Source organism: Culex quinquefasciatus, chromosome 2 (assembly GCF_015732765.1).
Source record: "Culex quinquefasciatus strain JHB chromosome 2, VPISU_Cqui_1.0_pri_paternal, whole genome shotgun sequence".
Taxonomy (NCBI): Eukaryota; Metazoa; Arthropoda; class Insecta; order Diptera; family Culicidae; genus Culex; species Culex quinquefasciatus.
In genome coordinates this window covers 168,326,686-168,470,864 of record NC_051862.1, presented here as the reverse complement: position 1 = coordinate 168,470,864, position 144,179 = coordinate 168,326,686, and the positions used below count along the sequence as shown (strand labels likewise).

At 37.2% G+C, this 144,179-nt stretch overlaps 5 protein-coding genes across 6 annotated transcripts; 3 read left to right on the top strand and 2 right to left on the bottom strand.

Annotated features, from left to right (window-relative positions):
- The first annotated feature begins 385 nt into the window (after positions 1-385).
- On the top strand, positions 386-5,746 carry LOC6036359 (eukaryotic translation initiation factor 4E-binding protein 3-like). The gene is given in 3 exon segments (XM_001846366.2): positions 386-892; positions 4,748-4,804; positions 4,807-5,746. Coding segments are annotated over 3 exon segments (348 nt in total). The 5' UTR covers positions 386-756; the 3' UTR covers positions 4,962-5,746.
- A 1,917-nt stretch (positions 5,747-7,663) lies between these two features.
- On the top strand, positions 7,664-30,366 carry LOC6036361 (NADH dehydrogenase [ubiquinone] 1 beta subcomplex subunit 10). The gene is made up of 5 exons (XM_001846368.2): positions 7,664-7,782; positions 7,836-7,933; positions 8,262-8,397; positions 29,921-30,060; positions 30,119-30,366. The coding sequence occupies exons 2-5, from the start codon at positions 7,846-7,848 to the stop codon at positions 30,241-30,243; spliced, it is 489 nt and encodes a 162-aa protein (XP_001846420.1). The 5' UTR covers positions 7,664-7,782; positions 7,836-7,845; the 3' UTR covers positions 30,244-30,366.
- An 8,825-nt stretch (positions 30,367-39,191) lies between these two features.
- LOC6036362 (ATP-dependent DNA helicase PIF1) lies at positions 39,192-41,679 on the bottom strand. The gene is made up of 3 exons (XM_001846369.2): positions 41,318-41,679; positions 40,515-41,260; positions 39,192-40,460 (listed from the first exon to the last, which is right to left on the bottom strand). Exons 1-3 carry the CDS (start codon positions 41,499-41,501, stop codon positions 39,396-39,398), a joined length of 1,995 nt encoding a protein of 664 aa, XP_001846421.2. The 5' UTR covers positions 41,502-41,679; the 3' UTR covers positions 39,192-39,395.
- An 11,320-nt stretch (positions 41,680-52,999) lies between these two features.
- LOC6036364 (apoptosis inhibitor 5 homolog) lies at positions 53,000-64,305 on the bottom strand. Its single transcript, XM_038252985.1, is given in 8 exon segments — positions 53,000-54,365; positions 62,485-62,681; positions 62,745-62,948; positions 63,010-63,213; positions 63,274-63,447; positions 63,505-63,657; positions 63,808-63,969; positions 64,085-64,305. Coding segments are annotated over 8 exon segments (1,683 nt in total). The 5' UTR covers positions 64,169-64,305; the 3' UTR covers positions 53,000-53,860.
- Positions 64,306-70,098: 5,793 nt separating this feature from the next.
- Positions 70,099-133,124, top strand: LOC6036365 (homeotic protein caudal). 2 transcript variants are annotated; one of them, XM_001846371.2, is made up of 4 exons: positions 70,099-70,288; positions 120,243-120,946; positions 123,097-123,156; positions 131,886-133,124. In XM_001846371.2, exons 2-4 carry the CDS (start codon positions 120,385-120,387, stop codon positions 132,398-132,400), a joined length of 1,137 nt encoding a protein of 378 aa, XP_001846423.1. In that variant the 5' UTR covers positions 70,099-70,288; positions 120,243-120,384; the 3' UTR covers positions 132,401-133,124. The 2 variants fall into 2 exon arrangements, with proteins under 2 accessions (XP_001846423.1, XP_038111129.1); XM_038255201.1 differs by lacking the exon at positions 123,097-123,156.
- The last annotated feature ends 11,055 nt before the right edge of the window (positions 133,125-144,179 follow it).

The window sequence follows — 144,179 nt, the reverse complement described above, 5'->3', positions numbered from 1 at the left end:
CGGAACCATGAACCAATTGCTGAACCACGTGAAACGTTTTGGCAAATTGGTCTAAATTGATGCTGCGAAGTGTTAGCACTAACACCAACAATGCCTAGTCGTGCCATAATTAATTGATGCTAGAAATCGGAGGTGTGACTTGCCGGCTAGGCCGGCTACACCGTCGGAGCCGGTTCCTCAAGGACACGCCTCCCGTCCAACCGGTGCAAATCGGCACTTTCCCTCCAGCCTGCCACGGTTAGATAACGATTTGACGTATCGCCATAATGGCGTCGCCGCTATAAAACAGCAGCGGCGCCTACTGAGTTCAGCCCTGCCTCTGCTAGACCTGTGTGCGACTCCTCCAACACAGGCTCAGCTCTCGCGGCTTGGGTCGTATGTTTTTGTGGCGCTGTTTGTTGTTGTTTTCGTGCGGCTTTAAATTGCGGCTCGAACCACGTCGGAACTTTAGTCAGTGCCAGCATTTCAGACCGTTACGACAGCTTAGCGAGCGTGTTCTTCCGAACTCCCAGCCCCGAGCAGCCTCGTGTTCCGGAAGAAAGTTTCTACACTGCCGATAAGGGAAAAGCTAATCAAGAGTGAAACGCGCCTGGTTCTGGTTCCACCATTTAGTGAAAGTGTGTATTCTTTAGTCGTGAGCAATCGCCGCAACAGTATAATTAGTACAAAAATCTTCCGTTTTTGCGAAGAAGTACCTGACAGAAGAACGTTACTAAGTTACCAAAGTGGAAAAAAAAACTAAGTAAATATCACAAAATGTCAGCATCACCGATTGCACGCCAAGCCGCGATGACCATTCCGTCCCGGAAGGTCCTCATCCATGACGCCTCCGACCTGCCAGATCTGTACTCGTCCACCCCCGGAGGAACCCTCTACTCGACCACTCCAGGAGGTAATTTAATCGCACAAATACAGAGCAGAGCTCGCAAAAAAAAACTCATAAAAACTCAAGGGCGTGAAGAAGAAGAGGAAGATGGCATCCAAATTTGTCCTTCCGGCGAGGTGCTGAAAGTTACGACGCAGTAGGCCGCGAACGCATGTGCCGCATGGCGCCAAGCCCTTTTTATGGCATGACGGTGCGTGCTATAAAATTTAATTCTATGCATAAAACAGCAAGCGGCGTGACCAATTTCCGCATTTTCGTGCCAATTATGAAGTCGGGACCACGTGCTAGAGCACCGAAACTCAAATTTCAACTTGCGGAAAGTTATTTTTGGCAAGCTGTAAAGGCAACAGAACAGAAGCAGAAGAAATTTGCCGGGCTAGAACAGCGGACAAAGACCCGCGGCGAATCACTCTGGGCGATAAGTGGCGAAGCAATCAGTAGATCGAAGCGGTTGACTGAGCACAATTCGCGGAGTGTCGCGTCCATATAGAGTCTAGCTTTTATGGAAGTTGCGAACTCGTCCCGCGAACCGGTTTATTAGCATTTTTTTTCTTCTTTCTCGGGGGCGCTCACAGGAAAGTGGACGGTTTTGAATATTATATTGACTCTCTTTGTTGATCGCTCGGAAAGAAAAGATGACGGGCCTGTTGTGAAACTGGATTGATCCGACTGATCATCGGGTTCGAACGGGATCGTCCTTTGGGTTTATGGTTTTGATGGCGTGCTATAAAAATGCCAACGTGAATGTTTTGCTTTGTTTGCTTGTTTTGTGTTACTAAACAGCTGAAAAAACGTCAGAAAAATGTAAATACTAGAACTGAGTCGCAGAGTAAACTTGCATTATATCAGCACCTGGTAGTTTGATATCTACATGGCATCATTTATATAAAATTCAATCCCATTTGTTTACTTTATTGAATGCTGAATTTTCGTTCGAAATACTAATACAAAGCCCTAGTTTTAGTCAAATTACACGTTCCCTAATATTAATAGCTTCATTTTCACAAGCAAACAAAACTTATAGGGAAAGTAGTTTGACAATGATTTCTGTTCAATAATTTTTGGCATTTCAGAATTTGACATCTAGATAAGAGAAGCGTATATGATACATACCATGCACCTCTAAATGCTTTTTTTTATTATTTCCGATTTTAAATGACAGTTTGTCAGTTTTGAAATCGATTTTGTTTACATTAAACTCGGTTTATTTACACTGTGATACCAGATAAGTTTACATCGTTCACACCCTAATATCGGTGACAAGGCTGCAGCAAATGAAGTGATTGACCATGAGTAGTTTGTTGTTATCAACAGGCTCTGATAAGACTTATGTAACTTGGAAGGCGTTGTTCTACACGACGTTGATATGCTTGTTTACTTTTAAGATATCAACAGGGCACCACTGTTTTTGTTTACTACTTAAATTGCTGTCACTGAAAAAGTAGAGCTTAATAAACATTGTTTATGAGATTAAGTAAGTTTAAGGTCTTATCAAACTAGAGCCAAAATACAGTCCAGACTTGATTATCCGAAGCCTCGATTATCCGAAGTTTCGATTATCCGAAGTTCGATTATCCGAAAGTTTGTATGAGACTTCGGATAATCAAATCACGATTAAAAAAATCGTTTTCTTATTTTTTAATTTGATTGTTTTTAACATAAATTTTGAGTTCTACGACCCCATTTAAGTCAAATTTAAAAAATAAAATGCATTTTTTTCAAAACTGCACCACCGCCATTTTGGCCGCCATCTTGGATTTAAAAATTCTAAATCATTTTAGCGTAGTTTAGGGGTCATACCTAAGCTCGACAAACAAAAATAAGACAACGAAAAAAAAATATTTTTTTGTAATTCGATTATCCGAAGTTTCGATTATCCGAAGTGAAATTCGAGTCTGGACTGTCTAGAACACTGACAGCTGTCAAAACGTGGATTTAAAAGGAATTGTCAGAAGCTATTTTAAATAAAGATATATTATTCAATTTTCTAGAGGAATATGTAAATTTGACATATTTTTCGCAAAATAAGAATAAATTGTTAGAATTGGATATTCAATATGGCCAATATGGAGACAGTAGCATTGAAAATGTTACCTTGTGATTAGATTAGAGGTCTTTCAAAATTCATCGGAAAATCGAAACTATTCAAAATCACATCCTGTCCAAACACCGATAGCGTCAACAACATGTCCAACTATGCCAAGTCAAACTATTACCATATTCATTGCAGAACAAACAGCTCAAGGTACAAATACACCGACTTCGAGCTCGAATAAGACATCCGTTTTTATTTATTCTGCATTTTTATTCACACACTCCCAGTCAATGGCCGACCGACCTGCGAGTGAAAAGCCGGTGCAAATTTTAATGGCAAATTATTTATTTGAACTAGCCAAGGACAAACGCACTTATCTTATCTTGGCAAATTTGGCGACCGAAACCTTTGACAACGCACATTTCATTGGGTGAGTTTGATCCCACAAAAAGAAAAAGAAAAAATGGCGTGTTCGAGTTCGAGGTTATGTCAGCATGTGGTGCGGTTTAGAGGACACCACACGCTTGAGTTACGCAACAAAAGGTATTCTTCAGACTGGTGGACGACTTTTGCTGACCACCAACCCGTGTTCGAAAAATATAGGTGAAACGTCGCTTCAACGACAATACACGTTGATTTTAAAAATAGTCCTTTCCCTGACGAGAAAACAACGAACAAAGTAAAGCAATACACTTGTCGGACTTCAAAGTGGACAGGACCATAGATTTGTGGACGAAAAACGTTGTTTTGGTTTACAATTTATGGAACATGAGCGCCGCCATGCGGCCGTTTTGAGAAACGTAAGCTGTCAAATCGCTACCTTAGAATTACATAGAATTTAATTATTCCTAACATCTGTTCCTCAATGACTTGTACTGCTTCAGTGAAAGTGTTCGCCGGTTCAGGCGGGTCAAATTTCGTTTCAAAGAACGGCAACCCTTGCGCGTTGTGGCCAAAAATAAAACCAAAACGAGATCAACAAAAAAAAAGAGTTTGTTTTCATTTTGCGGCTGCGCCATCCATACGGCACATCCGGTGCAGTTTAATTCACGTAAATAAATTACGTATCCGTACAATGTGTTGACGATGATGTAAAGTGTTATAAAATTAAACCGACCAGACTTGGTCTGCCAGCATCGGGACGTCAATCAGACTGGCTGTCGTCGCGGCCATCTGGCAGTAGAAAGGAGTACCATTTCAGATCAACAATCAGAAAATTGTCAATTTACAAATATTTATTTTGAGAATATCTGCTTGTCTAGGAACATGACATTTTCGTGCAAATTTGAAATAATTTTGAATCCCACTCGATGATTTTGAAACAACGTGATAAAGTCTGCACTCGTCCCATTCTTATCGGTCATTTTGTTGCCAAAAAAGAAATTATTCTGCCTTTGCTGATTGTGATTGCTTCTTTGCAATTTTTGTAACAAATTGATGCTGACGCAAGGTCAAAAATCTACGTCATTTTATGTGAATTATGTAAATAAGACGCGTCATACTTTCACTGCACGTGTTTAGTTCAATGATCTGCCGCCAGAGTAATTGTGGCGCTTGTAGCGAAGCTTATGTTTTTTGAAGTTATGTTTCTAATCTCGATTATTTAAATTTAACTCAAAATTACAAAAAATCTTTCTGCTTATTTATTACAAATAAAAAAAACTAATAAAATACGGAACTGCAAAACTCTAATCCAACGTTGACCTCCTTAGAGTCCAATTTCAAAATTGATAACTCTTATCACACTCGCCTTATCGTGCCATATTTCAAACGATGGAACAAAACCGCCTAATCTAATCCGAACTTTTTTCTCTATTAATCCCCAGGCACCCGCATCGTCTACGAACGGGCCTTCCTGATGAATCTGAAGAACTCGCCGCTCGCGCGCCGCCGACCAACCTGAACAATCTACCTCACAACATCCTGCGGAACAGCCCGACCGCAAACCGCCAGCAGCAGCATGTTCCGCAGGCTAAGAAGCAACCGAACGCGCAGCCCAAGTTCGACGAGCACCAGGAACAGTTCGACATGGACCTGTAGAAGGGGCGGGCCCTTCTTTATTTTTATTTTTTCGTTGAATTAATTTCGTGTTTTAAATGCTAAGGTTATCGTTCGCGAAAGATATAAACTTTATAAGTTTATCCTACTGTATCGTTTGTAAGTTATGTAAATTTAAAAAAGAAGCTGCTTTGCAACAACCACACACAACAACAACTGCAAATCTGACCACCCCCTTGGGAAGCAAAAAGGGAACATCCAGTGCGAAGACTGCGTTAATCAAATTTGAGTTCATTTTCCAATAAGTCACCAACATTTTACTGTAAAATTATGTCAACCTTCCTTCAACCAGAACATCAGAAAAGTCGAAAATCTTGTTTTCTTGTGATAACAATGGGATGCCCCGAACGGCGTCTACCTTTAATATTAGCTTTTTTTTCATTTTTTTGTTCAAGAGCAAATCAATGATGTGTTCTGTGAGGACACCTAACCGATTAAGTATCAAGAAAAAAATACAACTCTACCTAGATTGTAGGCGTGAAAAGAAGAGCAATGTTTGGTGTAGTGACACTTTTTCTCGTAAAGATTAAATTTTCTTTTCTAAAAAAAAGTTTGTAACCCCATAGGGAATATTTTCGCCTGTATTGAACTACACCGTTTTTGGACACCACCCTAACTAGCAGCGTTGGATAGAGATGATAAACGGAGCGGTAAGCCCTCCAGTGTTTGTAATGTAATTCAGTCAGTTTGTAAAAGCACGATGCAATGATATTTTAATGTTAATGCTACTTCCAATAATAAAAAAAAAATCAAAACCAAAGTTAAAATTCGAGATCGTTTAATTCCGAACAGTCCATTTACTAGATTGATGTTTACTCAGAGACAAAACAAGACTTAGTGGTTTATTGACTTTATTTTAAAAAAAATCCCAACTAAACGAATCATCTTTTCGGTAAACTGAAAACAGTAGGCTTGGCCATTGAAAACGAACATGTAATCAACTGCTGTACTGCCCATGTTCACATAAATGTTCCATATGCAAAAACAGCAAGCTGAGAAAAACGCATTTGAAGTTTGTCTCATACATAAGGCTATGTGTTAAGTTTTCGCGAAAAAACTGGATTTCCTCCTGATTTCTAGAACAAAGTACTGGATGTTATAGGCTCTTTTGAAAGAGCACACGATTTTGAACCAAACTGCTTCAAAAACTCGAAATCGATGAAAATGCATATGGGACATTTATGCGATCAGGGGCAGTGTAAGGCTAACGAAAACGTCACCTTCCAAAATTGGCTCGGCAACGTTTTAAAAATAAGGGGCCGTATCGGCCCACCGTCACGAGATGTCGAAAATTTGATTCGTGATCAGAGATTAAAATTACCCTCTAGGACAAACTTTTAAGCAGATACAAGAGGCGTCGGGTCAACTGCTAAATGAGTTTGAGGTAAATGACCAAATTCCTATTCGAAACTAGGTCCGAAGGTTTGAAACTGTGTGACAATCCAAACCTCTTTCTACACCTAAGCTACCATCCACCCCGGAATTCGAACTAACGACCATTGGATTGCGAGTCAAACTGCCGCCCAGCGACTTTACCGTGACAGGACCCTGTAGAGTCGCAACCGGAACTCCTTGAGACACGACGTTCCGGACGCCGCACCATCGCTGCCGATCATTAACCTCCCAACCACCCACTGACCTCTTGTCCGCTTCCGTCGTGTCCTGTTCCGGACTCCGCAGACCGGTTCCAGCTCAATTCAATCTCACTCGCACTTTCACGCCAAACGTTCACTCTCAACTGTCCACAGCATTACGTAAACACGCGCCACTTTTCTTTCGCTGTCAAAACCAAGTACACTCAAACCCCGATGGTTTGACACCAACTGATGTCACTTTTTAGTTTGACACCCCTTTTACACGGAGTTCACACACTACCATACGTTTCTTTTGATAGTGTGCTTGAGCGCAGTGTAAAAAGTGACAGTTCGTCACTTTTTAATTTGACTTTGACCAACCAACGGGGTACAAACTAAAAACATTGCTTAATCCACCTTCAGGTGATTGGTGCCATCCTCACATTCATATAGTGAATATCTTCATCCAGAATTGCATCATTCCCCCTTAACATGTTTAACAAATTAAGCTAAAATACTCATTTCTTTCGATAATCCTATCAGATTCAGATCTTCAATCCTTTTGGCTCATCGGTAAGGTCTATTGATAACTTATCCAACGATAGTGCGCATGATAGATCCGGACAACGTTTTCATCAAAATATCTGAGATCCGGCCTCTAAAAAGTGTATAAACAACATTAAAGTCCATATAACTTTTGATATGTGTCGTGATCGGGGACTTTCTTTTATAATAAAAACACAGATATTGACAGATATGAATATTGATCAGATCAAATCTAATCTCGTCTAAAAAAAAGTCACCGGGGCCGACTGGGATCGAACCCAGGCCAGCTGGAGTGAGAGGCAGCCACGCTTACCACTACACCACCATCCCCGACGGTCCATCCTGGCATCGAAAAATAAAACACACGTACTTAATCGCGTTATCTTCCGAAAATCCCGAGAAAATTTTGCTCCTCGTCCTCACTTTTTCCTCACTGCCCACAATCCCCTATAATAGATTTGTTAAGCTCTCTCTACACTTCCACAGAATGCAATTGGAAACGAACCTCATCCGCCTGACAGTCTAGCAGTAATTTTTTGATAGGGCTTAACATTGATTTTGGCTGAGGTTACGCTCTGTTCAAAAGTTGTAGCAGAGTTTTACTGTCACCAACTGACAGTTGTTGTTGTTGGTGTGTTTTCTCGATACGGTGCTGTTTCAAAGGAACAAAATTTCATAAAATTGTAAGTATTACGACATTTTTCCTATCTTTTTAAATAATTAAAGTTTGTTTTAGCCCTTCCACGATGCCGGAAGCACCAGCTCGCAACCCTCTGGAGAGTTTCATGAACTCCATTGCCTCTGTCGTCGATGGCCCTGTGACTTGGTTTAGGGGTAAGTTTTTTGATTCTTTGAGTTTGGAAAAAATGGGTTTATTTCAATGTAAAAGCTGTTAAATTTCTAGGGAATTGTTTGTACATCTTCTACTAAGAAAACTGCTTCTATTAGTTGGTAGACCTGTGTAAATTTAGCCTCAGAAAGATGATTTATTTTATTACATAATTCCTCCTAACCTGCCGGATTCGACACCGCCTGCTTGTTCATAATTTCAAACCAAAACAAACGAGAGAGAGTGGGGCAAAATGAACCTTTCTTATCTGAATAAAACATTAAATTATTTTAAACACTCAGCTTTTATTACATTTCTTTTGTGTTTTTACAGAATCGGTCGTCGAGCCGAACCGCAAGACCTACCCGTGGTACCACCAGAAGTTCCGCCGTGTTCCGACCATCGACCAGTGCTACACCGACGATGCGGTGTGCTTCTTCGAGGCCAACAACCAGTTCAAGCGGGACAAGTAAGTGCGGGACACATTGTATCTTTTGGCTACATTTTAAATTGCACAACACATGAGACAAAGCAGCGCCACGATGGTGAAAATCGTATCGCGGATGCACGCCTTCTGTCTCCAGCGCAATTCTCCGTACATTCTGGTGCTGCGGTCGGGATTTGCTTTGTTTATCTCCGTCTCTTTTTACGAGCTGATGGCCACAATTTGTTTATTTTGCCGGTTGCTTTTCCTGTTGAAGAAATTAACATGTTTATAAAAATGCAGATTTGCTGTGTGTACAGAAAAAAAATTCAACACGAAATTGAAGGTGAAATTGTAGAAGGAGAGATTGCAGATCAACACGTTGTAAATACCGGCCGGAAAGTATTGAACCAGGGAGAAATTGTTAATTGTTTACAGCAATACAAGGAATTTTATTATTTGTGTCTGTTTGTATTGATTATTTTACGAGAGTTTTTCAAGGATGTGGTCATGGACGGTTATTAATGTCTTTTCAAAAACTTTTTCTAAAATTAAGCTGTCGTTGAAACATTTATGGAGTAGTTTTATTTATTCGTTATTTATATGATTGAAATTGTATACAAGTAAATATGCACAAGAAGCTATTTTGCATAATTTATTTGTTCAAGTCTATGCAATTTTTAGAAGTGATCATTTTCCGGGCATTTTGAAACCGTTTTACCTTTCGTAAAGTTTGACAACCCGTCGTTCTACGCATAATTGTCCCACGTCATTTTTGGCCAATTTTGACTTTATGCCATTTTTTATGTTTTGTTTGATGTGTACTTTAAGAAAAACACATAAAATCTTGTACTTTGTTCGGAAACTCGTAAAAAACAGCACCAAGTCTGTTTGTCCCATCGTTAAAATTCAAATAAGGGTGAAAAAACTGCTAACTGGGGCGATTTGGGACTCGTATGGCGAATAGGAACCCACGGGACAATTATGCGTAGAAACACAGAAATCGGTCAAAAAATTTCAATCGCGTTTTTCTCAGTTGCACTTTTTTGAACACAGGACAATTATGCGTAGAACGGCAGTTAACTGCTCTGAAAGCACAGTCGTTCATATACCTTAACCATTTTTGCAAAAACCGAACCAAATTTTTTCTCTTAACTTTTTTTAATAAACCGATTTCTTTTCAAAATAAAACTATATCTTCTATAAAAAGTAAAGAACTGATTTGGAACTGCTCATATTTGAAAAAAAATATGTGGAAACATACAGAAATAATTAAAAAAAAATGCTTTAAAAAATAAAAGAATCCATAAACTAGGGGAAATATACCCTTTCCAATCAAACACCTATCTTCGTCATTTGAAGAGTTTGATGCTCGATTAAAGCTCCAAAAATACTATTTAGGCTACAAAACTAACCAGCAACAGCACCGCCTCGAGTAAGCACGCAAATGTATGCTTCTTACTGGCCAAAAAGATCAAATATAATGCACTTTTGACCATAATTTCTATTTTGCGAAACCATTTCTCATCATTTTGGTGGCATACACAGTGACACACGCGAGAAACCCACAAACGCTTAATAAATATCGCCAAAATCAACTTATCACTTTCGCTTACTTTTTCACGGCGCTTTCGATACAAAACTGCCCCCAACTTTCGGCAACATGTTCGTTTGCACATTGGTTGATCACTCACTTGAAATATAATCCCAAAACATGTAAATAATTAGCAAGCGCCATAAAAAAAAAAAACAAACGCGCCATGTCTTTTGACGACCCATTCCAATCGAAGGCTGAAGAAAATCAAGTGAGCCAGAGATGCCAGGAAATTTTCTCTATAAATGCTACTTTTCGTGAGTGTTTGCTTAAAATTTCATCAATTTTGGCAGCACTGAGCAGAGAAGTGGAATAAAAAAGAACTAAGCTGAAAATAGGAAAATGGGCGTAGCCCAATGCACTCGTTTGATTAGAATTCATTTTGGAAATATTTTTTTTAAATGCATGTAAAATGAATAGCATAACTTTTATTAAAAGGAAAAATAAACAGAAACGTTCACAAAAAGTTGCTCTACTCGTTGGTGTACTTGGTTTTAGTGAATTTCAAGGATCAATCCAGATTATCCAGCATCATTCAAACACGACCGCTTATTAGGCTTAAAATGGGCATATTGCCCCTATGCTGAAAATTTAAATAACTGCTCATGTTTGAAAGAATGCAAAAACAAACAGAAACTCACAAAAATGATACAACTTACATGAAAAGGAATGCAAAACATACAAAAATTATTCAAAATTATGTGCTGAAAATTTAAAGAGTTGCTCATGTTTGAATGAATGCAAAAACTAACAGAAATAAAACAAATAATTTGCTTTAAAAAAGGAATGCAAAAACCTGAGTTCAGAATAGTGGTCCGCAAAGCGGCCTCAGTTTAGAACTGTCAAAGCGGAACCAATTTACTGTTTGAAAAATGATGCCAAGAAATGGCAAGTATTGTAATCGATCTATAATTTATTTTGTCAGGAATAAAAAAGTCGAGAGCGTCGTTCTTTTGAGGTATTCAAAGTCAACAAATTTTGAGAAAAGGGTTGAAATCGAGATTGGCATAACTCGTCGCCAAAAATTTCAATAAGCGCTATGTCTCACGCAAAACCTATGTTTACGATGAATTATCAGTAACTAATGACACCTGCCGAATAACATTGAATAATCTTACTCCTGTATTATCACTGCGCTTCAAAGATACATAATCTCGTAAATTCCATTCGGTTGCTTTTGTGATTCAAAAAATTCCTCCCACTTCTGACGCAATTTGTCATTACGTTGAAAACAAAAAGGACTCTTTTGGCCGCCCATCGTTTAGTCTACGAACAAAAAAAGTTCGAAGAACATCACATCCAATTTTTTCAAAACGAATCACTTCAGCAGCCTTCTACTTTGTTTATGTTTACAGCTGTAGTGCCTTTGTATTAGTGAGGAGCAGTGGGGATCATTCGGAAATCACGTTACGCATTCTGTCTTTTCAGCACCCTAATGCAAAAACTAACAAAAAATATTTAAAATTACATTCTAAAATCTAAAGAACTGCTCATGCTTGAAAGAATGCACTCAAAGGTGTTGTAACCTTAAACTTTTGTACCTACTTCTCGTCAATATGAGAATAAAATGATAAAAGGCTACAATTCATTATATACATATCACAATATAGATTCCACAAATACTTTAAGTATTTCTCATTTTGTATTCTGCACAACCCCTATGAATTCCTTGATGGCAGCGGAAGATGAAAATAAACTTTAGAAAGTATCGGTAGTTCCGATGTATTTCCTTTAATGAAATGTGTGTTCATTTTATATAGCTTTGTACGACATTTTGTTAATACGGCGAAACGTCCTATTCGGCGAAATGACCTCCGGCGAAACGACATTCAGCGAAATGTCCCGCACCCTTAGTAATATGATCTGGAATGGTTTAAAATAGTAAAAGTACCAAGTACACTCAAACCCCGATGGTTTGACACCAACTGTTGTCAAACGAACGGGGTCACTTTTTAGTTTGATACCCCTTTTACAAGGAGTTCACACACACTACCAAACGTTTGTTTTGAAAGTGTGCGTGAGTGCCTTGTAAAAAGTGACAGCTCGTCACTTTTTAGTTTGACTTTGACCAACCACCGGGGGTTGAGTGTACTTTGTTCAGTTGATAAATCGATGCTTGTGTGCTCTCTTATACTAACTGACATTTTGGTGGTTACGAGAAAATCGATTTTTTAACTTTGAATAACTGTATCTGGAAAACTATTCGACAAACAATTGTCCTAATAATTTTAAAGTATGCTCCTGACATAACTTAAAGATATGGTAAAATATGAAAACTTTTGAAATGCAAAAAAAATTTGGCAGAGAAATTACGAAAAAAAATCATGCTTGCAATTAGGTCTCGTGGCGCAGGGGTAGCGGCTTCGGCTGCCGATCCCGATGATGCTATGAGACGCGGGTTCGATTCCCGCCTTATCCACTGAGCTTCTATCGGATGGTGAAGTAAAACGTCGGTCCCGGTTTCTCCTGTCTCGTCAGAGGCGCTGGAGCAGAAATCCCACGTTAGAGGAAGGCCATGCCCCGGGGGGCGTAGTGCCAATAGTTTCGTTTAGTTTCGTTTCGTTTCATTAGCACAAGTGTGTCTTGAACAGTGATTTGTATGAGTTAGCACAAACGTGCACAGGGCGAATTTTGCAGTTGAGCTAAAATGCTTCTTCGATGGCAGAGTCGTGTATACTTCCAACGTGGCACTTGGTACAAAAGTGCGCAGAGTCATTTTATTGTAAAAATAGTAGTTATTTGTTGTTTCAATGTTTTTTGCGTATTAACTTCAAATTGTTGTTAGTTAAGGAACATTTTTCTCAACAATACTTTTTTAATAGACTTGTTTATCATTAAATTTATTGTGAAAATTGTAGTTTTTGAGAGAACTACCGTTAAAACTTGAATTTTATGAAGAAAAACTCAGTGAAGTGTGAGGTTTCATAAATATAAGTATGATAATCCATGAAATAGCTTCAATAAGACCAACTATGACGAAAACCGAATAGTTCTACGCTTACAAACAGAAGAAAATGATTTTGTAAAAACTTTGAGCCAGTTTATTTTATTTCCATCATGTCATACGACCTTTTCAGAAATGCAAGATATCCAGGACACAAACCATATAACTGTTATTGTAGATTGCAGTTAGAACAAGTGTGTCTCTTGCAATGAATTCTTAGTTTGTATCGAATAGAACAAAAGTGCTCCAAAAAAATCAATACTTAGTATTTGAACATTGACGACCCCTACAGTTGTGCTAAGTGTGCACAACTACGTAAATGATGTTGTTACGTGTTTTTTGGATTGGACGATCCCTGCAGTTGTGCTAAATGTGCACAACTTCTTGAAGGGTGTTTGAGTTGGATATTTGGGTTAGGCTAAGTGTGAGATTGGTTAATGGATGTTGTTGTTACGTAGTTTTTTTGGATTGGACCATCCCTGCCGTTGTGCTAAATGTGCACAACAAGAGTTCTCAAATAAGCCGGTTAGGCTAGGTTCACCTATTGGTTCGGCTTAAACCTCCCTTTGTGGTTCAATCCTTGTTCAGTGAACCATGATCCATTCGTTACACCGCAACATTCGTTACACCGCAACATTTGTTAAACCGTAACATTCGTTACACCGTAACATTCGTTACACCGTAACATTCATTTCACCGTAACATTCGTTACACCGTAACATTCGTTACACCGTAACATTCGTTACACCGTAACATTCTTTACACCGTGACATTCGTTACACCGTAACATTCGTTACACTGTAGTATGGTTACACCGTAACATTCTTTACACCGCATCATTCGTTACACCGTAACATTCGTTACACCGTAACATTCATTTCACCGTAACATTCGTTACACCGTAACATTCGTTACACCGTAACATTCTTTACACCGTAACATTCGTTACACCGTAACATTAGTTACACCGTAACATTCATTTCACCGGAACATTCATTACACCGTAACATTCATTTCACCGTAACATTCGTTACACCGTAACATTCGTTACACCGTAACATTCGTTACACCGTAACATTCGTTACACCGTAACATTCGTTACACCGTAGTATGGTTACACCGTAACATTCTTTACACCGCATCATTCGTTACACCGTAACATTCGTTACACCGTAACATTCGATACACCGGAACATTCGTTACACCGTAACATTCGTTACACCGTAACATTCGTTACACCGTAACATTCGTTACACCGTAACATTCTTTACACCGTAACATTCGTTACACCGTAACATTCATTTCACCGTAACATTCGTTACACCGCATCATCCGTTACACCGTAACATTCGTTACACCGTAACATTCGTTACACCGTAACATTCGTTACACCGTAACATTCGTTACACCGTAACATTCGTTACACCGTAACATTCGTTACACCGTAACATTCGTTACACCGTAACATTCGTTACACCGTAACATTCGTTACACCGTAACATTCGTTACACCGTAACATTCGTTACACCGTAACATTCGTTACACCGTAACATTCGTTATACCGTAACATTCGTTACACCGTAACACTCGTTACACCGTAACATTCGTTACACCGTAACATTCGTTACACCGTAACATTCGTTGCATTGTTGCATTCTTGACACCGTGATATTCGTTACACCGTAAAACATCGCAATTAAAACATTTTTTAAGTCGTTGTGCACACTTAGCACAACTGCAGAGGTCGTCCAATCCAAAAAACTACGTAACAACATCATCCACTAACCAATCTCACACTCAGCCTAACCCACTTAGCACAACTTCAGGGGTCGTCCATTAAAAAAACTAGGTAACAATAACAACCACTAATTAATCTCACACTTATCCTAACCGAAATATCAAATTTAAAACATTTGTAAGTCGTTGTGCACAGTTAGCACAATTGCAGGGGTCATCCAATCCAAAAAAAAAACTACGTAACAACATCACCCACTAACTGATCTTACACTTAGCCTATCCGAAATATCCAATTTAAAACATTTTTTGAATCGTTGTGCACACTTAGCACAACTGCAGGGGTCGTCCAATAAAAAAAAACTACGTAACAACATCATCCATTCTCCAATATCACACTTAGCCTAACCCCAATATCCAATTTGAAACATTTTTAAGTCGTTGTGCACACTCAGAACAACTGCAAGGATCGTCCAATCCAAAAACTACGTAACAATAACATTCACCTACCAATGTCACACTTAGCTTAACTTAGGGGTCATCCAATTAAAATAAAACTCTGCCACTAAATAATTATTTGACACACTTACAACTTCTTCACGTATCCAAATGTGCACACTTGTGCTAATTGCCTTCCAAAATAGTGCTCCATAATATTGCTCAAACTAGTAAGGACACCTGGCAATTTACCATAATATTATAGCATAATCGTATTTTTATGGATTTGCGTGTTTTCAAAAGGTCAAGCCATGATGAAAAATAAGAGAGCTCATCCATGATGCGTTCGAAAATGGCAGTTAGTACAAATGGTTACAGGGCGATATCTCCGCGTAGGAAACGAATTTTTCAGATCTCTTAGAAGCGTTTTGTAGGGAATTTAATTAGCTAAAAGATGTCATCATTAACTCATTTTGTCCCAAAAGTCAGTTAGTACATCAGAGCACAGAGGCATCGAAATATTACGTCACGCTGGTAATCAAGCAACTTTTGCTTACTTAAACAAAGTTACTTATTTAGCATCATTAGGTATCTAAGTAACTTTGAATTTGGGTAAGTTAAGTTGTAAAACAAGAGCATGGCCGTCGTCCCCCAGTGCAACTTTGGATCGATGATCAATTCTTAATCCTTCCTCAGCAAATGTTTTCAATCAAGCAAGCTTACAAATAATTAAAATCACTCTTATTTTGGGGAATGCAATGTAGGGGAAAACACAAACACACACACACACATGATTTTACAAAACACATTTATTCACTTCGATCTCGCAAATCACTCCTTGTCGATAAAATTCACTTTGCAAGGCTTCACCGAATTTTGCGCACCACAATTCTGCACTATTTTTAACGGCTTATAGTTATGCACTATTTACTAGCGCGGCGCGTCCGATTTGCCCCACCAATAAAACAAAACTGCACTTTACTACCCTTCTGCGCGCGCGGTGGTACAGCCTCAATCTTGTTGGCGGTGGTGATGCAGCCGATCAAAACACTCGCCCGAGGAGAATTGATCGATCGTTCGCGGCTTGATCCCGCGCCAAGTGCCGCCTATCCCTTGATGCGTCATCACTCATTGCCCTGCCCTTAACTAAAATGCTTAACCTTAATCGTCTCCGACAAATTGTTTAATTAATTAACATTAATGAGGAGCAAATACTGATCAGTTCGTGACTGCTTCTAAAAGCAAATTAAGACAAAGCCTTCTTTTTGAAAAATATCGTTAGCGACACTTGTTCACGATGTTGTTGAGAATGGTGAAGATTTTGATGACGATCAGGTAGAACAGATTACCGGACCCGAGCCGGAAGACGCTCCGCTGGACCGGCAGACACTTGCTGCGGACTTTGGTGCCGTCGGAGGTGTTCTTGCTGTACTTGGTGTACTGCTTTGGGTTGGGTGGATTGGCCATTATTTCCTCTTGGCTAGCTCATGCAGTTTCTGAAAATAAATTGATCCTTTAGATGAAAATTCTTAAAATTCCAGTAAATCTAACCTTTTGAAAAGTCAACTTTCAAATTTTCTTTGAAGAAGAAGCAAGAAAATCCCCACCGGTTGCCCCGAATCGGCTGTCCAAATCGAACTGACCACAGATCGGTGGTGGTGGTGGCGATCTTGTCCAACCTCGGAATACATATCGGCCAATCGGCGAAACGAGTTTTTACTCTCAAATCGCGATACATATTTACGTATCGTCCCTTTTAAATGGCGGCTTTTTCCCGCCGCTGCTTGTAGGGATAGTGGGACAAATTGAAATTTTGGGCAAAAAAATATTTATTTAAAATCCCATTTTCCGGAAACGATCATCGATCAAAAGAATCAACGTTTGTCAATTCCGAATAAGGTACAAAAAAAAAACAGACATATGCATTGCAAACAAAATGGCATCTTTGACTTAAATTTGTTTCAAATATACGTGCGATATTTGAAACTAATTTAAGTCAAAGTTGCCATTTTGTTTGGCTTTTAATATGTAACTTTAAAGCAAATTGGGGTTTTTATCTGAACGAAACACATTTCATTATTATTTAATCTGGATAAGAAAATATTCGAGTTTGATTTTCGTAAATTGATTCCTTTTGGGACCACCCTAGCACGATTTAGGTCACCCTGATGGCAAAGCAAAAAAAATACGGAAACCCCCAAAAAAATGTTGAGCCTGATTGGAGAACTTTTTTTCAGTTTGTGCTATTTTCAAATGGAATTGCTCTATCACTATAATTTTTTGATGATTTAATGAATTTAAGAAAATATTTTTAATTTTTAAACTTTTACGTCTATCAATGATCTTTAGCTCCTAATTTTTTTTTTATAGAATAAAAAGTCTACATTTGATTAGAAGTGCATAAACAAGCGTTTTACCGATTTTACAATGTATACAATCACTTTTACAATGTTTTGAATGAAAAATTCAATTTTAGTCAATAATTTATTCCTTATTTGTGATTTTTTTTTTGCGCAAGCTTTGCAATTTTGAAATAAAATATGCAAAGGCTTTAGTTTATGTGTGTTTCTAATTTTAATTGGCTGAGCGTTGTTTAACTGGGCTGCTTTTTAACTGGGCGCTCGATAACTGGGCCGTTGCCCAGTTAAAAAGCAGACAAACGTCAAAAAACCAAAACAAACCAAAATAACCAAGGGGTTAATGGATGCAAAAATCATATTCAATAAATAAAAAAACTTTTTTCAAAATTTTGTTTAATTTCAAGTTACAATTAAAGAAATATGAAAAGTAAGCATTGTAAATAAATTTGATTTACTTTTATTTTTAAATTTCATCGGGAAAATATTATGCATCGGTGGTCCCCTCGTTATTTTTCGTTCAGCCCAGTTAGCGAGCAGCATTCGGTGACTGGGCTACGTTCTCAGCCCAGTTACCGAACAAGTACTGTAATACCATTATTATTTAAATTGTAAAAAATATACTTGAATGCATAGTCTGGGGAATCACAACAAATTACTGTATGCACATTTTTACATAAAATAAAATATGGGAAATGTTGGTGAAAGAAACAGCAAAAATTTGGCCAAAATTTACCCCAGAAAAAAAAGACTTAGCTGGAGATCAAAAGACAAAAATAAACATAAAAAATTTAATTTGAAAGATTTTGTTATTGATTTAAAAAAAACTCTGGAATACAGTAAAAGCAGGCAAATGTCAAAAAACAATAACAAAGCATAATGATCGAGGGGTCAGTGGATGCAAAAAATAAATTGTCATTAAATGTCATGTCCAAAGGAAAATTGGAGGATTTGCTCTAGAAGTATTTTCGAGTTTCTTTTATTTTTATTTTTTGTAAAGAAAATATAATGCATTGATGTTTCCCTCGTCATTTTTCTACCAGCCCAGTTAGCGAGCAGAGCCTCCTGATTTCAGATAAACTTCAGGTATTATTTGAAGGTTGCGCCTTCCTCAAACTTTTATCTGAAATTTATCTGAGATCAGGAGACTTTCAACTTTTTTTTTCGATACACGTCTACTATGTTTTCAAAACCATTTTTAAATATTTGAATTATACATTTAAATTTGAGTTTTTATAATCATGGACTGAATTTGTGCTGCTGTAAAATTTGTAAAATTAAAAAAAAGACTAAGCTGGAGATCAAAAGACAAAAATAAACAAAAAGCATTGAATTTGAGCAGTTTTCTCAGATTTCGGTCATTCGATTTTTTTTTTTGTATTTTTTAATCCAACTGAAACTTTTTTGGTGCCTTCGGTATGCCCAAAGGAGCCATTTTGCATCAATAGTTTGTCCATATATTTTTCTATACAAATTTGGCAGCTGTCCATACAAAAACGATGGATGAAAATTCAAAAATCTGTATCTTTTGAAGGAATTTTTTGATCGATTTGGTGTCTTCGGCAAAGTTGTAGGTATGGATATGGACTACATTGAAAAAAAAAATTCACGGTTAACAATTTTTTGATGATTTTTTATTTAACTTTTTGCCACTATAACTTGATTTGCAAAAAAAACCCTATTTTTCAGAAATTTCCAGGTTGTGGAAAAAATCTTTGACCGAGTTATAAATTTGTTAATCAATTCAGATTTTTTCAAAAAATCTTAATATTGGTCGCAAAATTTTTTCAACTTCATTTTTCGAGGTAAAATCAAATTTGCATTCAAAAAGTACTTTAGTGAAATTTTGATAAAGTGCGCCGTTTTCAAGTTAAATCCATTTTTAGGTGACCTTGTTGAAAATAGTCGCAGTTTTTCGTTTTTTAAAATTAGTGCACATGTTTGCCCACTTTTGAAAAAAATATTTTTGAAAAGATGAGAAAATTCTCTATATTTTGCTTTTTTGAACTTTGTTGATACGACCCTTAGTTGCTGAAATATTGCCATGCAAAGGTTTAAAAACAGGAAAATTGATGTTTTCTAAGTCTCACCCAAACAACACACCATTTTCTAACGTCGAGATCTCAGCAACTAATTGTCCGATTTACAATGTTAAAATATGAAACTTTTGTGAATTTTTCCGATCTTTTTGAAAAAAAATATTTCAAAATTTTTAACCAAGACTAACATTTTAAAAGAGCGTAATATTGAATATTTAGCCCTTTTGAAATGTTAGTCTTGATTTTAAAAATTTGAAAATATTGTTTTCGTAAAGATCAGAAAATTTCACGAATGTTTCATATTTTAACCAGGGCTGCGGAGTCGGGTCGTATTTCAAACGACTCCGGCTCCGACTCCGACTCCAGCTTTCTCAGATTAGCCGACTCCGACTCCGACTCCGGCTTTCAACAAATGGTTGGCTCCGACTCCGACTCCGACTCCGGCCTACCAACTCTAGCCGACTCCGACTCCAGCTTTCAACAAATTGTTGGCTCCGACTCCGACTCCGACTCCACGTATTTTTAAATGTTTCAAAAGTTAGTTAACTATTATTAGTTAATTATTTTTAAAACATTGATAAATAGGATTATTTAAATAATCTCTAAGCGTCATGTTTTCTCAAGCAAAATAAGTAAAGTAAAGTAAACGGAAAAAAGTTTCCAGGTTACATGTTTCATACGTTATGGAAACAGAAATCAAAAAATATCTTCAGTTTTAGAGGCATTTTGAGAAGAACAGTTTTGTAAGTAAATTTGGATTTATTTGCTTAACCTCAAATTTGAAAATATTTTTTTCAAAGCTAATAAATTTAAATTTTAAATTGTTATTCTTGAATGAATAATTAAAAGAAACCTGGCCTTAACGATCTATTGTACATTACAATTCAATTTACTCACTTTCAGGCTGACATTTATAAGAAGCAAAGTGACAGGCATCTCGTTTTTTAAATGACTGTTTTAAACGAAACTTTTTTTTTAAGGCGTACCTGGACATCACGCCATGGCTGAAGGAGATTAGTATTGCAAATCAATGTATCTAAACAATTTCTTCGTGGAAAGAACGCTTAAGATGTCCTTTTCAAATATCGGTGACATGAAAAATATTTTACCCTGGAAATTTTTGATTTATTTTAATTTTAAAAGTTTATATACTTTAAAAAGGAGGCGCACGATACTTCGTGAATCTTCACCTAAAACGAAGCTTTATGAATGATCTTGCGCCTCCATCAATATATATGAAAACTTAAAATATTATAAAAAACAAATATCCACAAGTAAAATATTTTCTAGGTCACAAGTATTCCATTTTTTTAAAGTACATTGATTTGCAATGATAATCACCTTCCGTTATATTGGCGTGGGATATACAGTATGAGGAAATTCGTACCAGTTGATCATTTGTTGAGATTTGTTCAACGATAATATGCAACGATATCAAAATAGTTTGCCTAAAATCAACATCAATATCAACAATCAATGATTATTTCAAAATTAGTTGCAACTTCTTTTGATATTTTTTGTTAGTTTAAATTATTTTAAATGCAACACTTTGATTTTCTTGTACTCAGTTATATACAAAATGCGCATGTTGAGTTCCAAGTAAGAGATTGTTATTATCGTTGATTATTTGTAACAAAAGTTAAACTGTCAGTGACTCTTTTTCGATTTCCAAAAACAATGATTGCAATTTTTAATCTTTTGATGTACCTCGTAATTTTTTTCATAAAAAAATGATTTAACTTAAAACCTCCAAGACATTCGCTATCGGGGTAAAAGATGACTGTGCGTGTACTTTTTTTCAGAAAGAACTGGATGAACTTTGGTCAAATTTGAATTGAAAAGGCACATAAATATAGGCAAAAGGAAGCAGTCAGAATCAATTAGATATGTCTGACTACATAACCAATATTTTTTTATAATTTTTTAAATTATGATACTACATACTTGGGTAAGAGGTTATCATTTAGTGATTATAGTGTAATAACACAATCAGAGCTTTCCAATCACAATAAAAAGCTTCGAAAACATAATGGCATCTGATAGATCAATTAAAAATATAAGATGTTTTGGATAACTGAACAATAAAAAAAAACATATTTTTTGTTGAATTTAAGATAACTTCGACTCCGACTCCGACTCCGACTCCGGGTTATCAGAAATCTTCGGCTCCGACTCCGACTCCGACTCCAGCTCTTAAAATTTAGCCGACTCCGGCTCCGACTCCGACTCCGGCTGCTCGAGTTTTGACGACTCCGACTCCGACTCCGACTCCAGGTCCTCAAAAAGACCCGACTCCACCGACTCCGGCTCCGACTCCGACTCCGACTCCACAGCCCTGATTTTAACATTGTAAATCGGACCATTAGTTGCTTAGATATCGACGTTAGAAAATGGTGGGTCGTTTGGGTGATACTTGGAAAACATCAATTTACATGTTTTTAACCCTTTGCATGGCAATATCTCAGCAAAAATAACGGACTACTGTTGTTAAACAAAGAGCATCTAAACAGAAGCAACATTCTCAAAACAAATTATAATATTTTAAATTTCGTGAATGCAGCATAATTTTTCAAAAGTTCATATGAATAAAGGACACCCATGAAGAATCATTGTCAAGAAATTTACTCTACACAGTAAAAAATAATGTTAATTTGGAAACTTGAATTTTGACAGGTTGAATATTACCTCTTTTATGATGTAATTTTATCTCAATTGAGACTGAAAAAGTGGCATTACGCCAGAAAAGTGGTAAAATTACACATTTTTAGAGGTAAAATTACACCTTTTTTCTGACATGAAAGATGTCCCCCTTCCCAGATGTAATATTATTATTGATTTTTTTTCTGTGTAGAAATGATTTTTTATTCGAATTTTTAATTTTGTCAATTACTGCATAAGATTTGACCAATTTTAATCTAAATCTCAACCACATTCCGATAATCGTCCAGAGCGGTTCGAATCGAAACCGGCGCTCGCAGTTTATTTCTGGCCAAAATAATGCAAACATATTTAGTCTATTCGGGGATCGAGATCTATTTACCTAAAAGTGTCAGTTTTTAAACAAAATTTTAATTTTGATTCATTGTATAGTATCAACTAAACAAATTTCTCTGATGGAATTTTTTACTTACCAGTTGTATTAAATATTTCATCAAAATCAACAGCTGGAGAAATCTATTGAATTTTTTTCTACCAAATTTCTTCCAAAATATTGCTGGTGGTTGTGTATTTTTACTGCACCACCACCCACTTGAATGCGCGTAGAAAGGTTTTATGCTCTTCTCTCCCGAGCAGCAGCCAGCGCTATCGAAACCGAGTGGGTGGATCGCCACATAAACACACAATCAGTCGGAACGAACGCAAAACGATTATTTTATTTGCTGCTGACATCCCGCGTGTATAGGATATGTGTTGGCTCCAATTTGGCTGGCAGGGGGCATCTGGCAAACGAAGCCGACGACGACGACGACGACATCGAAAGGTGTGCAAATTTGGCTACAATTTATTTACTGCTTTTTCAGAACAGACAAAATTGCAGCAAATTATGGTTGAAGGTTTTTGTTGTGTGTGGTGTACCGAAATGCCAATTGGTGACCATTTTCTGGCCACAGATCAACTTTAGCTCGATTCGATAGAAGCATGCTGACAACGAATTGACTAATTTAATTAATTATCAGTGGTATTTGGATTGCAGCCGATCGTCATGTTTACGAGATTCGGTGGCGATTTTGGTAGCAAAAAAATAAATTAAGTCACCAATTCAGTACGCTTTAACAAGATAGTGACATGCTCATAATTTTTTGGGCCATTCTGTTAATATTTCTTTTTTTCTGAATATAGCTCCAGTAAAAAAAAATATCGTTTAGCTGCTGTCACAACTTTTAAAAATATCTTATAATTTCCTATGGTTTTGCGTCTTTTCTGGGCTGTGGTAAAAAAAGAAGTTCTCTATGATTCGCAACTTTTTTCGCCTTTTTCGCGCGGAATCGAAAAATGAATTTTTCAGCAACACAATTTTCAGATCCCTTAGAGGGTCCCAAACAACCTCCCAAAATTTGGAAACGATTAGTTAAGCCCACGATTGGCGCAAAGCGAATAAAATTTGTATGGAAATTACTATGAGAAAACTAGCATTTTCACATTTTGAAATTTACAAAATTCATGTTTTATTATTTCATGAAACCAACACCGTAAAAGTAGGTTGTCTTGAACAACTCTCCCGAAGACAGTATGGTGCCAAATTGCTTCTTACAAAAGTTACAGAGCGTTCTAGAGAGACATTTCGAAATACACGGTAAAAATCATACTTTTTGCCAACACGGCCAAATCAAGCGGAATCTTTCGAAAACTATAATATATTTGAGGGTTTGGGGTGCAACTTAACTATAAATAATTTCTTCAGAACATTTCTTTGCACCGATTTTAAGTAAGGTTCATCAAAATATAAAAAAACAATCATGTGAGCAACTCTCTACAAAATCGGCCGATTTCGACCATTTTTATTTTTTGTATTTTTTATTTGACTTAAACTTTGTGGGGGCCTTCCCTATGACCAAATAAGCTATTTTGCGTCATTGGTTCACCCATACAAGTCTCCATACAATTTTGGCTGCTGTTCATACAAAATGGTATGTAAATATTCAAACAGCTGTAACTTTTGACTGAATTTTCTGATCAATTTGATGTCTTCGGCAAAGTTGTTAGGTTGTTGTTGAGGACTTTTGAGTTGTTGAGTTGTTAGGTATTGTTGAGGACTTTTGAGAAAAAAATTGGTACACGGAAAAAAAATTTGCAGATTTTTTTTATCAACTTTTTTTTCACTAAAACTTAATTTCCCAAAATACGTTTTTTTTATTTTAGAGGCCAAACATTGAATTTTACGCCCATTTAAAATGCTAGTCTTGATTATTTTTTTTCGAAAAGATCGGAAAATTTCACGAATTTTTCATATATTAAAATTGGAAATCGGACCATTATTTGCTGAGATATCGACGTTAGCAAATGGTGGGTTGTTTTGGTGAGATTAAGAAAACTTCAATTTTCATGTTTCTTTTTCTTAAAGCGGCTCTATCTCAGCAACGCGAGGTCCAATCTTCAATGAACTTTTCAAAAAAAAATATTTCTAGAAACGGTCACTATTTTTAAAAATTGAAAAACTGCAAATTTTTCGCTAAAATCAAACTTTTGGTGGTTATATCTTGAAAACGGAGCCCTTTATCAAAAAATCTGTAAAGTACTTTTATCTGTAGTACTTTTCGATTGCAAATTCAATTTTGCATTAAAAAATAATGTCAAACTTGTTTTTACTTGAAACTTCGATTTTTCCAAAAATCACTATTTTATCAAAAATTCATAACTCGGCGGCAGATTTTTTGACCATGTTTCTCTATGGCTCAAAAGTTGCGGATTTTGTCCCCTAAAAAAATCTCGAAAATAAAAAAAATACGTATTTGAGTTGATTAAAAAATCTGTAATTTTTTTTCCTTGTACCTATTTTTTTCTCAAAAGTCCTCAACAATACCTGCAAATTTGCCGAAGACACCAAATTGATCAGAAAATTCACTCAAAAGTTACAGCTGTTTGAATATTTACATACCATTTTTGTATGGACAGCTGCCAAAATTGTATGAAGACTTGTATGGATGAACCAATCACACAAAATAGTTTATTTGGTCATAGGGAAGGCCCCCACAAAGTTTGAGCCAAATAAAAAAATACAAATAAAATCCATTTCCGGTTTTGGTAGAGAATTGCTCATGTCTGTTTTGTATTCTATGGTTTCTTGGGCAATGTTGGCAGAATATTTGAGTTCCATACAAATTTCATTCGCTTTGCGCCAAACGTGGGCTTAACCAATCGCTTATAAATTTTGGACGGTTGTTTGGGACCCGAAAAATGTGTTGCTGATTGGATTTTTATCATTTTTAATTTTCCCAAATAACTTGATTCCACCCTAATCCACCCTAATAAAACAAATCAACAAATTTCGAAAATAAAAATTGCGTGTTTCGGGAATTTAACTTTTAATAATAAAAAGTTGAATAAATTGTCTGGAGACTTGTATGGAAAAACTCATGATGCAGAATTGCTTCTTTTGACAAAGGGAATACAAGGACAAAGTTTCATCCAGATCAAGAAATACAAAGAAAAAGTCGATTTGCAAAATCCTAGAAAACCACTCAAAACTAAAAAAAATATGTTAATCGATTAAAAATCTTGTATAGTAAAAATGCTTCAATAAACGTTTTGAAATGTATGAATTGCTTTACAATCCATTTCAGAAGACTTTTGAATAAAAATGTAAATTTGAATCAAAAAATTAAAAATTTGCAATTACAATTTACTATTTTTTGCCTCCCTGAATGTTCCAAACTTTAAAAATATATAAGAATAGGTAAGGTTAGTGATACAGTTAAACCTCGTATAAGAGCGCCTCGCATATGCAACTTTGCATATACGAGTCATTCCACCTGATTCGGTTTTGTCGCAAGAGTTGCATATGCGAGGTACAGGGCTTATGGGATTTTGGCTATATGGGAGACATGGGCTATATTTTTATAAAAAATCAAATCAAATCAAATATCCAGATAGCCTCAGGGAGGTTCAGGGACTAGTCTACCGATAAGTGGTGATGTTCTGGGTCTTCTGTAGAGTCCCGGGAGCTACGTCCGATGGGTCTACCGACGTAACACGACAGAGGTCTGTGGTTTTTGACCTCAGAACATATTCGGATAGCCTCAGGAGGTTCAGGGACTAGTCTACCGATATGTGGAAATGTTCTGGGTCTTCTGTGAGTCCCGAGCTATGCCTGAAGGGTCTACCGCCGTAACAAGGCAGAGGTCGATGGTTTTGGCCTTAGATTATATCCAGATAGACTCAGGGAGGTTCAGGGACTAGTCTACCGATATTTGGAGATGTTCTGGGTCTTCTATAGAGTCCCGGGAGTTACGACCGACGGGTCTACCGCCGTAACAAAGCAGAGGTCGATGGATTTTGACCTTAGATAATATCCAGATAGCCTCAGAGAGGTTCAGGGACTAGTCTACCGATAAGTGGTGATGTTCTGGGTCTTCTGTAGAGTCCCGGGAGCTACGTCCGATGGGTCTACCGACGTAACACGACAGAGGTCTGTGGTTTTTGACCTCAGAACATATTCGGATAGCCTCAGGGAGGTTCAGGGACTAGTCTACCGATATGTGGAAATGTTCTGGGTCTTCTGTGGAGTCCCGAGAGCTACGCCTGAAGGGTCTACCGCCGTAACAAGGCAGAGGTCGATGGTTTTTGGCCTTAGATTATATCCAGATAGACTCAGGGAGGTTCAGGGACTAGTCTACCGATATTTGGAGATGTTCTGGGTCTTCTATAGAGTCCCGGGAGTTACGACCGACGGGTCTACCGCCGTAACAAAGCAGAGGTCGATGGATTTTGACCTTAGATAATATCCAGATAGCCTCAGGGAGGTTCAGGGACTAGTCTACCGATAAGTGGTGATGTTCTGGGTCTTCTGTAGAGTCCCGGGAGCTACGTCCGATGGGTCTACCGACGTAACACGGCAGAGGTCTGTGGTTTTTGACCTCAGATCATATTCGGATAGCCTCAGGGAGGTTCAGGGACTAGTCTACCGATATGTGGTGATGTTTTGGGTCTCCTGTAGAGTCCCGGGAGTTACGGCCGATGGGTCTACCACCGTAACAAGATAGAGGTCGGAGGTTTTCGACCTCAGATCATATTCAGATAGCCTCAGGGTGGTTCAGGGACTAGTCTACCGATGTGTGGTAATATTCTGGGTCTTCTGTAGAGTCCCGAGAGTAACGGTCAATGGGTCTACAGCCGTAACTAGTCTACCGATATGTGGTGATGTTCTGGGTGTTTTGTAAGATTTCGGGAGCTACGGCCATTGGGTCTACCACCGTAACAAGATAGAGGTCGGAGGATTTTGACCTCAGATCATATCCGGATAGCCTCAGGGAGGTTCTGGGGCTAGTCTACCGATGTGATAGGTCATTTGTAAGATCCTGGGAGTTACGGCCGATGAGTCTACCGCCGTAACAAGATATAGGTCTGTGGTTTTTGAACTCAGATCATATCCGAATAGCCTCTCAGGGCCGTTACTTCCGGGACTCTACAGAAGACCCAAAAGATCATAACACATCGGTAGACTAGTCCCTAAATCGTCCTGAGGCTATCCGGATATGATCTAAGATCAAAATCCAGTGACCTCTGCCTTATTTCGGTGGTAGACCCATTGACCGTAACTCCTGGGACTCTACAGAAGACCCAGAACATCACCACACATCGGTAGACTAGTCCCTTAATCTCCCTGAGGCTATCTGAATATGATCTTAGGTCAAAATCCAGTGACCTCTGCCTTATTTCGGTGGTAGACCCATTGACCGTAATTCCCGGGACTCTACAGAAGACCCAGAACATCATATGATCTGTGGTCAAAAACCACAGTCAAATCGCCTACCTCATACTTGTACGGCGTTGAACACATAGGCCTTAACTTGACGAAGTTTCGGATGACCTAGAACATCGTTAACCATGTAAATTTGGTGTAGCTGTATAGCTGACTTCATAACGATTCCAAAACACTATAAATTTGTATAGTTTAGTTGATTTTTTATAAAAATATAGCCCATGTCTCCCATATAGCCAAAATCCCATAAGCCCTGTACCTCGCATATGCGTGCTTCGCATAAGAAACCCCCATATAAGGTGCATATGCGAGGTTTAACTGTACATTCATAAGGGCAGAACTTATTCAACCATAAACAGGGTTTTATTTATTAAATCAATCCAAATCCAATAAGTTAGAGAAAATCTTAATACATTCCTGAACCAGTATAAATTTGGTGATTTGGATTGTTTGAACCCCTCTGAAGTTTAATACTCTTATGTTGAAAAAATAATTTTACTCGTTAATTCTTTAAAAAAAGAAAAACTCTTTCACCTTTCAATTTGTTTGAATTAGTAACCATTTGCAAAAAAGTAGATTTTTTTCCATGGAAAAAAGCGTTTTTTTGTGCTCTTTATAAATGTATTTTTTTTTTCGTTTAGACTCTTTTTGTGTACAAATAATCATGTTTTGATCTTGAATTTTTCAAAAAAAAAATATTACGCCGTCTATGGGAGTGTTCTTTTATTACGTAAATCTAAAAAAATCTAACCTTAGCGCAGCCATCCTTCTTCTTTACACGGCCAGGCTAGAGCGTCCAATTTCCCGGGATTACAAAATTCCCGTGAAACGGGAAATTTTCAATTTTGAAAATTATTCTGATGCTACTTCAATATGTGCAGCAAAATTGTATAAAACAGCACCTTTAATGGTAAATTTGAGTGAGAGGAGCAATTAATGGCTTAACTGCTTGTAAAAAATCATACAACTTTAAGAAAGAATATAACATAATTTGTGTTGCCCAACAAATAAGCAAGATCTATCCCCAGTTATGAATGCTTCGGAAATAAATATTATCTGAAATAAACCTTGATATGAAATTTACAGACGAGCAGAAAAGTTCAATATGAAATTTAGATTGAAATGAATAAAATAAAAATAAGCTCTCTCTTATATTTTTTTGGTGGATATTTCCAAAACATTGGTGCCAAAAAGTAAGGAAAATGTATACTTCCCCTTGAATTTCGAGATCTCCCGGGAAGTTCTCAAATTTCCCGGGAAACGGGAAATATTTTTTTTACGGGAAGTCCCGGAAATTTCCATGATTTTTTCCCGGGACGGAAAATTGGACGCTCTATGCCAGGCCAACTGCGTAAAGTTTACCGCAAAGATGATTCGTTGAATTGAATTGAATTTGTATATAAATGATCAAACAACAACATACAGTTCTAAATCTACAGGTAAGGAAGAAACATGGCGATCTCCAGGGTAGCGTTCTTTTATTTTAACACAAAATGTGATTTTTTGACCCATAAACGATCCGATTAATATTTAATTGATCAGTAATCGTTTGTGAACCAAAACCACAAAAATATCCTACATATTGACTTAGAGAAGGGACGAAAACAACCCAAGCTCGTCACTCACGCCCCCGGACCGTGCTCGTTGCTCCAGCAGCGCCAGATTGATTGATTCGAAATTGACTGACTGTTTATTTGAGCGCGCGAGCATGTGAACTGCGGCGTGCCCATGACTTGACGCTGGTTCCATAAAACGTTTCTTTTTTTTCTGTTTTGTCCAACTTTGCCGGGATGTTTAATTTACTCTGTCGAGGTAACAAATTTACACACTACTCTCGTCTGCCTTATTTCCCTCCCCTGTTGGGTTACTTCTGTCTGCACTAGAGATAAGCTTATTTATTTTTGAACTTGATCCGATTCGCCAACCAATTGTAACGTTATTCACTTGAATGGAGTCATCCAAACAAACGATTATTGTCCTAATTGAGTTTCCCGATGGATATCGCTCATGTTAATGCATTTTGAAATTTATTTTACCTTTCAGGATGGTCGACAACGAAATCTTGAACATTCTGCGCCAACGCTTTGAGGACTGCGTCCTGTACGAGCAGCCTGACCACGAGCGCAAGTGCCGTCCCCTGCTGGACCAGTACGAGAAGGCCGCGGAAAACTGGTTCATCAAGTGTGAGTTTGACAAATCATATAAAATTCTAGTTTAAAAAACTCGATATTTTTTCTCTAGATGGTGACCTGGGTGGTTACGCCAACGCCAAGACTGCGTACATGAAGCAGAAGCACCGCATGGTCTGGGAGAGACGCCACGGACCGGTCGGTTCCGGAATGAAGCAGGCCGAGGAGGAGCATTAGTTGGGGGGAAAATTGAAGAAGCGAAAAAGTGTGTCGTCCTGCACTGCGCTGCGCTGGCTGGTAGTTGAAACAATTTGGTTATTTCTTATGAAATTGTGTAAATATAAGAACAACTGAAATTGGTGGGTTCGTTTTAACTTTAATGTCACAATCCTGAAAATCGCCTAAATACATTGTTTTTCAAATTTCAAATTCACAATTCGACGGAAACATCGCTTTATAAGGTAGCTTTCCACTAAAAATAGCAAAAGTTAATTCAGTAAAATTTACTAAATAATTATTTTAAATAAGACGACTAGGTCAGAGGTTGTGGAGAAGTTTGTGTACCTTGGATCGTTGGTGACTACAGACCACTATGGGCCATCTCCATACAAACAGGCGGCCAAATTATTTTTTTGCTTTTTAAATGTTTTTTCATACAAATTTGGGTAATTGTATGGTATTGAAATGATATACGTCGATTTTTATGACTTTTCATGTTTTTCAATAGTTGATTGTTTATAATAAATAGTCTTTTCATACATTTGCAAGTGCAACAGAATTGCATATATATTGTATTGCAAGTTTATATTATTAAATTATGGATAAGCTAATACATCCCCACTTTAGGACACAACCCTTCCCTCCTCTTTCTCACCCCCCCCTCTCCTCCTTCCCTCCAACAAAATTTTGTTAAGCGTAATAAATTCATTTAAGTCTAATATTTATTATTTACTGCTGTGTGTTTCTTTTTGTGAGTCCATGCCATATAACATGAGACCCCCCCCCCCAACCTTACGGGCATAAATTGCGAAAATTTGAATTGTTAAATATAATAACAGAAAAAATAATTTTATTCAAAATATTAATTATGAAGTAAAACGATAAAATACAAACCATATTCTTAAAATTTATTTGATTATAGAGTTTGTGACAGCTTCAGGATATGTTAAAGGTACTTTTTATGATATTTTGTGCTAACCAACATAGAACTTAAAAGTGGATCAGTTTCATGGATTGATCGCAGAAATTCATCATGCTAAGTCAACATTTTGATGAATACTTTTTTCGGTATCAAACTGAGATTCTCCAGTTTCGCTTGAGAAACTTCGGTACGAATACCTTATTTTGACTAAAGTACTCAATTTTAAATGTAGGCAACAGAAAATTCTAATAAAGTCATTTCGAACTTCTTGAAACCAGGTATTGATTTTGAAGCGACGATGCCCACGAAGTAGGTAGCAAAGCAAGTGAAATAAACAGGCGCATATGTAGATTGCAGCAAATTTTGATAAAACGTAAATGTTCAAAATGGCATATCTCCGAAAACGCAAAAAATCGCAGGCTGGAAATTTCAGCAATGTTAGATTATAATCCAATCTTTCAAGTGATCTTAGTTTCATGTTTAGCATCGGTTAGCAAAAAAAGTACTCGATTAACAAACACAAAAAAATATGATTTGTCAAAAAATGCTCCAGTTATTCGATGAAAACTTCAGTTTTGGTTTGGAAACAACATTTTATCTATTAATAGTTTCAAAGCTTATCCCATTACCTTTCCAACGATGTATATTTGTCCTAATAAAACATTTAAAATGGCTGAGCTATGTTAAAATTTAACAATCAGCCTTTTACGAAAAACGCTAGTTTTTACTCCATTTTGACTTTCAGCTTGCGTATCTCCGTAATGAACAAACTTAGAGCTTTGAAAATTTGGATTTTTCTTAGTTAGAATGTTTACTTTCGAGAAAAAAATACCAAAAAATATTTGGAGAAGGTCACTTTTTTGAAACTTGGCCACCCAATGTACCATAGTGCAGACATGACTGCAGCAGGGAAATTGGAAGGCGCGTTATCACCGGTAGTCGTGCCTACTTTATAGACCAAAGTATGGCCGGCGAGGTGATTTTTTGTGGGCTGCGGACCAGTTTTTAATGATCGTCTAAAATGGCCTTTTGGACCACCTGTAACGTGCTAATTTTAAAATTTAAGGTTTAGTGAACATTTTTTGTTAGGTGTTTTAAAACCTATCCAGTTGTTTTGCAATCATAAGTTTCGAAAACTTCTAAGTAATTACGAAATAGTAGTTTATGCAACAAGTTGCAAAAGAGGATTTTTTCAGCACGAGTCGTACATTTATCCAACGAGGTTCACCGAGTTGGATAAATACGAAGAGTGGTGAAAAAATCAAGTTTTGCAACGAGTTCCATACAACATTTTTTGCAATTCCAAAAAACACACTGAGTGAAATTTTATGTCAAATTTTCATGTATTTTGTCAATAAATCGTTTAAATAAAAAAAAATGTTGAAAAGTGTTACTTTTCGAAACAAGTGCTGAAAAGTAGAACTTTTCAGCATTTATTTTGAAAAGTGTTTGAAAAGTAGGCAATTTCGTCGTTCAAGAATGACAGGACTGTTTTTGCGGAATTGCAAAAATTATATTTTTGTCAGAATTTTTTTTTTTGCGGTGCTGAACACTGAAATTTCATAAAAGTTCAAAATATTTTAAAACAATCCCAAATAAGCTAAATAATCAATGCAGAAAAAGACTTCTATTTCCATTGAAATTTTATAGTTTTATGAAAAAAAAAAAACAAAAATTGTCGCTGATTTTTCGAACCAATTTTTAAGTGAGTGGGCGGGGGGGGGGGGACATAAACATAAAAAAATATTTGCAACGGCCTTAATATGGAACCAATGATTTAACCATACTTTGAGCTTGAATATACCGAACAGATATATTGTTTATTTTTCTATTTTTTTTAACTAATTGATTATTTTTTTTCTATAATATTTAAAGGACGAAAATGTGAGTATTGCGGTGCCTGTGGGGACGCGCAGTCCTGTTTTTCGTATTATTTTCCGTCTTTTTTGTGTCGCTGTTCGAGTGCATGGGGTGATTGGTCATTATAATTAAATAATAGCATCATTAGTGTGGGACCATCCATAAACCACGTGGACACTTTTTTGGGATTCTGTTACCCCCCCCCCCCCCTCGTGGACAATTGTCCATACAAAAATAAACTTTTTTGTATGGATCGTGGACAATCGCCATACCCCCCGCCCCCCCTAAAGTGTCCACGTGGTTTATGGATGGTCCCTGTGGTGCTTTTCGGGACGCGCAGTTCTGTTTTTTACCTTCTTCTTTTTTTCATTGTTTTTTTTCACTGGCGTGCGTTTGCCGATGAGTTTTTTTGTGTTGTTCTCGTTTTTTAGTTTTCTATAAAAACGTACCTATTTGTTTGAGACTTGCAAGTCGTATTGCTGGATTAAGTCCTCTCTATATCATCGATGATCGAAAGCCCTCCCTACATCACCGTCGATCGGAAGGCACGCTGAGGGAGAATTTCTGGAGAATCGTGGTTTAATTAATACTATATTTAAATCCCTAGATGGCTATCTTTCAGCAGCCGGCTGCCAAAGATTTTTAAAATTTCAACCGATTAACAAATTGCTTGTGGTCGCATCACCTACCACAGTGAATCCTGACCTCATACCCATCTTACTAACCCCTCAAAACTCATGTGATACTTTGTCGGCGACGCAGCCGATTTAGCGGTCCCATCACTCAAGTATCGGACTAACATTCCCATCCACTTCCCCGTGTCTTACCACTGGTCATGGCCGGCGTCGATATTGATCAGCACGATAGGGACCTTTGAAAATTGCGAAGGGGTGATGATTGGTTCCTACTTTTCATCTGTGGTCCACGGAGCAATGTTTGGGGGTCCTGGTCAATAACGAAGTAGCAGCTACGGGTAGACACCAATGCTATGCTATGCTAATATTTAAAGGACGAAAATGTCGAAAAAATAGCTACAATTTAAAAAAAAAACTTAAATTTACAGATTTATTGAAAAATAACGCTTTTATTTTTTTTTTAATACACTTTTTTTACATTTGGTCCGCAAGCATCTGTAAGCTTCAAATTTGGCCCGCCAATCAAAAAACTTTGAGCACCCCTGATATAGACTGTTACAGGGTGGCCGCTCAAGTTTGAAAAGTAACGTATGCGCTCAAAATAGGTATAAAGACAGGAATTTGAGGGTGTGTTTTTTTTACTTTTGAATAATTTTGTAATAAATATGTTGTACAATTTAGGCCGTTACAAATATGTTTCAAGGTTTACAATTATCTTTAGCTTGATTGAAACAGTTACATTTTTTTTCGTCGAAACTTAACAAATAAGTATCGAAGGTCGCGATGGCTGTTGCGACGTATTGCAAATTAACCAGAGAAAGGTACTATTTGAAAAAAGTTTTTGTTGTCATCATTAAATTCCGTACAAATCAGTGTTACACGAAATAATCCGTACAAAAAATCCGGCGGGATAAAAATCAGCAAAGAGGGTAAAAAATCCGCTCGATAAGAGGGATAAAATCCGTACAGTTGGCAGCCCTTTAGAAAAAAAAATATAAAGGCTGATTTTCATAAATCCGAAAAAAAGACTATCAAATTAAATGTTTAAATAGGAAGATAGTTCGTAAGAGCAATGTCGTACGGCCCCTTTCAAATTTTGCTCCAGAAATAACAGGTAATGGGACCATCCATAAACCACGTGGACACTTTTTTGGGAATGGGTGCTAAAAAGTTGAACTTTTCAGCCCTTGTTTCGAAAAGTAATACTTTTCAACATTTTTTTGATTTAAACGATTTATTGGTAAAATACATGAAAATTTGACATAAAATTTCACTCAGTGTGTGTTTTTTGGAATTGCAAAAAATGTTGTATGGAACTCGTTGCAAAACTTGATTTTTTCAGCACTCTTCGTATTTATCCAACTCGGTGAACCTCGTTGGATAAATATACGACTCGTGCTGAAAAAATCATCTTTTTGCAACTTGTTGCATAAACTACTATTTTGGATGGATCGTGGACAATCGCCATACTCAATTCTTCTTTAGTAACTTATTTTGAATTTATGGTTCTTTTTAATATTTCAATCTATTTGAGAATAAAAGGTTTTCTAAGATATTAAAAATACTACTAAACAGTGGGTGTTTTTGACACAGATTTTCATTATATTTTTTTTATGAATCAAAAGTTTGTTTTTTATTTATTTTTGTTTATCAAACATTCCCTTTTGGTTTTACTCTAACTTAAAACAACAACAAAGTTAATGAAAAACTAATATAAAAATTGGGCCTGATTTTAACGATTATGGTCAGCATAAACGTATAATTCTGTTTCTTTTGAATATTTGAAAAAAAAGATTAAACTAATTGTTAAACTAAATTCATAAAAATATTGTTTTACCCACATTCACATGTATGGGTAAATTACTCTACATAAAGCTTGATTTTCAGTTATCGGAAAACTTAAACAGTGAAAAAATCTATTTGTTGTACGTGCTGAATAAAAAAAATATTTGTTTTCGTTTTGAAAACATAAAAAATATTCGATTTTCAAAATAAATTTTTTTGCATTCAATATTTTTTCATGTTTTCAGAACGATTAAAAAAATATTTATTTTTTTTCGTTTAGAACGAACAACGAATTTTTTTCACTATTTAAGTTGTTAGTATAAGTTATTCCAAATTTGTCGAAAGAATTTGTGCTTTCAATCATTTCACATAAAATAAGGCCGTTGCAAATATTTTTTAAAGTTTTTCCCCTTCAAAATTGGTCCAAAAATTCATATTTTTTTAAAACCTTCAAATTTTAATTAAAATAAAAGTCAAATCAACATGTTTGAGCTAGATTAAAAATATTTTGATTTTTTATGAAATTCCAATGAACAGCACCGCAAAAACATAAACATACTTAGGTATTTTGAAAACTAATGATTGCAAAACAACTGAACAGGTGTATTTTCATTCAAATGTTAAAATTGTGGCTCGTAAATTCCCACTCCCCCCCCCCTCCCCCCCCCCTTTGGTCTTTGGTCAGAGTCGAGGGACATAAACTTCAAAAAATATTTGCAACGGCCTAAGTGGTAAAACATAAAATCTCATCCAAGGCAGTTAAATACTGACAACTAGAAAAATCAACATTAATAAAAAAAAATGACAAAATTTAAAAGGCAACTTGGTACAAAATTTTTTTTTATGTATTTCTAGACATTTTGTGAATTCTTTGAAAAAATAATAGCAGCAATTATGTTTTGAAATGAAGAATAAAATTTAAAATTCAGTTATTTTTAACTTTTTGTCATTTCCAGTTTAAAAGGTCCAATAAACCAAATTTTCATATTATATATATTAAAAAATAGCCAAATAGCGAAAACTAAAAAAAATGTTTTTGGACCATTGCAAAAGAAAAACTCCAGGAATATTTGAAAATTTTCAAATTGAACCATTAATTTTTCAAAGTCGAAATTATGAATGCTTCTATTTGAAAAGTATTTTTTCATTAAATAAATTTGTTAAGTTTATGTTTTCAAATAAAATGTCAATAGCTTGATTCTTTTTTCAATCATTTTTTATATTTTGTTTGAAGGTCGATGTTTACTTCTCAACTAAAAGTTTTTGATTTGCAATAATTTTTAAGGTAGAAAATCATTTTATTAAAGTTTCAGGAAAAGTCGGGAATTCTAAAACGGAATTTGATTGGCCACCCTGCTGTTAGCAAAGTTAAAAATCTGCTTTCCTGTGATAATTTTGGATCGAGCCATTTATGCATTTTATTCGCGTTTATTTTCCAATAATTTAATTCAATTTATGTTGAAGTTGCGAATAATTTCTGAACTCTTTTCTATTAGTTCCTCAGGGCATCTCCACCGCAGAGATCTAATTGCGTGTCAAACCTATCGGTTGGATCCCCATTTTTAGCTTTGCTCCGTAGCTAATACACGTTTTCGCACCGCTGGGAGCTAATTTGGCTACCGAATCAAGCCCACCGCGGGGATCTAATTTATTTATTTTCAAATTCTAGCCGTTTTGTTAATCTAAATCAATAAAACTACATTCTAGCATGATAGAACATGCTTCTAATTGCATTATATGTCCAAATTGGTTGCGTACATCAATAAAATATCATTTTCATATTTTTTAAAAGAGTTCATCCGATTTGCTCCCGACATGTTTGCACCCCAACTTTCGCACCGCGAGTAGCAAAGCTAAAGCTAAATTAGCCTTCGAGTTCATTCAGCGAAGAAAAAGTTCATCGGGGATCCGTCGAGTAGCCAAGATAGGTGCTCGAGAAGTCCCCGAGCTGCCGGTGGCTAATGTTTTCAGAGATTTTAGAATTATTTGTCTCTGTTTGGTTGAAGTTGAATTTATTTTGATTATCAAATTTGAATGGATATTGAAGAAATCAGTAATTTGGTTCAAAACGACTTTATTAAATTGAAAAATTGTGATATTTACCATTTTTTAGTATTTTATAAATAAAAAATAATCAACCACCTATATTTGATATAAGCAAATCATCACAGAAAATTTAAACATTTTTGAATTATGTATTAAAATTCAAATATATTTCAAGAATTTTCCTTTTTGTATGCGACTGAAACTCACAAACGTTTTAATAATATTGTATTCGTTATAATAATATTGAAAATCCCCGCCGAATCTCATGCAGAATTTTGAAATTAAATGGACAGATATAGTTTTTTGGTCGAAATGAGTAAAAACAGAAGTTGTCTTTATAGCTGTCTGCCACTATTTCTAGTACCAACCAGCAATCTCTGGATTGTGAGTCCAATGTGCTGTCCAATTGATCCACACGGATCGGAATGAAGTAAACCAGAGTGAAAACAAACTTAAAAGTTATCATACAAATATCTATTAACTGACTGAAAAACTCAATAGTAAAAAAAAAATAATTTGGAAATTCTAAATAAAAAGTATGCAGAATTGAATAATAATTTTAATATTAAAGTATTTAATTTATTCAGAAATGACATGGCCAAATAACAAATGCTACAAAATCTGAAATTAAGAAATTCCAAAATATAAATTTACGAAAACCCAAAATTCTAATATTCACAAACACAATTTTTATCAAAAATTGAATTCAAAATCAGGCTTTCAAAAATGTATGAATTTAAGAATTTGTGAATTTAAAAACTTAAGAATTTGAGAATTTAAGAATTTAAAAATTTAAGAATTTAAGAATTTAAGAATTTAAGAATTTAAGAATTTAAGAATTTAAGAATTTAAGAATTTAAGAATTTAAGAATTTAAGAATTTAAGAATTTAAGAATTTAAGATTTTAAGAATTCAAGAAATTAAGAACAGGATTGTTGGGATTGCTTGTTTTCAAATCCGTATTGGCTTATTTAAAATGTTATGCTTGAATTTTGCTTTTTACTCAATACAAATGACTTGTCTCTTGCATGTCCGGTAGTAGATCGACAATGCGTTGACCAAAATTAAACAAACACAGCCCCAATCTGACCTAAAAAACTAAACTGCATCACCCCAAATTACCAAAAGTCATTTTTCATGCGTAAATTTGCAGCACGGAAGGGAAAATATCTCCAAACTCGAATAATTGATATCGAAAAATCAATCATCACTCCTAATGTAAACATTTACTGACGTGAGCAGGATAACCTCTATGTTTACAAACTCACATTGGCCCAATCACATTGTTTTGCTTGAAAAAACCATCCGTCAGACGATTTGCTCCCGGTAGATCCCGGAGCTAACCTGAGTTTTGTTTAGATTCGGATGAACACGGATGAACTCGAACCTAAATTAGCTCTCGCACAAGTACCGCGGTGGGCTTGACGCGGGTGCCAAATTAGCTTTGCAACGCAATTAGGTCCCTGCGGTGGAGATGCCCTCACACCTTATATTAATGTCCATCGGAGTAAGTGGAATACACTCATTGTTTACGTTTGTTTAAGGATCTAATAAAAAATAGAGATTTCAGAATAAAACGAAAAAAAAGATGTGAGCAATTCAAATCAAAAGATATCCAAAGTTTGATTTGTATCGTTTTAACACGAAAAGTTACTATTAAATATTCATTAAATTCCTTCTGAGAACAAGAAAAGATCAACAAGTATAACTTACTATTCATTCATTTTATTTGTTGGCAGTTTTTTATAGCAGTCAGTACAGAAAATAAGTAATTTTAATATATAGTTTCGTTCGAGTCTATCGAGTCATTTTATCCTAGTAATATAAATTGCATTTACTTAAGCCTTGCTAAATGAGCGGTATGGAAAATCATAAATACGGAATAGTTGGTACGAAAATGAGGTAATTTTCTATCTTTCTCTTTAGTTGATTGTTACGAGCGGCTTGCTCATAATCGACTTGGTCAGTCCCATCGCCGAGAGGGACTTCTTCAACACGCCGCCGCCGCCGTCCTTTCGCTTGACCGCAATCGGCGCCATCATCTCGCGATCACGAATCTGCCGTCGCAGGTCCCGGTAGAACTCCAACACTTGGGGGCTGGCCCACACCTGCTTCGAGTCAAAGTCGAGCACGCGAAGACTTTCTAGGCTTTGGGCGCGACTGAGGGCGACGTACGCTTGTCCTGCTTCGAACACTTTTGAGAGGGACATTTCGACGCAGTCCAGGGTGAGGCCCTGGGACTTGTGGATTGAGAATGCCCACGCTAGTTTGAGGGGGAGTTGGGCACGCGTTACGACGAGACCGCCGGCCGTTTTGATGGACCACTTTTCGGGTTTGACGAGGAGTTGGCGCTTCTTGAACTGGACGGTGGGGTAGCCTTGGACGTAGTTTAGGACGACACCACGGGCGCCGTTGACGAGGCCTTCGGCGATGTTGAGATTCTTGAGCAGCATGACTTGGGCGCCGATTTTGAGGGTGAGCTTGCCTGGGGCCTGCACCTGCTGGTCCAACGTTTGTGTCATGTGGGAATCGCTGTCGATGGCGTGGAAAGTTTTTTCCTCGCCGGTCAGGTTGTTGAGCTTTGATTGGTTGATCGTGTCCGCGTGGGAAGTGTGCGAGCAAAGCTGGGTCGCGAGGATTCCCTCGAAGTTGACGTTCTGCTTGGCGGTGGCCGCCAGCCGGTCGCGGATCTCCGTCGTGACGCGACCGATCCGAATACTGTTGAGAATGGACACGAACGACTGATCCTTCTGTCGGTGGACCTCGGTCAGTTCATAGCAATACTGGACGCACTCCTTCCACGCCTTGGTGGAGAAGCAAAAGCGAACGAGCGGTTCCTGGTCCGGGTTCTGGGAGTAAGCGTTACGAGAGAGCTTGTCCTGCTTTACGACCGGAGGCAGCTGGAAGAAATCTCCGCACAAGATCAACTGTATTCCGCCGAAGGGTTTGTCGTTCTTCCGGACGTAACGCGCAACGGCTTCGATTTTCTGAAAATGAGCAATACTTAGCTAAGGTCGTGACTACCATTCAAACCAACTCACCTCAAAGTAATCCCCATCCACCATGGAAATCTCGTCGATGATCAACCGCTTGCACTTGCGCCAAATCGAGGCCGAAGCGGGTCGCGATGCCATCTCGTAGCACCTCTGCAGTGCAGCCTCTCCACTTCCGATCCCCGCGAACGAGTGCAGCGTCGTGCCGCCGATCAAGCAGGCGGCCACGCCCGTCGACGCCGTCGCCACGGTTCCATCCGGTGGCAGCGTCGAAATGATCTTCCGCAGCAGGTAACTCTTGCCCGTGCCCGCACTCCCCGTGAAGAACAGACTCCGGCCCGACTTGCACGCCTCCAGAACCGCCTTCTGCTGCTCGTTCAGCACTTCCGGTTCCACCGACGTCAGCGGGGACGCCGTGTACAGCTTCTTCGGGGCAGGTCGATCCACGCCATCCCCAGATGGTCGCTTGCGCTTCTGCGACGGCGACGGAGTCGTGGTAGATCCCTTCCCAATGGCCATCTTCTTTGCGCGGGCCAACTCCGCGTTCGTCACCGGACTGATGTCGTCGAACGAGTTGGGCTTGTCCGAGAGTTGATGGGCGCGTGTCTTCTTCAGCAACTCCTCCTTCGTGAGACCGTTCGAGCTGGAGTTGGCAATTTTGACCGCCATCAATTTGAGGAATGCCACGAGAAGACTGGGCGGAGCGTTCGACAGGAACACAGTGCACTTTTCCTCCTCGCTGAACCGGATGGTGGCCTTGCCGTCCAACATGAAGTTGGAGAACACTTTGAAGCCTGTGAGCGGAGAATTCCGGTCATTTTGAATAAAGTTAAAAATCAAAATACTATTACCTTTTAATTTGATTTTAATTGGTGTCGCCTTCGCCGTCGACACCTCCAAAAATATCTCCTTCAGCGAGTTGCGAATCATCCGGAGTTGGGCCTGCTTGTAGGTAATCTTCCGGATTACGATCCCGGACGGATTAAGCCATTCAACGTTGACGGCACACGTCAAAGCGGTGTCGTTTTGGTCCATTTTCGATAAAAAAAACTACACAAATTACTCTACTTGAACAAAGAAAACGGCCCGCAAAATCTGTCCGGGGAATCGGAATGACCCCAGAGCAGAAGAACCTGTTGCGGAAAAATGCCAACCGATGCCACACACGCGCGGATCCGATCACCAAAAAATCCAAACGAACAATAAGAAGAACGGACACTGATTGAAGAAAAAACCGCGGGGAAGTGCACGAAAAATTTAAAACCAGCTGACGGAGTTGGGGGAATGACGGATAGGGGCGCTGCGAGTGTTGACATTTTAAAGCCAAAGACAAACAGACATGAATCTTTCATATTTTTCAATTTACTTTTTATTAAAGTTATCCTAAAAAAATCGGGCAGATTCTTATAGAGCTATCTAAGCCCGATCTCACGCACACTAGCACACCATTTGTTTTGCTGGCTGGTACAAAATTTAACCTCACTTTTTTTCGTGTACGTACACGCAATACATGCGCACGTAGATAACTCTATTAGGAATAAATGTCTAGATCCCTGAAATTTTAGCTTTGTTTTTTTTATTTGGCAATTTACCGAATCAAATTTTGTAACGATTTCTCTTTGGCGCCATCCACAAATTTACGTCACTTTTTTGATGATTTTATTAAATGTTAACATAAAAACATCAGTGGCAGTGCGTGGCCGAATGGTTACGCTGTCCGCTTTGTAAGCGGATGATTCTGGGTTCGATTCCCATCTGCTCCAACCTTCCATCGGATGAGGAAGTAAAATGTCGGTCCCGGCCTTGGTTGTTAGGCCGTTAAGTCATTCCAGGTGTAGGAGTCGTCTCCATGCCATAAGTACAAACAACACACCAAACCAAGCCTACTCCGGTGGAATCGCTGGCGACGGTTGGACTCGCAATCCAAAGGTCGTCAGTTCAAACACTGGGGTGGAAGGTTCCTTGGAGTAGAAAGAGGTTTGGGTGCTCTCCCCATTCAAGCCTTCGGACTCCTAGGTTCGAGCAGAAACTTGCAATAGAGACCACAAAAGACCCGGGGGTCGTTAATGTGGATGGTTTGATTGAAGCTCGACAAGTCCACAGGCACCAGTACTGCTGGAATATGCAGTTCCGTCCGTGGGGGGGATGCACTCGTTGGCAACAACAACAACAGCATAAGTTTCAACCCGTGCCGGAAGACGAGCTCTCGAATGCGGTGGAAGACATCAAGTTGGAGGATGTCGCTGATTTCAGCCAGTTTCCGCTCACGACCATCAAATATCAAGATATCATCGACCAAATAAACCGGCGTTTGGCGACCGAGCCATCGGTGATGGTCTGGATCAACAAAATGGCCATCCCCCCAAAGCCGCAACATTGGCTCAAGGAGAAAATGAAGGCCCCAACCAATACTGTACTCGCTGGTTTTCTCAGTAGTTTCGTCCGGTCGTATGATCAGCGCTCCCGTATACCATTCTGGACGTTTGAGTGGTTAACGGAGGACATGTTCGGCAAGGAGAACCGTAGCTATAACTACTCCGTGGATGAGGAACAGCACCCGTTCTTTCGTTCACACTTGAACGATTTCAAGGGGACCGAGTTTGACTGCGGGCATTCAAACAGCATGTGCAGAGAAGTCCACGTGCTACGAAACGTTCATCATGTCCAATATGGCTCCGCAGATCGGGGCCGGATTCAAATGATTGGCAATGATTGGCAACAACAAGGTGGTCGTTCCGACGCACTTCTTCAAGTTTGGCCTTTTAGAGTGTGACGACGCAACATACGAGCTTGAGTGCTTTTGCCTCCTGAACATCGCCATTGACTCGAAGAAAAGCAAGCTGGGGGACTTCAATGGATCCGGAACAAGTTCAACGCTACGCCGGCCAGCTGTTCTTCGGAAAGTTTCCTGCGGATCAGATCAACGCGTGTCAACGATCAACGATGTTTCTAGTTTTAATCTAATCTCTTCTTTTTATCATTGATATCTCCGTGCTAACCCCAACCCGGGTTTTTTTGTTGCGATTACTGTCTGCGATCAGTAATCCTAGTCCTAGTTTTACCCCGAGGATGCCGGTCGGCAACAGTATTAACTCTTAGCTCTAACTAGTATGTAGTAATCGAGACTGTTGATTTAATCAGGGGCTTAAAAAAAATTAAACCATGGTTCAAACAAAAAAAAAATCCCAAAATTTTTAATAATTATCCTAACAGAAAATCTACTAAGTAGCTTCTTCAGATCTCAAAAAATGACTAAAAAGTGACTCCGTTCGTTTGACAACAGCTAGTGGCAAACCATCCTGGTTTGAGTGTATTATGTTTATCGATTGTTTCAGCATTATTAATAGTCTATAGTTCCCCTGCCACCCCTACCCCTTCCTTTCTTCAAAAAAAAAAAAAGATTTGAAAAGTGCACGAAAAATTAAAAACCATCTGACGGAGTTGGGGGAATGACGGATAGGGGCGCTGCGAGCTTTGAATTTTGAAAATATTTTTTTATTGAAAAAGTCCTATAAACATACCCTAAACCCCCGGTGGTTGGTCACTTTTTCGTTTGACACTTTTTAGTTTGTACACGGCGCTCACGCACACTATCAAAACAAATGTTAGGTAGTGTGTGTGTGAACTCCGTGTAAAAGGGGTGTCAAACAAAAAAGTGACCCCGTTCGTTTGACAACAGTTGGTGTCAAAACATTAAAGTTTGAGTGTATCTACAGTTTTTTTTTTTTTTGAAAAGGTCGTATAAACGCTAACCTAAAGTTCGTGAAAAAATGTTTTCAATATAAAAATGACATTTTTATAACTCTAATGACTTTTCAGGGTCGAGTTTTACAGCTTTGGTATTGAGGTTTTGCAGCGCGACTGCGTTTCAAATGTAGGTGGCGCCAAAATGAGGTTACTTGCCAAAAATCGAATTTCTTTTTGCTGGATTGAAGAACAAAATCGCTTATTTCTCATTATTCCCTGCATCAATCTTAATGAACTTGGTTGCAAAAGACGAGAAAAAATTTTTGCTTTAACATAATGAACATCAATTTTCGGGCGCGCAAAAATTTGTGTACTTTTTCTTTAAAAAACATGTTTTGGAACACGAAAACATGAGTTTCCCCGTATATGTCAATGAAATAAACAGTTATATAGTTGATAACAGATGTGTTAACGTATATTCAACCATTTTGATTGATTTTTGACAGACTTTCTTGCCAAATAGTCCAAATTACTATCTTTTTCTAAACTTACAGTTTTCTCATAGAAAAATCAAACAAATATTGGAAAGTTGTACACCAAATTGTTGCAAATAATTTTTCTTATCCGAATCAGGCATAAGTTTCATAAAAATGTTGATTATGAAGGAAAAAACACATTTTTTCAAAAAATCTTAGGTTTACGCTATTTGTTCATAGGTGGCGACATGTGTCTTTTAGCTTTGCTGCAAATTCTCTATAATGAACATCAACTTTTGGGCGCGCAAAAATTTGTGACCTTTTTCTTTAAAAAAGATGTTTTGAAACACGAAAAAATGAGTTTCCCTGTATATATCAAGGAAATAACCAGTTATATAATTGATAACAGATGTGTTAACGTATATTCAACATTTTTTATTGATTTTTGACAGACTTTCTTGCCAAATAGTCCAAATTACTATCTTTTTCTAAATTTACAGTTTTCTCATATAAAAATCAAACAAATATTGGAAAGTTATACACCAAATTGTTGGAAATAATTTTTCTCATCCGAATCCGGCATAAGTTTTATAAAAATGTTGATAAGGAAGGAAAAAACAATTTTTTTTCTAAAAATCATAGGTTTACGCTATTTGTTCATAGGTGGCGACACGTGTCTTTTAGCTTTGCTGCAATTTCTCTATTAAAGAACAAAATCGCTTATTTCTCATGATTCCCTGCATCAATCTTCATGAAACTGGTTGCAAAAGACGAGACAAATTTTTTGCTTTAAAATGATGAACATCAACTTTTGGGCGCGCAAAAATTGGTGACCTTTTTCTTTAAAAAACATGTTTTGGAACACGAAAAAATGAGTTTCCCCGTATATATCAATGAAATAAACAGTTATATAGTTGATAACAGATGTGTTAACGTATATTCAACAATTTGTATTGATTTTTGACAGACTTTCTTGCCAAATAGTCCAAATTACTAAAAAACGAAACTATTGGCACTACGCCCCCCGGGGCATGGCCTTCCCTCTAACGTGGGATTTCTGCTCCAGCGCCTCTGACGAGACAGGAGAAACCGGGACCGACGTTTTACTTCACCATCCGATAGAAGCTCAGTGGATAAGGCGGGAATCGAACCCGCGTCTCATAGCATCATCGGGATCGGCAGCCGAAGCCGCTACCCCTGCGCCACGAGACCCAGTCCAAATTACTATCTTTTTCTAAATTTACAGTTTTCTCATATAAAAATCAAACAAATATTGGAAAGTTATACACCAAATTGTTGGAAATAATTTTTCTCATCTGAATCCGGCATAAGTTTTATAAAAATGTTGATTAGGAAGGGAAAAACACATTTTTTCTAAAAATCATAGGTTTACGCTATTTGTTCATAGGTGGCGACACGCGTCTTTTAGCTTTGCTGCAAATTCTCTATAGAGTTATCTACGTGCGCATGTATTGCGTGTATGTACACGAAAAAGATTGAGGTTAAATTTTGTACCCGCCAGCAAAACAAATGGGGTGCTAGTGTGCGTGAGCTCGGGCTTAGATAACTCTATTGAGAGATTCGACAGAAACGTGCACGCATCCTGGTGACGAGTAGAAGCACTACGCAACGATGTTCGGAATGACAGCGTGCTTGGAAATATTTTTTTTTTTGCAGTTTTTGATTTTTATTTCCTTCAAATATTTTTTAACGTCGATGAAAGTTATTGTAAAGTGTGGCAATTGCATAAACGAATCGAATGATGTATAAATCATAGGGGCTGAAGTAATTTTTCATGTTTTTTCCTCAAATTTACCAAAAAGACCTTTTGAAAAATTGATTTGAATAAGATTTATTTGATTGATAATGCTCCTTATGTGTGTATTATTGATAGAACAAACTATTACAGCATATTACAGCATAATTACAATAATTTTCTCAAAAAATTGCCAGTTATTCGAATTTTTCCAAAAATTTCCAAAAAATCACCAAAATGCATTTTGAAGGTCAATATTTTGGTCAAACGGGAAGAAAAGTAAAGTACACTCAAACCCCGATGGTTTGACACCAACTGTTGTCAAACGAACGGGGTCACGTTTTAGTTTGACACCCCTTTTACACGGAGTTCACACACACTACAAAACTTTTGTTTTGAAAGTGTGCGTGAGCGCCGTGTAAAAAGTGACAGTTCGTCACTTTTTAGTTTGACTTTGACCAACCAACGGGGTACAAACTAAAAAACTGTCAAACGAAAAAGTGACCAACCACCGGGGGTTGAGTGTATAAACACTTTTACATAATATTTCATCATTACTTTTAACTTGTGCAACATTTAACTCAAGTTATCCAAAATATCGATCATCTTTTTAGAAAAATCGTTTAAATAAAATACCAGTCACAATTAATCACTACAAATCACCACGCATTATGATCGTTAGCGAAATTGCCACACTTTGCAATACCCCACTTTTCTGAAAATGCTTGATTTTTCATTATAAACGCGATTTTTCCTAAAAACTGCTCAAACTGTATGGGGGCTGTCTACAAAGTTTTAGAGCATTAAATTTCCAATGAGAATCTCACTTTTGGGAATATTTGGATAAAATAAAAGATAAAAGATAAAATGAATGTTCAATCAGAAACACATTTCTGAATAAATAAGGGAGTAAAATGTTATGCAAGTAACAGTTCAAGCAACGAGTTGCAAAATAAATAAAAAAACAGCACGACTCAAAGCACAACTCGTACATACGAAGTTTGCTGAAAATATCAAAGTTTTGCAACGAAATCCGTACAACATTTTTCGCAACTCATTTGCGCAACTCATTATCATTTCGAATTTTTGGTTTTATAGTGAAAATATTCGAAGTTTTTGCGCTAGACGATGTTGTAGAAGTTGAAATTTTCACAACACAAATTTTATGGGCGATAAAAAGCATTCCATTTCGTCACTTCAGAAGGATAGGAAAACTGTAATAGAGCAGTTCTGTCAGATTTCGGTCATTCGATTTTTTTTTTGTATTTTTTTATCCGACTGAAACTTTTTTGGTGCCTTCGGTATGCCCAAAGAAGCTATTTTACATTATTAGTTTGTCCATATGATTTTCCATACAAATTTGGCAGCTGTCCATACAAAAATGATGCATGAAAATTCAAAAATCTGTATCTTTTGAAGGAATTTTTGATCGGTTTGGTGTCTTCGGCAAAGTTGTAGGTATGGATATGGACTACACTGAAAAAGAAATGATACACGGTTAAAAAAAATTTGGTGATTTTTTATTTAACTTTTTGTCACTAAAACTTGATTTGCAAAAAAACACTATTTTTATTTTTGGCTAAAGTTGAAAAAATATGCGACCAATATTTGTATTTTTTTAAAATCAGTATTGATTAAAAAAATTATAACCCGGTCAACGATTTTTTGCACAACTTAGAAATTTCTGAAAAGTTGGCATTTGATGTCCCCTAAAACATGTATAAAAAAAAGAGTTTTTTTGCAAATCAAGTTTTAGTGACAAAAAGTTAAATAAAAACACACAATTTTTTTTTAACCGTGTATCATTTTTTTTATCAGTGTAGTCCTTATCCATACTTACAACTTTGCCGAAGACACCAAACCGATAAAAAAAATCCTTCAAAAGATACAGATTTTTGAATTTTTATACATCATTTTTGTATGGACAGCTGCCAAATTGGTATGGAAAATCATATGGACAAACTAATAATGTAACATAGCTTCTTTGGGCATACCGAAGGCACCAAAAAAGTTTCAGTCGGATTAAAAAACGTAAAAATTTAAATTATAAAAAAATGACCGATTTCGTAGAGAATTGCTCAGTAGTTTCACAACGGAGTTGCAAAATTATTTAGTTCGAAGAAATATAAGGAAATTCAAGTTAAGGTGGTCTTTCGGAAACAAATAAATACTCATTGGACCATTACTCGCTAGAAATTTTATTGATTATAGAATATTGAAAGATACGGTCTTCTGTGTATTTTTTTTTCTTCCTCTTCTCTCATCTCTGGATGCAATTGCGAAGAAAGGGGGGAGAGGGTTCACTATATTTGGCAAACGCCAATCATGCAATCATCGGTCAGCTTCGCACACTCACACAAATTTGCACACTACTTTGCGCGCTCTATTCAACAAAACAAACACACTTTGAAATTCGTGCTCGCCTTTTTTTTAAATACTTGCATTTTAAATTTGTGAATTCACTTTCTCCCCATCAAATTGCGGTGGAAGAAAGTATTTTGTTCTTTTTCGTAAATCTTAGGTAAATGTTTATGTAATATTGTTATCTTTTTGCTTGCTTTGCGGTTTGTCCCACGTCGGTCGAGCGATCCCACGTAGATTTGTGATTTTCTTTCATTTCTTGTGTGCGCGATCGAGTGGTCCCGACAAGAGTACGAATTTTTGAAATTGGACATTGATGGAGATCGATTCAATTCAACATGGTTTTGTATTGTAAGGGATTGATGGAAAGGAGTTGAACTTAAAGGCTAGGGTTAGTAAGTTTAAGAGTTCGTTGACCTGTAATAGAGAGTGATATTAGGTAGGAAATTCAGTTTGCTGAACAGCTGGTCCACGTGGCATCCTTTGAAAGTTCGCTGAAATATTTGCTGCCTAAAACCTTCCGTTAAGATATCAACTAAAATGATACACTCGTCGTCGTCCCACCGCCAAGAACTCACCTCGCCAAAATAACCCAAATAGTCAACTTATTGTTAGTGGGGGAAATAATTCACAAATCAAAGCTCGACAGGGAAGAAAATTCGTACTCTCATCGCAGTTCCTCGCTCGCGAAAGCTCACCCGAACACTCTAGTATCTCCTTCGGCCGCCGCCATCTCCCGATCGTCGGAATCCGCCTCCTCCTCCACCGCCACCGGATCGTCGGAAACCACCATCCCGTCCTCCACCACCTCCACCGGAACGCCGCTTCCCATCCCCATTTCCGCCACCACCATTTCGCATCTTGGCCGAGTACTTGCCGGAAGGCGGCGTGTACATCGTCGGCCCACTCTTGGACTGCTTGGGGCCCTTGCTGTCCGCCGAAGATTTGCCGTTCGCGTCGAACGTGATGGCCGCATGCCGCTTGGAGGTCGTTTTGCCGTCCTGCCCGGCGGCACCCGCCACCTTGGCCTTGGGAACGACCCAGGACAGGTGGATGGCCGACTTGAAGCTAGGCGGCGTGTGGAACAGATCCCGGATCAGCGTGCTAATGTTGGACGTGGTGCGCAGGGCCGTCACCTTAATCTGGTTCTCGTCGGATTTCATCTCCTCGGTAGTTTTGCCCTTGACCGCTTCCTGCAGCTTCTTGATGTAGCTGGAAAATTAGATAGAAAGTTGATTTTAGGCATTTGCTTACAATTTTTTTTGGAAAGCTCTCAAATTCTTAAACTTTTATTTTTTCTAGAACACTTAAATTCTTAAACTCTTGAATCATAAATTCTTAAATTTTCCAATTCCTGAAATCTCAAATTCTTTAGTTCTTAAATCTGAAATTTTTAAATTCTGAAATTTCTAAATTCTTGAATTCTCATGATTTCTCATGATTCCCTGCATCAATCTTCATGAAACTGGTTGCAAAAGACGAGAAAATTTTTTTGCTTTAAAATGATGAACATCAACTTTTGGGCGCGCAAAAATTTGTGACCTTTTTCTTTAAAAAACATGTTTTGGAACACGAAAAAATGAGTTTCCCCGTATATATCAATGAAATAAACAGTTATATAGTTGATAACAGATGTGTTAACGTATATTCAACAATTTGTATTGATTTTTGACAGACTTTCTTGCCAAATAGTCCAAATTACTATCTTTTTCTAAATTTACAGTTTTCTCATAGAAAAATCAAACAAATATTGGAAAGTTATACACCAAATTGTTGGAAATAATTTTTCTCATCTGAATCCGGCATAAGTTTTATAAAAATGTTGATTAGGAAGGGAAAACACATTTTTTCTCAAAATCATAGGTTTACGCTATTTGTTCATAGGTGGCGACACGCGTCATTTAGTTTTGCTGCAAATTCTCTATTAGGAAGGAAAAACACATTTTTCTAAAAATCATAGGTTTACGCTATTTGTTCTTAGGTGGCGACACGCGTCTTTTAGCTTTGCTGCAAATTCTTTATTGAGAGATTCGACAGAAACGTGCACGCATCCTGGTGACGAGTAGAAGCACTACGCAACGATGTTCGGAATGACAGCGTGCTTGGAAATATTATTTTTTTGCAGTTTTTGATTTTATTTCCTTCAAATATTTTTTAACGTCGATGAAAGTTATTGTAAAGTGTGGCAATTGCATAAACGAATCGAATGATGTATAAATCATAGGGGCTGAAGTAATTTTACATGTTTTTTCCTCAAATTTACCAAAAAGATCTTTTGAAAAATTGATTTGAATAAGATTTATTTGATTGATAATGCTCCTTATGTGTGTATTATTGATAGAACAAACTATTAGAGTCATATTACAGCATAATTACAATGATTTTCTTAAAAAATTGCCAGTTATTCGAATTTTTCCAAAAATTTCCAAAAAATCACCAAAATGCATTTTGAAGGTCAATATTTTGGTCAAACGGGAAGAAAAGTAAAGTATAAACACTTTTACATAATATTTCATCATTACTTTTAACTTGTGCAACATTTAACTCAAGTTATCCAAAATATCGATCATCTTTTTAGAAAAATCGTTTAAATAAAATACCAGTCACAATTAATCACTACAAATCACCACGCATTATGATCGTTAGCGAAATTGCCACACTTTGCAATACCCCACTTTTCTGAAAATGCTTGATTTTTCATTATAAACGCGATTTTTCCTAAAAACTGCTCAAACTGTATGGGGGCTGTCTACAAAGTTTTAGAGCATTAAATTTCCAATGAGAATCTCACTTTTGGGAATATTTGGATAAAATAAAAGATAAAAGATAAAATGAATGTTCAATCAGAAACACATTTCTGAATAAATAAGGGAGTAAAATGTTATGCAAGTAACAGTTCAAGCAACGAGTTGCAAAATAAATAAAAAAACAGCACGACTCAAAGCACGACTCGTACATACGAAGTTTGCTGAAAATATCAAAGTTTTGCAACGAAACCCATACAACATTTTTCGCAACTCATTTGCGCAACTCATTATCATTTCGAATTTTTGGTTTTATAGTGAAAATATTCGAAGTTTTTGCGCTAGACGATGTTGTAGAAGTTGAAATTTTCACAACACAAATTTTATGGGCGATAAAAGCATTCCATTTCGTCACTTCAGAAGGATAGGAAAACTGTAATAGAGCAGTTCTGTCAGATTTCGGTCATTCGATTTTTTTGTATTTTTATCCGACTGAAACTTTTTTGGTGCCTTCGGTATGCCCAAAGAAGCTATTTTACATTATTAGTTTGTCCATATGATTTTCCATACAAATTTGGCAGCTGTCCATACAAAAATGATGCATGAAAATTCAAAAATCTGTATCTTTTGAAGGAATTTTTGATCGGTTTGGTGTCTTCGGCAAAGTTGTAGGTATGGATATGGACTACACTGAAAAAGAAATGATACACGGTTAAAAAAATTTGGTGATTTTTATTTAACTTTTGTCACTAAAACTTGATTTGCAAAAACACTATTTTATTTTTGGCTAAAGTTGAAAAAATATGCGACCAATATTTGTATTTTTTTAAAAATCAGTATTGATTAAAAAAATTATAACCCGGTCAACGATTTTTTGCACAACTTAGAAATTTCTGAAAAGTTGGCATTTGATGTCCCCTAAAACATGTATAAAAAAAGAGTTTTTTTGCAAATCAAGTTTTAGTGACAAAAAGTTAAATAAAAAATCACAATTTTTTTTTAACCGTGTATCATTTTTTTTATCAGTGTAGTCCTTATCCATACTTACAACTTTGCCGAAGACACCAAACCGATCAACAAAATCCTTCAAAAGATACAGATTTTTGAATTTTTATACATCATTTTTGTATAGACAGCTGCCAAATTGGTATGGAAAATCATATGGACAAACTAATAATGTAACATAGCTTCTTTGGGCATACCGAAGGCACCAAAAAAGTTTCAGTCGGATTAAAAAACGTAAAAATTTAAATTATAAAAATGACCGATTTCGTAGAGAATTGCTCAGTAGTTTCACAACGGAGTTGCAAAATTATTTAGTTCGAAGAAATATAAGGAAATTCAAGTTAAGGTGGTCTTTCGGAAACAAATAAATACTCATTGGACCATTACTCGCTAGAAATTTTATTGATTATAGAATATTGAAAGATACGGTCTTCTGTGTATTTTTTCTTCCTCTTCTCTCATCTCTGGATGCAATTGCGAAGAAAGGGGAGAGGGTTCACTATATTTGGGTAAGATAAAATTGCAAAACCGTTTTCACTGATCGCTTCTTCTTCCCCTTGTGGGGCGCAAACGCCAATCATGCGATCATCGGTCAGCTTCGCACACTCACACAAATTTGCACACTATTTTGCGCGCTCTATTCAACAAAACAAACACACTTTGAAATTCGTGCTCGCCTTCTTTTTAAATACTTGCATTTTAAATTTGTGAATTCACTTTCTCCCCATCAAATTGCGGCGGAAGAAAGTTTTTTTGTTCTTTTTCGTAAATCTTAGGTAAATGTTTATGTAATATTGTTATCTTTTTGCTTGCTTTGCGGTTTGTCCCACGTCGGTCGAGCGATCCCACGTAGATTTGTGATTTTCTTTCATTTCTTGTGAAATTGCGCGGTGCGCGATCGAGTGGCCCCGACAAGAGTACGAATTTTTGAAATTGGACATTGATGGAGATCGATTCAATTCAACATGGGTTTTGTATTTTTTTCGGTTAGCTTCGAGTGGCTAATTGTAAGGGATTGATGGAAAGGAGTTGAACGTAAAGGCTAGGGTTAGTAAGATTAAGAGTTTGTTGACCTGTAATAGAGAGTGATATTAGGTAGGAAATTCAGTTTGCTGAACAGCTGCTCCACGTGGCATCCTTTGAAGATTCGCTGAAATATTTGCTGCCTAAAACCTTCCGTTAAGATATCAACTAAAATGATACACTCGTCGTCGTCCCAACGCCAAGAACTCACCTCTCCAAAAAATAACCCAAAAAGTCAACTTATTGTTAGTGGGGAAAATAATTCACAAATCAAAGCTCGACAGGGAAGAAAATTCGTACTCTCATCGCAGTTCCTCGCTCGCGAAAGCTCACCCGAACACTCTAGTATCTCCTTCGGCCGCCGCCATCTCCCGATCGTCGGAATCCGCCTCCTCCTCCACCGCCACCGGATCGTCGGAAACCACCATCCCGTCCTCCACCACCTCCACCGGAACGCCGCTTCCCATCCCCATTTCCGCCACCACCATTTCGCATCTTGGCCGAGTACTTGCCGGAAGGCGGCGTGTACATCGTCGGCCCACTCTTGGACTGCTTGGGGCCCTTGCTGTCCGCCGAAGATTTGCCGTTCGCGTCGAACGTGATGGCCGCATGCCGCTTGGAGGTCGTTTTGCCGTCCTGCCCGGCGGCACCCGCCACCTTGGCCTTGGGAACGACCCAGGACAGGTGGATGGCCGACTTGAAGCTAGGCGGCGTGTGGAACAGATCCCGAATCAGCGTGCTAATGTTGGACGTGGTGCGCAGGGCCGTCACCTTAATCTGGTTCTCGTCGGATTTCATCTCCTCGGTAGTTTTGCCCTTGACCGCTTCCTGCAGCTTCTTGATGTAGCTGGAAAATTAGATAGAAAGTTGATTTTAGGCATTTGCTTACAATTTTTTTTGGAAAGCTCTCAAATTCTTAAACTTTTATTTTTTCTAGAACACTTAAATTCTTAAACTCTTGAATCATAAATTCTTAAATTTTCCAATTCCTGAAATCTCAAATTCTTTAGTTCTTAAATCTGAAATTTTTAAATTCTGAAATTTCTAAATTCCTTGAATTCTCATGATTTCTCATGATTCCCTGCATCAATCTTCATGAAACTGGTTGCAAAAAGACGAGAAAATTTTTTTGCTTTAAAATGATGAACATCAACTTTTGGGCGCGCAAAAATTTGTGACCTTTTTCTTTAAAAAACATGTTTTGGAACACGAAAAAATGAGTTTCCCCGTATATATCAATGAAATAAACAGTTATATAGTTGATAACAGATGTGTTAACGTATATTCAACAATTTGTATTGATTTTGACAGACTTTCTTGCCAAATAGTCCAAATTACTATCTTTTCTAAATTTACAGTTTTCTCATAGAAAAATCAAACAAATATTGGAAAGTTATACACCAAATTGTTGGAAATAATTTTTCTCATCTGAATCCGGCATAAGTTTTATAAAAATGTTGATTAGGAAGGGAAAACACATTTTTTCTCAAAATCATAGGTTTACGCTATTTGTTCATAGGTGGCGACACGCGTCATTTAGTTTTGCTGCAAATTCTCTATTAGGAAGGGAAAAACACATTTTTTCTAAAAATCATAGGTTTACGCTATTTGTTCTTAGGTGGCGACACGCGTCTTTTAGCTTTGCTGCAAATTCTTTATTGAGAGATTCGACAGAAACGTGCACGCATCCTGGTGACGAGTAGAAGCACTACGCAACGATGTTCGGAATGACAGCGTGCTTGGAAATATTATTTTTTTTTGCAGTTTTTGATTTTTATTTCCTTCAAATATTTTTTAACGTCGATGAAAGTTATTGTAAAGTGTGGCAATTGCATAAACGAATCGAATGATGTATAAATCATAGGGGCTGAAGTAATTTTACATGTTTTTTCCTCAAATTTACCAAAAAGATCTTTTGAAAAATTGATTTGAATAAGATTTATTTGATTGATAATGCTCCTTATGTGTATTATTGATAGAACAAACTATTAGAGTCATATTACAGCATAATTACAATGATTTTCTTAAAAATTGCCAGTTATTCGAATTTTTCCAAAATTTCAAAAAATCACCAAAATGCATTTTGAAGGTCAATATTTTGGTCAAACGGGAAGAAAAGTAAAGTATAAACACTTTTACATAATATTTCATCATTACTTTTAACTTGTGCAACATTTAACTCAAGTTATCCAAAATATCGATCATCTTTTTAGAAAATCGTTTAAATAAAATACCAGTCACAATTAATCACTACAAATCACCACGCATTATGATCGTTAGCGAAATTGCCACACTTTGCAATACCCCACTTTTCTGAAAATGCTTGATTTTTCATTATAAACGCGATTTTTCCCAAAACTGCTCAAACTGTATGGGGCTGTCTACAAAGTTTTAGAGCATTAAATTTCCAATGAGAATCTCACTTTTGGGAATATTTGGATAAAATAAAAGATAAAAGATAAAATGAATGTTCAATCAGAAACACATTTCTGAATAAATAAGGAGTAAAATGTTATGCAAGTAACAGTTCAAGCAACGAGTTGCAAAATAAATAAAAAAACAGCACGACTCAAAGCACGACTCGTACATACGAAGTTTGCTGAAAATATCAAAGTTTTGCAACGAAACCCATACAACATTTTTCGCAACTCATTTGCGCAACTCATTATCATTTCGAATTTTTGGTTTTATAGTGAAAATATTCGAAGTTTTTGCGCTAGACGATGTTGTAGAAGTTGAAATTTTCACAACACAAATTTTATGGGCGATAAAAAGCATTCCATTTCGTCACTTCAGAAGGATAGGAAAACTGTAATAGAGCAGTTCTGTCAGATTTCGGTCATTCGATTTTTTTGTATTTTTAATCCGACTGAAATTTTTGGTGTTCGGTATCCAGAAATTTTACATATTAGTTTGTCCATATGATTTTCCATAAATTTAAGCCATACAAAAATGATGCATGATTAAAAATCTGTATCTTTTGAAGGAATTGATCGTGTCTTCGGCAAAGTTATAGGTATGGATATGGACTACACTGAAAAAGAAATGATACACGGTTAAAAAAATTTGGTGATTTTTATTTAACTTTTGTCACTAAAACTTGATTTGAAAAAACACTATTTTTATTTTTGGCTAAAGTTGAAAAAATATGCGACCAATATTTGTATTTTTTAAAAATCAGTATTGATTAAAAAATTATACCCGGTCAACGATTTTTTGCACAACTTAGAAATTTCTGAAAAGTTGGCATTTGATGTCCCCTAAAACATGTATAAAAAAAGAGTTTTTTTGCAAATCAAGTTTTAGTGACAAAAAGTTAAATAAAAAATCACAATTTTTTTTTAACCGTGTATCATTTTTTTTATCAGTGTAGTCCTTATCCATACTTACAACTTTGCCGAAACACAAACCGATCAACAAAATCCTTCAAAAGATACAGATTTTGAATTTTTATACATCATTTTTGTATAGACAGCCAAATTGGTATGGAAAATCATATGGACAAACTAATAATGTAACATAGCTTCTTTGGGCATACCGAAGGCACCAAAAAAGTTTCAGTCGGATTAAAAAACGTAAAAATTTAAATTATAAAAAAATGACCGATTTCGTAGAGAATTGCTCAGTAGTTTCACAACGGAGTTGCAAAATTATTTAGTTCGAAGAAATATAAGGAAATTCAAGTTAAGGTGGTCTTTCGGAAACAAATAAATACTCATTGGACCATTACTCGCTAGAAATTTTATTGATTATAGAATATTGAAAGATACGGTCTTCTGTGTATTTTTTTTTCTTCCTCTTCTCTCATCTCTGGATGCAATTGCGAAGAAAGGGGGGAGAGGGTTCACTATATTTGGGTAAGATAAAATTGCAAAACCGTTTTCACTGATCGCTTCTTCTTCCCCTTGTGGGGCGCAAACGCCAATCATGCGATCATCGGTCAGCTTCGCACACTCACACAAATTTGCACACTATTTTGCGCGCTCTATTCAACAAAACAAACACACTTTGAAATTCGTGCTCGCCTTCTTTTAAATACTTGCATTTTAAATTTGTGAATTCACTTTCTCCCCATCAAATTGCGGCGGAAGAAAGTTTTTTTGTTCTTTTTCGTAAATCTTAGGTAAATGTTTATGTAATATTGTTATCTTTTTGCTTGCTTTGCGGTTTGTCCCACGTCGGTCGAGCGATCCCACGTAGATTTGTGATTTTCTTTCATTTCTTGTGAAATTGCGCGGTGCGCGATCGAGTGGCCCCGACAAGAGTACGAATTTTGAAATTGGACATTGATGGAGATCGATTCAATTCAACATGGGTTTTGTATTTTTCGGTTAGCTTCAGTGGCTAATTGTAAGGGATTGATGGAAAGGAGTTGAACGTAAAGGCTAGGGTTAGTAAGATTAAGAGTTTGTTGACCTGTAATAGAGAGTGATATTAGGTAAATTCAGTTTGCTGAACAGCTGCTCCACGTGGCATCCTTTGAAGATTCGCTGAAATATTTGCTGCCTAAAACCTTCCGTTAAGATATCAACTAAAATGATACACTCGTCGTCGTCCCAACGCCAAGAACTCACCTCTCCAAAAAATCAAAAAGTCAACTTATTGTTAGTGGGAAAATAATTCACAAATCAAAGCTCGACAGGGAAGAAAATTCGTACTCTCATCGCAGTTCCTCGCTCGCGAAAGCTCACCCGAACACTCTAGTATCTCCTTCGGCCGCCGCCATCTCCCGATCGGAATCCGCCTCCTCCTCCACCGCCACCGGATCGTCGGAAACCACCATCCCGTCCTCCACCACCTCCACCGGAACGCCGCATCCCCATTTCCGCCACCACCATTTCGCATCTTGGCCGAGTACTTGCCGGAAGGCGGCGTGTACATCGTCGGCCCACTCTTGGACTGCTTGGGGCCCTTGCTGTCCGCCGAAGATTTGCCGTTCGCGTCGAACGTGATGGCCGCATGCCGCTTGGAGGTCGTTTTGCCGTCCTGCCCGGCGGCACCCGCCACCTTGGCCTTGGGAACGACCCAGGACAGGTGGATGGCCGACTTGAAGCTAGGCGGCGTGTGGAACAGATCCCGAATCAGCGTGCTAATGTTGGACGTGGTGCGCAGGGCCGTCACCTTGATCTGGTTCTCGTCGGATTTCATCTCCTCGGTGGTTTTGCCCTTGACCGCTTCCTGCAGCTTCTTGATGTAGCTGGAAAATTAGATAGAAAGTTGATTTTAGGCATTTATTTACATTTGTTTTTGAAAGCTCTCATTCTTTAACTTTAATTTTTTCTAGAACACTTTAATTCTTAAACTCTTGAATCATAAATACTTAAATTTTTCATTTCCTGAAATCTCAAATTCTTTAGTTCTTAAATTCTTAAATCTGAAATTCTTAAATCTGAAATTCTAAAATTCTAAAATTCCTTAGTTGTTAAGTTCTAAAATTCCTTAGTTGTTAAGTTCTTCAATTCTTAAATTTTTAAAATCTTAGATTCTTAAACTCTTAAAATCTAAAATTCTTAACTTCTTAAATTCTGAAATTCTAAATTCTAAAATTCTAAAATTCTAAAATTCTAAAATTCTAAAATTCTAAAATTCTAAAATTCTAAAATTCTAAAATTCTAAAATTATAAAATTCTTAAGTTCTTAAATTCTTAAATTCTTAAATTCTTAAATTCTCAAATTCTTAAATTCTTAAATTCTTAAATTCCTAATTTCTTAAATTCTTAAATTCTTAAAATCCTAAAATCTTAAAATCTTAAAATCTTAAAATCTGAAAATCTGAAAATCTGAAAATCTTAAATTCTTAAAATCTTAAATTTTAAATTTTTAATCTCAGTAACAAATTTCAATATTTAAACCTTTAAATTTTATTTTTTTAGATTTTTTTAAATTTTTGGATAACATTTTCTATGTTAATAAAAAATATCATTTTTTTATAAAATAATATTTTTTGAATTTTTCTAATTAAAGCCTTGAATTTGTTATTTTAAATTTTTGTTTTAATATTATTTTTTTATTTCTCAATTTTAAAACTCTAGATTTGTGTTTTTGAATCTGTGTGATAATTGTATGAATTTTCTCTTTGGATTATTTCATCTGAAGCAAAAAACAAAATCCGACCTTTTGTTTCAAGATTCTGCGTTTTGAGATTCAGCATTATAACGCAATTCGGAATGTCCAATATTGTATAATCGAATACAAAATTATTTTGTACATTTCTGGAGTTTTTTAAAAAGGTCCAATAAACCAAATTTTCAGTTATTGCTTTTTGGATGTTTTTTTTTAATACCCCTGACTCAAGGCGGTTTCAAAAACACCCAAAAAGCAAAAACTGGAAATTTGGTTTATTGGACCTTTAAAAAAAATCCAGATTTTTAATTTTGAAGTTGCAATAAAATCAGCCAATTCTAAATATTTCTTATTTTTCATCAAAACATATTGCACAGCGCAAAGAAACGTCAAACGCCACTTTCCGTTTCTGTTCCTATTCAGCTGAGTACCACTTAAGAAAAATCTTTTCGTGACCCTTTTCTTGACCATTTCCTGGGTGTTTTTGTTTGTTTAAAGCAGTATACGCAGTTCGTAAGGAACCAAGCAAAATTTAGAATGGGCAGCAGCAACGGCAGCGAGAGTAGGCCAGAGAGGGTAAAGAAAAGCCCCGAAACAGCTTCCTCTTCTTTGTTCTGCTGTTCGTAAAGCTGTTTCTTGACCCCTTTCCTTCCGAGCTCCGTACTAGCCTTAAAATATGAAGTTTTGCGTTCCTTTCGAGCTGCATAGTAGCCTTCCATCCAAAACGCAAGTTTTACTAAACTAAAATTTTTTGCGCCAACTTGCATATAATTGACTTAATAGTTCCCAGAAACGTGTTTTTTTTTTCAAAAATATTTATGTGAGTACTATTTTCTATTTTGATAAAACATTTCCAAGCTGGAGCAATTTTTAGGTATAAATAAACGATTTTTTTTTTCGTTTTTTGCATTTTAAAAATACTTCTTTGGAGAAAAGCACCCCTGAAAAAAAATTTGAAAAGCTGTGGAAATTTTCTACAATTATCCCTCTGGGACTTAAAAAATCGTTTTTTAGTTTCTGAGATACAAATTAACAAAGGATTCGGGTCGATAAAAATGAATTCGAATCGATTAAATGTCTTTAGTTGTCCCCTAATTAGAAAGCAATATTCAACTAACAATATCTCCAAAACTATTGGTCTGATTTTCAATGTTTAAGTGTGGTCAAAGTGTGGTCAGTTTATCCTTTGAAGGTGCGTTTGGTTGGCTTTCTTGGTAGTCGTCCTTCATGCTATTCCGAAGCTCCAAAAGATGTTCTACAACCACTTTTCGATCAACATCGTTCCACAACTCTGATCCATGAAAGTTTGCTCTCGGGTCTAAATAAAGACGCCTTAAACGGAAACTTGGCGACGAGGTGTATCTTGAGATTGCATTCGAAGGAGTGTGGGCTGCGCGCTTTTTCGATTTCGTCTGCTTCATCTTCAACATTTCCCGCTGTTTCATCCGAGATGTCCTAGTCGTCAATCCATACTCTGGAATGAGCTTGATAACTTCAGCTTTGATGTTCTCTTCGAAATCGATCAGCTTCTTCTGGTAGAGTTCGATTTTGGCATTTTCGCTTTCTCTTATCAGGATAACGCCATCTCTTCCCGACCAGATGAACTTGGTTTCCAGACTTTCCAGTAGATCACGTACTTTTCGAAGCAGATTTATCCCGTACGATGTAAGGAAAGTGTCTCTGATAGTGAGATAAGGAGGTGGTCATGGCAGACTGCAGTTAAATCGAAGAATCTCCATCCCCGGACAACAAAGCAGCTACTTGGTAATAATCAGAACTCAATGTGATGTGGTTTATCGAAAGACCGCTCTCAACCCGCGAAAAGACATCCTGGATCTCAGCGGCCTCAAACATGTTGAGGGGAATACAGCGACGATCGTCATTTTCACACATGAATATTAGAAAAGCGCTTCGTCCATTTCAATATGAACCATCTCTCTAAAATTCCCAATGTAATGTCCGTCTTTGATTAGCATCTAATGGATACAAAATCCTTCAGAGACTATCTGTTGTTAGCTTATATAATTGCGCACGTCATGTTGCTGCTTCCACGCACCAGAAAACAGTTGCGTTGCAGACATCATATCTGCTTGGGACGTAAGATTCATTTACCTAGAATGTCACGCCGAAACCATGCGACGGTAACGCATGGATCGTTTCCACGTGCCGCTTCAGGATGCTGGTTCTGTTGCTCTTCAACACGGTTTTGCCCTCAAGAACTGGATTTTATTATTTGTGTTTGAGGACCTACACACTGCGAGTTCCTTTATGGACCTCGGAAGTTCATGGCAGAGACATCTTTCGTCGGTGATAATCAAACGTGATCTGAATAAAAAATTTCAAATTATGTACAAGAGCAAACACCGAAAGGATCCATCCGCACGACAACCGCGTTCTGCTGAGCTGTGTTCACGCAATCGAAGAAATTGCCCGTCTTCAGGACGTGTCCTTGCTCCGCCGCCTTCATTCGTCGTATCACCAAATGGTGGAAGGAGTCGGCGGACATGAAGGTGTGCCCTGGTTCAAAGTACTTGAATTCAACAACGTCCGTTGTTTAGTGGGACAAATCCGGATTGTGCGCTGCTATATTTGCCTCTTCCAACTCGTTAAGCTAAGTATACTGACCAGCATCCTCGCTGTTCCGGAGTCTCCTCAGCTGTTAAATCTTCCGAGAGAGCTCGAAAGATGTTGTTACTGTAAGCTCTGCTTATCATTGCCAATGGTGTTCAAGAAAAATCCCGCACTGACAGATTTGAACGATAGAGTAAACGAAAAACCGGCTACTATGATCAAACAGATTTTTCATAAAGCACACGTAAGACAACCAACATCTTTGTCATCGCCCAACCATCTGAGTATTGAACGAATGTTTTTTTTTTGGGTTGTTGGTTTTTTTCACTCACCCTTGCGTTCCCCGCGCCAGATACTGCAGCCGCGAGCGGAAGTCCTTCAGCTTGGCGGCGTCCTCGGGGAAGGTCAGCAGGTCCGGGGCCTGCTTGCCCAGGGTGTGCAGCGTGTACAGCAGACACTCGGCGTGGGAAAACTGGAACGACGGCGTCTCGTTCATGTCGGCGTCCGCCGGCGGAAGGGGCATGTACTCCTGTTGGCGGGAAAGTTGAAATTAGTGTTGAGATTGCTATTTGGTTGATGAAGTCCTTCGTACCAGCAGCACATTGTAGATTGCCTCGACCTTTTCGGCCGGCTTCTCGAGCGTCCCGCAGAAGCCGCACATCTCGGCAAACACCTTGAGCAGCCGCAGCTGGGTCGTTCCGGGCTGCTCCTCGCCGGCGCCGATCAGACTCCACACGTTCAGCGGCAGCAGCTTCTCGCACATGAACTTGATGAAGAGCGTCGACTCGACCTGGGACTGCGGGAAAGACGGCGTTATTTTGGCGTCGGTTTCAACGGGGAGTTTTGAGCAAACTTACGGAAAAGTACGGCATGGCCTCGCTCGAGCATTGAATAAACCGTTCGACGGTTTCGTCGTCCGAGGCGAGTGCACCAAGATCCGCCTCCAAATCGGCTTGCTCGACGGCAATGGCGACCAACTCGGCGTGTCCGGTGACCGTTTTGCTGAGCTTCGTTTGGTTCAGAATCGACATACAAAGGTGGAACTCGTCGGCGCTGACATCCTGTGAGACAATTTTGAGAATTAAATAAGTCATGTTTCAAAGACAAGTAAAACTTCTTACCAGAAGAATCTTCTTAATTTCACCGATTGTGAAATCCTCAACTTCCTTCGTAAACACTTCCGGTCCCGTCTTGATAAATTTGCTCAAAATGAACTGAAAGTTCCGGTAGCGCGTCGGTTCGTCTCCGGAGATGATCTGGCTGAAGATTCCGGTCAGAGTTCCGATGGAATCGAACTACAAAAACAGTCAAAAATAAGTTCCAACCCAATAGCGAAATCAACTCAATCCTACCTTCGCCAGCGTCATGAGCGACTGGTGCACCTGCTGCAGTTCGGTGACGTCCTCGGTGACCAACAGCTGGGCCAGAATGTCGCCGATCTTGGGCGTGTGTTCCTTCGAGTCCTTGCACAGCTGGGGAAGATCCTTGATCGCTTGCTTGCGAATCTGTTTAGAGGGGGAATGATTATCGTGTTCAGCCCATGCAGCAAAAGTAGCTTAAACTCAACCTTTGAGGTTGTTTCTTTTAAAGTGTAGCTCGATTTTTTGTCATCGGCCGCAAAATTAAAAATTGACCAAAAAAAAAGTAATTGTTACCTGAGCATCCTCATCTTCGCAAAGGTCCAGCTGCCGGTCGATGGCCGTCTCGGCTAGCGACGGAAAGTGCTTGAAGAACTTTCCGATAAACTGGGAGGCCAGCCGTTTCTCCTTGGCCGAACCTCCGGCGGCATCCAGAATTTCGCGATATTCGAGCTCATGCTAAAAACGCCATAAAAATATTAATTCTAATAATTCCGGCCGGGCCCTCCCCTACTCAAGGCCGCCGGATGATGCGCGGCACAACTCATTTTGGACGCCATTAAATCGGTAAAACTCACCTCTCAATTTTGTCCTTTGCGTCGGTCAAAATTTCGTAGTTTTTGTACAGCTTCTCTATCCGGTCTCCGCTGGTATCCATCTCGGAACGGTTCGGGGTGTCTTGAGCGAGGGGATTTGTACCACTTCCGTCGGAACAAACACGGTTTTAGTCGGATTTTCGGAACCGTAAATAAACGCCAGACGCACGCTTGGAAAGCAATTTTTTTTCTTCACCTGTCAAAGTCAGGGATGCCACTTGGTTTTTTAAAATATCTGTAAAAAAGTCTGTGTATGTCTGTGCATTTGTCTAAAATTCAAATATATCAATTCACAGTCATTGAAATCCATCAGAAATTGCGTTTTTAAGCATTTGAAGACTAACGAAATAAGTTTCGACAAAAAAGATTACTAAATATTAATTTAATGAAGTTTTTTAAAAGTCTGTGCACCTCAAAAAATGTCTGACACAAGCTCAAAAGTCTGTGAAACACATACAAATCTGTGTATCTGGCATCCCTGGTACATGCACACTAACCAAAAATCATGATTTTCTGAGTTCAATATCCCACTTTTCATATGTTTTTTTCAGTTCAACACATATAACCATTTTTATGTAGTACCACCACATCCAGTTTAGCCGTGCACTTCTGTGACTTGCGATGCCAGCTCCATCTCTATGTCGCCTCGGAATGTGTGAGTGAGAATAAAAAACTGCACGAAATGAATGAGTGACGGATAGATGGCGCAGCTGGTTGGTGTATGAGGTACATCACAGAAAAGTAGACGGGAGCTAAAACAAGACAAAATTTTGCCTATATATATATATATTTATATATTTTAGTTTTTAGCCGATCGTCAGTAGAAATAGAATTTTTACATTTAAAGTTTATGTTTTCTTAACTTTAGGAGGCTTCTTCACCTGACCGATCAACAGGACAAAAAAACCTGTTAGCTTAGCATTTCTTTTTCCTAGAGCGTTCAATTTCCCGGGGTTACAAAATTCCCGGGAAACGGGAAATTTTCAAAAAACTTCCGGGAAATCCTGGAAATCCCGGGAAATTTTGAATTATTGAAAATTATTCGATCCTGCTTCTTTTTATTATTTAGCAACAAAATTGTATAGAGCAGCAATTTTAATAGTTAACTTAAGTGTGAGGATCAATCAATGGCTTGTCTGGTTGTAAAAAATCTTACAACTTTAAGAAAATACCGTAATCTGGGGTGAATCGGGACTACAGTCTGAATAGGGACAGAAGTTTTTAGAGCACTTAAAGCTTTTAAATTTGGAAATGGATGTACACATTTTGTTGGCCTGAGTCTGTTTTAACCGAAACCAACCAGAAAAATCAAAATATTGTGCTCCAACATGGTTAAAACTGCTGTCCCAATTCACCCCATGTGTCCCGATTGACCCCAGTTTACGGTATATGTTTTCCAATGTTAAATGTGTCATTCTACGTCAACTGAGTTCACTTTTGGACTCGACCTTCACCGATTTGGACCAAACTTGGAGGGAACGAACCATCCCTCTATTTTTGGCACCACCCTCTTTTTTGACGATTTTCTAAAAACTTTTTTATTAAACTTTTTTCAGTAAAATCACTGTATCTCGCCAATAGTTCATTTTAGTCTGAGATTTACACTGATTATTATGTAAAATTGTCCGGGAAAGACGATGGTGATAAAATATAATATAAAAATATAAGGAATTGGTTTAAACTGAATTTTAATACTTAAAACGTTAAAATATAATATAAGGGTGCATTTAAGGGTTAACATTTTATATTCATCGAATTCCTTGGACAATTTTCTATGAAATGCAACCGATAGAAAGTCTTTAGCTCAAATAGTTTCAAAGTTATGATTAAAAGGAAAAAAAAAGTTTTTTAAAAAATCTTCAAAAAGAGGGCGGTGCCAAACATAGAAAGATGGTCCAATCAGCACCAAACTTGGGACTTCTGTTAACTACTGTTAACTGTTGGTCCAAATCAATGAAGGTCGAGTCCAAAAGTGTACCCAGTTGACCTGGAATGACCCATACCTAGATATTCATATAACCTTACTGTACAGTATAAAAAAACATGTAAAATATTTTTTGATTGCAAATGTTTTTGTATTTTGCGTCAAAAAATTAATGTCTAAATTTTGCTTCATTCTTTTTTTCTTAAATTCGTGACTATTATCAGTAGGGCAAGTGAATTTGGTCGATTTTACGGCAGCCGCATAATGAAATTTGCCCTTGGCCGTGAAATCTGGTCAATACCGTGAAATGCCGCGAAATTCGAAAAATCACTTGAAAAAATGTTCCTAAGTGTTTGAAATTTCGATTTTAAAATAAAAACAAAACACAAGACGAACATTTGGGAATCAGTTGTTAACATTAATTAAAAAATATATCATGGTTAAATAATTTAGATCATTTTTTGAAGATATTGATTATAAAATATCTCTAGGGACCATCCATAAATCACGTGGACACTTTTTTAGAGTTTTGTCACAATTTTCTCTGAATCGGCTATACTTTTCGATTCAAGGGCTGAAAAGGTCTACTTTTCAGTACTTGTATCGAATGTTATATTTTTCAAAATAGTATTGATTTTACCCCAAATTTGACTTAATACATGGACATTTGACTTAATATTCCATTCAAAGGGTGTTTTCGGAATAAAAAAAATGTTGTATGCAACTCGTTGCAAAACTGGCTTTTTCCAGCACTCTTCGCATTTATTTCACCTCGTGGGGGAAATGTGCGACTCGTGCTGGATGTGTCTTCTTTTCGCAAATTGTTGCATATACTACTTTTTTAATCTTTTATTTTCTTGTGTTCATGATGTAACTTTGAGCAACCTTTTCTCTTGATTTGGGTCAGCCATCTTTGTGACTTTTTCTACATTTTTTTATATTAACTCAAGAAAAAGTGAGTCAAAAAAATCTGGGACATAAAAAAAATAAAAAAAATTGACGTAAAATTACGTATATATGGTCAAAAATACTCGTCTCTTTTAATTCAAAATACTTTTTTGTTTTTGAAAGATTGCAAACTCACATGAAACAAGATGCAACAACGATAGAAAAACTAAACACAGTCCAGACTCGATTATCCGATGTTAGGTTATTCGAAAGTCATTAAAAAGAATTGTGGATAGCCGAATCATGGTTTTTTTTCTTTAAAATATTTTTTATTTTCCTGTTTAATAATTAAGTTCAGGTTAGCATTTTTTGGTCATATTTGAGCTTTTTTCCTCAAAATATTCCAATCTATTGTTTTCATCATTTTTGGAACTCTTAAAAATTAATTTGAAGTATTGAAGTATTGCATTTTTGATCTGAAAGTAAAGTGAATCAAGGTCGTTGCTCGTTCCAACGCCCAAGATCCGAACCTACGACTTCCGCTTCCAGTCTACCCTCTCAAAGGGCGGCGGCATCGGTCCAATTCAGTTGGCCATTGTTCCCAATCCCGCAGGCAGCCAAAAGGCCAAACTTGGTGATCTCAATTTTCCAGCAAAGAACTAAAAAAAAAAACATACGCACTCTACTCCCAAATTGGAATAAATTATCCCAAAACTGGAGCTTCTGCACGTAGGGTAATTTAGTTGTTTTGGGTTCATCTCTCTAAACACATCAGGCAACTGCCTGGCCAGCAGCGGGGTCATAAACGTCCAATTTCTTGCCATATTTTCCCCGTCCGGATCACTTTTGGCGTTTCGTTCCTTTTCGTTTTTCCTCCCGACTTGCATCTACAACGTGGACTTTTGCGCTTGCAACCCATTCATTTTCGAGGCCCATTTAAGAATACATAAAACTCTCATTAAAAAATACTCCCAACATTCAATAAAGCGATAAATTCTTTTAGCAAAAGAAGCCAAAAGCGACCACGGCTTCGAACGGCTTACTTTTAAGAAACATTCCACGCCGGCCAAGTCTCAAGACTCAAAACTCAAGACTGTGGAAGGGGGAAAAACACAGAGAACAACTCCCTTTTTCTGATGAAATCACACTTCAATAAAATACAAAAAAGTGACTCCTGGAAGGTTTATTTTGCAGCTGCTTTTTTGAAATATGTGGAAAAACGTCGCCGCCAATCTAGGCACGGAAATCTATAGAGTCTTCCACAGCAAACGATTTTGTTTTTTTTTTGTTGAATCATGCTTTTAAGCCAATTAAAAGTGGAAAAAAGAACCACACTCAGACGAGCGGCCATTTTGAACGGGGAGCCAAGTCTAAAGAACAAACGTAAAAAGTTTTTCAGTTATTTCAGGGCAGGTATTGTTTCCTGTTTGTAAATCGAATTTAACTTCAGAATTAAATCTCGAAGGTTTTTTTTTATTTTTACTTTTCTTGCCAAATCCATTGTTAGAATATCCAATTACATCTAAATGAATTATAGTGTAAACCATAGTAGAAAGGAACTCCAAAACTCTATTAGGTTATAAAAAAAACGAAATTGTAAATTGATTATTTACTAATAAACACTAATTGAATTGAAATTGAATTAACTTCAGAATGCCATTTTTGAAACAACATTTAAAATTGAGTATTTTTCTACATAATTTGATAAACTAGGAGAAAGTCACGTACATTTGGCAGGTTAAGGCTTTGGTCCTATTTCCATCAGTTTCTTTATATTGACTTTTTAAACAACTGTCATTGCAAAACTTTTTAGAGAAGCCTTTATCAATCGAGTAACAATCAACAGTTGCAGATTTTTCTATAATCAAAATTATCATGTCATTGTTGTTGTATTGTTGCTTCTCGCATTTTTTACATTTATTTGAAGCCTTGAACAACATTCTAAAATGCTGTAAACAATTAAAACTTCTTGAATTGAATTTCAATTTACAACGCTTACTTTCCGTTTCGTCGCCGTCTTGCTAACTTGTCGTACGTGCATTTTGGGCCAAATTGAGTTAAGAACGCCATGTTGTGCATCTCACAATGCCACATCTTTTGACCTTCACAGATCCCCAAAATTCGATTTCAATCAAAAGATATTCAATAAAAACCAAAAAAGCTCCGAAAATTTTTGTCACTTTTCATATAAAAGTCTTGTCGTGCTATCTTGTCACTCCCTGGAAATTGCTGTAAGAGCGACAACTGGCCAAAGGGATTTGAGGTAAGAACGCGTTTGACACACGTACAAGTAAGACTACCGTAAACATTTGTAATTATAACTCGGGACTCCAGCAACCAACTTCAACCAAACTTCGGAACAATGCACAGAATGGTCAGCCAAACAAAACGTGTTTGTTATTGTTTACATTGCGTGCGTTAGTTTTTTTTTATTCAAGGTCAAACATTAAAACGCGTTTTTCTCGGAACGTCGAAATGGCGGGTGCGGCAAGATAGCACGACAGCGTCGATTTGTAATCAATTACAACACTATTGAGATTTATTGAAAAAATAGATTTTTGGAACTCAGATTGGAAAAGAAGAAGATAAACTACTGAAAATATCATCATGTTCAATTAATCAATCTTAAAACTAAATTAGTTTAGTTAATGTTCTATTCTTGTTTTCTATGCTTATTAAAAAAACTTTATTTTAATATTGTTAATGCAACATTTAGGAATTAGGTTACATCGTCGTTCTTATTAACATTTTTTTTGCATTTTTTTACACATATTCTCTAATGTTATCTAAATCCACTAAATTTCAGTTACTTAAATAAAACTTTTTATAAAATGTAGAATAGAGTGATGGAAGCGTAACAATCTAAAAATAAATAATTTATGCAATTGCTGATTTAAAAAAAAAAAACATTTTTCAGATAAGATTTTCCATCAAAAATAAACAACATGAATTAAATTAGAACAGTATTCATTATTTTAATTAAATTGTTTCGCTTAAATTCGCACTAACTTACCTTACTTTGACTTTTTCATACAAATAAGATTTTTTGTTGAATTCTTGAATTTCCAATACTATTAACACTCTTTGATCTCCAAACTCCACCGATAAAGCAGCTTTATACAAGTTCCATCGTGTTTATTGCACACCAATAAACACGATCGATCTATTGCGATCATCCTCGTGAAATCAGTGTTCGACGGACGGCGTTGCTTGAAGGACGATCGTGGTCATTCTGGCGGTGTAGTTGAAGTAAATTTGTGTTGCTGGTGAAACCAGTATCTTCATGTTTTAATCGCGTGATTATCAAAAAGTGTGGGCGCGATCGCGTGAATTGCGGATTATTAGCGGAAAAACTTGCACCAAACTATTGGTAAGCAAATCTTAGGGCAAAACTATTGCTTTGATTGATCGACTCCCAGAGGTACACTATTGCTTGGTGGCCATAACCTTGAAATCGTTAGTGTTTGGATCTTTGGATTCTGTAGTCCTCCAAGGTTGTGCATTTTTTGTTGTAAAAAGTTAGATCACGTTTTTTGGATTGCGAATTTTCAAGTTTTTTTTCTGCAAATAATACGCTATATTGTGACAACATGGGAATATGGAAATTAACCAACATGATTTTGAAAATACATTTTATTTGCAAAAAAGTATGCCATAAGCAGAAAAATGTACAATACACAGACAACCATGCGCTTTAGACAAAACATGTGTTTGCTGAACGTTTCAAATGTTTTTGTTGGAAATGTTTTGATTGAATATTTGTAGTTTATAGATTTCATTATGCTGCTTTATCGGCGAGAAAAATCACTTGATCTTTTTATTTCGAGTCTATTAGGTCAGTGGTCGCTCTTCAATTTTTTGGGGAGATCAGTTTCGTCCCTTTGTTTAAACTTAAACTTCAAAATTTAAGCCTTCAGGCGATTGACGATTTTACTTTCATTTGATTTGTGTTTCATATGTTTATTAAATATAAAATCCAGTTTTGAAAAGCATTGGAAAGAAGAACTCTTAAAATTCTAAAATAGTCTAGGGTTGGAAGTTTGACTTGTTTTAGGTGAATTTGCCAATGTTTAAAAAAAATGTAATATTTTTAGGCCTGTGTTTTTTACTAACATTTTCTATATTTTATTACTTTATGTTTTTTGAAGTAATCTTGACTGAGCCTCTATACATTTTTTTTCCAATTTAAATGACAATGGTCGTAGAGCGTCCCGGGAAAAAATCCCGAATTCCCGTAAAAATATATTTCCCGTTTCGCGGGAAATTAGTAAATTTCCTGGGAGTTCCCGAAATTTAAGCGGAAGTATAAATTTCTTAACTTTTTGGAACCAATTTTTGATATTCATAATTTTTTTTTTGAAAATATGAATAAAAGAATTTATTTAATTCAATTCACGTCTCATATTGAATTAATGAGATGATTATAAGTTGTCATGTCAAGGTTTCTTTCTGACCATATTAATTTCCGAAGCATTCATAATTGGAAATAGATCTTGCTTAATGGGATTAAATTGTAATTTTTAGATAAGCTTGATAAAGAATAAGTGGTGTTATTTAATTAAAAAAGGATATAAACTCCTTCTTGCCAAAGTAAAATAAAGATTTATTTTTTATTTTTTTGTTCACCATGACCAAATTGGATGCCAGTTTAATTGGTATCATAAATTATATCAAATAGGATTGTGCAAGAAGAATTAGTTCAACAGGTTCAATACTAGTCAAGAAATTACGGTTTGACGTTGAATGTAATTTACTTATATTTTAAATCATCTTTTTGTGCTATAAGAAAATGTTTAAGCTGAAAATCATATGACAAAATTAAACCAGAAGAAAAACAATAAAAAAATTTTGTACTGTTTAAGAGGTACCCAAAGAAAATTTCAAAAACTTGCTCCAAATATTTGTGAGATGTTTCAAGTTACAAAAAAAAAACACATAGGAAGTCAGATTTCACAAACATAATTTCTGCATGATTAATCACACTCTTTCAAACTGATTACAGAGACAAATTTTATGATTTTGTAGTATAGGTTCATTTCACTCACTGGCCAAACACTTTGATTAAAAATACTTCGCAACAAAAAATATCTGAGATCATTTTTTGATTTATCAAATCTTGCATGATTTGAAATACTGCTTATAAAATTAGCTATTCATTGATCGCACATTGCCGTCCTATACAATTTTGTTTCAATTTTTTTTATTTCCCTGGAATTCCCGGGAAATAGATGGCAAATTTCCCGTTTCCCGTGAAATTGAACGTTCTACAATGGTGTCATTCTATAGCAGAAAATGTGAAAAACATGCAAATAAGTGACTTTAAAAACATGACACAATTAGAAAGACAAAATGTAATGATAGGAGGTGATAGGCCAAGTACCGTAAAACGGGGTGTCTTTGATAGCCGAGGTGACTTTGATAGGTTTGCGATTTTTCCGCAAAATGAAGAGTACAATTAAAATACGTAAGGAATGGTTCAGAAACATACTGACCGTGGTAGAGAAGTGTTCAAAGTACCTCAAGAAGAACTGTTCATAAAATTTTGACAGGTTTAAAAAGTTAGTTAACTATAGTTAAGAAAATGTTGATGAAAGCCATTATTTTAGACTTCTCAAAGTGTCATGATTTTCTCAATGAACATGATTTTTAATCGTAAAACGAAATGCATTTTCGGATTCTTTGGACAATTTTCCACTAGGAGAAGGTTAAAAAAGTTTGTAAAAAATAAATAATATGTGTTTTTGAAACACAATTATAAAAACTCTTTTAATTTATAGGCAATTTCAGTTGAACAAATTTCATGTAAAATGTGAAAACTTGTGATTTGTGCTTCGAATTCAGTATAAAATGCAATATAAATCGATAATTTTATAAACAAAACTAGTTTTAACAAATTTCAGGCAAAATTCTGACATTTTAACAATTTTACCTAAAATTTATATGAATTTTGCTTAAAAGCTTATACACTTAGTTAACTAAATATAAACATTGATTTTTTCTTAAAAACTATATTAGCTACTTTAGTGATGGTACATATAACGTACAAATGAAGTTTGAACATCTTAAATATGATTTTAACAAGAAAAACTATGACTATCAAAGTCACCCCGGAATTAAAACTAAAATTTTTAACGTAACTATTTTTCTAAACGTTATTGAAAAACTTTTTTCCGAAATAGTGCATGGACTTTGTGTGGTCTACCCCAGTACATGTTTTAAAAATAATCTTGAGAAAAACCTTACCTGTTGGAAAATAGGGAAAGTGGGGCAAGTGTAACAAGCTAAGAAATGCTCGTTATAACCCATTAAAAACGTGAAAAATTTGTCGGATTTTTAATAATCATCTTATTCCAGGTCTTGACTAAGACTTTGATAAAACAGGTTTTTAAAAAATCCAGTTTTTGACTGTAAAAAACTAATTTTATTTTTTTTTATTTTCCCTGCGTTCTGATCAACTAGTGGGGCAAGACGAACAACCCGTTGGGGCAAGAGGAACAATGCATGAAACAACATGCTAATTTGCTAACAATTGAACTGTTATCACTTAGATACATCAGATTACAATGTATTTGAAACGTTTCTTTCATTTTTAGATTAAAAAATAATATTTTACTAAGAAAATTATCGTTTTTACAAAAAAATTATTACTGAGATGATAAATAGTTAATTTTCATGATATCACTATATTTTGTTTGGAAATTTTTTGTTAACATTACTTATCAGTTTTTAAGTACTTTTAAGTATTTCTTTCCCAATAAAATATGTTGTTGCAGCAATTCGTATTTTTTTCCATACTAAAAATCTATATGGTACACTTGCCCCACCTGAACAAGATTTTTTTTTTGAAGTAATCTTGACTGAGCCTCTATACATTTTTTTTCCAATTTAAATGACAATGGTCGTAGAGCGTCCCGGGAAAAAATCCCGAATTCCCGTAAAAATATATTTCCCGTTTCGCGGGAAATTAGTAAATTTCCTGGGAGTTCCCGAAATTTAAGCGGAAGTATAAATTTCTTAACTTTTGGAACAATTTTTGATATTCATATTTTTTTGAAAATATGAATAAAAGAATTTATTTAATTCAATTCACGTCTCATATTGAATTAATGAGATGATTATAAGTTGTCATGTCAAGGTTTCTTTCTGACCATATTAATTTCCGAAGCATTCATAATTGGAAATAGATCTTGCTTAATGGGATTAAATTGTAATTTTAGATAAGCTTGATAAAGAATAAGTGGTGTTATTTAATTAAAGGATATAAACTCCTTCTTGCCAAAGTAAAATAAAGATTTATTTTTTATTTTTTTGTTCACCATGACCAAATTGGATGCCAGTTTAATTGGTATCATAAATTATATCAAATAGGATTGTGCAAGAAGAATTAGTTCAACAGGTTCAATACTAGTCAAGAAATTACGGTTTGACGTTGAATGTAATTTACTTATATTTTAAATCATCTTTTTGTGCTATAAGAAAATGTTTAAGCTGAAAATCATATGACAAAATTAAACCAGAAGAAAAACAATAAAAAAATTTTGTACTGTTTAAGAGGTACCCAAAGAAAATTTCAAAACTTGCTCCAAATATTTGTGAGATGTTTCAAGTTACAAAAAAAAAACACATAGGAAGTCAGATTTCACAAACATAATTTCTGCATGATTAATCACACTCTTTCAAACTGATTACAGAGACAAATTTTATGATTTTGTAGTATAGGTTCATTTCACTCACTGGCCAAACACTTTGATTAAAAATACTTCGCAACAAAAAATATCTGAGATCATTTTTTGATTTATCAAATCTTGCATGATTTGAAATACTGCTTATAAAATTAGCTATTCATTGATCGCACATTGCCGTCCTATACAATTTTGTTTCAATTTTTTTTATTTCCCTGGAATTCCCGGGAAATAGATGGCAAATTTCCCGTTTCCCGTGAAATTGAACGTTCTACAATGGTGTCATTCTATAGCAGAAAATGTGAAAAACATGCAAATAAGTGACTTTAAAAACGACACAATTAGAAAGACAAAATGTAATGATAGGAGGTGATAGGCCAAGTGCCGTAAAACGGGGTGTCTTTGATAGCCGAGGTGACTTTGATAGGTTTGCGATTTTTCCGCAAAATGAAGAGTACAATTAAAATACGTAAGGAATGGTTCAGAAACATACTGACCGTGGTAGAGAAGTGTTCAAAGTACCTCAAGAAGAACTGTTCATAAAATTTTGACAGGTTTAAAAAAGTTAGTTAACTATAGTTAAGAAAATGTTGATGAAAGCCATTATTTTAGACTTCTCAAAGTGTCATGATTTTCTCAATGAACATGATTTTTAATCGTAAAACGAAATGCATTTTCGGATTCTTTGGACAATTTTCCACTAGGAGAAGGTTAAAAAAGTTTGTAAAAAATAAATAATATGTGTTTTTTGAAACACAATTATAAAAACTCTTTTAATTTATAGGCAATTTCAGTTGAACAAATTTCATGTAAAATGTGAAAACTTGTGATTTGTGCTTCGAATTCAGTATAAAATGCAATATAAATCGATAATTTTATAAACAAAACTAGTTTTAACAAATTTCAGGCAAAATTCTGACATTTTAACAATTTTACCTAAAATTTATATGAATTTTGCTTAAAAGCTTATACACTTAGTTAACTAAATATAAACATTGATTTTTTTCTTAAAAACTATATTAGCTACTTTAGTGATGGTACATATAACGTACAAATGAAGTTTGAACATCTTAAATATGATTTTAACAAGAAAAACTATGACTATCAAAGTCACCCCGGAATTAAAACTAAGAATTTTTAACGTAACTATTTTTCTAAACGTTATTGAAAAAACTTTTTTTCCGAAATAGTGCATGGACTTTGTGTGGTCTACCCCAGTACATGTTTTAAAAATAATAATCTTGAGAAAAACCTTACCTGTTGGAAAATAGGGGAAAGTGGGGCAAGTGTAACAAGCTAAGGAAATGCTCGTTATAACCCATTAAAAACGTGAAAAATTTGTCGGATTTTTTAATAATCATCTTATTCCAGGTCTTGACTAAGACTTTGATAAAACAGGTTTTTAAAAAATCCAGTTTTTGACTGTAAAAAACTAATTTTATTTTTTTTTATTTTCCCTGCGTTCTGATCAACTAGTGGGGCAAGACGAACAACCCGTTGGGGCAAGAGGAACAATGCATGAAACAACATGCTAATTTGCTAACAATTGAACTGTTATCACTTAGATACATCAGATTACAATGTATTTGAAACGTTTCTTTCATTTTTAGATTAAAAAATAATATTTTACTAAGAAAATTATCGTTTTTACAAAAAAAAATTATTACTGAGATGATAAATAGTTAATTTTCATGATATCACTATATTTTGTTTGGAAATTTTTTGTTAACATTACTTATCAGTTTTTAAGTACTTTTAAGTATTTCTTTCCCAATAAAATATGTTGTTGCAGCAATTCGTATTTTTTTCCATACTAAAAATCTATATGGTACACTTGCCCCACCTGAACAAGATTTTTTTAAAGCTCTCAACAAAAATAGCCAAAAGTTAAATCATACTTTGTAATAGGTGCAAGACATTGGTAGGGACACTACTGATCTAGGAAAAATTGCATTTTGAAAAAAATTGCCATAAAACGAATCCTATGCCTTATTTTGTACTTTCCAAATATTATAAGAAAACAAAGGTTTTGAAAAAAACTTCATTAAATCTTATGCTCCGTGGCGTTTACGTCGTTTTGGCGGTTATGTGGTAGTAGAATCAGCTAATTGCATTGCTAGCAACAATTCCTCATACTGGAAATAATCAAAATTGTAAAAATTACGGCCGTACGAGCGATTGTTCCTCTTGCCCCATATGGTCGTCTTGCCCCACCTTCCCCTATTCTAAAAACAAATTGAAATCTTATCAAAGTCACCCCGGTTTACGGTACTACCAAAATCAAACATAAACTTGACAAGATAAATGCAAATTTAAATACTAACACTGATGCAAGAAAAACTAAAAACAAGAGAAGTCAAGTTTGTCGTAAAACAAACGTTGCTCAAAATGACCACGGGAAAAATAAAAGAAAATCGAAGAAAATTGGGCAGAATAACCCTCTTCTTCTCAATTTTATTTAATAAAAGTTGTTATTTAACAAATCATTATTTTAGCTTAACACTATTCTTATGAGGAAGTAGGACTTTTCGTTTTTTGTGCAATGAAAAAGATGAAATGCCGTTTTAAAGAAAATGTCTCAAGCGAACCCTTGATTTCATATCAGAGTGCGAACATTTTTCTCTGAATCGGCTGTAAAATTGTTAAACATGCATGCACTAAGTACTCGGTAAACTTAATTTAAATAACTCGTTTTTTAGAATTTTGTTGACAAGACTACATACTTCTTAGTTGTATCATTAATTTGATTTTGGTAAACCGCGGTGGATTTTCTTGAAATAGTTCGAACTGTCAAAAATCCACCAAAGCATCTACCACATTATGCACACAAAAAACTGTGGTAGAAAAGTATACAACGGTAGATTCTTTGGTGGATTTTTGACAGTTCGAATTATTTCAAGAAAATCCACCGCGGTTAACCAAATCAAATTAACAATGCAACTTTTGTGTTTTCGGTTTTTTTTTTGTGATTGTCCGCTCTACAACTTTGTAATCCTGCAAAGTTACAAAAAACGAGAAATTGAAAAAAAAAAACATTTTTGTTTTAAATGACCTTCTGGGCTATTGCAGATCCAAAAATTACCGTTTATTTTCTATTCTATTGACCTGGCCGACAATTTTTTACATTTAAAATTGAAAGGAGGTTTTACACATTTTTTGATTCTTTATCAATATGAAGCATTTATATTTTTGCTATAATGTGTTCTGCATGAAAATAAATTTAAAAAAAATATAAAAAGGCGGAGGAGACTCGTTAGCATGTGGCTAAATTATGCTATGTTCATAAAAGTTGTGTTAAATTTGGTCTAACTCGCTATAGAAAACAAATTCAAAAAACTGTATGAGTTACTTTCACTTTCAAGAGACCTGATCTGATTTCTTTAGAAAACAATTTAAATTTTGTAAAACATATTTTTCTTGCATGAACTGTCTTGTAGACTTCCAGAGTATTTTTTGAAATAGTCCTATAAACATATGAAACACAATAGCTTATAGGACTACCTTTTAAAAATGTTAATTTGAAAATGTATGTCATTACTCAAAAAACTATTTAAATCACAAAACCTTACCAGACTAACATAGTAAAATGTTCAAGCTAAAAATTTTAAGTTGTGTGGAAAAAAAATAATCTTCTTCAATCAAATCAGTTTATTGATCAATAGTTTGCAGCAAACTTTTTACGACAAAGTAATGGTCAATTTCCTCAACCAATGACCACACACCACACTTCATACCTTCACGGCCCTCCAGGTTACAAACCAAAAACCTGCCCCGAAATTGGCCGTCCAAGAGTGTTGTTGTTGCTGTATTGACTGCCAAAGCCAAAAATATAAACTTATGGTTGCATTGCTGCTGCTCGTTTGGTGTGGCCGCGTGCGCTTTTATGTTTATTTCTATTTAATATCACCATAAAGAACCTTAAAACAACATAAACACATCATACGTGTAAATTGTACCGGAGGGGGTTGTTGTTGTTGTCTAAACTGGGCTCTAATATGCTTGCTTCTTCGTTTTAGGGTTTGTGATTTTTCAAAGTGTTTTTTTTGGGTTTGTTTTGGACCATCATAACCTCAATCATATTTGGGCCGTTTATAGCCCAAAGGTGAATATCGCACTCAATTGGTGCATTTCCTACGCTCGCGTATAAGTGCGATTGCATTGGACCCCCCGGTCAATATATTTGTAAATAAATAATCGTATAACAATTAACCAAAGTGCTAACTTATTGCCATATAATACTCATATTCTTGTTAGGCGCAGGTGTTTACAATTGAGGGCAATCGCGCTTTTATAGGATTGATCTGGCGTACGAAAATATTTGGCCACAATTTGGGCCAGATATTCCCTCGTGTGGTGAGTTGGTGAGGTCTTCTAGTCCGGATCATTTTTGGTTCATTTGTATGCTAAACGCTTTATAACTTTATGCTCTTTTTCTCGCCAGTAGCTACTGGTTTCAATATATGGCACCCATCGCAATCTAAGTACCTCCTAATAGTGTGCAATTCATGGCAATATATACCGTGAGCGCCTCAGTTGACAATATTCTTCAAATAAAACGCCATAAATCACCCCCATCGGCAGTGCTGGCAGCACTGTCCCACTGGTGAGTTATGGACCTTTACTTAAATCGTGCAAAAATTAAAAAAAGGCATGCTGGTCATCTCAGAAAAGATAAAACGACATCCCATGCCCCAAGATGGCTTCTCTTTTCATGGTTTGTTAATAGAATTGCTGCCGAAATTTTTTATGACTTTATTTCTAAATTAGTTTAGTGTCAATCGTCTTGGGCCGGGACGGTATCATCACGAAAAGGGTGGAGGCAGCAGCAGCAGCAGCAGGTACTATACTAATCAACACACTATTGCCGAGCGGGTCGTCGTTTATACGACTGATGCGAACGCGAATTATCCATAATTTATTCGGTAATAATTGAAGCGCAGGTTATGGGGACCGTCCGAGGCGTTCGCGCGCGATATGAAAGTCATGGCTTTGGTTTTGGAATGAAATGGTTGTATTGTACAAACAAATTGAAAGACTCGTGATTCAAAATATTCTGATGAAATAATTTCTCAATTAGGCCAATACAAATTTTATTTGAGGTAATTTTTGCCAGCCTTTCACGCTTACTTAATATTAATAACTACAATGAATTCTAAACTTTTAATACATGGTACAGAAAAAAAACTAAAAGGTCTCAAGAATCACGCGCCTTCTTGAATTTTTCCACGTCACCTCTTAGTTTTCGAAACTGTTTGAGAGGGTCCAATAATTCTTCTCCTAATTATGTTTGAAAAGCTAAAATTAAAAATCGCTTCTTTATGCCAGTCCATAATTAAATGCTATTACTGCTACATTTCACACAGTTTAGCTTGGAATTTTTAAATTAATCGTTTCTTTTTGTAAAGTAAATTTTGAAACTATTTAAGCCAAATAATAAAAAAAATCTTTTGAAAACTCTGGAGTCTTATAAATAAAATAAAAAAACTTTTACACTCAAACTCCGATCCGAACGTAAGTTTTACACCCCTTTTACACGGAGTTCACACACACTACCAAACGTGTGTTTTGATCGTGTGCGTGAGCGCCGTGTAAAAAGTGACAGTTCGTCAGGGGACCATGCACAAACCACGCGGAAACTTTTTTGGAAATCCCATTTGAGTGCATTTATTTTGAAAAGTGTTGCTATTCGATTCTGTTAATTTTGGTACAGAAAAGTAGGTCGTTCAAGAATGACAGGAAAAGTAAGTAGTTTCACGACGGAATTGCAAAAAGGTCTTTTTTGCAATTACGTCGTGAAACTACTTAGGTACTTTTCCTGTCATTCTTGAACGACGAAATAGCCTACTTTTCTGTACCAAAAATAACAGAATCGAATAGCAACACTTTTCAAAATAAATGCTGAAAAGTTCTACTTTTCAGCACTCAAATGGATGCTGAAAAGTTGAACTTTTCAGCACTCAAATGGGTGCTGAAAAGTTGAACTTTTCAGCACTTGTTTCGAAAAGTGTTTTGTGGAATTGCAAAAAAAATTGTATGGAACTCGTTGCAAAACTTGATTATTTCAGCACTCTTCGTATTTATCCAACTCGGTGAACCTCGTTGGATAAATGTACGACTCGTGCTGAAAAAATTCACTTTTTGCAACTTGTTGCATAAACTACTATTAAGCATCCATTTGAGTGAGTTTAACATTTCAGCATTTTTTTCGGAAAAGTACTGTTTTTAAGTTTGACACTTATCTTGAGGGATGTTTTCCGGAAATGCGGAAAAAAAATGTATTGGATTCGTTGTGAAACTTGTTTTTTTTTCAACACTAGTTGTATTTATCTAACTTGGTAAACCTTGTCGGATAAATGTACGTCTCGTGATGAAATTTTTTTATTCTTCTTTATTTTTCTGCATTATTTTTCATTTTCTGTTCAGTTTGGGCTCATTTTTCAATGCTGGTAGCAAAATTTTTGTTTTGCTATACAAAATATGAGATGTCGTCGTGCTATCTTGTCACACCCGCCATTTAGACGTTCCGCGTTTTAATGTTTGACCTTGAATAAACAAAAATGAAAGCACACAATGTAAACAATGACAAACACGTTTTGTTTGACTGACCATTCTGTGCATTGTTCCGAAGTTTGGTTGAAGTTGGTTCCTGGAGTCCCGAGTTATAACTACAAATGTAGTCTAACTTGTACGTGTGTCAAACGCGTTCTGACCTGAAATCCCTTTGGCCAGTTGTCGCATTTACATCAATTTTCAGGGAGTGACAAGATAGCATGACAACATTGAAACTACTTTCATATGTAAAGTGGCAAAAGTGCACGGAGCTTTTTAGGATTTCGTTGAATATCTCAGAATTGAAATCGACTTTTGGGGATCTGTGAAGGTGAGGCATTGTGAGCTGCACAAAGTGGCGTTCTTAACCTCAATTTGGCCCAAATTTCACGTACGACAAGTTGGCACGGCGTGCTTGTTTCTTGCAACTGTTTATGATCTCGAAACGATGGATTTACATTTTTAATTTTTAAATGGTTCGATTGAATTGACATTTTAACACAAGTAGCATTTGGAAGGTTCCCATATTGCTGAACAAGACAGGATACAATATATGTGATTCAATTATCCTAGGTGATTTTTCCAAGTACACTCAACCCCCGGTGGTTGGTCACTTTTTCGTTTGACACTTTTTTAGTTTGTACCCCGTTGGTTGGTCAAAGTCAAACTAAAAAGTGACGATCTGTCACTTTTTACACGGCGCTTACGCACACTATCAAAACAAACGTTTGATAGTGTGTGTGAACTCCGTGTAAAAGGGGTGTCAAACTAAAAAGTGACCCCGTTCGTTTGACAACAGTTGGTTGACACCAACTGTCGGGGTTTGAGTGTACTTTGGATAATTGAGTCTTGACTGGAGTTACATAATTTAAAAAACAACTCCTGGATTTTTTTCACTGAACTCGTGTTCTTGTTTCTAAATTATATGATTTAAAAAAAATTGATTGAAAAAACCTCAAGCTAAAAATTAAAATAATATTTTTTTGCGTAACATTTTTTTTATGAAAAAGGCAGTCAATTAAAAAAAAGAAGTGGAGAAAAATGAGTTTTTCAAAGTATTAATCTCTTTATTTCATCGTGATCGTGCTATCTTGTTGCAAGCAAGGGTCCTGATTTTCGGTTCATTGAACAGAAACCACTCACTCATCGCCTATCCATTCGTCGCCTATTCCAACCCGCTAGCATTCATGAGCGAATGAGTCTCGCAAGCAGCCAGCGAGTGGCCCGAACTGTTCACTCAGCGAACAAATACATCGTGAAAATATTTGCCTACTCCGTCGCTCACGACACTCACACACTACCATGCTCAGCGAAGAGCCACTCTCACAAAATGCCAGCGCGGCAGTCTTTTTGTCTTCACGCCCTCAGTTTGCCATCAATTTGATTATTTCTTGGTGGAAGTTTCTTTGAATGGTGTCTATAATGTTATGAAATCAAAATAAAGCACAATTTAATTGATAACATTGATTTTAGGCAACCCAAATCAATGAGTATAACGCAGCGCATCAGAGAAAAAATGTTTTCAGTTCAGAGTGATCGGAGACGATCGGCCTGTCTGAATCGTTCGGAGACTGAGCCGATCAGAGAGAGAGAGAAGAGTAGAAAAGAGAGTGTTCGGGAGCGAGTGGTGATAGAGTGACAAACGGTAGGAATTCATCAGGGCAGTATCGCGTCGGCTGCTATTTGTGCTCGCGAATGGAGTGGTTGATTTTGAGCAATCAGGACCCTTGGTTGCAAGTCCATTTAATGACTGAATTTGGTGCAGCTTTCAATGCATTTTGACCCGGAACCCCAAAATTCGATTTCATTCCTGACATATTAAACAAAACCTGAGAAAATTCCATTGTTGTCACTCTTCATATGAAAGAAGTTTCGATCTGATCGTGCACACCCTGATAGTTGCTGCAAGTGCGACAACTGGCCAAAGGGATTTATGTCAGAACGCGTTTGACACACGTACATACCTGACTACCGTAAACATTTGAAATGAGAATTCGTGTCTCCGGCAACCAAATTCAACCAAACTTTAGGACAATGCACAAAATGGTCAAACATTGAAACGCCTTTTGTTGGAACGTCAAAAAGCGACGTCCAACAAGATAGCACGATCACGTCGATATGGGTTTGATTGGAATTTTAACAAAAAGTGATTTCAAATTAAACTTTAAGAAAAAAAATCTTTTGCACCTCAAATCACAGTATCATGTCACCTATTTGTGCCGTACTGTTTGATGATTTTATCATTTTGTACAGATTGTAAAACCGCCTGCCTGCCTGCCCTGACTGCACTTGCTGTGACAAAATGTTTCCAATGTCAATATAATTCCTTTAATCTGAGCACAAACACCCTCATCATTGCAATGCCTCGCAGCATTTCACTGCTTTGAATGAGTAATCTCAAAGTACACACGAACTTGTGGTAATTTACGACGTCAACGATAACGCAGCACCACCAGTTTGAAGGATATCAAATCAGGAGAATTTGTTTGCGCAGCACTTTTTTTCGCATTTGCGCCAACCAGTTCTTCAAATGCGCGAGTGAGCAACAAAAAAAAACAGCAAAATGGCGTCCCCTCGCTGGAGAGTGGTTGTGAACAAAGATGGCCGCCATTCGATGTCGTGAGTCAGCTGCTGCAGCCGGTTCCCACAGGGCGGTCGTTATTATCAGCGACGGCCGCGGCTCAAACTTTTCGTCTTATTTCACTTCCAATTTAGCGTTTTTTAAGCTCCGAGAAGGGGGTCATAAATCGTTATTAAAAAGGCCTGGTGGCTGTGAGGGGTATGACAAAGAAACCAGCTTGGCCAGGCTGGCTCGTTAATTGGGGCCTTGTTTGGCCCGGGTGTCAGCCGTGTGGCGGTTCCAAACGGTGACGGCGACGGTCTTTCAATTATCGTTCATTTTCCACTTTTTCCTCTCTCTTGCTGAATTTATCTTTCGGAATTGTAGATTGAAATAATAAAGTTCCATAAAAAGCGCTCCCGGGGCCACGGGTTGCGATGGAGATTGAGGGGAAAAAAGTTGAAAAAAAAAAAAGATGTCGGACAAAAGCCGGAGAACCGTTTGGAATCGCCTTTGGTGCGAGCGCCGTAAATTATTATCCATCCGTGGGTTTATCGGTCCGTTCCATCTCTCGTACGGAGCGAGTGACCCAACAGGCCTCACTGGCAACCAATGAGCCAACCAGATCGGACCCCAAAAAAATGAGTCTTGAGTGGTTCTCTAGAAAAGCGCATTTTTTTGTATTTAACAGAAAATGACAAAAATTAAAATTTTAGTCATATTTTAACATTTAAATGAAAAAAAAAAAAACAAACACATTTTTAAGTGCCTTTCAATCATTAGTTTTCAAAATATCTAAACACCGATCATTATTTTTCGCCGGAAGAAAACTATTTGCTGTCGGAATTTCACAAAACCTAAAATTTTTTGAATCGAACCCAAATATGCTATATATATTTATCAACGCAATAAAATGCACTTCAAATTGGTTGTAGTTAATTAAAACTCTATTTCAATTAACATTTGAGAAAAAAATGTGTTTTGTCCTCTAATTTTTCTGGCCAATTTGGGAGGGGGGGCACATGTAATCTGAAAAAATATTTGCAACTGACATTATGTTTTATTTTATTAATAATCATGTTAGAATATGACAAATTTTTGTTACAAAAAGTGTAATATTGTCTCGAAAATCCCATAATTTTGCAACTATAATTTGAAATTGCTATTTTACCACATAAAATGAAGCAAAATAACATTGAAAATGAGATTATATTTCACCGCCTAATTTCAACTCTTCAAAAAACATAGTATTTCCTCAAGAACCCTTTTTTCTATAAAAATTATGTTGTTCCAAGAAATTTACACTTAAGGAACGCATTTTTCTTACAGATAAAAACTTGGAATTTCTCATTTTTTCATGCAAAATCGGTTATGAAAGATTTTTTGGAAAAAATACAACAGGAACTGGTAAAATTTTATTCAAACTTTGTTTGGTTCAACCTTTTTACACATTATTTTTGGTATTATTCAAACATCAAACATTAGAATTTTTTATTTGTCTCAAACTTTTTACGGTCCTTCCTTATGACCAACGCCATTTTGTGTTATTGGTTCACCCATACAAGCCTCCATACATATAAAATGGAATTTTCTAACCGTTGGTAGCTATTGTTGAGAATTGTCAGAAGAAAAAATATTCAGGGAAATAAGATTTGGCCGATTTTCTAATCAGTGATCACCGTTTTTTTTTCAAATCAATTTCCCATAATCTATTTATTTTATATATTTATGAAAATTTCGAATAAATTTTAGGGGACAGAAAAACTGGAATCAACATTGAAAAAGGGCCTAATTGAATGTTTGACCTTTTCGAAATGTTAGTCATGATTCCAAAATATAAAAAATCGAAAAGAATAAATTTCACATGTGTTTAATTTTTTAACATTGAAAATAGGACCATTACATTCTGAGATATTGGTACTAGAAAATAAAAGGTAGTTTGGATGAGACTTGAAAAAAACTTAAATTTTCTTGTTTCTTCTTTTTATTCGCTGTATTTTAGCAACCAGAAGTTCAATCTTCAATGTCTTTTTGGCAATTTTATTGGAAATGTTCTACATTTCAAAAAAAAAAAAATCTGGAAAGGACAGTCATCGAAACAATTTATAACGTCGATAAACTGGAATCTTTCAGTAAATTAAACTTTGTCAAAAAAAATTAAAGTTTTAAAGTAAATCTGGTACCAGAGTTATGATTTTTCAACGGTGATTTAATGAAAAAAAGTTTTTTAACTTTACACATTTTGCGATTGAATTTTCGACAAAAGTTTTCAAGTTAGGCCATTTTGAATTTAGTTCAGGTTTTTGCCGCCTTAAAAATATCCCAAAAAATGAAGGACAATTGAAATTTTATAGAAAAATGAACTTGTAAAATCGATTGTAAACTATTTAAAATACATTGTACAATGCTTATTAGACTTTTTGAGTTTTGACAAATTTTGAATTTTGGGACCAAAGATCAGTTGACGACGTAAGAGCTTGAGTTAAAAAAATGCATTTCAGTACCGTAAACCCGGGTGACTTTGATAGGATTTCAATTTGTTCTTGGAGTATTTTCCAACAGTTAAGGTTTTTCTCAAGATTTTTATTTTTAAAACATGTACTGGGGTACATAAAGTCCATGCACTATTTTGGAAAAATAAATCAATAGTGTTTAGAAAAATAGTTACGTTAAAAAAATTTAGTTTAAATTCCGGGGTGACTTTGGTCATAGTTTTTCTTGATAAAATCATATTTCAGATGTTCGAACATTATTTGTACGTTAAATGTACCATTACTAAAGTAGCTGATATAGTTTTTAAGAAAAAAATAAATGTTTATATTTAGTTAACGTGAAGACTTCCATCATTGCCATGATTTTTCGTTCAAAGATATTAATTTTGCGTCGCTATCAATATTTTGACAAATTTCCTTCTACAAGTTGATTAGAACAGTGCCCTACACATGCTGATTCCTTTTGGTAACGATTATCCCATTCCTTGCAAAGTTATGGAAATCGTCATTAATCAATGATTGTCAACTAGGACGTCAATGATTGTACCACAAAATTATATAAATTTTGAAACACATTTGATTTAGACCAAAAAATCTTTCAGTGGCTTCAAGAAGGCAACAACCGGCACATGCTGATTCTTTTTGGTGAAGAAATTCGTTAAACTGAATTTAATAAAGAATATTTTATAGTGGTGATCAATTTTCTTCGAAAATGATCAACGGCTTCACCTTAACTATGTTTATAAGCTTTTTAACAAAATACATAAAAATTTTAAGTAAAATTGCTCGGAATTTCGCCTGAAATTTGTTAAAACTAGTTTTGTTTATGAAATTATCGATTTATATTGCATTTTATACTGAATTCGAAGCACGAATCAAAATTTCTCACGTTTTACATGAAATTTGTTCAACTGAAATTGCCTATAAATTTGGAGATTTTTGTTAATTGTGTTTTAAAAACTTATATTATTTATAATTTACAAACTTATTTAACCTTCTCCTAGTGGAAAATTGTCCAAAGAATCTGTAAAGGCATTTGGTTTTCCGATTCAAAATCGTGTTCATTGAAAAAATCATGACACTTTGAGAAATTTAAAATAATGTCATTCATCAACATTTTCTTAACTATAGTAAACTAACTTTTTAAACTTTTCAAAATTTAATGAAAAGTTCTTTTTGAGGAACTTTGAACACTTCTCTACCACGGTAAGTATGATTCTGAACAATTCCGTACCGTAAACTGGGGTCAAGCGGGACACATGGGGCGAATTGGGACCACAGTTTTATCCATGTTGGAGCACAATATTTTGATTTTTCTGGTTGGTTTCGGTTAGAACAGACTTAGGCCAACAAAATTTGTATATCCATTTCCAAATTTAAAAGCTTTAAGTGCTCTAAAAGCTGCTGTCCCTATTCAGACTGTAGTCCCGATTCGCCCCAGATTACGGTACATATTTTAATTGTACTCTTCATTTTGCGGAAAAATCTCAAACCTATTAAATTTACCCCGGCTATCAAAGTCACCCCGTTTTACGGTAAATGAATGAACCGAATGCATATAACTTGATAAAAGTGAACTTTATCGAAAAATATCAATAAACCTAAAAAATAGGATTAAACAGGATTCCATGCATTGTCATAACGAAAACATTTTGTTTAAATTTTGTTGCATTGTTTCCTGAAGAATTCCACTCTTGATTGATCTCGTCAGCCGGATTGACGGGCTGACGCAAAATTTTGAAGAGGAGGAAAAAAAAAGAGTGGTGTCATAAATTTTGTGAGAAAAAAAAACTCCAGACACACACACATATTTTTATGTCTTCATTTTCTCTCGAGAGACGCGAGCTTATCCTCAATTCCAAAATACCTCGGACGGATCATGATTGTGCATGGCCAGAAAACAGGTTGTGGATCGTGACGGCCGCAGCGGCCATATTCGAGTGAGCCGTAAATCTGTGAGAACCAAAAGTTGGAACTCAAAACAAATAATTTATTGTTTGAAATAAGTTGTAAAATGGCATGGTTTTTGGAAATTTTCTATAATTTTGTTGTTGAACTTTTTCAAAGATTAAAAAAGGTACCAAGTCACTGACGAGATGATAGATAACGAAACACCAGAAGCACTGAGAAACTCAGAATTCACAAAGCGGGGCATAGCATTGGAAATTCGATTTGGTCCGGATGAATTCCCAAGATCCGATTATCTATCACCTCTTGGACTTGGCGAGTGCAAACTGGAAGGAGTTGAGTGCGCTGAAACCGCACTGCCAACGCGGTTCTATCGATTGCTAGAGCTAGTTTCAAAATTTGAATAACGGATGAGGTTGAGTTCAATTCCCATCGACCTTAGATTTTTTTTTGTTCAGTAGTTTTACAAATTTGTTATCGGGTGTGCATCAGTCTCCAATATTTCAGTTGTTTGTAATTTTATGATACAATTTTCGTCAACAATGCCCAAATTTATCATGCTAGGACGTCTCACAAAACGATAAAATTTGTGCGTTTAGGGACTAAAATCAATAAACCCATAAACTGATCACAATAAAACGCTAAAAACAACAAAAGACAGAAGGCGGGTTCGACGATTTAAGAAAAGGTTTCTTTTATGGGGGGACTCAATTACGCCAACATGCAAATAAAACTCCGGGACAATTGTTGGCAGGTAATATGTTCAATTGTTTTCCAAACCGAACCCACACACACACACACAAAATGGAGACGCATGGTGCAATCATAAATTTGATTGGCGCGACAATTGGCCCTCTGGTGGCGAAACCTGGAAGCCAGCAAGTTTTTCCCTTCAATTTATCATAATTCACTCGGCAACAAGGGCAATGCTCATTACCGCCACATCCTAAATCTTCTTTTAGGGACCCCCTCGTTGCAGACTAATTTGGTGGGCAAATTTACGACCTCGGTCCCCGAACCGAAACCCAACCCCGACATTTAGCGTCGAATCCTATGATGAAGTTGGAAAATAGTGGCACGAAAAGAAAGGTCCTTGCCAAGCCCTGGTTTTGTCGAATGAAGAGATCGGAGAAAGCCATAAAGCTCTTCCATTAAAAAGATTACATTTTCCCAGAGTCAGCCAGCAGCTCGGCAAAAGGCAGCACTGGCAACAGTGTTGCTGGCGGCGATAAGGGAAAGGATTGTTTATGGACGCCATATTCATTTGCGTGAAAGTTCACCCCCAGAAAACGGAGGCCAACGGCAGTGGGCGGGGTGACTTTTTCGCTGTTCACGTGATGAGGTGAATTTATGAAATACTCGTTAGGGATTTTTATTTGGAAATGTCAAAGCTATCACTATTTTTTCGTGTCTCTGGGACCAAATTATGTGTTTCCAGGATATGTTTCGAAGCATAATTCGAATTTGCTCTGATAGGTCACAATTTTGAGCAACGCTTTATTGAAATTTTGATATTTGTTAAATTGAAAACACCTTAAGTTTATTTTATAGAAATCATTAGTTGAGAATTCTGTAAAGTTTACATCAGTAAATCATTTGCAAAAATTACGAATTTAGTTAAAAATGGTTGTGCGCCTAATTATGATACAAGATGACTTTCAAGTGTGTTATTGACGAAAACAAAATGCAAAATTATTCCTCAAACTTGGTTAACAATTCCAAAGCCATTGTTTTACAATCGTCTAGCAAAATGTTTTAATTTTTCTGGCTGAAAAAAAAAAAAAACAAAATTATCAAGAACTCTTCCCAGAATATTACCAAGATTTTTTTTCTGTGTAGAATTCACTTATTTTCAAGTTGTGAAAAAAAGTGCAAAACTATTTTGCAAATTCTGAGAAAGTAACTGTTTAACAACTTCCGCAGTGTTGAAAGCTAGTTGAAAAGGCCAACTATTGTTTTACATTGCGAGTAGAGGGTGACGATTCTCGGGATTTTCAATTTCCCGGGCATCGAGAGTTGAATTTGGCCATTTCCCGGGAATTCCTGGGATCTGGGAGTTTTTTTTACTATGCCAATAGTGCCAAAATTTTAAGCATAAGCATAGGTGCCCACCCGCAGTTGCTACTCCGTTATTGACCAGGACCTCCAGAAGTTACATCCACGAGCCGTGGAAGATAAGTGGGTGCTACAGCCATCCCACATATTCGGAACACCCACAAATTCGGAACACTTTTATGATGATTTGTCAATAGCATGCCAAAAGTAGCTTTTCTGTCGACCTTACTATTTTTAGAACCTTTATTTGAACATTATCTTGCTATTTCACAAGTAAAAGTAGTACTTTTTGAACAAAAAATTCATTCCAAGACTATTTTGTCCAGAACAGCAAAACACTGCCTTCAAATGGCCTGTTTCATAACTGTGGGATGTTATTGTGCCTCCCACAATTGTGGAACACCTGAATTAAACTGATATTTTCACAAAAAAAGTTATTAAACCATGTATAAAACATCACCAAGCTTGAGTTTCATTGGTTTCAATGTGTGAAGTCATTATTTGGTAATAAATATGTACTCCTGGAGAGATCCAAAATTTGTTTACATTCGTAAGAAAAAAATGTTCCGAATTTGTGGATTTCAAGGGTCAAAGTAATTCTTCAAAAACTTCATATAAAAGTTAAAATTTGCAGATGTTCGATACAGCATTCGAAAGATCGCATGAAAAGCTTTCAAATGAAGGTAAAAGCGAATCATTAAGTTCAATTATCGATTTGCTATGATTTTTTGAACATTGGACGATCTAGAAACCGTTCCGGATATGTGGGATGACTGTATCTTTCCTCGCTTCGCAACTTCTCAAAGGCCCCTATCATGCTGATCAATATCGGCGCCGGCCACGACCAGTGGTAGGGTCACGGGGAAGTGGATGGGAATGTTAGTCCGATACTTGAGTGATAGAGACCGCCCAATCGACTGCTTCTCCGACAAAGTATCACATGAGTTTTGAGGGGTTAGTAGATGGGTATGAGGTCAGGATTCACAGTGGCAGTGATGTGACCATGAGCATTTTGTTTATCGGTTGAAAATGTTAAATCTTAGGCAGCCGGCTGCGGAAAGATAAATAATTGATTATTTAAAAAGTTTTTTAATCGAACGCGTGCCAACCGAGCAGTAGTGCTATGGGCTGGACTTATCAGTATATTTTAACTGTTTGTACAATTTAGATAACGCGAGCAAATTTCAAAAATAGTAGATGAGTTAATACTAAAGCTGCCAGTTGGAATAAATTATTACGATCAACGAATATAAACGAAAAGAAAACAGGACACCACGTAACCGATTGTAATGAAATTAAAACAATAGCTTAAACGAACTTAACCGGCGACGTGCCTTCCTATCAACGATGATAAAAGAAGGACTTATAAATTTAAAATATAAAAAGACTCCAAAAAATACGTTGCATAGTAACCGCGAAGTCCCGCTACTCACAATCGAATCCGAAAGATATCTATCTAGAATTTTAAATATAGTGTTAATTCGACCGCGATCCTCCAGAAATTCTTCGTCGGCGTGCCTTCCGATCAACGGTGATGTAAGAAGGGCTTTATTCATTAAAATGATTTTATACCATAAGCCTTAAAACATATTCGTCGGCGTGCCTTCCGATCATCGATGATATAGAAAGGACTTAATCCAGCAATACGACTTGCTTGTCTCGAAAAAAAAGAATTCGGATCGTTTCTATCGAAAACTAACAAAACAAAAACACTACTGATGCCATTATTTAATTATAATGACCAATCACCCCATGCACTCGAACAGCGACACAAAAGAGACGGAAAATAACACGAAAAAACAGGACTGCGCGTCCACACAGGCACCGTACTACTCTATGCCAATAGTGCCAAAATTTTAAATGAAAAGTAATATGTTTTTCTTTTTAATGAAGTTAGTTAAAATTCATTCATATTATTTATAGGAAACGTTCATTAGTATCCTCATTATTTTGAGGAACTTTATAAAACCTTTTGATTTTTTTTCTGAATCTGCAAGTACAAAATTGTTTCTTGAGCCTTTTAAAACTAAAAATTGTAGTTTAAAATATATACGAATCTTTATTCGCACTGAGTGATTTTTCAAAGGTTGCACAAACTTGCTATTAGATTCTTGTAAAAAAATAACTAATATAATTGCTAATATATAATTTCCCGATTCAAAACAAAAAAAAATAACTTTTTTTTGAAATTTTTAAGGTCAACTGTAAATATTCATTGAAGAAATATTTACAGTTATCAGGAAAATCCATATGTTCACAAAAAAAACTAGGTTATGAGGATTGCTATGCTTGAGAGAATATAATGTGAATTAAACTTACCTTGAAAAATCTCTTCTCTCATAGAAAAAAAATAAATTTGAAAAAAATGAAACATTTGATAACATTTCTGGGGTGTAACTACTAAATATTTTTTAAGGTAAATTTTGGGGTTTCATGTTTTTTGGCTTCTCTCAATTATACTTTTGGAATTTTTTTGACAAGTTAAAATTTACACTTCCCGAATAAGAAGATTCGAGAAGCATTAGTTCATTCGAACTTGAACATCGAACATTGAACTTTTAGTGCTCAGAGCAATTTTGAATTTTTCAAATGATTTTCTGATTAGTTTATATAATTTTGCTTCGATATTGTTTATTTGTTTGTATAATTTTAGTTCAAAATTTCCCGGGAGTCTCGACCGAATTTCCCGGGAATCGAGAAGTTCAAAAATGGTCGATTTCCTGGGAATTCCCTCTAGTCACCCTCTAATTGTGAGTGACATTTTCAAAAAGTATTACTTTTCAAAATGAATGCTGAAAAGTACTGCCTGCAATTCCATTGAGAAACATCTTAGTTTTCCTGTCATTCTCGATTGACGAGACGGCCTACTTTTCTTCACAAAAAAAATACAGTACTTTTAGATACAAGGGCCGAAAAATTACACAAATAAGTGCTATAAAGTTGGACTTTTCAGCACTTGTATTGAAAAGTAATTATTTTCAATATCATTTTGATTTAAACGATGCATTGACTAAAGACATTGTCGTTTTTTTTTGTGTGTGGTCCAATCCAATACCCGCTGGCCGGCAGCGAAATTATGGGAAAGTATAATTTGTATCAGGCTTTGTTTATGCTGATAAAGCTTATCTCAGTCCCGGGTATTAGGTGGTGATAGCCCTCGCGCTGCTTCCAATGACCCATTTCAGAATGACAGAGCTCCTTGCGGTCCAATTCCGAGGTCATTGGGCATTGTCTGGCCCCGCCTAAACATAGAAGCAAGAATCAGAAGGAATCTCGATCTATCTTTAAACTTCCAATCCCATAATGCAAAACAGGGATTAGCGCGTATTTAATAATGATCAGAAAGTATGCAACAATTGAAAGATTCAGTTTGGATAGATCTCACCAATTTTCTGAAACATCCTTTAGTGTCGTCGCTTTAGTCCTTTTTGCAGCGTCGGTCACGTCACGAGCAGTTTGAGCTTTCTCATGCTGCTTCGGAACACATCCTGTCGTCCTAGTCATCTTGTGGTAAACAAGACCACGAACAAAAACTGGATCGACCACAAAACATACAATTTTCACCCTAAAAAAAAATTATCGCGGCACGCGCAAACCGTTGGAAAAGTCTGTGACAAAACATAACCGATTGCTAAATCTGATTTACAGATTCCTCTATCGTTTATTTGGCAACCCGGCTCGAAAGCTCTCCTGCAACAACCGCCCGAGCGTGCGAGCTTTTTGACAGCTCCCGTGGGAACAAAAGAAAACGAACGTCGCTACGTGGGACCGCGCGAAAGCTCCCGTAGATGAAAAAAAAACAAAAACAAATCTTTGCGGGCCGGTACACAAAACTGTCTTTTTTCGACGAAATTCAAGGGAAATCCTTAGAACTCGATATTATTCCACTACAACGCGTTGTTATTAACCATTTTCATCACTTTTATACATATTTTATGGACCGATCCAATTCAATGGATATTTCTCTACCAAACATAACATAATCTTAAATACTTTTCTATTACCAGGGCTGAAAAATTATACGTTTTTGCACTGAAACTGGTGCGGAAAAGCTGAATTTCTCTGCACCTTTATCGAAAAGTTTTAGTTTTCAAGGTTATTGTTGTAATTGCTAAATAATGTTGAAAGCAAATCTTTGAGAAACTTGTTTTTTTAGCACTTGTCGTATTTTATCCAACTCGGTGTCTCTCGTTGGATAAATGAAACCAGATGCTTAAACTTCTATTCAGCAATAATTTGAGTGCTGTAATGATCAACATACACTACTACAGTCGACTCTCTGGTTGTCAATATCCAAGGGAACGTCGAGGAAGAGAATCATAAGTTTACAGAACGATGCAAAATGAAGACTCGATTGAAAATATGTTTTTCTTGGTACCCAGCTATGGGAGAAAATCATGGCAACGTCCAGCAAACAAAAACAAACTAATGTCAAACACCCTTCAAAGCTTCGTTTCGCAAAGAAAAATGTCTATGCAAGCCATGAGATAGTGACAATATTGACAACCGGAAGAGATTTTTAAAGCAAACAGATTCCAAGGGACCGTCGAGGAAGAGATCCTTCAAGCAAGAGAAAATATCGAGGAATAAAGCCAATCGAAGTATGCAGTTTAAAGGGACTGACGAATTAATCGATAGATGGAGCAATATTGATATCGAGAAGATCGACAGCCAGAGACTCGACTGTATAATGATGAGATAAAACGAATGCTGTTGATTTTTTATAATGTATAGAAATATAACAAAGCACTAACCAACTTTTATTAAACTAATTTTCAAATATTAGTCAAAAAGTCCCACAAGTTTCTTATCACACCGTTCTGTGACGTTGTGAAATACTGCACCTCCGACAGCACTCTCTTTCGAGGTTTATATCGCGATCCCTTTGATGGCCACTAATTGAAAACTTTACAATCGTATACAAACTCCGATAAGAGTTATTATTCCTGGTGACGACCGCGGCAGGCGGCACCACTTTTATTAGACAGTTCGCCACAGCCAGCCTTGCGATTGCAGGCTAAATTGATTTCACTACGAGGACGGTTCTTCAAAATCCGGCAGCGCTTCCACGATAAACGCACTTTTGAATATTCGAGTGTGGCACGAGTATGATTTATATTGGCTACACTTGAGGGGCTATTGGAGTTTAAAATGCTACAAAAATCATAGATTTGATTATAAAAGGGAATTACTTTTAATCGCAATGAAGTCAATCAGGTTGGTTATCAATATTCTTACCTCCCAAAATAATGAATTGACTGCTTTCATATCTGAGCGAATCCTTCATTTTGCAAACTTCAGCAGAGGCGGCCTTTCGTCTGATGTTCAATTTGGAACGAGTTTATTTTGCTTGCAAGCTTCATTTATCAACTTTTCACCGTCTAGCCTTTGGTCGTAAAAACTCGCCAGGCAGTGACAAGATAACACCCAGTTCCTTGCACTTATTTGCAAGCCGTCTTTTTCGACGACGGTTGATTTTTCTTGTGTGATGTCTAAAAGTTTATTATCCTCTGATTGTACTTTTTTTGATGTGTCGATTTTCAAATATTTTTGTTGCCTTACCACGGTCGTCCCCGGACGGAGGGCGCAATAAATTTTGGGACAAAAAGATGCATAATTAATATTGCAGTTGCCCTTTTCTTACACTTCCCACCGAACTGAAAAGGAACTAAAGCGTGACAATAGTCCGTGTAGAAGCTGTAAAATGCAATTGTTGAGGGAAAAGTACTGGTTTTATGATCGTTCGGCTGGGTGACTGGTGTAATGTGCCAAGAATAACAAAATAATATACCTCCTTTTTTGCAGGATTTTACCTAAACAAAACTTTTATATTTGTGTTTTATTTTTGAAAAAGCTGAAAAAGTGTCCACGTCCTCTCCGGAGGGTTTAATAAGACCGTTGCAAATATGTTTCAAAGTTTTTGTCACCCCTCCTTCAAAATTGGTCTGAAAAATCAGGGGGCAATAAAACATTTTTTTTTTCAAAAAACTTGAAAATTTCCATAGAAATAGAAGTCAAATCAACTGGAAACAATCTAGAATGCCCAATTCTGCATTGATAATCATATTTAGCATGTTTGAGCTAGTTTAAACATTTTGAACTTTTATGATTTTTTTTTTTTGAAATTAAATATGTCTTTATTGAACTTTCTTATAATAATTACATTTCATTTACATTCTAAGTGGAATGGCCTAATGCTCTTCATCTTTGTTGTATTTTTCGTTTTATTATTAACTGTTCACATTCATTTATTTACTTCAAATTGTTTTACATTTTTGCATTGAATCGAATACATTTGGGTAAAAAAGAAAAAAAATCACTAAAACAACTAATCCTAACTTAAAACTGAAATGAAAATTCCAAAATTCAAAACCATTAAAACGAGTAAACTACGAACTGTATTTTAAGATGAAAGCTCCAAGGGTTCTTACTTGATCCTGGCGAATTTTGCACCCACGCAGAGTTGTTGTCATCTCGATGAAAATGTTCAATAGTTCTTGTGGTGAAAACAGGTCACTGCTGCCTACATCCGTTGATGCTGGTTGGTTTTCCCTCGGTTGCTGACTGAATCCAGGAGGTGTTGTATTCTCTGCAACTTTTTGCCGCTGATTCAACGGCAATGGCTGCCGATTTGGAGCCACTCGAACAGATCCCGCTCCTGGCGACGCCAAAGCAGGAAAATCCACGTCCGTGAAAGTTGGTGGTGTTTTGCGACGATTTGGTTGGTGCCTCGTCGTCGCTTGCTGCCGAATTTTCACAAACTCAGCACGTTTTGGGCAGCTTCGATTCTTGGTAGAATGGTCGCCGCCACAATTGAAGCATTTGGCTTCGATGATCTCGTTGATTGTGTTGCAAGCTTGTGTTTTGTGCTCACCTCCGCAGGTTGCACAACGACTCTTGATGAAACAGTTCCTTCCACCATGTCCAAACTGCAAACAGTTCGAACACTGTGTCACGTCACGGTGCACTGGACGATAACGTTCCCAAGTCACGATGATGTTGAAAATCGCCCGAACTGCCTTCAGCTCAGACGGCGTTGTCGATCCTTTCTCGAGATGAACCAGGTACAGTTGATCACGATACTTGATGTCCTTGTTGTGTCTCGTCATCTTGAAGACTTCGATCACGTTCAACTTAAGAGTTTTGAGCTCTTCTTTCAGCACACTCACATCCATGTCGTACAGGCCTCGGAGGACCTGTTTCATGGGGCGTTTACCTGGATCGTCATGGCTGTAGTATTCAATCTTTGTGTTGTTCAGGAAATCCCGAACGTAGTTGTAATCTTTTCTGGTAGGTAGCAGAACTTTGAGTCCATCAGCACACAAGCGAATGGAAGCTCGTAAAGCACCAGATTTGATAAATCCGGTCAGCCACTTTCGCACCGAATCCGATGACGATGTTTTCACAAAAATGGGTGGCAACTTTTCCCGTCGTTCAAATTCTTCCTTCTCGCTCACGTCCACAGGGAGGGTAGCGAACTGGTTTCCAGACGAATTTTGAGCGTCCTTGCTCAAACTGCCTGGCTTTGCAGGTAGCGCTTCGGCATTCTTTAGCTTCTTCAAATCTGCCGATCCTGCTGGTGAGGACCGCCTCTTTTTCTTGCCGTGAGGCATTTTTGCACTTTTAAAGCACTTTTCAGGAGCTAATATCCAGGAGTACCTCACTGATTGGTGGTCCACAAAGGAATTGAACTTTTATGAATTTCCAATGTGCATCACCAGGTTGCCAGATAAATCTGGGAATGCCAGATTTTTTAAGTAACAGCCAGAATAAAAATTTACCTTTTTCGTTGCAGATATTGTCAGATTTTTCAGTGTATGGTCATTAGAAAAAGATTATTTTTCTGGAATGATTACAACCATTTCAACATGTGCGATTCTCCTCAAATTCTGGAAATGCATTTTATTTGTATTTTTTTATTTGGCTCAAATATTTTGGGACCTTTCCTAAGACCAAAGAAGCTTTTTTGTGTCATCCGTTCACCCATACAAAGTTAGTTGGTAAATATTCGAAAATTTGTATTTTTAAACGAATTTTCTGATAAATTCGACAAAACTATACTGCCCATGTTTACATAAATGTCCCATATGCAAAAACAGCAAACTGAGAAAAACGCATTTGAAGTTTGTCCCATACATAAGGCTACGTGTTAAGTTTACGCGAAAAAACTGGATTTCCTCCTGATTTCTAGAACAAAGCATTGAATGTTATAGGCTCTTTTGAAAGGGCACACGATTTTGAATCAAACTGCATCAAAAGCTCGAAATCGATGAAAATGCATATGGGACATTTATGCGATCAGGGGCAGTAAAGATATTGATAAGGATTATTCAGAATAAAGGATACGCGCAGTTTTTTTTTCGATTTTTAAAAGATTAGCGGTACACATCAACCCGTGCTTTTGCACCAAGATTTTATTGATGAAGTTTTACGGAAATGCGAGCAATTTTAAGATTTTTAGGTTTTGGACCTCAAACTTCGAAGTCCGTTTTACCCCACTTCCCTTTGCCGTAGAGGGCTCATATTCGGCATGAGTTCATCGCATTTATAGACAAAAACGCTGAAAGTTTCATCCAAATCGGAGCACTTCGATACGACCTGTTACACATTGGTGAAACACTCGCTCTTAAATTATTTTCTTGGATTTTTTTAATTACGTCTAAGAAAAATAAAAATTGGACCCTGGATGTTGAGATACAGCGGATAAAAGAAAAATTAACAGGAAAATTTATGTTTTCATAGTCTCACTCAAACAGGCCCCATTTTCTAATGCCAATATCTCAGCAACGATTGGTCCAATTTTCAATGTTAAAAATGACACATTTGTGAAATTTTCTGATTACTTCGATTTTTCTTTTAGAATTATGGATCAATACAAACATTTTAATGAGCCAAATATTCAATATTAAAACAACGACAAATTAAAATTAAATGTCATGATTTCAACATTTGAATTTAATAAAGTCTTGTAAAGAAATTTCGTTTTTAACTGGTTGTATCATGCTAAAAAAATTTCAAAAAAAATGATTTTTTTGGGCCATTATCCCCGTAAATAAACTTTAAGAACATAAAGAATCACACAATACGGAATGATTGTAGACGAGGCACTGTCAAATGTTCACAAATAAAACGCAAATTCTTAAAAATATATTCCAGTATGTGGTTAAAAATCAGCAAATTTAAATAAATAGCTTTCAAAAATACTTGTTTATTTTCTAATGCATAACTTTTCAATAATTTTAACTTAAGTATTATTTTTTTTAAATGAAAATATGGTTCAAATTTTTCATGTTACTGTAGGGGAGCTAGGGGTAAGACGACCACCCCACTGTTTTTTTTTAAATGAATATTACTAAAATGTTTAGCAATACTGTTCCTCATGCTAAATAATGCATATGGAGCCACCTTTGCCAAACATATTGTTTGTAATAGTATAAAAATAGCTCAAAATAAACAAATAATTTTTGAACTTGAAACTGGATGTAATTTTCTTGAATTAAAACTTAGGCATTTTTGTCAGATAACAATATGTTTTCCTGTCTTCAAAATTTTTTTTCATGTAAAATTGAAGTTTTCCCTAGATTATGTCCCTCGGAAAAGTTTAATAAATGCGTTGAGCTATTTGCAAAAAAATGTTTTAAAAAATAACTTATTTGGGGGCAAGACGGCCACCCGTAATTTGTAAATTTTATTTGGTATAGGTTATATTTTTGACGGTTTTTTTTACTGTTAAGACATATTTGTAGATAAGGAAAAACATTTTCAATAAAACTATCAATTTTCAATCAAAATGGTTAACACAACATTCTTCACTGTGATATAGCAAAACTCATTGAATTACTATTCAAACTTTTTCAAAAATTGCTAATTTAATATTGTTTACATAGTTTTGATTTACTTATTCTAATCGAAATACACAAACTAATTATTTTGCATCAAATTGTGTTTGTTTTGCAGTAAAAATTCACAGTTTTTCATAAAATGTGGTCGAGATGATATGAAATTCACTGAGCCAAAATATGAATTTTTTAAATAGCATTTTTCTTTACATTTGAAACTTGATTTTTTCAGCCAAAATAGTTATGATATTCAGAGAAGTCTGTTCAGCCAACCATGTAGGTATTTGGGTGGATTTAGCAAAGTTATTAGGTTAATTTTTAGCACTGACCGTCTCACCCCACATGGGTGTCCGTCTTACCCCACGTATTACGATTTCAATTATTTTTTTTAAATTGCTGAAAAGTATTGAAAATTGGTTTTTAGACCAACTAATTTTTGTCATTTCTATAATGGACTACTGGTAGAACAATATGTACGTAATTTGAGATCAAAATAATCTGATGTGTAAATTTTATGAGACTTCTCCCTTAGGGTGGCCGTCTTACCCCAGCTCCCTTATCAGCTTTTTGGACAACCATATGATATAAACGAATCCATAGAAATGTAGATGTCGGAAAAGCTGATTCTATTTTCTTATTTTTCCGCTTCTTGGTTCCCAACTTCAAACCAATTGAAAGAGAGCGAAAATCTTCTCAAGTCCAGCCTCTCGTATCAATCACTAGAACCATTTTGCAAAGCTTCATCGCGATACTCTGAGTACACACTCGTCAAGCTCAAGAAAGGATAGATCGGAAGTTCATCCGACCTAAATTGAACTTCCAACTTCCAATGGCTGACTATTATAAATGTGTAGCCTATCTTAATAAGATTACAAAAATCTGTCTGTACATCTGTGATGTAACATCTGTACATTGTAACATCTTGTTGTTTGTTAGAAATTATTTATTTATTTAGTGAGAAAAATAAAAATATTGCGTAATTATTTTATTTTGTAAAAAAAAACTAAAACCTAGTTCCGATTGACACGTTTCACCTGGAGGACATCCATTCTAGCGAATCGTCGTGAGTTGTAAAGTATGCAAATGGCAAGTGTTAATAAATTCCAAGAAAAAGGCGGATATCAGAGGGAACACAAAAAAATTGTTTGCTCGTTTGCGCTGCAGCCGCTGGCAAGAGTTGCTTCGCAGCAAAAGAAAAAAAAAATGGACGGAGCCAGAACCACAAATGGCACGATGGCCGCTTCAGACACTGACGTGAGACTGTTGGTCGCTGCCAGTCAAGGTTTTCCAGTTAATTATTTATGCTCTCTTGTGCCCCAACGATGCGTTTCGTTTATGGTGATTGCCGTGGCCAACATAAATTATAAGTGCAATTTTTAGTCGCTTGAAAGTATTTTTTTTAATTAAGTTAATTCGCCTAGGAGTTTGAGCAGTATAATGTTTGCTCGCGGCTTGTTAGAAACGGTGGGATTTTGAACGATACATGAGACAATCAATATCATAATCTATTTAATTAAACTTTGTATTATTTATTTTGTTGTATCACTTTTTTGTTTTGTTCAAAACAATAGCATAAAAAACGCACGGACAATAAGTTAATGAACAAGTTTAAAAATTTGCTTTTATCTTTTGTTTACGCGTAAACTGCGACTATTTTCAAAAAAGTCACCTAAAAATGGATTTAACTTGAAAACGGTGCACTTTATCAAAATTTCACTAAAGTACTTTTTGATTGCAAATTTGATTTTACATTGAAAAATGAAGTTGAAAAACTATTGCGACCAATATTTAGATTTTTTGAAAAAAAAATCAGTATTGATTAAATAGTTCATAACTCGGTCAAAGATATTTTAAACAACCTGGAAATTTCTGAAAAGTTGGCATTTGATGTCCTCTAAAACAAATAAAAAAATTAGTGTTTTTTTGCAAATCAAGTTTTAGTGACAAAAAGTTAAATAAAAAGTCACATTTTCTTTAAACGTGTATAATTTTTTTCAGTGTAGTCCATATCCATTTCTACAACTTTGCCGAAGACACCAAATCAAAAGATGCAGATTTTTGAATTTTCATGCATCATTTTTGTATGGACAGCTGCCAAATTTGTATGGAAAATTATATGGACTAACTAATGAAGCAAAATGGCTTCTTTGGGCATACCGAAGGCACCAAAAAAGTGTCAGTCGGATTAAAAAATACAAAAAAATCGAATGACCGAAATCCGAGAGAACTGCTCAGGTGGTAGATGATGTCTTTCAATAATGGTTCTGACTTCTAGGTCCAAAAATAGTAAATTAACATGAAAAAATAATCACGATGTGTAAAATGTTTCAACACAAAGAAACCTTTTTTTTATTGAAACATTCTGAATCAAGATTTGAATGTTTTCTAAACAAACATGGCCTCCAAATGGCCGATTCGGAATGATGCCTTTCAGAGTCGTCAAGTCTTATTACACTTTGTTCCTAAAGGTCCAAATTCTTAGGGTTTTTTAAAGTCTAAATTATTTTTGAGTAATTAATTTTTACCTAACAATACTTAGACTCCGCAATCAAAAATAAGACAATGAATACAGTCGACTCTCTGGCTGTCGTTCTTCTCGATATCAATAATACTCCATCTATCGATGAATTCTGCAGTCCCTTCAATCTGCATACTTTAATTATCTTCATTGCTCGATATTTTCCCTTGCTTGAAGGATCTCTTCCTCGACGGTCCCTTGGATTCTGTTTGCTTTAGACATTTTTTCCGGTTGTCAATAATTTTACTTTTTCATGGCTTGCATAGACATTTTTCTTGGCGAAACGAAGCTTTGAAGGGTGTTTGACATTAGTTTGTTTTTGTTTGATGGACGTTGCCTTGATTCTCTCCCATAGCTGGGTATCAAGAAAAAAATATTTTCAATCGAATCTTCATTTTGCATCGTTCTGTAAACTGATGATTCTTTCCCTCGACGGTCCCTTGGATATTGACAACCAGAGAGTCGACTGTAATTTGTTTTGACTATCTGTTGTAAAATTTTTACCGAGGCCTCCGGATAATCGAGTCTGGACTGTAATAGTTTATGTAAAAAAATAACAAAATATTTTTTTTCAGTAACCATGTGTTAAGTAAATTCACCGTTCAAAACAAACAATATCGAAAAATGTTACTTTTCGATACTAGTGCTGAAAAGTTCAACTTTTTAGCATCCATTTCAGTACTGAAATGTCCAACTTTTTAGCACTGGTATTTACGGGCATTAATTTCCATTCTTTTTTTTTCGGTGGAGAAAAGTACCCTAGTAACATTTTTAAACTTACAGGTTTTAATATGGTTCTGAAAACCCTCATACGGCCTAAATAGGCTTTTATGGCCTACTTAAACCTAAAATGTTACTAGGGTAGGCCGTTTCGTCGGTTAAGAATGACAGGAAAAATAAGTAGTTTCACGACGGAATTTCAAAAAAGTACTTTTAAATTCAAATTTCATAAAGATGTTTCATGATTTGAGTAGCTGTAGACGATTTAAGTTGAATTGAACACTCAATAAGTTTTTCGATAGCATTTGAATTGGTATCATTATTTTGAAATTACGAGGGGTATTATGATCTAAAATAAATGAAGAAGTTTGTTTTTATATAGAAGTACACGATTTGAAATTTACCTTCTCCTAAATCTTCACAAAAGAAAATCACTTTTACTGGGTTCATTTTTCAACAGGGTGTTTTATTGTCTGGTTTAGCAAACTTTTAAACACTGTACGTTCACCTGCAAAAGAGGATTTCGTTGTCACTGTTGCCCTTTCTACCCGTAAATGTATGTTTCCATAGGTAGATCGTGTGTTTAAATATGTTAGTGTGTTTCTGTAAAAATGCATATAACAACAAAAAAACATCGAATGAGATTTTTTTATGATTTGTTTTGAGAATGGGCTGACCGTTACAATAATGTTGTTTATTTTATTGCAGCTCAATTTGAAAAAGGTTTTATTTTGGATTGAATCAATTTATGCAACATTTTCAAGTGGGGTGAATTGGGACTACAGTCGAAATAGGAATAACAGTTTTAAAGAATTTGAAGGCTTTGGAAATCGATGTATCAATTTTGTAGTTCTGTATCTATTCCACCCGAAACTAAATAAAAATATTTTTATTGTATTATCACAAATGATTCTTCGATTCGTCCCTGATGAAGGCATATTTACAAATATTGTACAAATTTGGACGAACTGATTGAAATCAATACTACACTCAACCCCCGGTGGTTGGTCACTTTTTCGTTTGACACTTTTTTAGTTTGTACCCCGCTGGTTGGTCAAAGTCAAAGTAAAAAGTGACGAACTGTCACTTTTTACACGGCGCTCCGTGTAAAAGAGGTGTCAAACTAAAAACCCCGTTCGTTTGACAACAGTTGGTGTCAAACCATCGGGGTTTGAGTGTATAACATTTGTAACTAAACAAATGTGTTCAGAAAGGATTTTTGGGTGATGTTTCAGTATTTAATTATCATTTTAGTTGAAACATGACGTCGGCTCCATTATTTTGTAAATTTTGGACGTGTCATGTTACTAAAACAGACAAGATATACTGAACGCTTATCAAAGTTTAAACAAGTAACACCACATATTGCATCCATAAAGAAACATTCCAGTTGAACGCAAGGCAAATAACTTGTTGCGTTTTTATCAAAATCAAAAATTTCTCGTCGCAAACACTAAACCGTGGCTGTCCATATTCGCCTATCATTGCCGCAGAATCCACGCTCAAATTCCAAGAACCGAAAAGTCACCCAACTCTGCGCGAGTCATGCGCCCAGAATGTGTTTGTGTGGAAATCTGGCCCGTTTGCTTATTTATTGTGCTTATTTATGGCCATTAGACGGCTTGTTTGCCCGGCAAGGATCCACACACAACTTCAAGTCACGCTGGATTGTTTTTATTTGATTTTTGAGTTTTATCTGGCCCGAAAAAAACAAAATACACTCGACTCTCATGACACATAATGCGCATTTAATGCGAAAGCAAAGTGGCTCGTTTCTGGCACTCTGTGGAATGGCCCTGATAACCGACCAACCTCGGACTTTTTTTTGGACCTCTGCAGTGAGAGAGCCCAAAAATGTGTTGAACTTTCGACTGCGCGAGCAAATATGTACCGAGCACAAGCTCTAACGAGGGGGGCCATAAAAGGTGCTTTTTATAGTGTGTTTGCATGTTTGTACTCTAATTTTTTGGACACCTTCATGATTCCCGGGAGGGGAACCGCGCGCCTAGTCACAGCAGACATTCCGGAGCGGGTTCCAGCGTGGACCTGGACCAACGCCAAGTGACCCAGTTGCCAGCTGGGGATGACCGGGTTAATCTGATTAGCTACAGAGCTATCAAAGTGATGACAATCAGGCAGTTGCTTAAGCCGGGTCCTGCCAAAACCGTCCAAAATGGGTGCAATTAGCATCGAAAAACAAATAAGATTACCCAAGTTTGCAAATACTGCGAATTTTGGGACGCACGGAGCGGCCACGCCCTGGGCCAATGAAATCCTCCGGACAGGGACCTCCCGGATAAATCGCCTGCCTGTTCCGCCTGTGCGTCGGCAGTTCGTTTTACGAGCGTCCCGAAGAAAACGGGTAAGCAAAACAAAAGCGAACTGCCAGCTCCCAGAGCATTGTCTTTCAATTAAAACTTTATTGTGGGCCAATTGCGACGGGTTCTGCCTGGGTCTCTTCGGATCCTGGGACAGGACGAGACAGATCGTGTAGTTTTGGTGGGTGGAGCAGATTAGCAACACGTTTTGCCTGAAATGATACTCAACGTGAGATTTTCAAAGAGAAATCCTTATCCTTTTGGAAGATGCGCAAAAAAGGTTCACTTTGTAAAAATACTAAGGTAATAAACGACCGTTACGGGAAGAAGGCTAATTTCGAAGTAAAGTAGGTAGATAAAACTGTTAAATAGATGATTTAAGCATACTTTTTCATTCTTTTACTTCTTTGAACTTGAAGTGTTTTGTTAAATATAAACTAATTTGACAATACAAGTGATGAAGATCGCAATATTTAGTGAAAAATCTTATTATGAAAAAACTTTACCCACTTTAAAGTAAAAAGATGCAACTTTTTATTTAGTCGGTTCAAAGTAGTTTTAAAATGTCAAATTTGAATGGTTAGGCTTTTCAAGAGTAAAATTTGGAAAAAAAACTTTTAATTGGCTGCCCTCCCTTTTCCCACTAAACGTACATCATGTTAATTCCTGCAACACCTTTTCATACATTAACAAAATTGGTTATAGTGTGAAGGTGAAAAAAGTCATCGAGTACATTTCAAAAAAGTAAATTATGAGGTAACACAGACAACCCATACTCAAAACAAACCATAAAATAAAATAAGTTGCTATTTTGAAGTAAATTTTTCAATCAAATTCTTGTTTGGATTTGTTGATATTTTTTACCTACGGTTGTACCAGCACTCAGGTATCTGAGGCAAAAAAAAATAGGAAAAAGTAGTATAAAGTAATCTTCAAATGAAATCTACTTTTCAACACAAATGGGTACAAAATGCAATCAGTTTCACTGCAAAAACCAAAATAGAAATGGGAACAAATTTGTTCTACAGAGTGTTTTTAACATTGTAGGATCGGTTTAAAGTAGGGGTTACAAAACAAGCTTGTGAAATCGTATTGAAATCGATAGGTTAATGTACACGGAAAGAAGGTTTATCGTGAATCTTACTAATTTTCGGTTAAAAACCCTAAAAAAATTGGTTGTTTTTCCAACCACGATTTTTTTTGCTGGAAATCCTAAAAAAAATTCCTGGATTTGACAGCTGGATCCAGGTCCTAAAAATGATAAATCTAGCTAAATTTTTAGTAAATTTTACTAATTTGCAAGCTGGAAAAATGCTGTCAGTCTCAAAAGCTGTATGTTTTGAGAAGGTCTGTTAGCTATTTTAGCTAGATTTTATGGTATTCTAGGAAGTTTTATAGTTAGCCCAGTGTTTTTAGGCTGTTTCAACCAGTTTTTTTGGAATCATTCTCAAAATTTTCCATTGATGGCTGCGAAGCCAGGTATTTTCACACATCTTTTTAGCTAGTTTAGCCAACTTTGCCACTATTCTTGGTAGGTGTTTTGGTTGGTATAGCTAATTTTCCACTATTTCTACAAGTTTTCTTTCAAAAGCCTCCGTTTCTGCCTGCAAAGCACGCATTATTCACCCAGCCTTTTGGCTGATTTAGCTCGTTTCTTTTTTGTTCTTGCTTCGTTTTTCGGTAGGTCCAGCTAATTTTTCGACTGTTTCAACTGGTAATTTCGAAATCATTTTTAAAAATCCCTTGCTGCCTGTAAAGTTGTATTTTATTTTCAAAAAGACTTTTGCTGGTGTAGCATGATTTTCCGCTATTCTTGGTACGTTTTTTGGTAGTCCAGCAAGTTTTTTGGATGTTTCAATAGTTTCCAGGCTTTTAAACTATGTTATAGTTGATCATCCTAATTGTACGGCTTTGTTGCGATATTCTATTGACAAAAAAAAAATGAAATACAGTAATACAAAAATACAAAAATAAAATACAAAAATACAAAAATACAAAAATACAAAAATACAAAAATACAAAATACAAAAATACAAAAATACAAAAATACATAAATACAAAATACAAAAATACAAAAATACAAAAATACAAAAATTCAAAAATACAAAAATACAAAAAAAATACAAATACAAAAACTTACAAAAAGTTATTTTGGTTAAATTATAGTAAATTCATGTTAAATTTAAACTATGTTTTGCATTTAACAAAGTTTAAATATAACATCAAATTACTTTCACTTAAACAAAATAATTTTACTTTATCCAACTTAATTTAACTAAATTTAACTTAATTTAACATACTTTAACATAATTTAACTAAATTTAACTTAACTTGATTTAACTTAACTTAACCTAATTTAACTTAATTTAACATAATTTAACTTAATTTAACTTAATTTAACTTAATTTAACTTAATTTAACTTAATTTAACTTAATTTAACTTAATTTAACATAATTTAACTTAATTTAACTTAATTTAACTTAATTAAACTTAACTAAACTTAATTTCACTTGATTCAACTTTATTTAGCTTAATTTAACTTTATTTAACTTTATTTGACTTTATTTAACTTTATTTAACTGAACTTAACTTAATTTATCTTAATTTAGCTAAATTTAACTAAATTTAACTTAATTCAACATAATTTAACTTAATTTAACTAAATTTTACTAAATTTAACTTAATTTAACTCAATTTAGCTTAATATAACTTAATGAAACTAAATTTAACTTAATTTAATTTAACTTAATCAAACTTATTTTAGCTTAATTAAAGTTAACTTAATTTAATTTAATTTAACTTAATTTAACTCAATTTAACTTAATTTAACTTAATTCAACTTAATTTAACTTAATTCAATTGAATTTAACTTAATTTATTTTAGTTTTACCTAATTTAACTTAAATAAACTTATTTTAACTTAATTAAAGTTAACTTAACTTAATTAAACTCAATTTAACTGAATTTTACCAAATAACTTTAAATTTAACTAAATTCTACCAAATTACATTAAATTTAACTGAATTCTGCCAAATGTAATAACATTTGAATAAATGTACTTACATTTACCTATATTCATCTACATTTACCTAAATTCAACTACATTTTTCTAAATATAACCATTTTCAACTTAATTAAGCTCAATTTAACTGATTTAATTTAATTTTACTTAATTAAACTTGATTGAAATTAATTTGACATATATTCACTGAATTTAACATAATTTCATCTCAATTTTACTTAATTTAACTTTATTTTACTTAATTTTACATAAATTTACTTTATTTTACTTAATTTTACTTAATTTTACATAATTTACTTAATTATGCTTAATTTTATTTAATTTTGCTTAATTTTACTTAATTTTGCTTAATTCTACTTAATTTTGCTTAATTTTACTTAATTTTGCTATTTTTTTTAATTTTACTAAATTTAACTTAACACAACTTAATTTAACTAAATTTGGGCAAATTCAACTAAATCACACAAAAAATAACTAATTTCAACTGAATGTATCTGAATTTAACTAAATTTTGCTTAATTTAACTATTTTTTTTAAATTCATCTTAATTCAACAAAATTTTATTGAATCTAAACTTTACTTTATTTTACTAATTTAAACTAAATTTTATCAATTTAACTGATTTTAACTGAATTCTACATTTTTATTTAAATTTTACCAAATGTAACTTAATTTAAGTAACCTTAAATTGATTAAACTTAATTTCACTTAATTTAACTTAATTGAACTTAATTTAACTTCATTTCTAACAATATTTAACAATATTTATGGATGTGCTTAAAAGGCATTAGGCACCCTATTTGCTCGGAGCTGTCAAACATTGGCCAATCTATGTCTAGACATTCTGTACCCGCCGCCCCTCCAGGTGGACAGATGTCCATACAAAAAAGTATAATGTGGACAATCGCCAGCCTCCCCTTTCCCCTGCCAAAGTGTTCACGTGGTTTAGGGATGCTCCCACTTTATGTTAAGTACATGTTTTACCTACGCATCATCCAAACAATAACGAGAGGCTCAACTTCTAACCACTTTCTTTCAACACAAAAAACTTCTCACCTTATCTACTGAAACTTACCTTCAGGTGCCGATCCGCAGAAAACCTTCCAGGCTTTTGATTTATTCACTCACACAACACATTCTATCACCTTTTGCACTTGCACTTGCACTCAAACAGCACACATAACCATCAAAAAACTTCGCGAACTGAGCGGCTCAAACAGGATCGAACACGATACAAGACGATGCTTTGTTTTGGTCTCGAACTGATGACCTGTCAAAAAATCCATGCTGCCGGTTCCAGCTAATTTTTTGGTAAAATTACGCAAAATTGTGCTGAAACACCATTATTTTTGGTAAAATCTCTCCTGTCATTTTGATTTGGGCTGTCAGTTTTGGAAAGCAAATCAGCAATCAGGGTTAGCTATTTCACCAATCACAGGTTGGTAAATTTAGCTGTAATTTTAGCTGATTCAACCAAAAAAATCACTGTTTCACCAATTTGAAGCCAGCTAATTTGAATTGTTAAATTTTGGATAGAACTCTTTTCCGTGTAGGGGAACAACATGTAATGCCATCGTGCCCCTAATGTTGGCGTATCAGAACGTTGACGTTCAAAACCAGCCCATAAAAAAACGTTTTCAACTGAAATCGAGTGATAGATAGCTAAATAGGAAGTGAGCAAGCAAGTTTCTATCAATAGTTTTACGCGTTGTTTCAATAGTGAAAATCAGCAAATTTAATGGAGTTAGGAGCGATTGCTTAACCTGCCAAACATATGAGAATTTCCCCTACTTATTGTTCTAACGTTGGGAAGGAATCCAGGGTTGGCTTATGACATTTTCCCCAGAAATTGCTATAACAGAATAAAAAAAAAAAAAAAGGAACACACTGTAGAAAATGAAGAAATAAAAAAATATAGATTAAGTTATAAACATTTTTCTAACCCATGCTCTAAAATCTTTTATCTCTGCTATAATTTGTGTAGAAAACAATCTTATTATGTTCAAAATACTATTTTTATGTTTATATTGTTTGGTAGACTTATCAACTTCAAAATTCTTATGCACTTGATGTTCAATCATTCGCAGGTCTTATGATTTGTCACGGCAAATAAAAAATCGACCCGCCCACCTATTTTGATTGATCAATGATCATTTAAAATGGTCCTCTGACCCATCTGTAAAGTGATTTTTTTTAAAAAGCGTTCAGTTTAAACCTTTTTGCACTCTATTATACGACACAAATATTTTGTACAAAAACCTATCTAGTTGAAACAATAGTAAATTTATTTAAAAATTTCATCAGACATTTTTGTTCAAATTTGTAGTAAAAAAGTAGAAAACTGACAAGATACTCATGGCTCATGACATTTGGTTTAGGGACCATCCACAAACCACGTGGACAATCGCCAAACCAAATTCACATCAAATTCGAGTTCTGCGACTCCAATTTAGTCAAATTTTTATAGTTTATTCGCTTATTAAATTACAAAATCCATTTTTCCAATATTTACAGCTAGCTAACATGATTTAAGTGTTTTTTGTTAAATGATTGCAATAATATTTTTATGATTAGTTCTCAGGATTTCTTTATTTTAATAAATTTCAACCTGGCTTATATAAAGGCTATTTTTATCTAAATTAAATGAACCTCGCCATACCGTTTGCGTTGGAATTGTTGCATTGGAATACCAGAAATGCATATTTTTCAATAATAATCTTACTTCGCTTAGAAGAATTACAATATTTGTTAATGTTTTTTTTCTACTAATAATAACTTAAAAATAAAAAAATCTCTCTTCGAAAAAGTAATTCTAGATGTTATTAGTTACAAATCCACGCAGTCCGTTTTTTATAAACACTAATGAAACACTAATAATAGTAGTTTATGCGACAAGTTGCAAAAAGAGAATTTTTTCAGCACGAGTCGTACATTTATCCAACGAGGTTCACCGAGTTGGATAAATACGAAGAGTGCTGTAAAAATCAAGTTTTGCAACAAGTTTCATACAATATTTTTTGCAATTCCAAAAAACCCACACTGAGTGAAATTTTATGTCAAATTTTCATGTATTTTGTCAATAAATCGTTTAAATCAAAAAAAATGTTGAAAAGTGTTATTTTTCGAAACAAGTGCTGAAAAGTTCAACTTTTCAGCACCCATTTGAGTGCTGAAAAGTAGAACTTTTCAGCATTTATTTTGAAAAGTGTTGCTTTTTGATTCTGTTATTTTTGGTACAGAAAAGTAGGCTATTTCGTCGTTCAAGAATGACAGGAAAAGTAAGTAGTTTCACGACGGAATTGCAAAAATTATTTTTCCCTGACTCGAGACGGACCCACCAATAAGCTCCGGGGTAAATTAGGAAAGTTCATTCAAGTTTTGGTTGATTTTAGCGTGACGTACTTTATGGATAAAGCCTTATAGTAATAAAATGTTCTGGTGAAATTTTCAGTAAACTTGGAAATGATTTTGCAGACTAATAGCTCTTTTTATTTAACACTTGTAGCCCCAACAGGGCAAATTCACTAGCTCTTTGAACACTTGGAAAAAAACGTTACTTAATCCATCTTTAGGTGGTTGGTGCCTTCCTCGCAATCATAAAGTGAATACACTACACAGCCCCAAAAAAGTGTATAAATAACACTTATTTCTATCAAAATTAAATAAATATCTGAGATCCGGCCTCAAAAGAGTGTCTTGAAACACTAAAGTACTTATAACTTTGTCAGATCTTCAATCTTTTGGGCTCGTTGGATAGGTCTTTTGATTACATATCCAACAACGGGTCGCATGATAGATCCGGACAACTTTTTCATCAAAATATTTGAGATCTGGCATCAAAAAGGTATATAAATAACATTTAAGTGCTTATAACTTTTGATGGGGTTGTCAGATTTTTACAAAAACCACCCTTTGGTAAAGATGATAAATCTTCCGAAGTTCAGCTGAAATCGTTTTTTAGCATAAGTACTTTTCTAAACTTCATAATATTAACTAGGGTCTTGTGGGACCCCAAGACGGATCGAATGATAGGTATACGTGAAGGAGGGTCTACGAGGTCGAATTAAGAAGTTCATTTTTCGAGTTATTTTATATCCTTTCCTCATTGAGGTGAGGAAGGCAAAAAGTTGGAAATGCCTTTTTCATTGTAACTTAGGATAGTCGCATCTGTTTTGGATCTACGTATTGTAGGTGATTCCGGATCGAATGCAACAAGAATAATCCAAATCGGTTGAGTTTTCGCCAAGATACAGATACAGATCGTTGGTACTACAAGTGTTAATAAAAATAGTGATTTTCAACCAAAACCAAATAAATGGTTTGTTTTTCTACAAAATTTTGAAATCCGCACTGTTTTCGCTACTAAATTTAATAGCTCTTCCAATTTAATTTTTATTCTTGATTATTTACAATTTACACCCAACAAAAATCTAAAAACCATCTAGGTTGCCTGGTTACCCTGCAATTCTGCTTGATTTTTGTTCAATACCAGACCTCCAGCATAATTAAATACTTTTTTTTAACATATCCAAACTCGATACTTGCGAATTACAATTGAATTTACGATCCAAACCGCACCACTGCGGCCATGTTTTACGGCTGATTAGTGGACCCTTACATGTTTTTATCGTAGCATTATTCCATTCCAGGGGAGGGCCTTAGCCGGTTTGTTTGACTTGTTTTTGGGGAGTGGGTGCAGTCCATCACGTTCATTAGCAACCCTCATCTTTCAGCGGCGTACACCATTAGGCTTCAAAACTCATCAAAAGTTCCGACGACGATGCGATTTTCTGCCGTTGGCGGAGACATCTTCTTGCTGTTTTGGTCTGGGCCGGGGGGAAGAACAAGAATAAAATAAATATACGCTTTTTATGACATTAATCAAACATCATTATCGCACGTATCGTTGGGCCTTGCGATGGTTGGCCGGGGTTTGGGCTGGCTGTGTTTTTTTGCGGGCAAGTGCGATTTAGGGGAGTGCAGTTAGGTTTTGAGGCTATGAAAAATATTTTAACGAAAAAAAAAATACAAAAAGGTAGCGCCGAAACGAATTGAGATGATAGATAATGAATGCATTTTTTAACTATTCGTAAACTTCAACTGAACTTGTTTTTCTGTTCTAATTTTCCCCCGTTTAGGACAGGTTTTGTTCGAGTTGAGTTACTGGAAGACCATGCCAGGTATCACTTCTGCAGGGGGGTAGAAGTGTGGGATGGATCGAAGGGCACAAATATAGCCGATTCAGCGATGAAATCAATGGGAGGCTTGTTAACATTTCTGTACCGGCTATATCGATATCTCACACAAATCAATGTACGTGATTCGCGGCGTCCGCGATTCTTGAATCTAAGCAAAGTTCCTGAGGTCCTAGGGCCCTACTAGATCTGATCTCAGAATTCTTTGTGTCAGGTTCAAGAACCGCGAAACTTCCCAAAGCACTGCAGCGTTTAGAATAACTAAAGCTAACAACACATCAAGCAACGGCAGATATTTTTACATATCTGATTGTTTAACAACAGCAACACATCAAATTGAAGGCAAAGCTTATTATTGCTTTAAGTAAGCGGGGAAAACACATTGAACAATGAACATGAACTATATTGCATTAACACATATTGAAGATATGCGTTACGGAAATTCGATTTAAGCGAGAAGCGCTATTCTTTCGGATGAATTCTCGAAGCTCCGATCTTCTATCATCTCACAGTTTCGGCGATTGTGCACAGTTTGCAGTTTTGACCGGTTGAAAAAGGTGGTCAAACTAGTTCTAGCGATTGATACACTCATTTTGGGTAGCTCGAACTCGATGTGAAGACTTGGGTTCGAATCCCACCCGTGTACATCTGGAGTAGTAGGCTTTGGATTTCTAGAGCAGTCAATTGCGATGAATTCTGATTTGAGTGTTTTTTTTATGACACAATTTAGAAATTATTTCATAAAATCAGAATGAAGAGAATCTCTCACTTTGTGTAGTGAAGCCAGTTTAAAAACTAATGTGGAGTTTTTTTTGAAAAGGTCCAATAACCCAAATTTCCAGGTTTTTGCTTTTTGGGTGTTTTTGAAACCGCCTTGAGTCAGGGGTATTAAAAACACCCAAAAAGCAAAAACTGAAAATTTGGTTTATTGGACCTTTTCAAAAAATAGTATAAAATTCTAAACTTTGTCATATTGGCTTTATGACTTGTTTTAATTTTTATTTTATTTAATTCAAGTTCGTTTAAATTGTTAGCCATTGCTACTTTTGAAAATTAATTTCAAGCAATGATTGTAGCATGTAGCATGAACATTATAGTTTTATTCTGTTTAACCCTCTACTGCACATCTGGAAAAAGGTGGTGATTTTTTTTCTTTTCTTGTTTTATTTTTTTTTTATTCATTTTTTTTCAGTAGTTTTCAGTTATTGTTGATAGTTCAAGAATCTTCAATAATAATCTTTTGTCTTTTTATTGATTAGATCGAAACCCGTCTAGATGCGGGATTGGATCTTAGACTGAAATAATAATTTGATTCAATCTAAATGAGCAACATCAAAGCTTCTTTCAATTCGTTCAATTTTAGTCTTATCACATTTTTTTTGTTACCCTCTTTTTTCAGTTTTTACACGGCGCTCACTTACACTATCAAAACAAACATTTGGTAACGTGTGTGCGAGCACCGTGCGAAAGAGGTTTCAAACTTAAAACGTTACTTAATCCACCTTTAGGTGATAGGTGCCTTCCTCACATTCATAAAGTCAATACATTCAGTAAAAATAGCAACATTCCCCCTTATCATGTTTAACAAATCAAATTTATTTCTCATTTCTTTTGATAGGGTTCGCAGACCTTCAATATTTCTGGCTCATCGGCAAGGTCTGAAAACAAAACCTATTCTGGTTCATCAGCAAGGTCTGATAAAAAACCTATTCAACGACAGTTCGCATGGAAGATTCAGACAATATTTCTATCACAATATCTGAAATCCGGCCTCCAAAAAGTGTACAAATAACACTTAAGTGCTAATAACTTTTGATAGGGTTGTCAGATCTTCAATGTTTTGGGCTCATTGGAAAGGTCTTTTAATAGCTTTTTACAATCTTCCGGACATACGCCATAATCGTTTTTTAAGCATAACTTTTGAAGTACTTAACTAAACTTGCTGATTTTAAATAGAGACTTATGGGACCCCAAGACGGATTGAATGAGGTCAAAATCCGTTCATCCAGTCCGGAGATAATCGAGTGACAATTTTTTTGTCCACCCTCCTACACACATCCACACAGACATTTGCTCAGAACATGATTCAGAGTCGATATGTATACGTGAAGGTGGGTCTACGAGGTCAAATTAATAAGTTCATTTTTCGAGTGATTTTATAGCCTTTCCTCAGTAAGGTGAGGAAGGCAAAAAGGACCTTGATGGTTTGACAACAAATAGTGTCAATCGAGCGGGGTTTTAGATTACTTCTAAAATATAGTTTGTATATGGTTTAAAAAACATTTTCCTGCATTGTATTGTATTCATCCTATTTTTATAGAAATGACGGGGGTGCAAAAAAAAAAATATATTTTTTACAGGTACTGCTTGAGTGACGTCAACTAGTTTTTTTTTGCAATGGCCTTAGGTTATTTGATTTTTTTATGTTCAGTGATAATTTTCAATAACATTGTTTTTTTTTTACTTTTTTGTTTAGTGTTTTTATTTTCTTCTGATACCATGAGGAAAACATAGTCATACACAACAATACTGTATAAGGGTCATTCTCCGCCAACTCACACAGCAGTTGCCCCGACGCCTCTTCGATTTGCGTGAAACTTTGCTCTAAGGGGTTATTTTGGTTCCTGATCACGAATCCGAGGTCAATTTTTCGATATTTCGTGACGGTGGGGCGGTACGATCCCTTTAATTTTTCTGGTTTTTTACTAAGACACGTTTTTTAGTGATTTGTAGCTCGCAACCGTGGAGAGATAGAAATTTTTTGTCAAAGGGAATTTTGTGTAAAATTAGACGCCCGATTTGATGGCGTAGGGTAGAGTAGTCATCAATGAGACACGGGGAACAATGATAAAATGGCTCTCATAAGTCGTAGTTTCAACCAATCAGGCTCATATTTGGGGGAAAGACGTGTCTACTGGATACACGTCTGCCATATAAGTGGCTTTGGTTATGGACGCTCCCTTGAAAAGTTATTCATAAATGTTTGATTCTGGGGTGTAAAAGTAAATCATGGACAAAAAATACTTTTTCGCTCGTAGGCTGCCATTTACACCAAAACTTATATTTCTTCAAATTTCTTTCGACGTTCTAAAGGGATTAAGTTGGGCTACAATGTCCTTTCATTAGATTTGGCCAAAATTTAGAATATACCCAGAATCCAGGGCTGTCTCATTGTTCCCCACTCATTTCAGCCCATGGGTAACAATGAGACACTTTGATTTTTCTTCAATAAACTTTTCAAAATCGATGGAAATCTTTCAAAACATGAATTAAAAGTGATTTTTGGCATATTTATAGAGTTTAAACTTCATTTAACCAAAAATACAAAGTTATTTGGTATTAATATATGGATTTTACAAAATTTAAATACTTTTTAGTGTAACTTTTGTTAATAAAAGTTTCATGTTGGCAAAATTGCTCTAAAATGTTCAAGGCAAGTCACCTGCAATGGAACAATACAAAAACATGATGTTTTGCTAGAAAAATGTTGATTTTCGTAGAGTGTCTCATTGTTCCCAAGCTGTCTCATTGTTCCTGCCAAGTGCGTCTACAATGAGACAGTTGAATAACTCGGGCTGTAGATGTCGGATCGATCTCATATTTTGGTCAATGATAGAACACATTAAAAGAAAGATAATGCAACTAAAAGCTCATTAAGACATGCTGATGAAAAAATTAGAAAAATAGTTGAAAGTTGAAAACCAAAAGTGTCTCATTGATGACTACCCTACCCTACTCAAAATTCCGAAAAAACGTATTTTTCATCAAAAAACGTTGAAAAATAGTTTTAAAATCGCTGCCATTTCCCGTTACTCAACTGTAAAAAATCGTGAGATATGTCATTTTATGGGAAATTTAATGTACTTTTCTAAGCTCAAATAACCCAGAAGGGTCATTTTTTCATTAAGATCATTTTTTTTTTCATTTTAAAATTACGTGTTTTTTTACTTTGCAGGGTTACATTTTAGAGTGTAACCATGTTCTACAAAGTTGTAGAGCAGACAAAAACAAAATTTTGATATATAGACAAAAGGGGTTTGCATGTATTCTTCACGAGTTATCAGAATTTTACAGAAAAGATTTTTGAAAAAGTTATGATTTTGACCATTTTTTTGACCAGTTTTTCGTATTTTTAACCCCTAAAACTCAATCTTGTGCTTTTGAAAGTATTTTTTCGGGAAGCTCAGCTAATTTTGCATAAGAATGACCACTTGGATGACTTAACTCCGACTAACATGAAAGTGAAAATTATTTGTCTCTATTCGAATTGTTAACAGTACCGCTTGGGCCAAAAATTAAAAAAAATAGTGATGTCGAAAAATTTACAGCAAAAACCCAGTGGTAAAATTGCATGCGAAAAGATGAAATCTAGAGTTTTTTTTTGAAAAGGTCCTATAAACATATGAAAGACAATAGTGTATAAGTCCTTTTAAAAAAAACTCAAGAAATTATCTTGGTGAGAAAAGACTTTTAATATGACATGCTGAATATACAATTATTTTTCTTTTGAATACAGACATAAAAAAAACAATCTGCGGGCTTCAATCCCAGCACACACGGAGAGGGCAGCGCCTTTGCCTGCACGGCTATCACACCAATTAGGTGTGGGGTATAATAGATAATACAATAGCATGAAAGTTCAGTCAAGATTTAGTTTTTTTTTAGAGTCAACTGACTTATGATCTTTGTTTATAAGTTTTCAATAGGGGGATGGCGTTGTCCTTTTTAGACCACGTTTTCCATTTTTCCTCCAACGAAACCGACCACTTTATCGACTTCATCTTGCTGTAGCAAGATGCTGCGAAGATTTCAAAGGGAATGGTGTAGTAGGCTTGAGATGAAATCAAATGTCTCTGTTAAATCACTACAGTCATCCCACATATTCGGAACACCCACAAAATTGGAACACTTTTGTGGTAATTTGTCAATAGAATGCAAAATGCATCTTTTCTGCCGACCCTGATATTTTTAGAGCCTTTATTTGGTCATTCTCTTGCTATTTCACTAGTAAAAGTGATACTTTTTAAACAAAAACTGCATTTCAAGAATATTTTATCCAGAGCACCAAAACACTGCCTCCAAATTGCCTGTTCCATGATTGTGGGATGTTATTGTGTCTCCCACAATTGTGGAACACCTGAATTCAACTGATATTTTCACAAAAAAGTTATCGGACCATTCATAAAACATTACTAAGCATGAGTTTTATTGGTTTCAGAGTGCAAAGTCATTATTTTGTAAAAAATATGTACTCCTGGAGAGAGAAAAATGTTTGTTTACATCGGAAGGAAAAAGTGTTCCGAATTTGTGGATTTCAAGGGTCAATGTTTTTATTTGAAAACTTGATATTAAACGTAAAAATGTACAGCCTGTATATACATCAATCGAAAGATCGCAAGAAAAGCTTTTACATGAACGTAAAAGCAAATCATTATGTTCAATTATCGATTTTATATGATTTGTTGAACATTGGCCGATCAGTAAACTGTTCCGAATATGAGGGATGACTGTATGCGTCTCTTGTGCGTCTCCGTTAAATTAAACCTTACATTGTATTTTGAGGAGACGCCTGGTTCTTTTCTAGCAATTTTTTGAACTAGTGGAGACGCAAGTTTTTTTTAATTAATTTTTTTATTTAGGCCTTGTTTTATTTTAGCAGTTCCTCAGGGACTTACTATTGAAGTGTCTTTCGATCTTTTTACGTCAATCAGTTACATCATTTGCTAAACTTATACAAAGCAATTTACTGCCGATATTTTATTAGGCTTTCATAAAAATTCATTCACTTCGATTCCACTAACTAACCGCAACCTCCTAGACATTCAGTCGGGGCCTGTGCCAAAGAATCGCCACCCCCAACACCCTCCAATTCGCGTCCAAACAGCCTGGGTCCACCCGCGAGACACCCACCACCGTGGTGCTTTGAAACGGTTTCGCGCCGCGATATCAACGATCCGGCTCGGCTCGCGTGTTATCACAAATGGCGTACGTGAGCTGCGAGTCCGGCCGGCTGCCAGAGCAGGACAACATCACTTACAGCCGTTGTTTCCCCCGTTTCGCTCCGACCTTCGCTGGCGACGTAAAGATAACGGTCGTGCGCATGCGATTGGGACCGGACCCAGGTACAGCAATGTCTGCCTGCGCCGGGCTACGATTGGTTGGCCTGGGCCACGCTGGAACTTGGTCCCTCCTCTCGGGGTGTTGAGTTTAGAGTAAACATTAGTCGGCAGCTTACTGCTTCAGTCGGTGGCCGAGTTTCGTTGGGTGAAGTTGTGTCTGCTCTTGACGGACTTGAGTCTGGGTTTGAGTCTCTGGAGTGAGAGTTTTTTGAGCCGTTGAAAGTGAAAATCGTTTTATGGTGTGTTTTCCGTAATTTGAATGACAATTAAGTGTACTTACTGGGGGTCGATCGATAGTGAATTATTGTGTTTTTTTTGGGTTGTAATCAGTGATTATTGCTTGCAGAGCACCACCTCTCAAACATGACGGAAGAAAGATGTTGTGATCACTAGAGAGAACCTGGATTACCGCAGCGAATCTGCGCCCCAAACCAAGAAGTGACCTAGTTCAGTGTGCTAAAACAATAGATACAGTGTGTGTGTCCAAGATGGTGTCCTACTACAACCACCACTTTGGGATGTACCCGAAGAACCACAGCGGCAACCTGCCGTACACGACCTCGTCCGGGTGGTACTCGAGCAACTACCAGCCCCACCAGCCGCCACATCCGCAGTACATGGGCGATGGGGAGTCCTCGCCTCAGCCCATGTACTTCCCCCATCCGCACGTGTTCCACCAGTCCAGCCCGGATTACAGTGCGCACGAGAGTTTCTCGACGCCCCCACAAACGTCCCTGCTCCCCTACGGACCAAGTCCCGGCGGCGGTGGCGGCTTGAGCCACCTCGGACAGCCCGGTTCCGGCGGAACTCCGGACCCGTTGTCCGGCGTCAATGGAAATCCAAACTCCGGATCGTCCGGGTCCGCGGATCACCTGGCCGGCGGCATGCACAGTATACCGTCGCCGCCGATTACGGTTTCGGGCAGTGACATGTCCAGCCCGGGAGCGCCCACCGGGTCGTCCTCGCCGCAGATTACGCCACGACCGACGCCGGTCAAGAGCCCGTTCGAGTGGATGAAGAAGCAGTCCTACCAGTCGCAGCCCAATCCAGGTAAGAGTTCACGCTTTTTTACACAGCATGATTGTGTTTTGAATTTTTCGTGTTTTTGATTGAGATTTTGAAGCATGGTTTTGATTGAATTATAAATAAATGACGGTTTGGTCCCCTCAAGAAGATGCCAGTCACGCCGAAACGTCAAAAATAACATTCTCATCGAGTACAAACATATCTACTATTCAATTGCGAAAATCGAAAACACTTGAAATGATCAGCTTTAAATCAATGTGATAAGCGGATCAAGATGTTTATGGGTCAACTAATGGAGTCATAAACGTTGAACTTGTGATTTACGAAGCACGTGAATTCGTATTGTTCTTCTTCCTGTTTCATAAAGTACAGATAGTAACGACATCTGGAGAATGCAATAGTTTTTCTGTATAAACAACTCTTCAATCGTGCTTTTGAAACATATTATCAAAAACATTTTTTTCTTTTTAATAGTTTTTTCAATGTTTGAGTAAGTTTTAAAAAGGACGCAAGAGCCGTTTGTAAACAAAGCCATTTGTAGTTACGTAATGTTCAGTTTTCGAAAATCTTTTATTTAATTATAATTTAATTTAAAGGAAAGTGCAATTCAATAGTCAATAGACAATAGTCACGATTAATGTTTAGTCCTTTTGAAAACAAACCTTCAGTTGAACATTTTTGAGTATTTTTGTGATAAAGTTGCATTCAGAACAAAACAAAAAAGAAATAATTCTGTTCGCTAAATATATTTATTTAATTGTTATACGTCCTATCATATTTTATGATAACGAATTATGTCAATCATTCTTGAAAATCTACTTGAACTTAATTTTTTCTTGGATCAGTTATATGCGGATACGTTAACGTTAAGAATAACTTTTGTTCCATTTGTTTTTAAATGTTTTGCTCTCAATGACATACCAGATACACTCAAATTTGTCATGGTTTCTAATTTATTTGATCCTTCGTCACAAACAAATCCTATCTTGAATGCGACGCAAAATTTTACCACCCAAAGACACCATAAAACCACAACCAGTCTAATCTGGCCTCCACATCCTGATGCTTTCAAAACAATCCGCCCAAAACACAAACACGGGCAAAAACTGCCACATAAATCAATTTTCGACTGCCAACCATTTAAAAGGAAACCACACACACATAAAAAAACCCTAAAGAAACGCTGATCCTTTCCGACCAAACTCCGGCTAATAACTCTCCAAAAAGATCGTTAAAATAGCAGCAGGCGTTTCGACTTTGTTGGTGCCCATTTTGTTTCCCCGGAACGATTTTTATGTCCCGAAGCGTTTTGAATTCCGAACCTCGAAAACGGAATGGAAAGGACATAAAAGATTCGGCTGAAGTAGGCTACCGCGTTACTATGGCGACACGCCTTTTTGAATTGGACATTTTGAGTCCGTTCGAAGAAGCTGAGATTTTGTTGGAAATCAATTTCTCTTAAGACGTTTTGACAGATCTCGCGACATTCCCACCTTTTTGCTAACCTTGACAGCGCAAGCGCAATGCAAATAGCGCTAAAGGTAGGCTACTGTCAACAAGATCGTAAAAGATCGCCCTAGAATGACAGTGCAGATTACGGGTTGTAGCGTTCGCCAATACTTTAATGTTTTAAGATGGTTTTATGCTACGGTGAGCCGCCCGTCACAACAGAAAGTGTGTTGACTCGGTCAATTAGCACGGAACTGGGAACCGATTTTCCCAGCCTTAAGTGTCGCGCCGATCGGCGGCGTCTGTGAATTGCTTTTATTATTCAAATTATAGGTTTTAATTGCCAGCGTCAACAGTGCGCAAGCCGACGACGATGTGTTTGTTTACCTTTTGTTTGTTTACCTTTGCGCGTGGTTTTTTTAAATGCTTTGCGTTCGCGCTTTTCACGCCTGCTCGCTTTGTTTTGATCGCTTTTTTACTGCATTTTTAGTGTCTTACCGGGCGCGTTCTCGCCGTCAAATGGCGCTCTCTGACTCATAAAGATTGCCAGTGCACAACCTCGTTAAAACGCAACCCGCAAGGAGATTGACTGAACCACTATGAGCTGTGGATTTGCTGTGTTCTACTTTTGTTGTTGTTGTTACGTTCTGCATGACTCTTGTGCGTCGTTGACGTTTCAGTTCCCATCGCTCATTAACGAACCTTGTTCTTCTTCCACATCGTAGGCCTGATCAACATCTGCTCGGCACCGTCCCTGCAAGATTTCACCCCTGTGGAATCCGGTGGTATGATATTGAACCTCTTTCTCGTCAATCGTTTTCGTTTCTTTCCGCATGTGGGTGTCGTTTACGGTCCCATTACTTCCGTCTTCTTGACGTCGTCGTCGTCATGCATGAAGTTCTTACCCCTCCCAACCTTGCATGCGAAACCGTAAAACCAAGGTTTTTTCGGTTGGTTCCCACCTTTTAGCGAGCAACCTCTCGCGTTTGCGTCTTCCTTCTTGTTTACGAGCGTAAGCTTGGTCGAATCGGGGGCTTTTTGAGAAAAGGGGACTCGCTGTTATGTCTTCGCGACCGGTTGCTCCGGGTAACGGATGTGCCGTTCCGTGACTGTTGGCCAGTGAGTTGAACCAATGGCGTCAAGCTACCGCGTTTGACGTAGGGAAGGAAAACAGTGAGGTTTCGGAGAGTACGGATTGTTTCAGCATTTATTGAAGCCGATTCGTACTTTTTGAAGCTTCACTTTAAGTATGGCGTACGCCGAAGGAAATCGGAACTCCTGAGCCCGGGCTGACTTTAATTTATGCGAGCTGAAATTTTACGACTTTTGATATTTATGGCACGGCCAAGCCGTGGGCTTTTAAGGTGGGATTCCTTGCTGGCAAACGGAATAAATTGGGCGCACCGAAAAGGCGATCGATTGTTTGAGGTTATAAATCGAAACGCGGTGGAAGTGAGTAAAATCGAATGGTCACTGAAAAATGTTTGCAAAAGTATTTGTTTACCATTTCAAACCCTTTGTTCATCGATTTTGACTAATTCAAACGCAATTCGATTCAAATCAGCGGATCGGCTCTGTATAATAATGTTAATTAATTTAATTGTTCAATAGAACATAAATAAGTAGCTCATCTCACTCACACTCAATGTAAACATTCACTAGAGTAAGCATTTGTTGAACTGTTTGTTTACACCAAATGTTACGTCCTTTTCAAATGTTTGCTTTGAGTTTAAATCGCGTGTTTGTTTTCAAAGGGACGCAAATTGTAAACTTTTGTTTTTATACATTCACAAAAAAACTGATCCCAATAATTACTGGGAATTGTGTGCCTCAAGAGATAATCCAGTTCGCGATTTACATTTTTTGTTAGGATACAGAGACGGCTCGCTAATTTGAATATGTTATTTGAATCTCAGAAATTTGGAAAAATCGTTCCTCGTTGGGTATACAAATCAATCAAACATTAAAACATAGTTGTCAGTTGTTCGAAACGGATTCCCTAGTTAAAATGCAATAGATACAATTCAGCAAGTTCTCGTTGGCAACACTGTTGTAAATTTTCACATTCGAATTCCTTCTCAAACTAAATTTAGAATTATTCTCACGAAAAGCTCAAATTCCAGAACAATCTCACCCACACCCAATTCAAGGGGTCCATCAATTTGAGACCTCCTAATGACGGGCCCAAACATCGCGGCAGTGCTACCGGTGTTTGACGGTTGTCCGAAAAGGTGTTAAAAGGGGTCCCTTTTTCGGGATCGCCGCTAATGGCTTTACCCTTTGGCGGGGCGGGTTCTGGGCTTTTAGATCAATCGAGCGCCCGAATGATGTGTTTTAAAAAGTTTTGGTGGTTTTGGTCTTCCCGGTGATTGAAGGGTTTTGTTTTCTTGTGATTTATTTTTCTGATTTGAATGATTTAAAAATTGCAAAAAGCTAATCAATTTATTTCTGATTTGATTGCGTTTTTGCAGGAAATGTAAGTATCCTGTGATAGAGTTGCCATATCAGGCCTGCCGTCACGATTGATTTCAGGTAATGTGGACAATTTCTTGAATCAAATACCATCAGACAAAAACACAATTTAGCGATTTGATTAAATGACTACATGGAACCCTCTTCAACAGGGTAGATCTACCCCTTGGTAGAACGATTATCGTTATGAACTCAAGCAGAATCACGGATTCGCACCCCTCGCCGTTCCGGGAATCATCCACACAAAGCGACTTCCATTTATCTTGTCGTGTCCCCTGGCGAAACATCATAATCATAACCGCATGTTATGCTACAAAGTCCGCTGGTAGAGCAAGAACCGGAGGGGTAAAATTTCACCACAAGTGCTAATTTTTGAAATTTCACCCTGGAGAAATGCCGTATTTCCAACCTGTAACGCTATGACTAATCGCACCCTAAACGAGCCGTGATCTACTTTGTCGAAAATCACGTGCCCGGTTCGTAATTGGATTAGCCCCTAAATCGGTTAATCCCATTTAACGTGCAACGATGGGTTCATCTCTTTGAAGTGACGAAGCCGTGCAAAAGCGTTTATGCATTTTTGAAAATGTGTGAATTTCGACGGTGCCATAAACTGGCGGCGGCGTCGACGACCCTTGCGTCTGGCCTGCAAAACCCGAAAGGTCTCCGGTCTCGCCAGAGACCCTTTTGGCAAGGCTTGGAAGAAGCGGCCGGCCGGTCCTTCCAATTAAGCTGTAAAATATTGATTTTTCAGAAAAAATATTTCCCTCTCCGTGTGTCAATGGAGGCCGATCAGGGGGTGCAATAAAGTGCAGGGTTCTCATGGGTTCTCTTTTTAGTCCCGGAAACCAGCGGAAATTGCCAGGTAGATGCAAAAAAAAGAGGAAAGTTTGGGAACCATGCGCAAAAAATACCTCACAGCTATCGTCGAGCTCTCGAATGATTGATAGGGCGCAGTTTGGCGGCGATAAACGCGGCCATAAATCTGCCCAAATTTTGTCAAACGCGCCCGGGTTATTGATAAAGCTTGCAGCGAATGTGTCAGTGATTGATCGATATCGGGAGCTCCACCTTTCGTCCTCGTCCGGGGTATGTCGGGGTTCTGGTTGACGCCATTGGAGTAGATTGTAGGTGTTGGAGGTTACGAGCTTGGGCCAAACTTTTGATGTCGATAAGGAGTCATGTGGAGACTCTTACTTACGTGGAATTACCAGATTAGAATGATCTGCGATAATCCACATGGTTGAACAAACATGACGTGACTGTTCTGGAATTACCGAACAGCATTGGAAACAGTACCAAGAATTCAGATACTCTATTAACAAGAATTGTCCCGATACAATCGTAAAGATCTTGAGATTCATTGAAAACCAAAACTAAAACTTGAACTGCGAAATCGAGAAAGATGTGATGAGCCCAAAGCCATTTTCCTCAGTGCATTCCCGTAAAGTTCTCTATCGCCTTGGCAACGGCATGCATCCCCTCCAGCATCGCCGTCTCTGATCGGTTGCCATGGCGGTGCCGATGGCCGGGCCTTTTCTAATAGATTTGGCGACTTTAGTTTTATTCGTTTATGACCCTCCCCGGTCGTCGTCGTCGTTGGATCTCTCCCTAAGCCCCGAACATCCAGAGCAGGTCGTAAACATTAAGGACACAAACCGTACAGTATAAATAAAGAGGTCCTTAAGAGCAAACCGCTCTCGGAAAACATGGCGTCCTGCCGTCCCAAAACAGTTCAGGGGTTTTCGGGTGGAAATTGGACAATGTTGGGCCACGGCGCGGCGGTCGGTCGGGATCACAGATAATAGGAAAATAAAACACATAAACAATTCCCCCTTTACGGCTGTTCCGTGACTCATTCCGGGGACCGTTTGAGGTTATGTGCGGGGCACTACACACTCGCTCTATCCCGAAGGGTTCAGTTAGTTTATCGGGGTTTTATAGTTTGTTTTATAGTAAATAAAACAACTAAATATATCGTGTATAAACTGCGCCACGTGATGGCCGCCGGGATGCTTAAGTATAGTGGTTATGGTGGGAGGAACTCCATACAATAGGACGGGGAGATCGACTCGCGCCAAGATTTATGTTTGAAGTTTGGAATTGATTTTTATTAATAACTTTCGGGGGCACGGCTTTCGGGGCATGGCCCCGAAGGGGATCGACAACATAATATGCGTGCAGCCGGTGCGTAGGAAGGGATTTGGACCCTTTCTTAGGGGGAAATCGATTTGATTTAACACATTTGTCATGCTTGGCTCATGTATATTAAGTTTGAAGCGATTAAGGCTCTGTAAACCAAAATTTAGCGTCTGGTTAGCAGTATAAGCGAAGGATTTTATGTGTATCACAGTGTTACTATACTAAAACCCAGACAGTTTGAACCGATTATTGTCAAACTATCGGGGTCCTATTTTAGTTGGATACCTTCATTTGCACGGGGCCCACACACTCTACCATACGTTTGTTTTGATATTGAGTGACAGTTCTTAAATTTTAAGATGAACTGTGTCAAACCGTCCGTGTCCTAACTGAAAAGTTTCAAACGAAAATGTGTCAAACCACCGAGAGTTCAATAGTTTGTAATGTCAAAAACAATATTGGCACACTACAATCTCGTTAAATCGATATTCGCTTATCCAAATGACATGTCACGCATGTCACGTTCCTGCCTGTCAAACAAAGATTCCTGCAATGGAATATCGATTTTATCTTGAACTTCCCTCTAGGATGATTTTCGCCAAAAATACAGAAGACCTTTTCGCTCACCGTCAATGCAATCTCCTTGGCCAAACTTTATGTCCGCACATGGCCCCCAAACTGCGCAAGGATAATCGAAAGTTGGTTCACCAAAACGCTCGTAACCCAGCGGGTTACCACCCGCTTGGGCAACATGACCACCGTAACCAGTAAAACTCGCAAAAAAAACTTACCTCAAGTCATAAATCTTAGTCAGGCTACCTTGCAATGCTGCCGAAAAATATCGGCAAAAAACAGTGTTGCGTAACGATTTTTCCTCCTAATAAAGTTACCCAAAACCTTTCGCCACGCTCGACTTGACTCCGGTGTGGCGGCCACAAGTCAAAATATTTTCGTCCTTCGTTCACCACCGGACCGGGTCCGGACTCCCCGATTCGTCACTCTCACTTTTGGCACGGTCGATAAAGGCAAGGCCACCGGTACAGTGGAACCCGGATGGTTCGACACCTGTCAGTTTGAATTGAACGAGGGGTTTGCCACTTGAGAATGATTCGGGAAGGACAGTTGTCAGAACCTCTTGGGTTTCTTCTCAACAATTTAAAAGTTGTCAAACAATCGAGACATCACTGTAGAAGGCAAATGTCTTCGTTTGGTATGCAACACGGCGGGAATCCTTGTCGAGGACATTCTCGGCAGGAGAAACCCCGGCGAAATCTCAGAACAATCAGCGATGAATATTTATTAAGTGACAAAAGTTGACTCCGGGGAGGGATGTTTTTCCTTTCCGGCGGAGGTAAAGTGGTCCCCGGGGGGTTTCGGTGACAAAATTTGAACATCATTGCCATTATGTCGGGCCGGGTTCGTTTGGCACCGAGTGCCGGCTGTACAAATTGTTGCTCGTTCCTGGAATAAATTTGACGTTTATGCTACCACCGCCCGCCCCCCTTCGGATGATGGTTTTATTAAGGTGAAAGTCACCACCGAAACCGGAGCGCAGCTCCGGGCGCGGAATATATGGCCAAAATAAAAATCAATACCATTATTATATTGATATTATCATAAAAGTATTAATCCTTTTACTGCACGAGATTACGACAAATTATTTATGATGTGCACTTTCACATGTGTGTGAAACTGGACCAGTGTTAGTGCAGCCGAGGGGCGAGACACTCGCCGTATTTTATCTTCAAGCAAGTATTGGTTCAGCGCGCGGCATTGCGGATGTTCCGCGTACACCGCCTGAGATAACAGACTCAAACACATAGCGGTTCAGCTCATTGGTCCGTTAATCCGTTGTCAGTCGCGATCCGTCAGCGGCCTTTTTGATAACCCCCCGGATATCGGCCGATCCGGACTCTTTGGGTAAACAACAACGCTCGGATGCCGACAAAAAGGGGGGAAAACCTCTTGGGAATTCGTTTGATGTTGGATTTTGATAAGAGAGGCCAACTTTCGAAAATAAAAGTGGTTCCGGAAAGTCTGTGCAACCCCCCCGTGGGTCGGGGTATTATCCGGATCAGACCGCCCGATACTGGCCTTTGTAACGGGCGGCCGCCTGTTTGCTTGATCGTAATCCATCTGTCAATCGATTGGCGTTAATCAATGTGCGCGTTCTTTTGACGGCGCGGCCGCGGCGTACTTAGCGACTTTTCCACGATTCAGCTGATTCAGCTTTGTCGGCGAAGGAGTTAATCCCGACCGGGGGGTCGCACCTTTGATCGCGAGGAAAGCCTCGGAATGTTTGTCGGTGATAGTGTTTGGCGGGTTGCTATCGAACGTTAATGCTTTGGCAAATTTGAACTGCAATTTATGCGATAAAGTGCATTTGGCAAATTTGCACATTTGATTGTGCATTTGTCCCCATATTTAAAGTGGTATTAGGCGAATTGCATTCGATTGACGACTGAACTACAGGTTGGTCGCTACGTGAACTTGGAGTGAGTCACTTGACAGCTTTGAATTTAAACTAACCTCCAAATCTAATTCCAACCCAACCTATTCTAACGATTTATTCTTTCTCAAAATTTCTTTAAAGCAAACTTGCTGTTTTACGGTTCACCAATGACTCATGGACCGGTACGAAGCGACTCGAATCGCTTTCGAAATGAACCCGAAACATGCCCAAGTGAGTCTAACTGAGCCAGATGGTGGCTCACTGTTTTTCTTAATCGTATTCTATATACGATGCGTCACGAATAAATATGTATTGGTTTCAACTCTAGGACGCTGTGCTTCAGCCATTGCATAGTGGTGTGCGATCCATTTCGTTGAGGTGCGGTTTGTTTTGAATTCGACTTTTTGCTCGTGGTTTGACAACTGTCAGTGGCTTCAAATTACGAATTGAGATTAGCGAATTCAAAATATCAAGTTCCTTCAGTAATATTTATTTTGAAGAACAGAAAAAGATTAAAGTTTCAGAATTGCCCAAAACACGTTTTTAAGTACCGTTCAATAGCTGTCGTTCATCAATCGAATCCTCAAATAACCATGATAATTGATATCATCGGTGTACCCAATATGTGACGTACCTCTCCGCCCTTCTTGGTCCCGTTGAAGCCCGGGACCTGGAACCGAGCCAAGTCATCAAACGATGCCGCTACGGTGCCGTTAATCCAGATACGTGCGCTATAACCCATATTTTTTTCTATTTAACGTTTTATATCACCAGACCGCCTCACTCCAGTACCACAACCACCAACAGAAAGTACTACAAAGAAACCATTACCAACGTAGAAAAAAAACCGCTAGATAAATGTTATCAGCCCGCGAGTAATGGTCGTCCATTGCACGTTGCGACGCGATAACAAACTCGTGTTGCCAGACAGCAGTGCTGCGGGTTTGACTAATTAATTACCCCATTTCGAGCGGGCCTCAATCAGGTCGTAACATGGCAAATTACCTCGCATGATGAGGCGGTTCTCGTAATGATCCAATAAAATCGAAACCGATTTTTATTGGTGCGAGCAAAACCCGCAAACGCCCAATTTACGACCTCCTCCCCCCTTTGGGTCGCGATGATCGTTGGGTGTCTTGGGTAACACCCCTCTGGAAAGCACTCATCTACAATAGCTTGATGCTGATGCGAGATAAGAGGCAGAATTTATCTTTCGACACTTGGTGTTTGTTGGGGCTCCGAAAGCGGGCCAGCCGACGGATTCCAAGACGACGTGATAAGGGATTATCGCGCGCTCCGAGTGACAATCTTCGTGGAGCTGTCAGTCACCGCTGGTTGAAGACATGTTTCTGCTGGATTTTATGGAAAATTTTATGAAGTGCCTAATTTTGGTGAGGCGTGAACGCTAATTTGATCACCCAAATTAACAGCATTAATTACTTGTATTAAAATAGCTATTAGTAGATGATGCTCTTCTCATCTTTTGTTACAATACTATTGTTTACATTGATGCATAGAACGAATCAAGGTGAAGAGTGTTCAAGGTAGACTTGCTGTCAAATCCAGGGCTGATCCTGAAGAGTTACATGTAAACAAGGTCAATTTTCACTGCGCAACACAGTTGGGAAGTGTATTTTGAGTTCAGATTCGTGTGAGTTAACCCAAATGACCTCACATAAACTTTCCAAATAATTGTAGAGCGCGCAACCTCTAACAAACCACGAAAACCAACTGTCACGTGGATGTCAGTTCTCGGCGCGAACGCGCGTTACACGTTTGTTTACATCGTGTTTTCGTGTCGCTCAATGGTCGGACGAAACACACCGGCGCAAATATTTATCTGATAACACAAGCGGCTGCAGGGGTAGGGGAATATGTATGGTAGAGATAACCCTTTGCCGATGGGGCTAACTCGACTGAGAAAGTTTCTTCAAAGTTGGAAACCGAACCGAAGAGTTTGATAAGCTTATTGTTTGATCTTTAATCGGTTGATCTGAGAACGCGACTCACCTGTCCGTAAGATGTCATGTTCGAAGATTCATGAAGGTGACAGATGCTTACCTCTAGAATTATTCGCTTTGGTTTATTCTCAATGCAAACAATGCTAAAGGTAATTTTAACCGTTCGTTTCAAGCGCATAGTTGGACTCGCTGGTATGATATAAGAGTTGTTATCAAATTTGAGATGCTCTGGACGCTTTTGAATTTCGGTGAACCAACAAAACGGTGTTACACGAGCTATGATCATGATGTACAGAGCAAATATTTGGGCGACAACAACGTCGGGAAGATGTTGTTTCAAAATTGTACGCATCCACGAGTCACTCTGCGTCTTTGAGAATGCTAGATAACGGTTTTGTTTTGCTATTATGAGATTCGGCTTTACAGGTCTGGGTTCGAATCCCGACGGGTGATTCTTTAACTAATCTTTTCTTCTCTTTTCTTGCAGGGAAAACCCGCACCAAGGACAAGTACCGCGTCGTGTATACCGACCAGCAGCGACTCGAGCTGGAGAAGGAGTTCCACTACACGCGGTACATCACGATCCGCCGGAAGGCCGAGCTGGCCCAGTCGCTGCAGCTGTCCGAGCGGCAGGTGAAGATCTGGTTCCAGAACCGCCGCGCCAAGGACCGCAAGCAGAAGAAGAAGACCGAGAACGGCTCGTCGACGGTTGTGAACCACCTGAACGGCCAATCGCTGGTCGGACATCATCACCACGCGCAGCACCTCGGCGGGGGCGGCCAGTCCATGTCCAGCTCGCTGATGGACATCAAGCCGAAGCTCGAACCGTCGCTGCATCTGTCCCACTTGCACCCGATGAGTGCCATGAGCATGGGCATGAGCTCGATGGGACTCCACCCGGCGCACCATCCGTTGCACTCACACCTCGGAGTGCCTACCTCGCAGCACCTCAACCAGGGCCCCGGCTCGCAGGTTCCGCCATCCTCGTTAAGCCTCATGTAGGACGACCTCGGCCAGGCCCCGGCGGCACAACACCACGACAACGGGTTCACTGGTTAAAGTGCAGAAAACAGAGAAATACCTTAGTAGACACCGTGACCAGTCAACCATTTTGTTGTGCCCCTCCTCCCTGCGGTGGCCTCCCAACACCCCCTTCCCCCTCTGCGCCTCGAACACTTCTTCTTTTTTAATGTTATGAATAATTTATGAAGCCAACAACTGCAGGAAGGAAAGTTCCGTCCTAAAAACGCTTGTTTTGTGTGCCCAACCCACTTACAGAAAGCAAAAAAAAAGAGAAACACGTTTTCCACGGCAACAGTTGCCATTTCTGATATTCTTTCTAGGAAACAACAAGAGAAAAAAAACATTTAACGAAGTAAGAAATGGTTGAATGGCCAAGCAGGAGGAACCAATTGATCCCAAGTAGTTAGTAGCGAAAAATCAACAAAGTGCAATGTAAAAAATGATATACTTTAGTAACATTAATTTTAGCGTGTAAGTCTTGTTAGTTTACGTGAAAATTTAAGAAAAAAATATGCAACGAGTTTTAGCGTGTAGGTATCGTGAAAGAAGAGAAAGTAGGTGAAAGTTTTCACCCCCGGGGCTACTTAATTAGTTTAATTGTCTGCCTAGAAGTATTAAACCCCACACAACAACACACAAAAAAAAACATTGTAAAGAGAGAAAATACAATTCAATTATATAAATAAAGCCACTTTAAATCAGATACCATCACAATTATAAATCATTCTCACCCCAAACTTTCGTTATTTCGTGTAAATATGCCACCATTCAAGAATTTATCCAATTTCACCTGCGAAAACAACTAGGAAACATCAAAGTGCTAAATCGAGATTATGCAAAGCAAACTATTGAAAATGCTTATTATTTTCCCCTTTTTTTGTAGTTTTTATTTATTCTGCTACTCTGCTGCTCGGTAGGTAGGAACTCAAACTTAAAGATTGTAATTTTTTGTTCGTTACTTGGTATCGGTATCGCTTGTTCGATCGAGTTGTCTCCGAGCTGAGAGCAATGGTGCAGATGATTTTTTTTTCTTCTGTGCGAAAAAATTATTACACTTAATGAGACACACCCACACACTTAATTATTGTAAGTGATACAGAAATAAAATAAAAACAAATGCTTATAACAGAACGTTTTGGGTTTTACTTGTTTTTTTTCTGGGCGATGAAATATCACATTTCTCATTTCTCTGTACTTTGATCATATTGGTAAGTATTATTTGCCAACTGGGGCCTCTGGTTATGAATAGAGATTTTTTGGTATAGTCGTTTCATAGAAATACATGTCACAAGCCAACGGACATTTTTCTCTGAATTGGTAATAGCTAAAGAAATTTTAGAGGTGAAAGCAACAATTACAATATTTTTAGATATTGAGTCAATACTTTGCATAAAACATTAGGTATCTTCGTTTAAGTTGGGGGTACTTCACCTTTTGTATCGAAGATGAAATTTTGTAGCCATTTGATTGAAAGCAGCATAAAAATATTTCATATTTTACCATCAAGCACGCGGAAAACTGCTTTGGTGCCAATGAAACTAAAATTTTCCACGCGCTTGGTATTCAAAAAATAAACATGGTTCAAAAGTAGCTGTCCTAAATTCCCTTTAATTGTCCCCAGTTGATGATATTACGGTTTATTTCAGTAAATACAATAATAAGACCAAGCGTTTTAGTATTCAAAAGGTCCTATCTGCATAAGAAACCCATGACGGGTAGGTTGTTTTGAAAATTTAATCTATATTTCATAACATTATACTACCTATGCCGATATCCAATTTAGTATTGACTGACAATAAGTCGATAATACAGCTTTGATTGTCTTGTTTGGTACAAAAATAAATATCTAAAGAGCTTAACATACAAAGCAATTTCATCTGCATTGTCTTGACTCAATCGTTCTTGGTGTCTCGAATCCTCACAAATGTTTCCGATCATAGCTTGTATTCAAAAGAAACATTTGAATTGTTGGAACCAATTTCGTTTCTAGTCTATCAGTATTACATTATCAATACCGTTTACTTAATTTGGAATGAAAAACTTTTTCATAAATATTTTTTTAAGCCATTGCTTTTTATGGCATATTGTGTTTGTTAGTTGGTATTTGAATTTATTTTTAAATTCATATTTTTCATATATAACATTCATATAAACAATTAAGACTTAATATTTTAATGAGAAAACGCATTTGGAGGTGTTTAGTACTTCAGTACCTAATTGTAATTGTAATTGTTATTATGTTGAAATGATATCCTGTTAGTTTCACTGTTTATCAGGGCAAGGAGGTTAACATTTGTAACTTGAATAGCAAATTATGTAAATGATATGAAAATTTTTCTGAATCTTAAATATAAATGTTCAAAAATTTAACACAATGAATTCACTACCGTAAACTGGGGTCAATCAGGACACATGGGGCGAATTGGGACAGCAGTTTTATCCATGTTGGAGCACAATATTTTGATTTTTCTGGTTGGTTTCGGTTAGAACAGACTCAGGTCAACAAAATGTGTACATCCATTTCCAAATTTAAAAGCTTTAAGGCTCTAAACACTGCTGTCCCTATTTCTGAATAGGGACTGTAGTCCCGATTAACTCCATATTATGGTATTATTTTTTATTTATATCTTGTATCAGAAGAAATATTATCATTCAAACGTTCAGAAATTGCTGTATGATATGCCTATTTATTAAAAAAAATGGTACGAAGTTATAAAGCTCAATGCATTATGCCGTTACAAACATTCTTCATGATCTTAGTGAAGGGGAAATTCTCGTATGTTTGGCAGGTTAAGCACTCGCTCCGAACTCCATCCAATTTGCTGATTTTCAACGCGTTAATTAACGTGCTCCGTTGACGTTAAAGTTAAGATCAACGTAGGCTCCGTTCGCGTTCACGTTAATTTTAACGATTAACGGACGCGTTAACGTTAATTAACGTTTAACAGCACTGATAGAAAATCGATAGTTGAAAATGATTATTTGCTTTTACCTTCATGTGAAAGTTTTTCTTGTGATCTTACGATTGATGTATCGACCGATTGTAATTTTTTACATTTTTTATCATTTTTTAAAGAAAAACATTAAGCCACAAATTCGGAACACTCTTTTCTTACGGATGTAAACAAACTTTTTATCACTCCAGATGTACATATTTTTAACAAAATAATGACTTCGCACACTGAAACCAATGAAACTCAAGCTTAGTGATGTTTTTTTTAATACATGGTCAGATAACGTTTTTTTGTGAAAATATCAGTTAAATTCAGGTGTTCCACAATCGTGGGAGGCACAACAACATCCCACAATCATGGAACAGACAGTTTGAAGGCAGTGTTTTGCTGCTCTGGATAAAATATTTTTGAAATGAAGTTTTTTGTTCTAAAAGTACTACTTTTACTAGTGAAATAGCAAGAGAATGTCCAAATGAAGGTACTTAAAAAAGTATGGTTTACAGAAAAGCTGCATTTGGCATTAGGGTGTAATATGGTTGTATGGAAAAAAATAAAATTGTCCAAATCTAATGAGCACAGCAACTTGTTAGTTCCTTTTGGGGTCCTAAACAACTCCCCAAAGTTTGGGAACGATTGGTTTAGTCCTCACTTTGCGCAAAGCGATTCAATTTTCTATGGGAATTTGTATGGGGAAAACCATTTTTTTGGATTTTGATATTTATAAATTTCACGCATCACGCTGTACTTAAACCGGATTCATATTCAAATACTCTGAAAGATGCTTTACAACTTTCTCGAAGAGAGTATGGTGCTAACTTGCTCCTATAAAAAGATACAGCGTGTTCAAAAATCGTCTAAAACGTGTTTTTTGCTCGAAAATCACGTTTTAGACGAGTTTTGAGGACGCTGTATCTTCTTTCATGGGCAAGTTAGCATCATACTCTCTTGGGGAAAGTTGTAGAGCACCTCCCAGAGCATCCGAATACGAGTCCGGTTTTAGTACAGCGTGAAACTTGGATTTTTAAATATTAAAATTTAAAAAAAGGATTTTTCCCATACAAATTTATATGGAAAATTGAATCGCTTTGCGCAAAGTGAGGACTAAACAAATCATTCCCAAACTTTGGGGAGTTGTTTAGGACCCCAAAAGGAACTGAAAAAATGCTGTGCTGGAAAATCGATTTTGATATTACACCCTGATTTGACATGCTATTGACAAATTATTACAAAAGTGTTCCAAATTTGTGGGTGTTCCGAATATGTGGGATGACTGTAATGTAGAGGAGAGTGGAGGGACTTGGTCCTCGGGGACACTTGATCCCTAGCTCTTGCTATTGTGTGGGTAAACGAACATGCTATGTTCTGGAAAGTTCTGTGTAATTGACTTACTTTATACATTTACTTACTATAGAATACAAAGAAAAATTTAAGTAAATGCTTTGATTAAGTTACACACATTTGTCTAAAGAGTGCTGCAAAAAAAATATTTCTGTTTTTTTGTATGTAAAGAAAACAATTGAAATTCATTCAAAACATCAATTGTATGAATTGTTTGATTAACATAACAATTTTGACTTACTTTACTTACTTTTACTGCTCGTACAACCTCCGGGTCATGAGCTGTCTCCAGATGCGCTGCCACTGGACTCGGTCCTGGGCTGCTACTCTCCAATTCCGCTGCGGAACTCCCACACTTTCCAGATCTTCCTCCACTTGGTTCAACCACCGTGCACGTTGCGCCCTCCGCCGCGTTCCAGCCGGCTCCGAATTAAACACCAACTTCACCGGATTGATAGTCTGGTTCGGTTGGCGCGCATCCAGCGCGTCCGGCATTCTTGCGACGTGTCCGGCCCACCGGATTCGGCCAGCCTTGGCGACCTTCCGAATACTTGGCTTGCCGTAGAGTTGCGCCAGCTCGTGGTTCATCCTTCTCCTCCATACAGTGTCACACGCACGCCGCCAAAGATCGTCCTAAGCACTCGTCGCTCAAAACTTCAAGCGCTTGCAGGTCCTCCTCGAGCATCGTCCACGTCTCGTGCCCGTAGAGGACGACGGGTCTTATCAGCGTTTCGTACATGGTACACTTTGTACGCCGGGAAAGGTGACCAGACCGTAAGGTCTTGTGGAGTCCGTAGTAGGCACGACTACCGGTGATGATGCGCCTCCGAATTTCTCTGCTGCAGTTGTTGTCCGACGTAACCAACGATCCGAGGTACACAAACTCCTCCACAACCTCGAACTCGTCACCGTCGATCGTCACGCTCGGTCCTATGCGAGTCCTAAGGGACTCGGTTCCTCCTGCCAGCAGATACTTCGTCTTCGCAACGTTCACCTTCAATCCAACCTTATCCGCTTCCCGCTTCAATTCGGTGTACCGCCTGGCCACCTCCTCGAACGTTCTGCCGACAATGTCCATGTCGTCGGCATAGCAGATGAACTGGCTGGATCGGTTGATAATCGTGCCCCGCATGTTGAAGCCCGCCCGCCTCATAACACCTTCAAGCCCAATGTTGAAACAGAGGCCGGAGATACCGTCGCCTTGTCGCAGTCCCTTGCGCGATTCGATCGGGTCGGACATCGCTCCAGAAATCTTCACGCTGCACCGTGCCCCGTCCATCGTCGATTTCACCAGTCTGATCAGCTTCCCGGGAAAGCCGTTCTCGTACATGATCTTCCATAGCTCTTCGCGATCGACCGAGTCGTACGCGGCTTTGAAATCGATGAACAGGTGGTGCGTCGGGATCTGGTACTCGCGACATTTTTGGAGGATTTGGCGTAGCAAAAGATTTGGTCCGTCGTCGATTTCCTCCACAAAACCGGCTTGGTACGGCCCAACGAAATCCTTTGCTCGCTCCGACAGACGACAGAAGATGATCTGAGACAGCACTTTGTAGGCCGCGTTGAGAATAGTGATGGCTCGATAGTTCTCACATTCCAACTTGTCCCCTTCTTGTAGATCGGGCATATTACTCCCTCTTTCCACTCCTCCGGTAGCTGTTCAGTGTCCCAGACCTTGACTATCAGCCGGTGTAGACAGGCCGCCAGCTTGTCCGGGCCCATCTTGATGAGTTCAGCAGCGATACCATCCTTACCCGCTGCTTTGTTGTTCTTCAGCTTCTTGATGGCATCCTTAACTTCCCTCATCGTGGGTGCTGGCTCGTCCTCGCCGTCCACCATACCGCTGACGTCGTTTCTCCCGTCGCCCTGGTACTCCGCCTCTGGGCCGTTCAGGTGCTCGTCGAAGTGCTGCTTCCACCTTTCGATCACCTCACGCTCGTCCGTCAAGATTCCTCCGTCCTTATCCCGGCACATTTCGGCTCGCGGCATGAAGCCAGTCCGGGATTGACTGAGTTTCTTGTAGAACTTGCGCGTTTCGTTGGAGCGATACAGCTGTTCCATGTCCTGGCACTCCAACTCTTCCAAGCGGCGCTTCTTATCCCGGAAGAGATGGGTTTGCTGTCTTCGCAACTGTTTGTACGACTCCTTGTTCCCACGGGTGTTGTGCAGCAGCCACTTGTCCCGCGCTGCCTTCTTCTCGTCCCAAATCGCCTGACATTCCTCGTCGAACCAGCCGTTCCGTCGAACTCGGTCCACGTACCCGATGGCGCTCGATGCCGCTGCGTTGATGGCTGCTTCCATGTGGCTCCAGCAGGCCTCCAGAGGGGCTTCGGCGAGCTCGCCCTCGTCAGGCAACGCAGCATCGAGTTCCCGCGCGTACTGGGTAGCGACCTCCGGATCCTTGAGTCGCTCCAGATTATACCGCTGCGGGCGACGGTACCGGATCTTGTTGACCTCGGACAGGCGTTGGCGCAGCTTTGCCACCACCAGGTAGTGGTCCGAGTCGATGTCCGCGCCACGGTAGGTTCTGACGTCGATTATGTCCGAGAAGTGCCGACCATCGATGAGAACATGGTCGATTTGCGTCTCCGTGTCGTTTGGTGATCTCCAGGTGTACTTGTATAGGGAGGTGTGCTGGAAGAAGGTACTACGTATGGCCATGTTTCGGGAGGTAGCGAAATCGATGAGTCGTAGGCCGTTCTCGTTCGTCTGCTGGTGAGCGCTGAACCTCCCAATAATCGGTCTAAACTCCTCCTCCTGGCCGACTTGAGCGTTTAAGTCGCCGATGACAATCTTGACGTCGTGTTTTGACACTTCCTGTACTCGCGGTCAAGAAGCTCGTAGAAAGCGTCCTTGTCATCGGCGTCGCTTCCATGTGCGGGCTGTGCACGTTGATGATGCTCAGATTGAAGAATCGGCCCTTGATTCTCAACCGGCACATTCTGTCGTTGACTGGCCACCACCCAATCACGCGCTTCGCCATTTCGCCCAGCACGATAAAAGCTGTCCCCAGCTCGTGTGTATCGCCGCCGCTCCAGTACATAGTATAACCCCCGTACTCTCGGTGGTCCTTCCCCGTCCAGCACACCTCCTGCAGCGCCACGACTTCGAGGCCGCGGACCCGCAATTCGTTGGAAAGAATGCGGTCGCTCCCATCGAAGTTGAGAGACCTGCAGTTCCACGTCCCGAGTTTCCAATCCCTGGATCCCCGAAAATCGGGTCGGCGATTGGATCGGCTCGCATGTGGAGCTCTCTGCACTTCTGTTTTACGGCGGGTGCGTGTAGCCATCACCAACCCCCTGTCTCGCCGGAGGGCCGTCGTACCAGGACTGTTTAGAGTCCCACCCTGGCACTGGGACTTTAATCAGCCGCCCCTAACCTGGGGAACAGACGCTGTTTCGAGCCGCCCCTAACCTGGGAACAGCCGCTCGAGGGGGGTCTGAACTCTATCCGCTGTAAGCCGCCCCTAACATGGAGAACAGACGCTTACCTCGACTATAGAGCCAGACACCAGTTTCTTCGAGCCGCCCCTAACCTGGGGAACAGACGCTCGAAGGGGGGTCGCTCACCTCTTCAGAGCCGCCCCTAACCTGGGAACAGCCGCTCACGGGGAAAGAGAGTCGAAACCCCAAGTTGTTTTGGGCCGCCCCTAACCTGGGGTACAGCCCAAAAACAGGATGCGGAGGGGGCTTTGGTGCACGTACGCAACGGTTACTTGCGTTCACTTTCCCTTTAATTTTCTTTTAATTTTTACAATAAAAACTTTTTGCCGATTTTTTTGTCGCACTACTATTTCACTCCGACCCACTGTGCGCCTTCCAAAACTCTTCCACACTTCCAAGCAACACCACACGCAGACCGTTCGTGACGACGACGGTACGATCACACAACACTACCGCGATGCGAAAGAACGAAGACGACGACGACGACGACGAGCTTATTGTTGCCGGGGAGCACTTTATTGTTCACTTGTTTGGCCAGATCTGAACCGCAACATCGACCAATTTTTTCGTGCGAAATATTGGCGATTTCGCGATCGCTGGACGCGGATTTTGTTTTGCACCGCTTCACTACAGGTTCCAACACCTGCTGACGGGAACTTCACGTCGCGGTAAACCGGATAACCACGGATTCGCGAGTAAATTCGACGGACCGGCCGAAGTACAACACCGCGTTAGTACGCACGCACACTAAACTAACAATTTTGAATATATTTCATATAAAACTCGTCATATCGCCGATTCAGAGAAAGTTATCCGCACGCTAGGAAAAAATCAAGGGTTGGCATGTGACATTTTTTCTCTGTGACGACTACGTTTGAAACAGGAACAGGTTTTATGTAAATTTGCTGTGATTTACAGAGAATCAAAAGTTTTGGTGAATTAGAAATATGTTGCTTAAATTTTCTTCAAAACATTAAAGATGGATCAAATTGCCCCAATATTTTGAAAATGGAGGTTTAAAAAATTTGTGTTAAATGCTTCGCAAGACTCAAAGAGTTCTTATGCTCAAATATATACCCTTAAGTTTAAACTTTCAACTCATGCAAAAAATGAATAGTTTTGTGATAAATTGAGAGATCTATGCGCGATACAAAGCAGAGGATCAATTAAAACTCAGTTTGATTTAGATTAAATTGCAAATAATTGCTGTAGGTCCTGCTGGTTGATAAAACCTATTGCAAATTAACCCGAGAATTGCTCTGTAACTTTCACATTAGACGTCCTTTTATGAAAAAGTTTATTAGTTCACGAGTTATTGAATTTTGAAGGTAAGAGCTTCATGAAGCTTGATGCCTGCTGCCATGGCAACGCCCACATTCCATTTTTGTAACGTGAGAAACTTGGAGGAAAAGATTAAAATGAAAGAAATCCAAAAAAAGAGAGCCTGAAAAAGACAAGAATTAAAACGGAGTCTTTTGTTATCTGCCATCGCAACATACATTTCTCACGAGAAGAAGATGCTGCCTTTTTTTCTCACATCGCATAACTATCGAGATTGGAGATGTTGAGATCGGATGCAATCCCGCTGGGAGATGTTCAGCAGCAGCAGCAGCCATTGCATTCTTCGGCCAATCAGTGACTGAAAGGCATTAAAACTTTGAATCAAACTTGAAATCCTTGGAGGAAATGGATCGTTCATTAAATTGGTACCTGAAAGGAGTTGCATGAATAGGAGCTAGCAGTTGAATTAATTGTTGTTGATTGCAGAGTGCAAAATATATTGCATTACTCATCCAGCCTTTGTAACATTGTAAGAATGAAGCTGCAGATGTTCTAATGTTGAGTTTCAAGCGGAACTTCCCTCACGTTCAATCGAATACATCTTTGAAACTGAATCAAAATGGAGGCAGCTTGGAAAACGGGTTTCTTATTATTTATCTCTCGTTCCAATTAAAAGCGTGAAATCCGATTAAGTGGACTGAACGAAAAGCAAAAAGAAATACGACCAACTAAGTCCGGATGAAAAAAGAAACGAGTCAAAAATGCGATTGAAATGAAACGAAAAGAGAGGAGAATAGAAAAGAAAAAAAACTAGACACAGCTTCGACTTTATTGCACTGCCATCATAAAACTAGATAAACTAAAAACTCGGCTTTTCCCCCTTTGGCCGGCGCGACCGATTGAAACTTGTTTTGAGAGTTCACTTTGCTGCGCGCCCGGTGGATTGTGCGGAGTAGCTTTATTTTCCGGTTGAGGCGAACCATTCTGGTGGGGACTTTTTCAAAAGTTGGAATCGTAAAAAACGAAAAAAAGTTGATTATGTAGATGGGTTGTGCTGTGTGTTATTGAAAACATCTCACATATCATATGAAAAAAGAAAAATTGTGATAAAAAAGCAATATTTTTATGCAGTTTTTACAATACCATAAACGATTTTTTATGTGGACAATTTAATAATAATAGATTATGCAACAAGTTGCGAAATGAGTTTTTTTTTGTAAAAAAAAACCATTATGAATACGATTTTTCAGTTCAACGTTAGTTTTCCTACTCTAGTTAGGGTTCCTTGTGTTTGGTTAACTCAAAAACCAAAACAACAAATTCTCAATAATTAAGAGTTCTGAACCAATTTTAAAATTTGCTATCATTGTCATCAAATCATGTTTTTCTTCAGTCAAGTTGCATTAGAATGAACATTAACGAATCAATAAAATGGTGTTATGTCTTCATCCGTTTTCAGTCATGTCTAAAACAAATTTTAAGCATTCGACTTTAATTAAGCACCTTGTAACTTTCGATAATCTCAGTTTATGACCAACTCGTTAGCATTTCTCCAAAGATAAAAAGAAATGTAAGGTCCAAACCTCTCTCCCAATCATTTGTCATTTTGTTTCACCACTCATCAACGACCATTTCACACTTTGGCCCTTAAACCAAGCCATCATCGTGGTTTAAGTGTCACGCTGAGTTCCAACCATGTTGTGACACTTTCAACAGCTCAATTTTCATCCATTTCTTTCCCGTTGACACTTTTTGTTTACTTTCTCCGGCGAGGGAAGTAAACCCTGCAGAGGCGGCGGCACTCCCTTTTAGATGAAATTCGGACGAAAAAAAAAGGACTCACCCACCCTCCCGTTTGTGTAGGGTCGTCCATTTTCGTTCAGTTTTATGACCCAGCCTTCAATAGCTGTCGGCAAATTACCAAATGAGTCATATATCGGCAATAGACAAACTGATATGGGGCACCCGAGATAGGGTTTTGGCGAGCATGCAAATATCAAATTATAATTTGAAGTCATTACTATTTTGTAATTCATGTCTTTTTAATTCAACAATCAATCGACAATAAAATTACTTGTTTGCTGAAAAAATATACAATAATTTGAATAGATCATATCCCTAAGAAAAAAAAAGATTTATTAACTAAATGTACCATAATTAAGTATTTAAAACAAAAACATGCATACAATTTTTGCAGCAACAAAAAGTACCAAGACGTGAGGCTCGTAAGATGATGGATAAAACTAAACTGAACTGAAAAACTCCAATCTGAACCGATACTAAAACTCAAAACTGATCCGAAACTTATCTCAAAACTACACTGAAAAATTACCGAATAACTGGGGAATTCGATTGTACTCGGATGAATTCTCAAGATCCGATCATCCATCATCTTGAGGTCTTGGCGAAAGCAACTGATTTTGATTTGAGAGTGGTTTGAAGGGCTGCAGTAACTGTTCTATCGATTTATTCAACCATTTTATGTGGGTTTGAGTTCTTTTTCTCTAAATGGTCGTTCTTGTTCATATATGACTTGTTTATTCTTTTTTTTAAATCTCATTTAAATTCAGTCCTCATTCTTTCTTAATGGACCTTTTAAAACTATTTGTGGAATACTTTAAAAATCAATCTACAATCAAGTGGCTTGGTATGAATTTAAGGAGAGGTGATTATGCGAACATTAAGTGAAACAGACGAGGGTAATTCTCCGCCAACTCACACAGCAGTTGCCCCGATCCCTCT

Bases quoted from the DNA above. Each gene is read 5' to 3' on its own strand.
- LOC6036361 (XM_001846368.2), top strand. From the start codon at position 7,846: ATGCCGGAAGCACCAGCTCGCAACCCTCTGGAGAGTTTCATGAACTCC. The intron at 7,934-8,261 runs GTAAGTTTTTTG...GTGTTTTTACAG, and splicing joins CCCTGTGACTTGGTTTAGGG to AATCGGTCGTCGAGCCGAAC. The intron at 8,398-29,920 runs GTAAGTGCGGGA...TTTACCTTTCAG, and splicing joins AACCAGTTCAAGCGGGACAA to GATGGTCGACAACGAAATCT.
- LOC6036362 (XM_001846369.2), bottom strand. From the start codon at position 41,501: ATGGACCAAAACGACACCGCTTTGACGTGTGCCGTCAACGTTGAATGG. The intron at 41,261-41,317 runs GTAATAGTATTT...CTCCGCTCACAG, and splicing joins AATTAAAATCAAATTAAAAG to GCTTCAAAGTGTTCTCCAAC. The intron at 40,461-40,514 runs GTGAGTTGGTTT...GCTCATTTTCAG, and splicing joins TGGATGGGGATTACTTTGAG to AAAATCGAAGCCGTTGCGCG.
- LOC6036365 (XM_001846371.2), top strand. From the start codon at position 120,385: ATGGTGTCCTACTACAACCACCACTTTGGGATGTACCCGAAGAACCAC. The intron at 120,947-123,096 runs GTAAGAGTTCAC...TCCACATCGTAG, and splicing joins CCAGTCGCAGCCCAATCCAG to GCCTGATCAACATCTGCTCG. The intron at 123,157-131,885 runs GTATGATATTGA...CTTTTCTTGCAG, and splicing joins CACCCCTGTGGAATCCGGTG to GGAAAACCCGCACCAAGGAC.